Raw genomic sequence first — 144179 nt, forward strand, 5'->3', positions numbered from 1 at the left:
CGTCGTCCGGGTTAGGGGAGGGTTTGGACGGCCGGGACGTCCTTGTCCCATCGCACTCTAGTGAATCCTGTGGCGGGCCTGGGCACATGCACACTGACACGGTTGCCAGTTGTATGGTGTTTCCTCCGACACATTGGTGCGGCTGGCTTCCGGGTTAAGCGAACAGTGTGTCAAGAAGCAGTGCGGCTTGGCAGGGTCTTGTTTTGGGGGACGCATGGCTCTCGACCTTCTCCTCTCCCGAGTCTGTAACTCTACACCCTCAAGGGCTTAGTGAGGAATTTGACCTTGTATGTTTCTTATGTTATGTAGACTGTTGTCTCTTTCCAATTATATGTGGCATTTTAATTGTTGATCCCTGTGGAACACTTTCAACACCTTGTAGAGTCCTTGCCCTGACGAATTGAAGCTGTTCTGTGGGCAACATGGGGGGGGGGGGGGGGGGTGGGTGCAACTCCATATTAGGAAGGTGTTCTTAATGTTTTGAACAGTTCCCCCTACATACTTTGAAAAAATATGGTAGCATCTGTCTCTCTGTCTGTCATAAAATAATCCAGAATCCGGTGAATCCAGAAAAAAAACATCTGGTAATTTCTTCTGGGAAGCTAACAGTTAAGTATTTTCCAATTGCAATAAAAGCCAACTGATTACTGGTCTAAGACATGCTCTGTTAAGCTCCTTGGTTGAACACACCCAGTCATTAAACTGACAGGAGCAGGCATCAACAGTCAACACTCAACTAAAACTGTCAATGGACTACACAATAGTTGTCGTAGTCTTCTTCTTCTGTAATTAAAAAAAAAGTGACATTAATGTAGGAGAGTAACACATTTAGATCTGGTAAAAGATAATACAAACAAAAAAACATGCGTTTTCTATTTTGTTTGTTTGTCCCAAGAGAAAGGCCATAATATAATATTGCAGTTTAGGCACAATTTCGATTTTGGCCACTAGATGGCAGCACTGTGTGTGCAAAGTTCCAGATTGATCCAGTGAAGCATTGCAATACTGGACAATATTCTTTTTATATTAAGTCAGCCCAAATGTGCCGAATTGGTCAATTGATACATTTTCAAGCACATAACTATAAAGAACATACATGTTTTATTACCATATAATTTTTGTAAGTTTACACATTCCCAGGAATGTCATACATGATGGATCATAAGCTTATACGCTAACTTTTACACATCTAGATGGCCGGGCAGGGTGAGTGTGGAGCCAAAGACAGCAGGGGTTCAAACTGTAGAACCCAGCTCCTACATTTGAATATAAAAATGTATTTTATCAAACGAAACTATGCTACATTTCATCTCTGGGACACTCAGGATGACAAATCAGAACAAGATTACTGAATGTAAGTACATTATTTATCTTTAGAGGTGAATGCATCAAACCAGTTGCTGTGATAAAAATTTGTGTTGTTGTGCACCATCCTCAAACAATAGCATGGCAATAGCATTTTTTTCACTGTAATAGCTACTGTAAATTGGTCAGTGCGTGTTTGCGTCTCTCACATGGGTAGGCAGACCATTCCATAAAAATTTAGCTCTATAGGAGAAAGCCCTGCCTCCAGCTGTTTGCTTAGAAATTCTAGGGACAGTTAGGAGGCCTGCATCTTGTGACCGCAGCGTACGTGTAGGTATGTACAGCAGGACCAAATCAGAGAGATAGGTAGGAGCAAGCCCATGTAATGCTTTGTAGGTTAGGAGTAAAACCTTGAAATCAGCCCTTGCCTTGACAGGAAGCCAGTGTAGGGAGGCTAGCACTGGAGTAATATGATACGTTTTTTTGGTTCTAGTCAGGATTCTAGCAGCCGTGTTTAGCACTAACGGAAGTTTTTTTAGTGCTTTATCCAGGTAGCCGAAAAGTAGAGCATTGCAGTAGTCTAACCTAGAAGTAACAAAAGCATGGATGAATTTTTCTGCATAATTTTTGGACAGAAAGTTTCTGATTTTTGCAATGTTACGTAGATGGAAAAAAGCTGTCCTTGAAACAGTCTTGATATGTTCGTCAAAAGAGAGATCAGGGTCCAGAGTAACGTCGAGGTCCTTCACAGTTTTATTTGAAACGACTGTACAACCATTAAGATTAATTGTCAGATTCAACAGAAGATCTCTTTGTTTCTTGGGACCTAGAACAAGCATCTCTGTTTTGTCAGAGTTTAAATGTAGAACGTTTGCAGCCAGATGGGTAGGAGCATGTAGACTGGGGATTACGGGGCAGGTGGGCAGCGATATGGAATACACAGAGAAAATTGGAGATCTTAGCTATGGTGGTAATACTACAATGGGATGCCCAAAGCCTGTTTCCCAATGAGCAGAAGATCAAGCAGTTCATTGTGGATATGCCAGCTAAGCCTGATGTGATTTGTGTGCAGGAAACATGGCTCAAACCGACTTTTTATATATATTTTTTATTTTTTATTTCACCTTTAGTTAACCAGGTAAGCTAGTTGATAACAAGTTCTCATTTCCAACTGCGACCTGCGAACTACTATAATCCTTGTCAGATATTAGACCTGGAAGTGCTGGAGAGGTTGGAGGGCCAGGATAGAAGTAAGGTAATGTGGTGTGGGGATTTTAATGCCCAAAACACGCTTTGGGGTGGGAAACGGCTGGATGGAAAATCTGATAGAAATTAAATATCTGGTGTGTCTGAATGACATCCGAGGGACCAGGATTGATGTAGCCACAGGGAAAGAGTCTGCCTTGGACCTCACTCTGGTATCTAATGCGATGGCATAAATCTGTGAGTAGGAAATATGGGAGGAGTCGACAGTGGGGAGTGCTAATTAACCCATAGTATGCACAGTAGGCCAGAGGGAGGAGGAGGTGTCAGTGGATGGAGTAGGCAGGTGGGTGTTTGGAATGGCAAAGTGGGATCAGTTTCAGGAGCTGAGTGAGCAGGTGATGGCTTGAGTGGAAATGAGAGGGGATGTGGATAGTATGAATAACTGGGTGAGAACAGCATTAGTGGGGGCAGCTACTGAGGCTATACCTAAGAGATCAGGGAGGAGGAGGAGGAAAGCAGTCCTATGGTGGACGGAGGAGTGCGGGGCAATGGTGAGGACTAGTAACAGTGCATTTAGAGTACTGAAAATAACATATAATTTACAACATCTGATTCAGTATAAGCAGGCCCAGGACCTTGTGGGGGGAACAATCCATCAGGCAAAAAAGTCATGTTGGCTTCGGTTCTCTGACACCATTGGAAGGGCGACACCTGTAGAGGATGATTAAGAGGATGGGTGGAGTCAGAAGGGAGTGGGATTATCCAGTGTTGACGAGTGGGGAGGACATGGCAGTAACAGATGAGAAGGCAGAGATGATGATGGCCAAAGCGTTTGTCTAAGTGCATAGCTCGGAAAATTTGTCATGGAGGAGGAGAGAAAGAACGAGAGAGGATCACCCTGGAGTGCTGGATAGGAGGCAGGATGTAAATAATGCGTTGAATACACCATTTACCATGGAAGAGATGAAAAAGGTTAGAAGGAAGAATGTACAACTGGATAAAGGATTTCCTGTTTGGAAGGTCTATCCAGGTGAGGGTGGGGAAGTCTCAGGAAGCTACCTGGTGGATAACAGTACACCGCAGGGGAGTCTGATTAGTCCTCTGTTATTGGGAGGTTGTTATTTGCAGATGATGGGGCCTTATGGAAGTGGGGAAGAAATGTGCCATATATAGTCAGGAAGGTACAGGAAGTGATTGATGAGGTAGAGCAATGGGCATTCATGTGGGGATTCAGGTTCTCTGTAGAGAAAACTCAGACAGTGTTCTTTACCAGGAGGAAGGTGGGAGATGAAGTACGCTTGAGGTTATATGGGAAAAACTTGGAGAGGTTGGGGGCCTTCAGGTTCCTTGGGGTGTACTTTGACACTAGGATGACAAAGGCAGAACACATTGAGAGAGCGGTGGGAAAGTGTAAGGTGCTAAATGTGATTCGCTGTCTGACGTGGAAGAAGTGGGGGGATGGACGTTCCTCATTGAGGACCATGGATGTTGCATTGATCTGATCTATAATAGACTATGGCAGTATAGCGTATGGTTGGGCAGCCAAAACTTCATTGGAAAGCCTAGATGTCATACAGGGGCAAGGACTCAGAATATGTAGTGGGGCGTTTCGGAGCTTCCCAGTCCCTGAACTACAGGCGCAGATAGGGGACATGCTATTGCAGATTAGGAGGCCGCAGCTTGCAATGAATTATTGGATAAACCTACAGGGACATGGGGTGTCTCATCCTGCGAAAAAGATTTTACAGGCATGCTGGGAACATGAGTGTGGACAGAACACGAGCTTTGGGTGGGTGGGTAATACCCAGGCAAAGGAAATGGGACTGTATGGAAGGGAGTTTAGTCCAATGGTAGCTATTCCTGTAAACCCACCATGGATACTCCCGCCTCCAGTAGTTGATCTAGAAGTGTTGGACAGACTTTGGAAAGATAGGGAGGGTGTTGATCCATCTATAGATGTCTGGATACTGTTTATCAGGATTTTGTGGCCATTTACACAGATGGTTCAAAAGATCCAAGGACAGGATGTACTCTGTCAGCATTTGTAGTGCAGAAATGTGGAGTGGAAACATATTACAGATCATCTGGCTGTATATATGGCGGAGCTGATGGCCAAACTGTTGGCCTTGCTGTGGGTGGTGGAAGTCAAGCCAGACAGTAGTTCTTTGTTCTGAGTCATGTACAGTGTTGATGAGACTGCAGTCCTTTAGCTCACGTAGCAGAGAAGACCTGCTTTATGATGTACTACAAGCCCATGGCATGATTAGACAGATGGGTATACAGATCAGATTTACTTGGGAGGAGCTATAGGAAGACAGGCTCATTATAATGTCTGGAATGGAATCAAAGGAAAGGTATCGAACACATAAAGAATATGGAAACCACGTTTGATTCCGTTCTATCAATTCCATTCCAGACATTAATGAGGCCGTCCTCCTATAGCTCCTCCTGTGGATGTTGATGTTGTAGTTTCAATGAGCAAGGCAGAGACAAAAAGCCTGATATGGACAGTGGTCGTGCAAAGATGGCAGGAGCAGTGGAATAGAGATACTAAGGGCAGGCATTTCAAATCAAATCAAACTTTATTTGCCACATACCGAATACAACAAGTGCAGACTTTACCGTGAAATGCTTACTTACAAGCCCTTAACCAACAGTGCAGTTCAAGAAGAAGAACATATTTACCAAGCATAAAAAGTAACAAATAAGAATAGGATAGTTGAGGTAATCTGTACATGTAGGTGGGGGTGAAGTGACTATGCATAGGTAACAAATAAACAGCGAGTAGCAGCAGTGTACAAGGGGGTGGTGTCAATGTAAATTGTCCGGTGGTGATTTTTATGAATTGTTCAGCAGTCTAATGGCTTGGGGGTAGAAGCTGTTGAGGAGCCTTTTGGTCCTAGACTTGGCGCTTCGGCACCACTTGCCGTGCGGTAGCAGAGAAAACAGTCTATAACTTGGGTGACTGGAGTCTCTGACAATTGTATGGGCTTTCCTCTGACACCGTCTATTATATAGATGGATGGTCTGGATGGTCCTCCAAGTACAGAGGAAAGTCAGCGAGGATGGCAGGAAGAGACAGAAGTGAGGAGGCTATTTTTACAAGATTAAGGGTAGGACACAGCCGGTTTAATTTAAATGTGATAGGAAAGCATCCAATAGGAAAGTTTGATTATTGTCAGGAAACAGAGAGAGTGGAGCATGTATTGATAGTCTGGGCAGTAAGAGGGAGAGAGAGGCTGAAATATAGTATGATGGAGAAGGGGATACACGAAATTAGTTTAAATAGTATATTGAGTTGAATGTCATTAGATACAGTCTCAAACATTGTAACTTTTTTTTAAAGAGAAACGGGGCTGGCCTGTAGGATTTAGTTGGTCTCCGGCCCACACTCCAGTACAGTAGGTGGTGGTAATGGACCATAACGTTGAATGCCAACCGCCAATAAACCCCAACAAAGAAGAGTTCATACTGAGAATTGATCAATCCAGAGAACTGAATGGAGTGCGTGAGGGAAATTATGCAATGCCACTAAAATGTTGCATACAAACAACGGATTCCCTCATCTGCAGTACAAAAATTACTTTTACATAGCCTGCTGTTTTTAACAGTTACAGCTCTTATCAAAGCACTAAAATCTATATTTTCAACAATGTTCAGTGGTTAGAGGATCGAGACTCTTTGGCTCTGTGTATAAGGCTATGGTTTCCGTTCGTGATTGCACAACTCCTGCACGAGAGGCCATTGCAGCTTTAAGCCAATGCAATGGAAAAGTTCTGGAGGCCACCCTTGTTTTTACCAACTGTTGTGCACTTTTTTATTTCAGCCATTCTGAAGTTTAACACAGCCTTTAGGATGATGCTGTTAGCTGTCATTGTCCACCAGGATGGTGAACATGTGTTCAAGTACCAATGACCGCTGCTACACCTCAAAGGCTATTGGTTCCATATTGTAAAACTGGCCTAACTGAGAAAGGCTTGAAGACAACCCAATCAATTGCATGTTTGTTCAGCGCTTGGTCAGTGCTCCCTGTCCGTTTGCTCGGTCATTTTGTCTTTCAGAGGATGCATTGCACCAGCTCTCTCCACCATGTTGATTCTACAGGGGTATATGAGACCAATGTTCTTTACCATCAGGACTCTCACTGGATAATGTGCAGAGGCACTTGCCATCATTTGAGACCTGAGTCATTGCTTCAAGGAAGTGCTCATCTCAGCGGTTGCTTCTAAGGAATCACTCCTGTTTCTGTGTCCGAGGTGGCTCTATGCATCTTACCCTGGCCCCTTTGTCTTGGAATTAACATTATTTTAATATGACTTGACCTCCATTAAAGCAACTTAAGCCATGTTTCTTTTCTAAATAAATGTTTAAACCTTTTACTTCAGTGTATTTGAAAGGAACCATGCATCCCAGGACTATAGCTTCACTTCAAGAGTTAAGTTTCATTAAAAAACACTTAAAATTGTTGAATCATTGTCTAACCGCATATTTGAAACCTTGGCAAGTTCCAGCTTGTTTTTAAATAGTATCTGCCATCATAATGGCTAAACATCTTATGGATGTGATGGAAGTTCTTTTCCACTCTGTATAGCTACTGTTTACAGGCCTCCTGGGTCATATACAGAGTTCCCTGAATTCCTATCGGACCTTGTAGTCATGGCAGATAATATTCTCATTTTTGGTGACTTTAATTATTCCCATGGAAAAGTCCACAGACCCACTCCAATAGGCTTTCGGAGTCATCATCGACTCAGTGGGTTTTGTCCAACATGATTCCGGACCTACTCACTGCCACGGTCATACTCTGGACCTAGTTTTGTCCCATGGAATAAATGTTGTGGATCTTAATGTTTTTCCACATAATCCTGGACTATTGGGCCACCATTGTATTACGTTTGCAATCGCAACAAATAATCTGCACAGACCCCAACAAAGGATCATCAAAAGTCGTGCTATAAATTCTTGGATAACCCAAAGATTCTTAGAGGCCCTTCCAGACTCCCTCCACCTACCCAAATACGTCAGAGTGCAAAAATCAGTTAACCACCTAACTGAGGAACTCAATTTAACCTTGCGCAATAACCTAGATGCAGTTGCACCCCTAAAAACTAAAAACATTTGTCATAAGAAACTAGCTCCCTGGTATACAGAAAATACCCGAGCTCTGAAGCAAGCTTCCAGAAAATTGGAACGGAAATGGCGCCACACCAAACTGGAAGTCTTCCGACTAGCTTGGAAAGACAGTACTGTGCAGCATCGAAGACTGCTGCTCGATCATCCTATTTTTCCAACTTAATTGAGGAAAATAAGAACTATCCAAAATGTATTTTTGATACTGTCGCAAAGCTAACTAAAAAGCAGCATTTCCCTAGAGAGGATGGCTTTCACTTCAGCAGTGATAAATTCATGAACTTCTTTGAGGAAAAGATCATGATCATTAGAAAGCAAATTACGGACTCCTGTTTAACTCTTTGTGTTCCTTCAAAGCTCAGTTGTCCTGAGTCTGCACAACTCTGCCAGGACCTAGGATCAAGAGAGACACTCAAGTGTTTTAGTACGGTCTCTTGACACAATGATGAAAATAATCATGGCCTCTAAACCATACTGGATCCTATTCCAACTAAACTACTGAATGACCTGCTTCCTGTGCTTGGCCCTCCTATGTTGAACATAATAAACGTCTCTCTATCCACCGGATGTGTACCAAACTCACTAAAAGTGGCAGTAATAAAGCCTCTCTTGAAAAAGCCTAACCTTAACCCAGAAAATATAAAAAACTATGGGCCTATATCGAATCTCCCATTCCTCTCAATTTTTTTGGAAAAAGCTGTTGCGTAGCAAGTCACTGCTTTCCTGAAGACAAACAATGCATACGAAACGCTTCAGTCTGGTTTTAGACCCCATCATAGCACTGAGACTGCACTTGTGAAGGTGGTAAATTAACTTAATGGCATCAGACCGAGGCTCTGCATCTGTCCTCATGCTCCTAGACCTTAGTGCTGCTTTTGATACCATCGATCACCACATTCTTTTGGAGAGATTGGAAACCCAAATTGGTCTACATGGACAAGTTCTGGCCTGGTTTAGATCTTATCTGTCGGAAAGATATCAGTTTGTCTCTGTGGATGGTTTGTCCTCTGACAACTCAACTGTAAATTTCAGTGTTCCTCAAGGTTCCGTTTTAGGACACACCTCTTGGTGATGTCATTCGGAAACATAATATTAACTTTCAATGCTATGCGGATGACACACAGCTGTACATTTCAATGAAACATGGTGAAGCCCCAAAATTACCCTCGCTGGAAGCCTGTGTTTCAGACATAAGGAAGTGGATGGCTGCAAATGTTCTACTTTTAAACTCGGACAAAACAGAGATGCTTGTTCTAGGTCCCAAGAAACAAAAGAGATATTCTGTTGAATCTGACAATTAATCTTGATGGTTGTACAGTCATCTCAAATAAAACTGTGAAGGACGTCGGCGTTACTCTGGACCCTGATCTCTCTTTTGACGATCATATCAAGGCTGTTTCTAAGACAGTTTTTTTCCATCTACGTAACATTGCAAAAATCAGAAACTTTCTGTCCAAAAATTATGCAGAAAAATTAATCCATGCTTTTGTCACCTCTAGGTTAGACTACTGCAATGCTCTACTTTCTGGCTACCCGGATAAAGCACTAAATAAACTTCAGTTAGTGCTAAACACGGCTGCTAGAATCTTGACTAGAACCCAAAAATTTGATCATATTACTCGTGCTAGCCTCTCTACACTGGCTTCCTGTTAAGGCAAGGGCCGGTTTCAAGGTTGTACTCCTAACCTACAAAGCATTAAATGGGCTTGCTCCTACCCATCTTTCCGATTTGGTCCTGCCGTACATACCTACACGTACGCTACGGTCACAAAACGCAGGCCTCCTAACTGTCCCTAGAATTTTTAAGCAAACAGCTGGAGGCAGGGCTTTCTCCTATAGAGCTCCATTTTTATGGAATGGTCTGCCTACCCATGTGAGAGATGCAGACTCGGTCTCAACCTTTTAGTCTTTATTGAAGACTCATCTCTTCAGTAGGTCCTATGATTGAGTGTAGTCTGGCCCAGGAGTGTGAAGGTGAACGGAAAGGCTCTGGAGCAACGAACCGCCCTTGCTGTCTCTGCCTGGCCGGTTCCCCTCTTTCCATTGGGATTCTCTGCCTCTAACCCTATTACAGGGGCTGAGTCACTGGCCTACTGGTGCTCGTTCATGCCGTCCCTAGGAGGGGTGCGTCACTTGAGTGGGTTGAGTCACTGATGTGATCTTCCTGTCTGGGTTGGCGCTCCCCCTTGGGTTGTGCCGTGGCAGAGATATTTTGTGGGCTATACTTGGCCTTGTCTCAGGATGGTAAGTTGGTGGTTGAAGATATCCCTCTAGTGGTGTGGGGGCTGTGCTTTGGCAAAGTGGGTGGGGTTATATCCTGCCTGTTTGGCCCTGTCCGGGGGTATCGTCAGATGGGGCCACAGTATCTCCCGACCCCTCCGGTCTCAGCCTCCAGTATTTATGCTGCAGTAGTCTGTGTCAGGGGGCTAGGGTCAGTCTGTTATATCTGGAGTATTTCTCCTGTCTTATCCGGTGTCCTGTGTGAATTTAAGTATGCGCTCTCTAATTCTCTGTCTTTCTTTCTCTCGAAGAAGAACCAGCCCTAGGACCATGCCTCAGGACTACCTGCTCCAATGACTCCTTGCTGTCCCCAGTCCACCTGGCCGTGCTGCTGCTCCAGTTTCAACTGTTCTGCCTGCGGCTATGGAACCCTGACTTGTTCACCGGACGTGCTACCTGTCCCAGACCTGCTGTTTTCAACTCTCTAGAGACAGCAGGAGCGGTAGAGATACTCTGAATGATTGGCTATGAAAAGCCAACTGACATTTACTCCTGAGGTGCTGACCAGTTCCACCCTCGACAACCACTGATTATTATTTGACCCTGCTGGTCATCTATGAACATTTGAACATCTTGGCCATGTTCTGTTATCATCTCCACCCAGCACAGCCAGAAGAGGACTGTCCACCCCTCATAGCCTGGTTCCTCTCTCGGTTTCTTCCTAGGTTCTGGCCTTTCTAGAGAGTTTTCCCTTGTCACCGTGCTTCTACACATGCATTGCTTGCTGTTTGGGGTTTTAGGCTGGGTTTCTGTACAGCACTTTGAGATATCAGCTGACGTAAAAAGGGCTTTAGAAATAAATTGGATTTGAAGTTGTTACTCCAGGGGCATACTTCTGGGAGTACCTAATCCCACTGTCAATATTAAAGACTCTAAAAACAGACACTGAAAGAGAAATACTTTAATATAACATCAGTTCTAGCAAATCAGATCATAAAGCACCCCACTCCCACAATAACACAATAGTTTCCAACATATGTTGCAGGACCTGAATGTTAATGGGTCTTTCTATAAACTAAGGCAGGGTTCCAAAACTAGGTCCTGAGGCCCCACCGGGTGCACGTTTTTGTTTTTTGTCCTAGCACTACACAGCGGATTTAAATAACCAACTCATCATCAAGCTTTGACTATTTGAATCAGCTGTATAGTGCTAGGGCAAAAAAACAAAACGTGTACTCAGGGGGTGCCCAGGACCGAGTTTGGGAAACGCTTAAGTAGGATACCACTGAGGATTTCCTACAGTGGACAACTTGTTACAGCTGTTAATAAGTCAGTGATAATTATCTGAAAATTGTTTCATGTTATTACATTAAGACATCAGGGGATTGAACTACAAAATCACCATGCATGCATCCAGTCTATTTAGTCAGGCAATGTCCTCATTATTCTCACATTTTAGAATTGTAATATTAATAATTTGAATATCAATGTATTGCCACACTTAAAAAAAAATAAGCCTTTTTTTGGTGTGTGTGTGTGTGTGTGGGGGGGGATTCTATATGTACAATTACAGTGCTTTCAGAAATTATTCACACTTGACTTTTTCCACATTTTGTTGTGTTACAGCCTGAACTTTAAATGGATTCAATGCATTTTTTTTGTTGGTTACTGGCCTACACACAATACAATAATGTCAAAGTGGAATTGTTTTTAGAAATGTTTACAAATCTAAAGCTGAAATGGCTTGAGTCAATAAGTACTCAACTCCTTCGTTATGGCAAGCTTAAAATCAGTTTAGGAGTAAACATTTGCTTAACAAGTCATAAGTTGCATGGACTATAAGTGTTTAACAATTTTTTTATGACTACCTAATCTCTGTACCACACACACATACAATTATGGTCCCCCAGTCGAGCAGTGAATTTCAAACACTGATTCAACCACAAAGACCTGGGAGGTTTTCCAATGCCTCACAAAGAAGGGCACCTGTTGGTAGATGGGTAAACAAATAAAATAAAAGCAGATACTGAATATCCCTTTGAGTTATTAATAACACTTTGGATGGTGTATCAATAGACCCAGTCACTACAAAGATAAAGGAGTGTTTCCTACCTCAGTTGCCAGAGAGGAAGGACACCGCTCAGTCTTTTCAGCGTGAGGCATTGCAATGATAAAACACTTGACTTTATATCAGTTATGACTGATGGTAGAAAAAGGAGGATGGATCAACAACATTGTAGTTATTCCACAAAACTAGCCCAATTGATAGACTGAAAAGAAGAACGCCTACACATAAAACATGCATCCTGTTTGCAACAAGGCACTAGAGTAATACTGCAACATATTTAGCAAAGCAATTCACTTTTTGTCCTGAATACAGAGTACCACTCATTATTTTCAAGCATAGTGGTGGCTGCATCAGGTTATGGGTATTTGTTAAGGACTGGGGAGTTTTTCAGGATAAAAAAAGAAGTGGAATGGAGCTAAGTACTACCGGTCAAATCCTAGAGGAAAACCTGGTTGTCTGCTTTTCACCAGACACTGGGAGATTAATTCACCTTTCAGCAGGAAAATAACCTAAAAACACAAGGCCAAATCTACACTGGAGTTGCTTACCAAGAAGAGAGTGAATGTTCCCGAGTGGCCAAGTTACAGTTTGACTTAAATCTACTTGAAAATCTGACAAGAGCTGAAAATGGTTGTCTAGCAATGATCAAAAACATTTCACAGCGCTTAAAGAATTGGAAAATGTACAATCTGGGTATGGAAAACTCACAGCTGTAATCGCTGCCAAAGGTGCTTCTACAACATAATGACGTGGTGTGAATACTTATGGAAATGAGATTTCTGTATTTCATTTTTAATTTGTCATTATGGAGTAGTGTGTGTGTGTGTGTGTATGTATAGTTGGGTGAGAAATACATCTATGTAATCCATTTCGTAATTCAGGCTGAAACACAAAATGTGGAAAAAGTCAAGGGGTTTGAATACTTTCTGACGGCACTATATAAATTATACATTTGTATAACATAAAGGTCTTTGAAAATTACAATTAAGTGCTTGAAAAAGTCCCTGAAAAGTCCTGAATTCGACATGCCAATATCTGTATGAACCTTGCTTAATAGATGTATAGTCCTAGTTCCATGTTGTATAGGAGTGGAGTCAATGTGCATATATTCACTTTTATTCCTTTAAGTACACATGTGGAACTGCATGAAAAGCCTTCTTATTTCAAACCATTTAGAAATGTTGATCCCAATGTCACACGTTGGCCCTGTTACTTATAGAAAGACCCTAAAGCGGTTCCCTTGTCCATACTTCAAGTCTAAAAACCTGTCAAACACCTGCAATTTTACATGGGTTACTAAATCACTTCTAATAGTACCATGTCCAGTTTAAAACTGGGTCTTTGCTAGGGTCCTTAGTCAAAGTGGGCGCATACAGTACACTGGCTCAGTAAATGCAATACAATTAAGAAGAAACAGATGCAAAGGCTGAATAGAGACCTCTTTTCAGGTGATTTGCCTAAAAACTCAAATTTTAAGGCTTGATTGCAACAGCAAGACAAAGATCTTAAACTGAAAAGTGAAGAAAAAAAAAAACCTAGAATGGCCCATTATTTAGAAGGTATTTTTTCTTCTCTGTGATTTTACATGATTTGCTTCAACCTTGGTTTATAAAAAGACTCATTTATTAGACATTTGGGAGAGCACACAGCTGACATGTTGAGTTGCATCTACAATAGCAGCTACATATTTTAACAAGCTTGCTGTATTGCCCTGTAGGCCTCTTCTGGACAGACCACTTACAGTACACACAAACCCCTACAAACATAATCTCTAAAACCATACCTTTGGTTACTCAAAGCAAATTTAACATAGAAAATGTTTTTTGGTTTTTGACTGCATAAGCGATTGTAAAATAGTGAGCTTTTTTGGGTCACATTCAGATCAAAAAGAAGCTTTCTACCAAGTAAACAAAATGAGAAACGTACAAATTAATAGAAAGGAAAAAATAATAAAAAAATGGTCCCAATATTGCAATTAAAATTGGTATGGTGGCAGGGCATGGGGTAGGCAAAATGTTGGTGCAAATAGCACTCTGAGCAGCAACTTCATTTCACTGGGTACTTTTTCTTCTATTTAGAGTTATATTGTAGACCAGAGACCCAAATTGAGCCGCCTCAGCAACAAGGCAGAAAATAGGTCAACAAGACCAGTGAAATGGAAGACTTTTATATTGCTACACTTCCACCAAGTCACAATGACAGTAACATAGGCTTAGAGAGATAAGTGATAATGAAATTATTTCACTAGTCTTCATTGTAGATGTCTAACATTGTACGGTGCCATCTTTCAAATGATTGGGTAAATGATTCAAATCATGTCACTCAGACACAGTAGCTGTTAGAATTTTAAAAGCATGATTATTATGCCAGGACAGTCAATCATTCAGATGCTCAACATGGTTTAGGCGAGAGTTTGTTAACTCTCCTATAGGAGGTCTGCCAAACCACAAGGAGTGCATCACTGCAAGTTGCTTTTGTAACCTAGCCAATGACTAAAAAAGTTACACAATAGTATACACAAGCAAGCATGTTACAAGTTTCTTATTGTACTATAAAACATTCAAAAACTTTTACAAGTTACAAGTCAAAAATCATTTGTCATTATGGCATTCCGAGGAAAACAACGGGGGAGTTCTCATACTCTGGCACAGGTCAGTAGGCTAAAGCATGACTTAACAGACTTTCTTCCTGGAAGCACTTCAGATTTAGAGTCGGGACTACAATATGACTCGGAATGATTTAAGACTTCACTCAACATACACAAAAGTAACAGAAACATTTCAAATGACGGTTATAGATGTTCTAGCTGCCAAAGAAAACTGATCTCAATAGACAAAACCATTGTACCAATGAAACACCAAAAGAACCAGAAACTTCAGTAAGACTTTCCTATAGACTCTTGACTTCAGCCAACAAACAGCTGAATTAACTGAAAAAACAGCTGCAAGTAGTCAACATTGAAAAGATGTGCACATTTCAGTTATGAGCACTGTTGGGCATCATCCAAAATAGATATTTTTTCCATCTTTCCTTTAGTTGGATCATTAACTGCATGCACTCCAGTAACCGATGTGAGCTCCTAAATGCCAACATTACTGCCAACCCTTACCTTACCACACTTGACAAAAAAACAATACAATTCATAAGAATGCCTTCAAATGTGTTTTGAGAGAAGTGACAGAGATACAGAATGCTTAGAGTACAAGAGTAACAATTGGATAAAAATATGACAAGACATATAAAACAGGAAAGTGTGCTCTCTCTGCTCCTCTTGGTATCCATGTGACAGCTGTTCCTGCGTAGTGTGTGTGTGTGTGTGTGTGTGTGTGTGTGTGTGTGTGTGTGTGTATGTGAGGTGAAATGGGTTTATGGGGCTTCAAATGGCATGTTTCACTCTACCGTCACAGATTTGGCCAGGTTCCTTGGGAAATCCACCTGTATTGGGAGAAGAGTTAGACATTTCTAAATTTGCCAAGTTATAACCCTAAGAAATAAACCACCCGTTATGAAGGTCTACAGCAAGAACCCAAGTCAGTGACCGTGCAGTACTCACGTCAAAGCCCCTGAGCACAGCCAGGTGGAAGGAGAGCAGCTGCAGGGGGATGACACTCAGGACGCCCTGCAGACAGTCCACACAGTGCGGCACTTTGATGGTGCGGCTCGAGCTCTTGGCAGTCTCATAGTCATCTTTGTCACAGATCACGATGGGTCGGCCCTGTAAACCAAACAAATGGCATGTTTCCAGGACAACGCCGTGTGTCATTTCCTTTTACCTGGAGTTCAGTTTGGAAATGTGAACGTGATAGTTTGGTCCTTCACCTGAAGAATACCTGCTTTCACTTTCTTTTCATGTCGCAAACCCAAAGCTCAGTTCCACATCTGTGGTAGATTAGTGAGAGTGGTGATGTCATGGTGAAATAACTCCTCCCACTATTGTGGTGAATGGAATAGTGAGGTCCTTTTGATATTACTGTTATAACATATCTAATGTGTAAAGTATGTGTGCATAAAGCACTTAATATCTATGTCGTCTTTGAGTCATCTTTATTTTACACTGGAAGGTAAGTGGTCACTACAACAGGTGGTAAAATCTACCATTTTAACAACCAGATAACATAATTGGCAATGGTTTACTGTGGTTCCAACCTTCAAACAGTTGGGGGGTGGAAAACTAAATCGTGTGTTTCGAGATATTGCACGTGTTGGCAATTCTTACCGAGCGGGCCACCACCTGCTGCAGTGCATTCTGACACTTGGTGTAGGTGTGGTCTCGCATGATGATCATGATGACGGGCATGAGTTTGTCGACCAGGGCCAGAGGGCCGTGCTTCAGCTCCCCAGCCAGGATGCCCTCGGAGTGCATGTACGTGATCTCCTTGATTTTCTGGAGAGGAGAGAGGCACAAACACCTCAGTCAGATAGGAAGCCACCCACTGCAACTCCTATACACACCAAAGACACTCAACCCAAGTATCTTAAATTCTAAAGGGATCAGTAGACTGGCCTGGGAACACTAGGACAGACTGAGGAGTACAGCACACTGAGCAAACAATTTCCCTTCACATTGGTGTGCCTCTTTTTGAGATACTGGAGGATTGCCAATACATAGTACTTTAAGAATCCATAAATAATGCGGAGTGTTGTTGCAATTATGCAAGAGAGACGTTTCTAGAGCAGTCTAATTAGTTGCTGTGATCCAAAACACTTTAGCAGACATTCCTGCAGGCTAGGCTCCACTAGGGCTTACGTGAGGCTGGGGCAGAATATTTTCTACACAGCTGTGCAGAGGCTTATTGTGGGCTATTAGAAAGTGATGATAATCTCATTTAGGAGTTGAGAATGGAGTTTCCAGTAGAATTCATGTCTGAAGACACATTATGATAGCTTTATGAATGGGAGATAGAGGTAGGTGTGCTGACCAGTGCTCCCTCCAAGCAGGTGGCGTAGTGGTAGCCTCGGCCCATGATGAGAACACTCTTCTGCTGGTACAGCTCTGCGGCCAGTCTCTGGATCTCATCATCCAGACTCAGCACTTCCTTGATCAGGTCTGACACACAGAGAGCGGACAGGAGCAGGCATATACACACACACACACACACACACACAGTGAGAGAAGGGACAAGAGAAGGCATACACACAGATAGACAAATACAAACAGACAAAAAGGAGGTACATCATATTAGCTGATAATATTCCAATACATCTGGGAGAAACAAAAAAGTAATGATCTGTTGAATGTCTTCAAACACGTCAGAAAATATATTATCACACCAACCCCCTGGATGAGACAGGATGGGTGTTAGGACTGTAAACTAAGGCACAGTCCAGCAAGCCACTGTTAACAGGTCCTGGAGGCTGTGGTCAATGAGGGCTTGGGTCAGGGGAGAGGGAAAGAGCAGTGTGGCATTCCGAACCAAATTAGCTTACCATAAGGGAAACACGATCCCATCATAGGCTTTGGGTCCAGAGGAGTGTGCCAGGGCAAACAGCCAGGACTGACCCAGCTGCTAAAACCTTCCCCCTCTCCCCTGTACTCTCCCTCTCCCTGAGGAAGCCTCTACAGCCCAGCCCTTGCATTAGCTCTCTGATATCAAAGAATATTGCTCATACAAAAACAGTAAAGTTGGAGCGACGTGGCTGCCAGATAACGAAGACAGACCCAGGAGGCCTACGAACATGAATGTCCTTTCCCCATTTCTCTCTGGCTGCCTGACTCCGACCATTACAGTGGTTCTCAACTAAAAGCTTTGCGATTATGCTGCGGGACTTAGAGGTAATTTGTGGTTTATTACAGTATCCTGCATCACTACTTCATTGCTCCAGACCAGAGCAGGGGGGAGTTAGAGCACTGATTATACTTTTGGGTCCCAAAGCACTAGTGTATCTCTAACTGACAATGAATGGGCGACATAAGCCACACCGAAACTGATAATCGTGCACGACTTCAAAATTTTATTTCAAATGAACTGAATGAATGAAGGTGCTGATTGAATTTAGAACAATAGTGTAATAATTGCTATTCCTCTGTCCTGCAGCACACACCTGGAAAAAAATATATATATTTTGTTACTACTCATCTGTATTACTTAATAAAACTGTTGTTAGACTAAGGTTTTTATTCTAAGAGAAACTTAGACTACAATTAGGGTGTGGAAATGTTAGGATCATTTTGCTCTTATAGTACTGTAGCCTACTCCCAACCGGTCACGTTGTACAGCGGCTGAGTGGAGCAGCGGTCTAAGACAATGCATCAGAGTGCAAACTGCGTTGCTATAGATGCTGGTTCAATACTCATGCCGGCTGCGCCTGGGAGACCCATGACGTGATGGTAGGATTTTGATTTCTCTCCTTCGAAAAACAGAAACAAACTGGTTTTATTTACAAATTTAAAAAAAATGTCTCACCATGTTCAAGAATGGCCTGTCTCCTCGCTCACTTTACATTTGAAAACAAAATCTCCAAAATCTCATTATTTAAAAAAAAAAAAAATCTATTATTATTAAAGAATTTAGAATGATATAAAAAGTCCCTTAGATATTCTTACATACATTATCAACCCTGTTTTTCACAAGCGCAGCAGGCTGAGAATTCTGCAAACAATATTTCTTGCAGGACAATAAATAAATATTGGTCATTGCTCCAGTGGCGCACAATGTGATTGCCTTGCAGTTCTCCAGCTTTACCCTGAGATAGCGGTAGGCGGACGAGGTTCAAGGCACGAGGGCAGGAGGCACGGGCCGCAGAGCAGAGCACAGAAGACAGACCTAGCCCATGGTGAACGAAGGGTGGACCCCCGAACCACTGGGTAGCACAGAGCAACACTTTAAGGGGCATTGCATTAATAACAGCACTGACTAGGGAAACGTTTTAGCTGTTCTTAGTGCCTGTCTGCACATTCAAACTAAAACAATGTAACTAATAAATTGCATGAAAAAAAGCCCCTTAGAAGTGAATTCAGAGGGCAGATATTATTAAATATTACAATAAAGAATGTAAACAAGATGCTGTGTTTTTATTTACAGTAGTGAAGGACAGTGTACTTTGTAGGTGTAGCCCTATCAGCAGGACAATAGACTCTTCATAGCCCGGCTACTGTAGGTGTGAACATCCCCCAGACTAAATTAACATTGTTTTCATCAAGCCAGCTTCTTTCTATGGTGCCAACTGTTCCAGGGTTAGGATTTTCAAGATGAGCCAGAGCTGAGAGGATCACCAAAACTAAAGGTATTTTGATTTCAGTGCATTTTCTTTCTTTCTTTCTCAGATGAGCAGAATGGTACTGCCCTGAGCCCCCATCGTTTACAGTGGCCTATGATAGAAACGGTAGATTAATTAAATGTCATTCAAAACACACAAATGCTGTGTACACAAGAATCTAGCAAAACTAACCGCTTTCTTGGCAACCATGCGTGTGTGTGTGTGTGTGTGTGTATGTGTGTGTGTGTATATATATATATATATATATATATAATATATATATATATATATATATATATATATATATATATATATATATATATATATATATATATACATACATACACACAGCGTAATAAAATCAATAAATAAAGGTTAAATAAAAAATAATTGTGAGCTAAAACTGTGAATGTGTTTTTGCAGAGCTTACAACCATGTCGACAACCATCCGTGGAGATCAGTGGACAAAGGGCTGGACAACAGGCCGCACCAAAAAAACGCATGGTTGCCAAGAAAGCGGTTAGTTTTGCTAGATTCTTGTGTACACAGCATTTGTGTGTTTTGAATAACATTTAATTAATCTACCGTTTCTATCATAGGCCACTGTAAACGATGGGGGCTCAGGGCAGTACCATTCTGCTCATCTGATGAAGGTGCACATGGATCAGAGCACAGCAAGGGCCGTCCGGACCGTTACGCTGTTCTGATATTCCAAGGATGTGTAGACACAGAATACCAACTGGGATGGATCCTGAGGCAAATGTGGCTTACCAGTGAATCTCCAGGTGTTCATCATTAATACAGTGTCTCAGAAGTTTCTGTCTATGACTATTGCAATGCGAAAAAGCATTAAAGACAGAGTTAATGAGTACTTGAGGTCACCGAGAAAGTCTGGACATGGTCTGCTCTCCCTTATGTAAAGAATTAGGCACTTTACCATGTTTACTTGTCAGACTGCACAGTAGCCTAATAAACAAATGCAGATGGCTTCCATCTTCAAAATAATTAAAATGTTTTATTATCCAAATGTTTAAAGTGCGTGTGGGCGACCTTATGCAACCGCAAAATGTCAGATGAATAAGTACTGTACAGTATATGCTTTATCAGCATCTTTATGCTTTCGTTAATAAAATGGTAATAATACTCTTTCAAAACAGAGATGTCTATTTCCTTACGGATCCATAACAAATTACTATGGGAATAAATATCACCGAATGACAGAAATATTGGAACAAAGTAGGCTAATGAAGGTAAACAAATAGTTGCTTACTGGAAAATACTCTTTCAAACACACAGTCATGTTGTACAGCGCCATTTTGGCTATTAGCAGGACAATAGACTTGCCTAGTATGAGGGTGGGGGGAGAATTCTATCGTCAAATGAATTTCTTAGTTAGCTGTATCACAACCGGCCGTGATTGGTTGCAATTTCAGTTTAATCCACCAGAAAAGACAGAACAAATAATACGTAAAATATTGTGGTTAAACTCAAATATCCTAATTGATAAAAAAACAAACATTTATCACATCCGACCGGGATTGGGAGTCCCATAGGGCAGCGCACAATTGGCCCAGTGTTTCTCTCCCTCTAAAAACAGAAATAAATGTTTTGGCCTTCACAAATCTTATTTTTCCCTTTATTCAGATTACAAATCGCTCACTTTTTAAAATAGATTTTTTAAATATATATAATCTAAAAAATATATACAAAATATAAAAGTTATTCATAATTAAGTTGATGGCACAATCATATAGCCTTGGCACCTACATAAAGCTCAGTGACTCACTCATTCATGGCTTTGGATCAAAATAAATAAGTACCAACATTTATTCTGATAGTATTTAATAAAGAAATGTTTTGGTTATCCTGACCTGAACACCATATACAGTATTATATTACTCCATTATGCGCTATTAGCAGGACAATCAATAACCTTTACCAACACCTCTCTGTATTTTGATACTTTGTGCAAGGCAATTGATCAGCATTAAAAACTTTGTGGATGGGGCCTCCCGGGTGGCGCAGCAGTCTAAGACACTGCATCGAAGTGCAAACCGCGTTGCTACAGATGCTGGTCCGATATTCGTGCCAGCCGCCACCTGGAGATACATGAGGCGGCTTTTGGTTTCTCTAGGAATAATTCTAAATAACACATTTTCTTTATTTACAAATTTGTGCGAATATCTCACCCCATGTTCAAGAACGGCTTTTATCCCCCCCTCACTCACTCTAGGTTAAATGAAAACAAAATAATCTCCAAAATATTGTACATTTTTAAATAAAGCAATTATTATATTATTAATTAATTTAGAATTATACAAAAGCCACTTAGATATTCTCACAGATCCTAATGAAAAATGCCCCTTAGATATTAATTTAGAATCCTCCAATCCTCTAAATGTAAATATTGGCGGAGTCACGTCATTGAAACATCTTTTTATTTTATTTAGATGTACTGTAAGCCTACTGTAGGCAAAATGAGTCTCACTAGTGTTGAGTAATGTGCTGAAGTGGTGAAGGTTTAATTTATTTAAAAAGCATATTGAAGTTAGAAGCAATAGGATTTGAAGCAATAACCATTTCAGCATCGTTTCTCGCTGCTCTGATACAAGCATGGGGACTGGTCTTGATAAATCAATGAGATTTTTATTTTCACTGAATTGCCATTTGGGTGTTGGTTACACTACAATTAGGGTGTGGAAATGTTATGACCCTTAGATATTAATTTTGAATATGCCAATCCTCTTATGTTCTTAGAACTGTAGCCTACTCCCGACCATCACGTTGTATGGCGCCATATTTTCCGTTACATCCTAACTAAACCCTAAGGGTTTAGTTTTTCTTGGAATAGAAACACCATAATGTTAATCAAATTAATTAAGCAACATTTCTTAAAATCAATCCCATATAGTATGTTCTTACAAAAAAAAGGTTTTAAATTCTCTAGTAATGCCAATATTGAAGACTATCAAATGTTTCTCAAAGATAGTGCTGGTTTGACCACCAGAGGGTAACGTTTATTAATGGTAAAAATGACTGACAATTAAATAGAATGTTGCAGCAGCCCGCAAGGTGTGCTGCAGTATGACAACTTTTAAAAGGAGGAACCACTGTACCCGACTCCGACCATTAACCCCGACCATTACCTACTGCTGTCTATATTACAGTAGGTCAGTACAACAAGTGTGTCAAAGAATCTGCACATCCCTGTGAGCGTCACACCGACATTAGCGTTTATGGTCATGAACAGTACAATGCAATGTCTTGGAAGATGTGCATGTGGTCTGGCCTACCTGGCAGAACTCTCAGTCCCTGGATAATCTCACGTCGCCGTGGCTGCATGGAGATCCTGTCATCACACATCAACAGCGCAAACATGATCAGAGCCACAAACTGACTGGTGTAGGCCTGCAAAACAACAGAATACACACAGACATAATGCATTTAATGCTCCGGAAGAAATCAGACAGTACAGAAAGCTTGAGGTCCCAGGTGTCGCCCAGCTGCTGTTCCCTCTCAGAAATGTGATTCTCACCTATCTAGGGCTGCTGGATTTAAACAGAAGGCATCCTTACAGTCGTCGCTCTCTATCCTGGGCCAGATTTGACAGAACCCTGAGCTCAGCAACACGCCTGGGTTGCCAAATCCCCCCCGTTGTTTGCTTTGCAGTACAGTTATTGGAGCTGTAGCGTCTTATCCGCTTGCTCTGGTTGCCAGGGCTGGTCTCCAGCTCCACAATAATGTGGACCTGATGAAATGTGGATGGAGAGCTGGGCTGGACACCGATATGCCCTTTACTGCAGTACAGGACAGTGGAGAGCTAGCTAGCATTATGAGCACACAATCTGGCAACGCTACCGATGAACACATCCCCTGACAATAAGACACCAGAAAAACAAACAGCACGTAAACAGCTGGCCTTAACTAGAACTGAAGAGAGTAAAACCATGATGCGCTTCATGTTTATGCTTCTGAAAAATGGCACTACCACTCACAAACCCCCACATCTCAGCCCAAGCCTGCAGTCATCATCCTTCCCACTCTTGGAGGGAGGGAGCGAGGATGATATTAGAAGACTCGCTGAACCCGTTTGGGAGATTTAAATCAATGTTCTTCAAGAGGAGCCAAGTCATTTGACGGGACCACTGGACACAGGAGTGCCAGCATCTAAAGCCAAGGCCCAAGGGCATGGTTGTAAAACATTCACACAGCTATTTTCATTGACAGCAGTGCAACCACAGGGCCTCACAACTCTGACAATCCTCACCATCCACTCAGATTTGTGGCAGTGCATTTAATCCACATATTAAAGCCACAGCCACGGTCCTCTTCCATGTTAAAGCCCCCATCACTCTGTCCAGAATGTGGACAGAGAAAAGCAGCTCACGCCACATGCTAGCCTGTCACACACTGACGCAACCATGTCCCAGAGGCCTCAATCTGCTGCAGCATTCCTTCTCATGTCAGGCAATACAGCATGACAAGCAGTTACATAAAATATATTTTTTAAAGTGTACAAGCATGCTCCAAAGTGTACAAAAATGCTCCAGAAAGACCACAGTAGGCTCATTTTCTTACATTCACTCCCACAATCACCATTGTTTGGCTAAGGCGGTGAAGTGAGTGGTGAAATATATACAAGAGGTGTGGAGCGGAGCAAAACCACCCCCTTCATCCACCCGGACGTTGTTCAGCAGGCCTAGTTCTGAGGAAAGCCTCGATTCTGGGACGAATCATAAAAACAAGACGTCACCAGAAGCATCCAGTTGAATGTCCCCCAGAAAGTTCATCTGAATAATATTATTATTATTAAAAGTTACCACAGACAGAGACAGCGGGAGCGTGTATTGAGCAGTGGGTGAAATACTTCATTTCCTCTGACGTGATGAGCTATACTGTTCTGGGTTGGGTGTGTGGGCCTGGGCCAGCCAAGCAGTAAAGGATGGAGTCTTTGAGACGTGCTCTGAAGGCTCTGTACTGGAGACTTGGAACTACTGGAGGGTCCCTGAGCCAAGCCTGAGAAGGGAGGGACCCGCCTCTCTTTTTCTCTGCAGCTGGGACTGGGACTCCACTGCTGAATGGAACTCACTCCAGTCATCTACATCCCCACTCCGGCAAACTGTAGGATCACTGCTCAGAGTAGAGGAGGGGAACCATGGATTCCTACATTTTACAGTGTAAAGATGAGAATATCAGGCACTATGCATTTTGTGTAGGGCAGTGGCATATAGCGGTTTCAAATAACCTCTTCCGAAAGGATCCAGAAAGTTCTCAGGGGAAGTTCTCATTTCAAGAGAAAGAGGGGTTAACTACAGTTGAAGTCGAAAGATTACATACACCGTAGCCAAATACATTTAAACTCAAGTTTCACAATTCCTGACATTTAATCCTAGTAAAAATTCCCTGAATTAGGTCAGTTAGGATCACCACTTTATTTTAAGAATGTGAAATGTCAGAATAATAGTAGAGATAATTATGTATTTCAGCTTTTATTTCTTTCATCACATTCCCAGTGGGTCAGAAGTTGACATGCTACCAAATACTAATTGAGTGTATTGCCTTTAAATTGTTTATCTTGAGTCAAATGTTTTGGGTAGCCGTCCACAAGCTTCCCACAATAAGTTGGGTGAATTTTGGCCCATTCCTCCTGACAGAGCTGGTGTAACTGAGTCAGGTTTGTAGGCCTCCTTGCTCACACACGCCTTTTCAGTTCTGCCCACACATTATCAAGCCTCCCCCTTTTCCTCCAAACATAACGATGGTCATTATGGCCAAACAGTTCTATTTTTGTTTCATCAGACCAGAGGACATTTCTCCAAAAAGTACGATCTTTGTCCTCATGTGCAGTTGCTAACTGTAGTCTGGCATTTTTATGGCGGTTTTGGAGCAGTGGCTTCTTCTTTGCTGAGCGGCCTATCAGGTTATGTCGATATAGGACTCATTTTACTGTGGATATAGATACTTTTGTACAGGATTCCTCCAGCATCTTCACAAGGTCCTTTGCTGTTGTTCTGGGATTGATTTGCACTTTTCACATCAAAGTACGTTCATCTCCAGGAGAAAGAACGCGTCTCCTTCCTGAGCGGTATGACGGCCATGGTGTTTATACTTGCGTACTGTTGTTTGTACAGATGAACGTGGTACCTTCAGGCATTTGGAAACTGCTCCCAAGGATGAACCAGACCTTGTGGAGGTCTACAAATGTTTTTCTGAGGTCTTGGCTGATTTCTTTTGATTTTCCCATGATGTCAAGCAAAGATTCACGGAGTCTGAAGGTAGGCCTTTAAATACATCCACAGGTACACCTCCAATTGATTCAAATTATGTCGATTAGCCTATCAGAAGCTTCTAAAGCCATGACATAATTTTCTGGAATTTTCCAAGCTGTTTAAAGGCACAGTCAACTTAGTGTATGTGAACTTCTGACCCACTGGAATTGTGATACAGTGAATTATAAGTTAAATAATCTGTCTGTAAACAATTGTTGGAAAAATGACTTGTGTCATGCACAAAGTAGATGTCCTAACCGACATGCCAAAACTATAGTTTGTTAACAAGAAATGTGTGGAGTGGTTGAAAAACGAGTTTTAATGACTCCAATCTAAGTGTATGTAAACTTCCGACTTCAACTGTACATGCACTATGTATTGACATTAGTCCCCAAGTGCTTCAGGGTTTGCATTAACTACACAGAAAACCAACAGTGCAGTATATTGGCATAAACGTCCTGTTATTGCAAAAATAAGTACACTACATGACCAAATGTATGTGGACACCTGCTTGTCGAACATTACATTCCAAAATCATGGGCATTAATATGTAGTTGGTCCCTCCTTTGCTGCGATAACAGCCTCCACTCTTCTAGGAATGCTTCCACTAGATGTTGGAACATTGGTAGGGGGACTTGCTTTCATTCAGCCACAAGAGCATTAGTGAGGTCGGGCACTGATGTTGGGCAATTAGGGCTGGCGCACAGTTGGTGTTCCAATTAACTCCAAAAGTATTCGATGGGGTTGCGGTCAGGGCTCTGTGCAGGCCAGTCAAGTTCTTCCACTCCGACCTTAACAAATAATTTCTATATGCAGCTTTACACAAGGGGCCATTGTCATGCTGAAACAGGAAAGGGCCTTACCCAAACTGTTGCCACAAAGTTGGAAGCACAGAATTGTCTAGAATGTCATTGTATGCTGTAGCATTAAGATTTCCCTTCACTGGAACTAAGGGGCCTAGCCCGAACCATGAAAAACAGCACAAGACCATTATTCCTCCCCAACCAAACTTTACAGTTGGCACTATGCATTGGGGGAGGTAGCATTCTCCTGGCATCCGCCAAACTTGATTCGTCCGTCAGACTGCCATATGGTGAAATGTAATTTGTCATTCCAGAGAATGCGTTTCCACTGCTTCAGAGTCCAATGGTGGCGAGCTTTACTCCACTCCAGCTGACGCTTGGCATTGCACATGCTGATCTTAGGCTTGTGTGTGGCTGCTCGGCCATGGAAACCCATTTCATGAAGCTCCCGACGAACAGTTACTGTGCTGACGTTGCTTCCAGAGGCCGTTTGGAACTCAGTAGTGAGCTCCACTCATCTCCAAAAAACTTTGTGCAGTCTGACCACCTGAAACACAATGGAGCTGGATAGAGGATTTTCCCCACCCTGAGAGAATACTAACAGTCTACCCTGAATGGAGAGTTTCCCCAGACACTTCGACCTGGGGCAGCAGGTAGCCTAGTGGTTAGAGTGTTGGACTAGTAACCGAAAGGTTGCACAGGGATTCGATAAGGTAAAAATCTGTTGTGCTAGGCCGTCATTAAAATTAAGAATTTGTTCTTAACTGACTTGCCTAGTTAAATAAAGGTAAAATTGTAAAAAAACCTGCCTGCATTTCCCACCACAGAAGTGACATTTATTTGACCAGAGCTGAGGATGGTGAAGGGAAGGTTTCCTGTTTCAACAGCCAGAGTGTCTACAGAACAGTATGTGAACAGCGGGAAAGGCATCAGTCTGGAGAAATGCTATGCTATGAGCAGCAGTGACTGTGTCCCCTCACCTTGGTGCTGGCCACTCCTATCTCTGGCCCAGCATTGATGTGCACCCCACAGTCGGTCTCTCTGGAGATGGAGCTGCCCACTGTGTTGGTGACGCCCACCGTCAGGGCTCCTCTCTCCTTACAGTAGTGCAGGGCCATCAGGCTGTCTGCTGTCTCACCTGCACACAATGATAGCAATGCAATCAGCACTCTAAAGGCTAAATACTATAAGGAGGTTACCACTACCTGCACTATGTGTATATCTTGCTTACAATATCAAGTTCTATAGACAAGAATACTGGATATCGTCAAGCCTATACGTTCAGTATCAACACATGAAGTTACAAGCAGTAAAGAGATGAAGGAATTGCTTTGGGTGCATTGGCATAGGGCTGAGCACTTACTTGAATGAGACATCGCTTGTACGAGACAAGCCGTATTGTGTACAGACAAAGACAGACACCGTGACAATGTTCAGGTCCCTGGAGAAAGAGACACTTCCAGATTACACCGATCCTCCCACCTGATTGGCTGATGAAGAAGCAGACATCGTCACGGAACACTGGTGTGTTTCTATCCAGGAAGTCGCTGGCCAGCTCCACCATAACAGGCAGCTCAGTCAGCTCCTCCAGTACCTGGCGAGTCTAGAGGGAAAGATTAGCACTGTTCATCAGTACTGGACCACACAAGACATCCACACTGAAAAACAGGTTTCCATGTACAACTCAGAGCAATAACGTACTTTTACGTCTCTGTTTGTATAGTTGTTTTTCCTATCTTGAAGCCTTAGGCTAATATTGCTGCCTTATAAGAGGGAATCTGGTACTCACCGCCACCCCAGCATGGTAACTGGTGCCACAGGCGATTAGGATGAGCCGTCGACACCTTTGGATCTCTTTAATATGATCCTTCAGTCCACCCAGGATTACTAGACACAAACAGAAACAGCCAATCAAAATACAGTAATCAAATATCCCTTTCCTTGGTATGTATTCAGATAGAAGTTGATCATGAGGATACAACCTTGATGGGTATAATGACAGACATTGTGTATTACACTGGAACTGTCATCTCACCCGTGTTGTCATCAAAGTTGACCCTTCCTCTCATGGTGTTAACCACAGACTCTGGCTGTTCAAAGATCTCCTTCTGCATAAAGGAGCTGTAGTTACCTGAAAAGCGTTCCAAAAAAACATTGGTTCAGTCTTCAACAACATCACAAAAAAATATTTTGTAAAGGTTACTGTTGCCACATAATGACTACTAAAGTAAGCCAGTCTGGAAACCATGTTGTTTTGCTGATCTAATTCTGCCTTTTATAGCTGTTGGGAGTTAAATAACACAGGAGATAAATAACAATGATCTTGTGTCTTTAAATGCAGACTTACATCATCAGTCATGTCTTCACTAAATAAAATAAACAAGAGGCAACAGGGAAATGGCAGTTTCCTTGCACCCCCCTTTGTGACAATGAAATACGAGAATGTTTTGCAGTCTGCTTTTGCGCTGACCGTAATTTAGGTCATGCAAATTAGGTTATTTCAGCAGAGCTCCTGGAATGGAGGCTTAGGAGGAGAGAGAGGCAGGGGCTTAAATGACAGGATCTCAAAGGAATGTCTCCTGAAACTGACAGGTAGTGTATCAGCATCCTCTGCTGGAGACATGGAGAAGTGGGAGAAATCTGATTTTCAGGAGGAAAATCATCTCTTTACAGCAGAACTCTGAGAATTCAGATCATGAAAGCTTTAGTCACAGTCTACTCCACAGGAAACTGATGTTTCCAAGCAGTGAGCTCAATATAGAAGTGCTTGGTGTGATCTCTGCGATGGAGCCAGGGTGTCTGAGCCCTTACCTTTGATGCAGGCCTCTTCCCTGGGGACCAGAGTCAGCCAGGAAGCCCCATAAACACCCAGCTGTGTGTGTGTGTGTGTGTGTGTGCGCCTCAAAAGTACAACAGATCTGAAACCTGCTGCTATTTACAGCTGCACAGTAAAAACAGGCTCCTGGACTAAAATTACAGGGAAGGATACTGAAACATTAGAATATGGTGGTGTACCTGTACACATATGGCCTTAGATACTTGAAAGAGGCAGGGGAAATTGTGTGAGTGTTATGTGTTGCAATAACAAGCATTGTTTCTACATTATTACTGTAGAGTGCAGTAGAGGCCAAAGTAAATTTCACCCTTGTATACTGTACTATTTGTGACTATATTGACAATGATAATAATCAATTACAAGCATTCTAGGGCTCTTATCAATTCCTCAGTAACGCCATTGTCTTTACAGAGGGTGACCCATGACAGTGCTGTGCCCCCAGCCTCTACCCTCCACCTTCCCCTCACCCTTCATGATCTGCTGCAGCTCCATCTGCAGGGTCTGGATGGCGCGGGCAGGGTGGTCTCCGGCTGTACGCTTGATGCGGTGGATGGTGAGTCGTCCATTCGTCACCGCTGCCACGTCATCATCCTCCAGGAAGATCACCCGGTTGGTGTGCTCAATCACCGCGCTGCCATGACAACAGAGCAACAGTCAACACCAATTAGTTGTTATGCAAATGTTATGAAGTTGTTCATTCCCACTTTCCTAGGAGGAGACCTTGACCAAACAATTGTCTAGACTGATTCTGAGGGTATTCTAAAATAAACCTAACAATGTATGAGTGGGATATCACTACTATAGAGTAAAAGAGTGAGGAGTCTGACCTGGCATCAGAGGCAAAGTAGTACTCCACAGACTTCTTGTCCTCAGCGAAGAGTGTGTGGCAGGTGTCCTGCTCCATCCTGGGCAGGGTGGGGCAGCCCTTCTTGTCTTTACCGGCTGGGGACATACAATACAGTACGTTAGACAGCTGCTTACCTTCTTCCATTCTGACATTGAGAACAGTTACTTTAATAACGTACATGATCGATACAGGATAGGAATGTGATCTGTGGACAGCTTGTGGTCACTTTTCACCCCAATAAGCAGAGGACCTCCCCTCCTATTTACATAGAAACACAAACAATTACAATCATTACAGAAAATGAAAAATGCATCATGACTGGATAGTATTCCTCTACAATTCAAGGAGTAACTAGAAGTGTAGTAGCAGTGTACCGAGTGCCTACTGCCTCCCCAGGGTAATGGACACTCTTGAAGACTAGGACAAAAGCTCCCTCCTAAGAGATAAGATAGAACAGTGTTAATCACGAGACGGGTCACGAGACCTGATCTCTGGACAGTTTAAGGAGAATCTCTGTAGAGAAACAGGCTCTTACCAGCTGCTGGGTCACTCTCTCCACCAGAGTAGCAAAGCTGAGGTCTTCACTCTCACGGTTGTCATACATGTACTTCACCAGCTTGGCAATGGTCTCTGTGTCTGTCTCGGACTCAAACTCATAACCCTTGCTCTCCTGTGGAATGGTAGAATGTCAGTCATGGAAGTCTGATAACTCTTGCTGGTAGTCTTGATTAATGAAAGAAACAGACTGCTTTAGGCAAAACATTGAATATGTTGAAATGTTGCTCTGCTTACCAGGAATTTCCGCAGGTCTTTGTAGTTTGTGATAATTCCATTATGAATGACAATGAACTCTAAAGAAAAAGACGATACACACATACACTTTTTTATTAAAAACATCCCTATTTGGGCCTCCTGAGTGGCGCAGCGGTCTAAGGCACTGCATCGGAGTGCTATAGGAGTCACTACAGACCTGGGTTCGGTCCCAGGCTGTATCACAACCGGCCGTGATCGCGAGTCCTATAGGGCCGTGCGCAATTGGCCCAGCAACGTCAGGGATGGGCCCGGGGGGCCTTACTTGGCTCATCGCGCTCTAAAGACTTCTTACGGCGGGCCGGGTGCCCGCAGGCGGACCTCGTCGTCAGTTGAGCAGAGTTTCCTCCGACACATTGGTGCGGCTGGCTTCCAGGTTAAGCAGGTGGTTAAGAAGCGCGGTTTGGTGGGTCATGTTTCAGAGGACGCATGACTCGACCGTCGCCTCCCGAGCCCATTGGGGAGTTGCAGCGATGAGACAAGACCGAAATTGGGGAGAAAAGGGGGGTAAAATACAATTTCAAAATAAATAAAAAAGAAATCCCTATTTACTCTATATAGTCAGTCAATATCTAGCAGAATGTGTAGTCTACACCGAAGAGAGGCCTCCATTTTACTACAAGTTTAGGGGATGTCTGTAGTACTGACCGTTGCTCTTGTCAGACCTTTGTGGGTGGCTGTTGACAGGGCTGGGGGCACCATGGGTAGCCCAGCGAGTGTGGGCGATGCCAAGGTGGACATCAAACTCCACATCCATGTCCATGTCCTGCTGCTCTGTAGGACCAACACAAACACGGTTGAAAGGCAAGCTTCATAAATCAATTCAAATGCACCCTACATGAAGTAGGTTTGAGCCATTTTCATTGTACTGTATGCCTTCTATTCATTTCAGTCAAACCCACTTATCTGATCAGTAAACATTCTTACAAATGCTGAACACAGACATAAGCCGTCAAAGACACATAAAATGTAGTCTTACTGGTGATCTCATCGTCAAGAGCCTTCACTTTTCCGCTCTGCTTGATCAGCTGAATAGACCGGGCATTGGCCTCCCATTCCTTGCCGTTCCCGCCATCAATTCCAACACCTGGCAAGGAGAGAGAATTGTATTTCTACAGAGCACTCAAATATGCCTCTGTTGTGAGATTTTGGAAGTTATTTTACACATGCTACAGTCTGACAGCAGACAGAGCAGAAATGTAACTGTGATTAGATAGTCCTGCTCAAGACTAGGGCATACAGTGAAGCCAACGGACAATCTTTTTTTATCATTAGGAGAGAAAGAACAAAAACATGGACTCCTGTAGATAAGCAGCAGAATAACTGATGCCTGCCGACGGGCCTACAGTGACAGGGAAAGGCAGCAGATAAACATGGAGACAGACGCAGCCAGTGTGTTGACACAAGCCGCCTCTATCAGCTCACCGGCAGAGTCGTAGCCACGGTACTCCAGACGGAGCAGGCCTTTGAGGAGGATCTCCAGGATCTCCCGGCGAGTCCGTGGCACATGGTAGTTAAGATAGGCAAAAATTCCTGACGAGAAGGAAGGAACAGAGAAACAGATTTCAACTAGGGAAGACGAAAAAAACATACAGCAAAGGAATTTCACAACTGTTTTAAGGGATTAAGTGAACAAAGCCTAATACTGGTTTGCTTTTGGTTTTTCTGTGATTAAGTCAATAAAACTAAAAACAATATGCATGCTTTCTTTTCAAATAGGAGTATTGTGTAGGAGACGCTGACAGTTCCATTGACTAGCTAGCCTAGCTGATTGTAATATGCAGGCTGTTCAATGACTGTCTCATTAAAATTCACAGCAACCTTAACAACTACACCAAGAATTTCCACAGGTGAAAACTTTCAAATAGTAACGCAAGTAAAGCAGCTATGGAGTCAGGCTTCTTGTAGGGATTGCAGTTTAACAGTGACCTGAAACTATGTATACATTGACAGTAAGTCAACAAACAAGAACAGAAACCAGTCCTACTTGTTTAACCTCTTGTGGATTGGGATGGTGTTTCAGGACTGGTAGTTGGGCCTAATTGGAAACAGTTGTGTGGAACTACACAGTAGTTCACACACCCATCAGTTGCTGAGGGCACAGCCTGCCCTGGATGTTAGGCTACCAGACAGGTTTTACATGGGGAGTCACCTTGAGATGTAGGAGATTGAGTGGGAAGTGGAACAAGGCATTCTAGTATTGGGGCAATATGTTGACAGAAGGACCAGGTGCAGGGTACTACACTACTATTACACAAGAGCTGCTCTAGGTTATGCTTCTGTGAAGTTTAGAACTCATCTGAAAGGAATATGATACCAATTGAAAACAATGACATTTATTCCAAAAATGACAGGATGAAGAGAGGTTTGCCTACATATGGCCATTTGTGCCCTTTTACCTGTGCCCAGCCCCATTGCCATCAATAACCCACATACATTAACTCACAACAAGAACAATGGCAGAGGGTTTAAACTAGAGGTCGACCGATAAATTGGAATGGCCGATTAATTAGGGCCGATTTCAAGTTATCATAACAATCGGAAATCGGTATTTTTGGGCGCCGATTTTTTATATTTTTTATATACCTTTATTTAACTAGGCAAGTCAGTTAAGAGCACATTCTTATTTTCAATGACGGCCTAGGAACGGTGGGTTAACTGCCTTGTTCAGGGGCAGAATGACAGATTTTCACCTTGTCAGCTCGGGGGACCCAATCTTGCAACCTTACAGTTAACTAGTCCAGCGCAATAACGATCTGCCTCTCTCTCGTTGCACTCCACAAGGAGACTGCCTGTTACGCAAATGCAGTACGCCAAGGTAAGTTGCTAGCTAGCATTAAACGTATCTTATAAAAAACAATCATAATCACTAGTTAACTACACATGGTTGATGATATTATTAGATATTATCTAGCGTGTCCTGCGTTGCATATAATCTGACTGAGCATACAAGCATACAATTATCTGACTGAGCGGTGGTAGGCAGAAGCAGGCGCGTAAACATTCATTCAAACAGCACTTTCGTGTGTTTTGCCAGCAGCTCTTCGTTGTGCGTCAAGCATTGCGCTGTTTATGACTTCAAGCCTATCAACTCCCGAGATGAGTCTGGTGTAACCGAAGTGAAATGGCTAGCTAGTTAGCGCGCGCTAATAGCGTTTCAAACGTCACTCGCTCTGAGCCTTCTAGTAGTTGTTCCCCTTGCTGTGCATGGGTAACGCTGCTTCGATGGTGGCTGTTGTTGTTGTGTTGCTGGTTCAAGCCCAGGGAGGAGAGAGGAGAGGGACGGAAGCTATACTGTTACACTGGCAATATTAAAGTGCCTATAAGAACATCCAATAGTCAAATATTAATGAAATACAAACTGTATAGAGGGACATAGTCCTAAAATTCCTATAACTACAACCTAAAACTTCTTACCTGGGAATATTGAAGACTCATCTTAAAAGGAACCACCAGCTTTCATATGTTCTCATGTTCTGAGCAAGGAACTGAAACGTTAGCTTTCTTACATAGCACATATTGCACTTTTACTTTCTTCTCCAACACTTTGTTTTTGCATTATTTAAACCAAATTGAACACGTTTCATTATTTACTTGAGGCTAAATTGATTTTATTGATGTATTATATTAAGTTAAAATAAGTGTTCATTCAGTATTGTTGTAATTGTCACTATTACAAAAAAATCAAAAATACAAATTGTCCGATTAATCGGTATCGGCTTTTTTTGGTCCTCCAATAATCGGCATCGGTGCTGAAAAATCATAATTGGTTGACCCTTAATTTAAACAAACCAGTCAAATAAAACTAGCCTAAATTATGAACGCAAAGAGACAGTAGCTATTCTTTAGGCTAATACAACACGATGACATAAATTCCCAATAAGATGAGGATATAGAGGGGCTGTGATAAAATAAAGAGTGACTATGTACCGAGAAGTGCCATGGAAGCAGTGCAACAGAGCATCCATTGAAAGCAGCTGGGCACAGGGTGACAGAGGAAGGTAGCAGGGGGGTGAATGGGCAAGGCAAGGTGGGAGCACACAAACAAGGCTCAGCTTTGTTTAGAACGAGGATTACCTAGCATAGAGTAGAATAAATAAGGAGCCCTCATAACATCTCAGTGCATGTCAGTCATCATTATTCCTTCCTTAGGAATTAGTCTGCAGCAGTATCTATTTTGGCCATTTTTGTCCTTACTCAGATACAAGTGACACAGAGAAGACGGTGTTCCTTCTTTACTAACGGATTTAATAGTGCCAAGTGTCCCCCCCCCCCCCCCAAAAGTGAATGAATCAAATTATTTATACTGGTTGGCTATACAAAACACAACTGTGTGCTTCAGGAACCAGGTGTAGAGTCAGCATATGAGAGGTGAAGAGTGGAGAACTAATCCATCACCATTCAGACACAGACAGGTTCAAAAATAAACATAGTTTAGTTACCTATAATTTTGTATCACCCTAATGACCTCGTAACTCATTCGAATCAATGTGGGATCATCAATATAGAACTGGCATTTAGACTATCACCAGCGTTGCGCAATGCGCGCGTTCTGTCTCATCAGACAAAACCAAACAGGTTTGTAAACTGGTGAAAAGGTAGCTAATAAATCCTAGTATAGAGTCTATTAAAACGTGACGACATCATACCAAGCTGTAACATCAATGACAGGAATTATGGAGCGGTAACACAGCGTCAATCAAGTAGCTAGCAATGGATTATATGGGTGTATAGCAGCACACTGCTAATAAACATCAAAACGCTTAGCCGCCCTCAATTTGTCTGATAACATTGTGAGCTGTAAAACATTATCTATGGATCCGATAGCCAATTTACAAGCCCATTTAAAATATATTAAATCAATCATTTTATCGGTTAACTTGTTTCGTCTGGCAGGGTTTCCACTAGATAACACAGCCAAAGTCAAATTTGGATATATGGTAAAAAATGTAAGGTTAGCCATTAGCCATAAGGTGATCAGTGTGGTTAAGGTTAACGTTAGTAGCCTTCTCTTGATTTGAGATGGAAGCTGATGTGTCCACATTAGCGAGCTACAAATACTGAGACATACTTCTACAAAACCAGTTGTGTTAATCTCACAACTACTTACAATTTCCATAATCTTTGTAAATTGTTGCAAAGGTACAATCATTAAATGTATTCTTATTAAATACTCACCACACATGTCTACGCCTCGATTGCCAACTACAGCTAACTGTGACTCAGTTCCTCATCTAACGATGAAAGTCATCGCCCACCTAAAATTCTATTGAATGGGAACCAAGTTTCCCCTCAGTACGCTTCTCCTATTGGTGCAACGGCTGTCACTCTTTCTTCTTACCTGCCAACACAGACAGCCCTGACGTGGCAGCAGGATGCAGATATCCGTATGCACAAGAGGGGATGGAAAGCAAATCTGTAAACCAACCAATATTTATTCAGAGTTTATGATAACATTTATGTAGGTCTTTGTCAGTATATTCGTTTATTACTTTATATCTGCCTAATTTTAAAGATGTATTATACAGGACTCGCTCCGCTATTTCCTGGTTGCAAACATTGTAATAGTTGGCTTAATTTCAGTTTATGTGACAAAACAAGCAAGTATAGTGTAGAAAATCACTGTACCATCTAAACCGCCGTGAACTGTCTTTTCAATTACCATTTTTTTCCTGTTTGAAACTGGTGTACAAAACCGAAAGTAAAATAGGGCACAAAAACAATTACCATGTTATTTTTGCGAGGACTATTTGATTCTGAGTTTGGACATACAGTCGTATGAAAAAGTTTGGGCACCCCTCTGAGGCTGCATAATAATTTCCTCTGTCGTCACAGAAAATGATCACAGTGGCATGCCATTCATTTTCTAATAAAAGCTGAGTACTGGGGTATTGTCCAGACAAAGATTTTTAGTGTAGCAATATTAAGTTGTATGAAATTAAATCAGATGTGAAAAATAGGCTATGCACCCTTGGCATTCTGTTGATTTGAATACCTGTAACTACTTAGCACTGATTAATTGGAACACACAATTGGTTTGGTGAGCTCATTAAGCCTTGAACTTCATAGACAAGTGCATCCAATCATGAGAAAAGGTATTTAAGGTAGCCAATTGCAAGTTGTTGTTCTCTTTGACTCTCCTCTGAAGAGTGGCAACATGGGGGCCTCAAAACAACTCTCAAATGACCTGAAAACTTAGCCACCATGCTTCTACACCTGCATTGCTTGCTGTTTGGGATTTTAGGCTGGGTTTCTGTACAGCACTTTGAGATATCAGCTGATGTACGAAGGGCTATATAAATAAATTTGATTTGATGGTGGCAAAAGAACGCAGCGTTCCAAGAAAAACACTTGCTACCCACAGTAACATTTGGTGGGGGTTCCATCATGCTGTGTGGCCAGTGCCGGTACTTGGAATCTTGTTAAAGTTGAGGGTCGCATGGATTCCACTCAATATCAGCAGATTCTTGAGAACAATGTTGAAGAATCAGTCACAAAGTTGAAGTTACGCCGGGGCTGAATATTTCAACAAGACAACGACCCAAAACACTGCTCAAAATCTACCCGGGCATTTATGCAGAGGAACAAGTACAATGTTCTGGAATGGCCATCCCAGTCCCCAGACCTGAATGTCATTGAGAATCTGTGGGATGATTTGAAGCGGGCTGTCCATGCTAGGCAACCATCAAACCTAACTGAACTGGAGATGTTTTGTAAGGAGGAAGGGTCCAAAATACCTCCATCCAGAATCCAGACACTCAGAGGCTATGGGAAGTGTCTAGAGGCTGTTATTTTAGCAAAAGAAGGCTCTACTAAATATTGATGTGATTTTTGTATTGGGGTGCCCAAATTGATGCACCTGTCTAATTTTGTTTTGATGCATATTGCACATTTTCTGTTAATCCAATAAACCTAATTTCACTACTGAAATATTACTGTGTCCACCAGTTATTTGATAGATCAAACTGAAATTGCTGATCCAAACACCCAATTATTTATAAATGGAAATTGTCAGGGGTGCCCAAACCTTTTCATACGACTGTATATAGTTTGTGAAGACTATTTCTAAGATTGCATACATGCTTTTCCTTACTCTAATACCAGTGCAAGCGCAGATCCAATACACCGCTGGAACGCGGATTAGACTGTTTACATGTCCTAACAATTCCCAATTTCGCAAGAGTGGTGCGTGGGTAAAATCACCGGGGAAGCCAAGCCAGGAAAAAATAATCAATATTAGAACCTGTGTTGTGATATTTGCATTGTTTGATCTATAACCTGTTCGTTCATATGCCTTGCCACCGTGATATATAGGCATAAAAGTGAATTTATGCTTGATCCGAAAATGTGATAGAAGGCTCCATATGGAGGCCAAATCGAGCTCCTTACCGCCTCCCAAATTTTGTAACAACGAAAGGAGCTACATGATCAGTCTGACATCTGCATTTGGCCTCTGCAGAAGCCAGGGCATTCATACTTCTTGGTTTCGCAGAGCTGTTGTGAATGTAGTTGTCAAGGAAGTGAGCTTGTTTATACAGGGCCTCCCGCCCCCACCTACTTCAACCAATCATGTCAATGCTGAGCTATACAGCATAATTTAGTTTATTTATCATTCATCATTAACGTTTCATTCATGTGACAGACCAATACCTCACAAGGCTGCTTATCTCTAAGCTGAGACCTTGAAACTGAGATATCTTTCGTTCTCAAAACAAGGTTCTGGCGTACTGCCAAATTGCAGATAGAAAAGCACAAACATAACATTTTCCATCACACTATTTTCATCTATAATGTGTATGGGCATAACTCACATGCTCCAAATAAGACCCTTTTTGCCCAGTTTACCAGAAAATTACAGGATTTATGCAACAAATACTCAGAGGCTGATCGTTTTTATCCTAGAATGAGTCAAAGCTCCCAAAAAAGAAATATAACATCGTTATGCAAGGAACTTTCTGTTGACGATGCCTGCCGTTATTTCAATCCGGATGTAAAGGGCTATACCTGGACCAACAAAACTAAGTTACAAAAATGTAGATTTGATTTATTCCTAATTTCCCCCTTTTTGTTACAATTCGTTATAGATGTAGATCATCAGTTGGCTCCCTTTTCTGATCATTTGATTTAATTGAATTTGCTGCTAAAAGAAACACCAGTTATTTCTTTGCGCTTGAAAAGAGAATATACAAAAGAAAATATATAATGGCACTCACACTTAATGATGTATTATGCAAAGATCCCATTACAATATCAACATTTGTCATTTCCTTTACAACTCACAATTTCAGGAAGATTGTTGTGAAAGCTACATTTGCCACGTTCAGAATTATTTCCCTGTGATTGGGGAGGATTTCCCATCAGTTTGTGAATCACCTGTGTCAATCAAGGAAATGAGAGAGAATTCAATAAAAAAATGGAAATCACCTGGCCCTGATGGTCTGTCAGTTGAATTCTATAGACAGTTTTGGGAGTTACTAGAATACCCTATTTTTTGTTTCAAGATTGCATTGAAAATGGTGAAATGGTCTCCACCATGAAACAGGGCCTTATTTCACTGATTCTGAAGCCTGATAGAGTCCCTTCTCTTATCGACAATTGGAGATCAATGACTTTATTCAATACTGATTACAAATTGTTTGCTCTGGTTTATGCCAAAATATTAAAGAAGAATAGATACCATTTTAAAAGAGACTCAGGTTTTATGAAGGGCCATCACATAAGTTTCAACATTCGTTTAGCCTTGGACCTTTTCGATTATTCAGATGCAATTGACTCAGATGCTGTCATATTTATTTTTAGACTTCTGTAAAGCCTTCGACTCAATTGAACATTCATTTCTCTTTTGGTCTCAAATTGTTTGGTTTCGGTGAACATTTTATCAAAGTCATTCGCATGATATAAATAGTTCTGTGATACTTAACCTTAATACATCCAAAAGATTCAGTATTAACACAAGTGTCCGACAGGGATGCCCAATTTTGTCATTTTGGTAGTGGAACTTCTATCTAGATATTCTGAATAATGCAAATCTGCATGGTTTTTACATTTTTTAAACAGAAATATGAAAATATCCCAACTGGCTCACGATACTACTCTTTTTTTAAAAGACAAAGACCAGGTCGCGCATGCCCTTAATGCTATCACTGCATTCACTATTGCGTCTGGATTAAAACTGAATATTTCTAAATGTGAAATCTTATTCCTGTAAAGGACTGTTCAATATTTAGGAATACATAAAAAAAACACTTAGACAACATATGGATTTCTCTCCTAAAATTAAGAAAACTAAGATCTGAAGGTCTGGAAGTGTTGGACTTTGTTGACAAATAACACTTTCAAGATCAATTGGTTGAAAATATGTTTGGTCAATACAGAATCAATTTGCTATTTCATTCCAAACAATGTGTTTAATACATTTGGAGGTCTAACATTTTTTATGAAATGTATGTAATTATATTCCTGAAAGATTACCTGCTAAATTGGCTAGGTTTCACCAACAAGCTTTAATGTCCTGGAAAATATGTTTCCTGCACAACCTTTCCCCAGATAAAGCTCTTTTGTGGAATAATTCAGACATAACTGTAAGGAATAAGTCATTGTTCTAGCCTAACTGGTATGAGAGGAATTTTAACTTTGTTCATGATGTTTTCAACAATAGGGGTAATATTCTTTCATATATGAACAATTTATAACATTGAATAAGTATCCAATACCTTTCAGAGTGTTTATTTATGTGATCAAAGCCATTCCCAGTGGTCGAACTACACTAATGAAAACTCATCTTAGCTTTGGTGATGATCACAGAGCTTATCCAGAACTCAGCTTGGGAGGTATGGGCTTACTTGTGATTCTCTGTTCTGATGAAACCAAGGTTGAAATCGTTGGCCTGAATGCCAAGCGTCACATCTGGAGGAAACCTGGCACCATCCCTACAGTGAAGCACGGTCGTGGCAGCATCATGCTGTGGATGTTTTTCAGTGGCAGGGAATGGGAAACTAGTCAGGATCGAGGGAAAAATGGAGCAAAGTACAGTAGGATCGGAATCGCCATTATAATCATTGGCCAGTATGGAAAATTAAGAAAAAAGTCTAAATCCCTATCTCCATCCATGGCTAATTTATGAAAGGGACTATTTTAGCTAGCTACCCACAGGAGGATGACAACAAGATGCAACAATTCAAGATTTTTATTTTTTGATGAGACAGGACCATTCACAGCGGAGCGCACTCAGTTTAGCTCAACACTAATTACCTATTTTATATATATTTTTAATTGAGGCAAAATGCTCGCTGGCTTCCCTTGCATTCAATGCTACGGCGGCAACAATGTCATTCTCTTTTTGACCAGACAGCATCAGATAGATGAGCTACACATACCGAGAAAGAGGAGCGCTGTTTCACTCGCTCGGATGCTTTCTCTGGTGAGATACAGCTAACCTTTTGTGAATTGAATGAAATTCATGCGAAACAGAGACAAAAGACAGAAAATATATATTTTTCTTGGTCAATTCTTTGGGGAAGCTTAGCTTCCCTTGGCATCCATGGATACATACCACTGACAATTCTTTAAAGTACTCCGAAAAACAAGTGTTTTAATAGGCATATGCTTTGTTTCTGACCTTATGCCAATTAAGATAAGCAGAGTAAGGTGTTTACATGACTATTTCCATAATCTGTCTACTGCCATAATCAGTTTAATATGAAATTATTAATGTGCATGTAAACATACTCAGAATGACCGATCTATAATCACATTTTTATGTGAATTTGGTAGGATCGCCCAAAAAGTTACTTAGCAGATAGTTGACTGCACAGAGATGAGGGTTTGTGGACGATTAAAACATTTTAAAAAAAGGACACAGAAATGTATAAATTATGTCTTTAATCACTTATTTAAATGTACGATAATAGTAACAGACTAAGAAAGCAATGCAAACTCAAGCTTTCCTCCAGACCATAATGGCAAAAGGAGTATCCTCCATCATTGCAACATGTGCACTTTTTCCCATCAGATTGACAAAGGATTTGGTAGCCAATATTCAGGGAATTCTATAAAATAATTTCATACACTTAATTCAATGTACTTTATTTTATTTACATTATACAGTCTGCACATTTGTGTTGTATATAGATGGAGCTGTTTTTTTAATAACCAATACTTACTGAGTTATATGGTGTGATAATATGAGATACTGCAATAAATACATTGTCAGACAAAAGTTTGTGGACTCCATCAGCCTGGAATCCTTCCCCAAAAAAACAGCAGGACAAGGACACTACTTCAGACAAGGCGGGGTCCTCTCTTACACACCGAGTCCCATAGCCAGAAAGGTTGACAGCTGACAATCTCTGGGAACTTATGAAGTCCAATGACAAATCTCTCAAAATAACAGTGAAGTTTTTCCTTCGTCACTGCTGTGCTTTAGACAAGCCTCTACGATGCGGATTAATCAGCTATACTGGAGTCAGGAGTGACTGCAGGAGGGGAGAGGGTAAGAGGAATGTCTATAGGGTCTGAGTAGTTTCCATTGGACTCAGCCTTGGGCAACCTCGTCTTGCTCATCCTTCACCTGGGAAAGTACATGACACGTTAGGTTCGTCTTGTGAAATCGAGAACTAGACCTACAGGCAACCACCTAAAATTCTGCTCGTTCTTTTGTACAAGGTACAAACCTGCTCCACCCCTTCCACTTCAGGGACATAGAACTGCAACATATTCTGGATGCCACTCTTCAGAGTGACCATGGAGCTGGGGCAACTGGTGCAGGAGCCCTGCAGCTTCAGCTTTACAATGCCATCCTCAAAGCCACAATACAGGACATCTCCACCATCCTCCTGCACTGTTGGCCTGGGGGAAGCCACATGAGTTAAGAATTTAATACATACAGATACTGCATTGAGCAGAGAGACACTTCTGATAACAGGGAGGGAGATATCAGCTAAAGGCTATGTATAACTACAGTAATGATACCTGATTCGGGTGTCCAGAAGCTCTTTGATCATAGCAATCACCTCATCATCATCATCTGATGGTGCTGTAAAGACAAAAGGAACAGTTCATGCAAAAATATGCTTACATTACTTAACATTTAACACAGGAAATAAATGCAACTATCTTTAATATAATAGGTAGCCCTTTCCATTCACAGCCCGTAATTTGTATACGGGTTGAAAATGGTAGATTGATATGCCACTCATTTCAACGTCAAACCCACCAAAGAGCTTTATTTTCATGTCATCCAACAAATGTAAATGCCTGGAGTTTGCGAAACTGCACTTGGATTGGAACTAGTGCTTTGGTCAGATGACAGAGCTCTTTGGCCACGCACACCAGTGGTGGGTTAGGCATCAAAATAATAATGCAGGAGCAGCTACTGTAAAATATGGTGGTGGATCTTATGTTATGGGGCTATTTTGCGTCCACTGGTCCTGGATCCCTTGTTAAGGTCAACGGCATCGTGAACTTTACCCAGCGGCCACCTTTGCCAGGAGGTGGAAACTTGGATCTTCCAGCAAGACCAAGCAAACATCAAAACCCACAAAGAAATTGTTAATTGGCCCCTCCCCCCCAAAAAAATCAACATCTTACAATGGCAATCTCCGGACTTTAAAACATGTGGTTTGCATCGAAGAGGGCAGTTCTTGGGCCTCCCGGGTGGCGCAGTGGTTAAGGACGCTGTACTGCAGCGCCAGCTGTGCCATCAGAGTCCTGGGTTCGCGCCCAGGCTCTGTCGTAACCGGCCGCGACCGGGAGGTCCGTGGGGCGACGCACAATTGGCCTAGCGTCGCCCGGGTTAGGGAGGGCTTGGTCGGTCTCATCGCGCACCAGCGACTCCTGTGGCGGGCTGGGCGCAGTGTACGCTAGCCAAGGTGGCCAGGTGCACAGTGTTTCCTCCGGCGCTGTGTTAAAGAAGCAGCGGCTTGGTTGGTTGTGTATCGGAGGACGCATGACTTTCAACCTTCGTCTCTCCCGAGCCCGTACGGGAGTTGTAGCGATGAGACAAGATAGTCTACTACTACAACAATTGGATACTACGAAATTGGGGAGAAAAAGGGGTAAAATTCAAAAAAAATAAATAAATAGAAGAGGGCAGTTCTTATGCACAGGATATCAAGAATCTGGAAGGATTCAGTGTGGAGGAATGGTCTAAAATCACTCCCTAGGAGTTCTCCAATTCCTACATCTAAAAAAAAGAAAAGGTTCAGTGCGGTTATTCTCGTTGGTGAGATATGTTATAACTTTATGAAGAATGCCTAATCCTAATAATACATTTTCAGGAACACGGAGTGTGACTGCAAGCAAGTGCGGGAGAAACCGCTCAGAGTTCAGCGCCACTCTGAACTGCGCCGAGCCCTCCACCAAAGCTTTTAATGGGCAATTTCAATACACTTGTGCTGGGCTACAGGTGCCATGTCTAACTTGTGTTTGGCCTGGCAGGAGCAGACCTGCAAGGGCAAAATAATGGCATTTTCATATTGATTATTGGTCCATTTCCCCTAAAGTTAAGATTTGAAAAACAATAGGGCATAAAACCTGATTTATTTTAAACTGCAAGTAATACTTCGGGACTCCTGATTATACACCACAAGTTGATGCCAAAACCCATGAGGGAAGGATTTCTCAAAGAAAATGACAAGAAAAATTGATACTGAGGATTAGATTAGAAACGTGGAATTGATCAGGAGAAACAATGAGGAACTTGCACGATTGAAACAGAGACAGGAACAACAAGGACGGCAACAAAGCTGTTGAACAGAATTGATCAGGTACTGGGAGAGGAAAACCCTGATGTAAGTATCTTGGAGGAATGTATGGAACAATTCATTGCAAAGGAACAAACATTGAATGAGATTGACTGGACCGCTGAAAATGAAACTCCCATGGATAGCTTGAAAAAGTTGTGAATACTGCAATGGGTTTTGCAGTATTCACTACTTTTTGACTGGCACTGTCATGTATAAAACCAGGCACATTTAACAGTTACGCTATTGATTATACACCTAATTAAGTTGGGGTATCCGCTCTCCTCACTTTTCTTAGACAATTAAAGCAAGGGCTGTTTTCTCGTCTCCTAACGCCGCTGCTCAACACCAATATGCTGGTTAACGCATAGCAACATGGTCTAAGAAAAGGTGCCAGTTCAACAGCGCACTGATGCGTTTCAGAACCACAGACAGTGACCACTATCCAACACAGGAGAACGCACATTTGTTAAACATTTTTTTATTAGTGTTGCACCATTGTTCTTATGTAATAACCATATACAATTTCAGTAGCATGTCTTAGAGAGATGGTCTGTGCCATCCCCACGGCCTCCACTATGGATTAGTCCACTCAGACAGGCGCGAATCAGACGGGTGTTTTTGCTACTGCTCGACTAAATAAACCTGTCGACCAATAGCCTATCGACTAAATGGGGGTTACCTTACCAAGACGATATTGAATGTTCCTGAGTTGCGTGATTATAGTTTACTTAAAATCATCTTGAAATTCTATGGCAAGACTTAAACATTTCTGGCAATCAATGACTAACAACCAACCTGACAGCACTTGAAGAATTAAAAAAAAATAATGTGCAAATATTGTACAATCCAGGTGTGCAAAGCTCTTAACTCACCCCAAAAGAATCACAGCTGTAAATCGTTGCCAAAGGTGATTGTAACATGTATTGAATCAGGTGTGTGAATAGTTATGTAAATTGGATTTCTGTATTTCATTAAATTTCTATAAAACATGTTTTCACTGTCATTATGGGATAGTGTGTGTAGATTGGTGAGATTTTTTTATTTATTGAATCTATTTTGAATTCAGGCTGCAACACAGCGAAATGTGTAAAAAGTCGAGGGGCGACTGAAGGCCCCTTGAAAATTTTCTGAAAGCACTGTATCAATCTTAGCCAAGGTATTGTTGAGCAGGTGCTTAGTGATCATTCAGATAAACCTGTATACTACTTACCGGATCACAGTGATCAAGGAGAGGACAACTATCAAGCTCAGAGTAGTGGTTGATGCATCCTCGCATGAGAGATAGTGGGGCAGCAGGTAGCCTAGTGGTTAGAGCATTGGACTAGTAACCGAAAGGTTGCAAGATTGAATCCCCGAGCTGACAAGGTAAAAATCTGTCGTTCTTCCCCTGAACAAGGCAGTTAACCCACTGTTCCAAGGCCGTCATTGAAAATAAGAATTTGTTCTTAACTGACTTGCCTAGTTAAATAAAGGTAAAAAATATGTATATATTAGTAGTTTGTTAAATGACTGCTTACTAACAGGACCAAATCTGTTGAGTATTCTGATTAAGTTCAGGCAGCACAGAATAGAGCTAATGGCAGACATCACGAAAGCATTTTTGCAAATCTCTCTAAACGAAATGGACAGAAGTATTTTGAGGTTCTTATGGAAAAGTGACATCCCAATGACAAATGAAGAAATCATGATGTACACTGAGAAAGACGAGAGTTCCGTTTGGAGCATACGCATGCCCATTCCTTTTAGCAGCCACAATCAAACACCATCTGAACAAGTATGGAGTGGTAACTGCACTGAGGGAATACTTGTATGTTGACAACCTTATTTGCGGCACAGAGGACAAAGGAACAGCCTCTGATCTAACCGCGAAGGCTAAAGAGATCATGGACAGCGCAAGCATGAACCTATGTAAATATAAACATTTAAATGAGATGCAAAATGAATGGACAAAAGAGAATGTAACAGAACATGTTGAAGTGAAAAGTCAAACTCCATAAAAAGTTGCTTACTAGGATTAACATAGAGATCAGACACTGATGACTGTTTGAAAGGACAGATTTGATTGAATTCCTGAAAGACAAGATCACAAAACGAGGACTACTTCAATCAGCTGCATGAATATTCAATCAGATTGTATCCACAGTCAGCATTAGGATCAAGTGTCCATTCCAAGAAATGTGGAAACAGGGCCTATCATGGGATGAAGAGCTTCCACAAGATTTATCCACTAGGTACATGCACACAGCAAATGCAGAAGGAGAATGCACTACAGGTCTAATCACAGCCAAGACAATAGTTCTCCATTGAAAACTATACCCAGACTAGAACTTCCAGAAGCAGCAATAGGAGCAAGACTAGGAAACCATCAAATTGGAGCAAGATTAGGAAACCATATAAAGAGCAACTTGAAGATGAGTGATGTACAAGTTCACTACTGGACAGACTCAATGATAACACTCCATTAGATCAAGACCACAGGCAAACAATGGAAACCATTCATTGCTAACAGAGTGGATGAAATCCTAAAAGTCTGACACTTCCAGAAAAATGGAGACACTGCAGTGGGAAAGACAATCCTGCAGACAGAGGCACATGAGGAACAAGTGTGGAGAAGTTAACCAACGAGGTCACATTCAAGGTTGGAGTTGTTGCACAAATACAAAATCCCATGTCATATGTGGAAGACGGGACATGTAAAAGAGATGTTCAGAGGAAGAGATAAGATACGCTCAGTGAGCATAAGAATGTCATTGAACACTCTCCGAAAGAAACCCATTCAATTGTTGTATTTATATGAACTAAACTAAATGGATGAATACTGAGAAGGCCAAGTTCATCGGGCCAGAGTTTTATGTAACATGTCACGTTAACCCGTGAGCCCGAGAATGTGCCTATTCTGAAGAAACTATTTTCAGGATCACAGAGAGCAACCGCAACAAACGCAGGAGAAACAGCTGTCAAAGTTCAGCCCCACGGCAGTGGAGAGCGCCACTCTCTGCAACTGGGCCGCACCCAGGCCCCCACCAGAGCTTTAAATGAGCAGATTTAACACACTTGTGTGGGGCTAAGGAACTTGTTTTTGGCATGGCAGTAGCAGACCTGCAAGGGAGAAAGAATGTTGTTCTAGCTTTTTGTTCCACTTCTCCTAAAGTTTATATTTGTAAAACAAAATGGAATAACACCAGATTTATTTTGTTCAACTGCAAGTTCTGCTTCTGGACTCCAGATTATACACCACAAGGTATTGAAAACAGAGGTGTCAATAATTGACCCCTAACTTGTCAAGAATACATTTTTTTAACAAACAAAAGTATAATTTCACCCCTTTTTTTGTTGCATACAATATAACTTAGTACAGTCATTTTTGTGTGTGTGCATCTATCGCCTATCCTATGTAAGGTGGCGGTAGTGTACTGCCTTATAAAGTGTTTGTCTGTTCCATACCTGTATCTGCACGAGGGGTGTCCTCCTCATTGACAACAGGGAGTCCAGATGTGAAGAAGTCCATAATGGCAGCAAACACATCAGGTTTGATTAACTTCCATTCCAGATCTACATCTGTCTGAATAAGAAGCCAGAAACAGAGCAATTCTTATCATTTCTACCCATGATTCAGACATGACATTTTAAAATATACATGTAAATGACTGGTAATATTACCTTGGTTATGGTTATGAAGTCAGGACCCAAAAAGACACCCTTGACACCATCGATTCTAAATAGCTGCCTGAAGAAATAATACGTATTACAATGTTGCCCAAGATAAGTTAGGGCTGTAACAAGATGTCTCAGACTGCTTGTTCTTTTAATTGTTTAAATGTTATTTTCATTATTGGTAGGCATGGTTTCAGTAGCCTAAGTCATTAACCTTGCGAGGGGGGAGCAATAGGCTTCACGGGGTGCAGTAAAATCCATCGTTCCTTGTTCAAGGACAATGCGACCAGGCAGAAATTTCAAGCTGTTTGGGTTGGGAGTGTCCTGGGTCTGAATAAACATGGTCCTTGCTGGAAAGAGGGGCATAGTGTCAAAGTCATTTGAGCAATTGTGGTGCTAAAACACATTTTAGATAGCTCCCGAAGACATTTCTATACACTGTACAGGGTTTTCATGCCTACCAGATACAACTGAAAATGGTGGCAGTGACCATCTCCTGGTAACACCAATGTGTGGAGTCCAATGCAGTCCAGCAAACTGATATGCACGCACAGCAAGCCTAAAGAAAAAAACATTTTGATCAATTTAGAACAAGAATAGGGTAAATTGATCACCGCGATCAACCAGACCAAATAAAAACAGAACCAGTCACATCACGCTAGATTTGACAATATGATGTCACATGATGCAACACTATTGGAACACAGCATGCTGACAATTAACAATTTAAATTAGTTGGAGACCTGGGCAGCAATTTTTTTTTTTTTTAATCCAGTATGAAAATATTCCTGTGATCAAACGCACCCGTATTAATTATGCAAGTAGGGATATTATTGTGCTTGCTGAGCTCTGTGGGGTTATGTATTTTTCACTAATGAGGCAAGCTGAGCAACTAGCTAGTTTGCTAGCTACAAATGAAATGTTTTATTAAACCAGTTCAATCATATTGCAACTATAATAACTTTTTACTGGAAATTGAGCTACAATAATCACGTTACCTCGCTACTCCTAAACTGCGTCAGACCTTATCTTATGAAACAGAGCTAGCTAAAGGTTAGCCGCTAACTAATTAGTTGACGAACACGTAGTGAGAGGAAAAGGTGAAAACATGCATTACTACAGCTTTAAAGACATCCTCAGTCAGTGTTCAACAGCGCACAACTTACGGACTTGAAATTCTTGCAGAAATACCCAACAACCTCCCGACCTGCCTGTAAGTCGCCATGTTTGTGATGCTTATACGCAATTTCCTGTAAACGCCAAGGAAGAAACCGTCCTTGTATTATTTCCCTGGAACCACATTTTGTGTAGGAACCAAAACATAGTTCCTCTATACACTGAACAAAACTAGAAATGCAACATCAAATCAAATCAAATTTTATTTGTCACATACACATGGTTAGCAGATGTTAATGGAAGTGTAGCGAAATGCTTGTGCTTCTAGTTACGACAATGCAGTAATAACCAACGAGTAATCTAACTAACAATTCCAAAACTACTACCTTATACACACAAGTGTAAAGGGATAAATAATATGTACATAAAGATATATGAATGAGTGATGGTACAGAACAGCATAGGCAAGATGCAGTAGATGGTATCGAGTACAGTATATACATATGAGATGAGTATGTAAACAAAGTGGCATAGTTTAAAGTGGCTAGTGATACATGTATTACATAAAGATGGAGTAGATGATATAGAGTACAGTATATACGTAGACATATATGAATAATGTAGGGTATGTAAACATTATATTAAGCAGCATTGTTTAAAGTGGCTAGTGATATATTTTACATCAATTCCCATTATTAAAGTGGCTGGAGTTGAGTCAGTGTGTTGGCAGCAGCCACTCAATGTTAGTGGTGGCTGTTTAACAGTCTGATGGCCTTGAGATAGAAGCTGTTTTTCAGTCTCTCGGTCCCAGCTTTTATGCACCTGTACTGACCTCGCCTTCTGGATGATAGCGGGGTGAACAGGCAGTGGCTCGGGTGGTTGTTGTCCTTGATGATCTTTATGGCCTTCCTGTGACATCGGGTGGTGTAGGTGTCCTGGAGGGCAGGTAGTTTGCCCCTGGTGATGCGTTGTGCGGACCTCACTACCCTCTGGAGAGCCTTACGGTTGTGGGCGGAGCAGTTGCCGTACCAGGCGGTGATACAGCCCGACAGGATGCTCTCGATTGTGCATCTGTAGAAGTTTGTGAGTGCTTTTGGTGACACAAAACAGATTTATGCAACAACTTGCAACATGCAACAACTTCTAAGATTGTAATGATAGTTCACAAGGGAATCAGTCAATTGAAATAAATAAATTAAGCCTTAATCTATGGATTTCACATGACTGAGAATACAGACATAAATCTGTTAGTTACAGATACATAAAAAAAAAAAGTTAGGGGCTTGGATCAGAAAACCAGTCAGTATCTGGTGTGACCACCATTTGCCTCATGCAGCGCGACAGCTCCTTCGCGTAGTTGATCAGGCTGTTGAACATAGCATGTGGAATGTTGTCCCACTCCTCTTCAATGGCTGTGCGAAGTTGCTGGATATTGTCCGGAACTGGAACATGCTGTCGTACACATTGATCCAGAGTATCCAAAACATGCTCAATGGGTGACATTTCTGAGTATGCAGGGCATGGAAGAACTGGGACACTTTCAGCTTCCAGGAATTGTGTACAAATCCTTGAGACAGGGGGCCGTGCATTATCATGCTGAAACATGAGGTGATGGCAGATGAATGGCACGAAAATGGGCCTCAGGATCTCGTCACGGTATCTCTGTGCATTCAAATTGCCATCAGTAAAATACAATTGTGATCGTTGTCCGAATTTTATGCCTGCAAAAGCATTACCCCACCACCACGGGACACTCTATTCACAACGTTGACGTCAGCAAACTGCTCGCGGCCGCGACGTCATCTGCCTGGTACAGTTGAAACCGGGATTCCTCCGTGAAGAGCACACTTCTCCAGAGTGCCAGTGGCCATCGAAGGTGAGCATTTTCTCACTGAAGTTGGTTACGACGCCAAACTGCAGTCAGGTCGAGACCCTGGTGCGGATGACGAGCTTCCCTGAGACAATTTCAGCACAAATTCTTCTGTTGTGCAAACCCAGTTTCATAAACTGTCCGGGTGGCTGATCTGAGGTGATCCTGCAGGTGTAGAATCTAGATGTGGAGATCTTGGGCTGGTGTCGTTACATATGGTCTGCGATTGTGAGGTTGGTTGGATGTACGGCCAAATTTTCTAAAACAACGTTGTGGGCGGCTTATGGTAGATACATTAACATTAAATTCTCTAGCAACAGCTCTGGTGGACATTCCAGCAGTTAGCATACTTGAAACATCTGTGGCATTGTGTTGTGACAAAACTGCACATTTTAATGGCCTTTTATTGTCCCCAGCTCAAGGTGCAACTGTGTAATGATCATGCTGTTTAATCAGCTTCTTGATACGCCACACCTGTCAGGTGGATGGATTATCTTGGCAAAGGATTATTTTTTCCCCCACAATTTGAGCAAATTAAGTGTGTGTATGGAAGATTTCTGGGATCTTTAATGTCAGCTCATCAAACATGGGACCAACACTTTACATGTTGCATTTATTTTAGTTCAGTGTAATACATACCTATAACCACAAGGTAGAGAACGTTCATCTTATAACATACATTGCATATGGGTGCGTCTCATGATACACAAATGCAACAAATTACAACTGAGATTGACTTGTTTTGCATACATTTATTCATCTTCATCTTTACGCAAGGACGCAAGATATGGTGTTGAATGGCAAGCTTTGCATGACTCAAGTATTTTGATATGGGTGCCTTTAGGGTTCAGCAGGTGAGGCTTGCTGTTGAATCAGCCACCACACTTTACTACACAACATATTACAGTCAGACAAATCAAACAAAAATGCTGCTTTTAAGTTTTCCAGGAAAGGACCTACACAAAAAAAACAATTTCAACAACTTCAGAAAGCTGTGTCACCTCAACACATGTAATTGTAGAGTACATTATCATTGCTGCTGATGGTGTTCAGTCTTCATTTGCACGGCAGATGAATTAACATGTTATACAAAGAGTAATCACGAATGACAAAAAGCAAATCAGAATAATTTCTCCTTTTAAGACAGGGATTCTTACTTTGGATCAAGTAGCTGAGAAAGTCTATTGGTCCACACCATCACTAAGTCATGTAATGGATCGCAAACATTGAAAAGTGCTTCAAGACTCTACAATAGTCAGCAGAATACCATATCAGCATTTCATATGGCTATAAAAAAAGGAATGAAAAATCTGGTGTAGAAGTGCGAAAGCTTATGGGTTTATGAAGAAACCATGTGTTGACCCTTTACTTGGCATTGTGTCTTTTGAGCATGTGTAGGGAAGTGTGTGTCTGACTTGCCACAGGTGAAAGTTGTGTGTTTTGCTTGAGGTGCTTCACAAAGGTTTTAGTTATTCTGATATGTTCTGACAGGGGTTGCTGATTTGTAAAGGTTGAATTGGTTGCTGATTGTAAAGGTTTCCAAATCTTATTGAATCGAGTGCAGGTAGAATGTAGGCTTGCTATTTAAGAAAATGATTGAATGAGCAGGTGTGGAATGTGAGTGCATAGAGTTACATAGCATTAACAATAGATGCTGACGGAGTGTAGTGGAGGTGCTGACTGGGACTTTGCCGACAGTGCTGGTCGTGAGATTTGAGGACTTCTATAAGCCGTCTCTGCTACAACATTAACAACCTCAGTTCAAAATTAAAGTCAACTAACACCAAATTACATACAGCAGAGGCACCCACAAGTGATGACAGGTTTAAGGTGAAACTCTGACCTTTGGCCTCAGTAAGGTATGCTCTGTACTATATGCCCTGCATGTACAGTAGGTGACAGATGCCTTAGGCTGACTTTAGCAGCACTGAGTCAGGTGACCATAAACACAAGTGAAAAGAAGGATTGGATCAAAACAAAGGCTAAAATATCAACTCATAATGCATTATAGTTTGACATGTGCAACATAATCCAGCATCGGATTAATATTATAAATGATAAAAATATGACAGCACCGCCAGATGTACATTAACCTACCTCGTATAAAGTATACACCACTAAATAGGCTAAAATGGTCATCAGATAACTTCCAAAACAAACAGAACAGAACAGGTATATAAGACACGTAGAGGAACCAATACAGGAGGCCTTTCTTGGGCCCCTGTGAGAGGATAACCTCTGGATGAGTAGTGACATCATCACACAGAGATCAGGGCTGTCATGGGAATACTTATTGGACCTTACCGAGCAATGGATAATGAACTGAGTAAAGGAGCAGAAGGTCAAATTTCATTAAGCGGTTAACCCTAGAACAGGGGATGTGTGTGTGTGTGTGTGTGTCCTGTCTGATTCTAAACCTCCAACACTGGCCCCCGTCAAGAAGCTCTCTAAATTGAGCAATGTTTTCGCTCAAATGGAAAAGCTGAGGACAAACTGAGGTAGGCAGAAAAAAACAACTGCCATATCCTCTGTGCATACCAAAGGATATGACAGCTACCAGCACAGGGATAACTGAGACTGACTAGAACCTCTATTCTAATGCAGCAAAAAAGTGCAATGATGACCGTGCGCAATTTCAAGACCTTTCCGGGTTTGTAAGGGATAAGATCTTAAGAGTTCTATGCCACCCTGCAGCCCAGCCCCGGTGCTGGTGACAGCATGCAGTGTGTATGCTTTAGTGTAATGTGCACAGGTGTGGCCTCCAATGCTGGCTCCCCTGCTTTGTAGGGAAGGATGGGAGCTTTCAGGGCTTCTCTTGCGGGGCCTTGAGGTGAAAGGGCGCAGAGACAAAGGGGTCTACTGCACTCACCTCTGAAGTCCAGGAGTGTAAGGGTCCCACGGGTACTGAGCTCACAGCAGTCTGCCTGCTCACGCTGGACAACACCCTCTGAGCTGTCACAGGCTGCTGAGGCAATGGGCCTTGAAAGTGTCGGGAGTACTTGGCCAGGGCCTGTGGGCGGAAAGGCTGCGGGGCCACCTGGCTCAAGAGGGCTGTTTCAGAGGCCACAGGGTAAAGCACAGCTGGGTGAGGGTGGAGGGTCTTGGGCTTCACAAAGGGGGCCTGCAGGAAGACATCTGGATGCTGTTGAGTCACAACAAGGGGACGTGGGAACGGCGCATTTGCGAACACATCGCCTGCCTCTTCCTGTCCAACCTTGAAGGGGGCTTTGGAGAAGACATCAGGGACAACCTCACCCCCCCTGGCTTTCTGGTGCATCTGTTGGGAATTATTCTGGCATGGGACATGTGGGCCTGGGGTAGGTTGGTGGGAGGGAGTGGAGAGTTGTGGGTGTGATAGGCGTGGCTGGGAGGGTGGGAGGTGTAATTCAGACCGGTGCTCCTCTTCATCTGAATCCAGCAGCAAAGGTCTGGAACCACTGCAGTCATGGCCCACCGCATCACTCTCACTGGCCCTCATGCATGGCTCCTCCTTTCTCTTGTCTTCCTCCTCAAATTCCTCATCGCTGGAGTGGACACAGCCCTGGTCTGCTCTGTGGCCTTCTTCAGGCAGCTCAATCTCTGACCTCCCCTTGTCTAGCACAGCGTGGCTTTTACTCTCCCCTTTCAGCTCTGCAGAGGGGAGAAGACAAAGTAAAGGATGAGACTTAAAAAGGACAATTCTGCCACTTTTCAACCTCATCCATTGTCTCCAGCACCTTACCAGTGTCTACATTATGGGGAAACGGCACGTTTCTATGATCTGTGACATCACAGGGCAGGATTAAAAGTAGAAAAACCTGTCATTTTCTCGCCAGGAGAGTATTTTCTGACTTCCCACGTCACCACAAATCAGGTATTTTTTTCTACAAAATATAGAAATGTGCCATCTCCACATATGTAGACAATAGTATAGTGCTGGAGATAATGACAATGATGTTAGTGGTGGAGTTGCCCTTTAAGATGTGTACACTGAGACAAGATGACTGGTGGTTAAGACTCCAACTTAGTTTACATTGAAAACCCTCTCTCAGCTTTGAACTACACAGTCTGTGGTCCTTTGGTCTAACAGAGCATAGGCCACAATAGGCCACTCCCAAAGATGACACGTACAACAGTTCTACTACAAACAAGTAAACACCATGGAAACAGCAACAACAGCACAATGGTCCAACAGCAGCAAGCCAGCACAGCACGACTCCAAAAACACAACATGATCTACTCTGTACAACACAATGAACACAACGCGACAGACGACGACTATTCAGCGCTATCACTACAACAAAAAAATACATTGTTTCCACTTGTTTTTCAGGAGATCTCCAACATACTCTAAGCAGACACACAACCCCTCACCAAAACAATTCCACGCACCACTACAAAGAGTAATACTGGAAGATTTAGGTTCTTTATTGGTAAGTTATATAAAGATATAGGGACTTGATAAGGAGCAAATGGACCCGTGGAAACAAGGTAGAGTGAGAGGACTCACTGGAGTACCAGCAGAGAGTGAGATTGACAGGAGCAGACAGACAGAGAGCGACAGAAACAGGGGCAGTCTTACCTTGGTAGTGCAGGTAGCAGGAGTTAGCCGGCAGCTCCAGGGGGAGAGGGTTAGTGGCAGCCATTTAGGGCACAGTTCAGAGTCAGCCAGAGGGCAAAGAGTTGGGCAGGGTGTGAGTAAGAGAAGAGGTGGAACTGTAGCTCTAAGATACTCAACCTTCCAGTGGATTGAAAGGCAAGAAGTTAGGTGTGTGAGAGTACTCAAACCCCATGTAAGAGTGCAGTGTGTGTTAGGTGCTCAGTCTAGGACCAAGGCATAATAGGATGAGTGAGCATTTCCATACTGTACTGAGATAGGGCGAAAGGAGGAAAAAAGGCTTCCGAAAGCTATTAATGCATTCATAAACTGGCAAACTGACAGCAGATTGTGTTTTCTGTCTTAAGTGTGAGCCTTGGACATTTTTAGGTTAGTGAATTATGTGGGTGTGACTAAGCAAAAGACTGATGTGTTATCCACCTATACTTGCTCTTTCAATTATCTCATAACACCACCATATATTGAACTTAATTTCCTACTGATGAATTGAAAAATACACCAAGGAGACTAGAGTTACATTCAGATGTTTATTTAATGTCCCTTTCTTTTTGAATATTTTTCTCATTTCATAAAAATATAAGGTATACGCTAGATAATAGCTCTGTGCTTTCACATATGGACAACTGCTGTTTGCGCAGTACAACAGTGTTCATATATTTGCCCCAGCAAACACACTAGGGACATCAGTTTCACAGCAACACAAGTCAAATTCTACTGGCAAGGCTAGACCTCTACTGAATACAGCACTGTGGTGTCTAAGGATAATATGAGCACTACTGTAGAATTGCATAGGTTAGCCACACCTAAACCTGCAAAAGACTGTACAAGTAGATCGGAGAAAAACAAAATAAGAGTAGTTTTACTGATTCTCCAGACACTCTTCAAAAGCCACAGCCCAATTTCTACTTACTGAACAATATATGGTTTGGAGAGGGGTAAAACACATTTTTACTTCAAAGTAAAAAAAAACGAAGAAATTAACTTCAACTTAAAGTATGCGATACTAGCAGTAACACCTCAAATTGAAATTTATATTTTTGCTTTGTCTATTTTCCAAGTATGGAAACAATACTTTTTGAAATTGAATAAATGCATTTTGTGGAGTTGAGTTCTTAGATGGGTTGCATTTCAGTTTAGTTTCTGAAACATTGTATCATCTAATTTGAATATTCCTCAGGTAAATCAAGTGTGGGTACAATGTAGTAAATTATATCACCTGATTATGCTGGCTGGGAGGATGATGATGTGTCAAGAGTAAGACACATTTTGGTTCTGTTTCCAACAAATGAGACTGCATTGTAACGTGTAAGTAGGTAGGCGATATAGCTTAGCTTGTTTGATGCATTTAGGGGTTAACAGTAAAGGAGGAGGAAAGGACAGAGATATCAGGAAGACCCTTCCGTCATAAGCCCTGTTTTCAGAGGGAGGGGACTCTGTTGTTAAATAAACTACAGCTCAGAGGAAGAAAATCAAACCAGGAAAAACTATGGGAAAACCAAGGATGAAGGTTTAAGATAATACCCCAATAAGGCAAGTCACAAGCACAGAGCTGTTCTCAGAACACCACCAAATTAAGATCGCTAAAACCATGGGGCTAGTGGCTTCCCTATGCTGAAATAGTCTCCCACAAGACCAAGGATAGACAAAAATACTTTGGACAAATAGGAGGGACACAATATCTTTGCACTCTTAAATACAGCCCCATAAAGAATACACAGAAATAAACTTTTTTCATTTACCTATAATATGTACTTATGAATTGTATATATTTCATATTGATACTCACTTCATACATTCATTCATTCTATAGCACTGTCACATGTATTCATATTATGATAGGTCTTTAAATATGAAGCACTTTAAAATGTATACTGATAAAAAATATAAAACGCAACATGTAAAGTGTTGGTCCCATATTTCGTGAGCTGAAATAAAATATCCCCAAATGTTCAATGTGCACAAAAAGCATATTACTTTAAACTTTTGTACACAAATTTGTTTACATCCCTGTTCGTAAACCTTTTTCCTTTGCCAAGACAATTCATCCACCTGACAGGTGAGGCATATCAAGAAGCTCTATACCTGCAGAGTATTTCTGTCTGGAATAAAGCCCTTTTGTGGGGGAAAACTCATTATGATTGGCTTGGCCTGGCTCCCCAGTGGGTGCACCCCTACCCAGCCATGTGAAGTCCATAGAGTAGGGCCTAATGGATTTATTAAAATTTACCGATTTCCTTATATGAACTGTAAATCGTTGAAATTGTTGCATGTTGCGTTTCTATTCTTGTTCAGTATACTTTAACTACTTCTTTACAATGGGAGAACGAGGAAATAGTGGTTCTATATACATACGAGTTGGTTATGGATATTTGTCCAGATCATTACACTATACACAAGCAACATCAAGGTGTATGTGTGTGTTTGTGTAGTATGGATGAGTAGATTGGAAAGAAGGGAGATTAATGATGAGGATGAAATGTGCAACAGAGACACATGGAACAAAAAGAGAAACTGTGATTGGCTGTAGGACAACACCAGCACAACACAAGCAGACAAAACCCAAGCTCAGCTGCACCTACTTCTCACTCTCCTGGCTCACTGGTAAAGATCAGCTGACCCTACTTCTCACTCTGCTGGCTCACTGGTAAAGATCAGCTGACCCTACTTCTCACTCTGCTGGCTCACTGGTAAAGATCAGCTGACCGTACTTCTCACTCTGCTGGCTCACTGGTAAAGATCAGCTGACCCTACTTCTCACTCTGCTGGCTCACTGGTAAAGATCAGCTGACCCTACTTCTCACTCTGCTGGCTCACTGGTAAAGATCAGCTGACCCTACTTCTCACTCTCCTGGCTCACTGGTAAAGATCAGCTGACCCTACTTCTCACTCTCCTGGCTCACTGGTAAAGATCAGCTGACCCTACTTTTCACTGCTGGCTCACTGGTAAAGATCAGCTGACCCTACTTCTCACTTTGCTGGCTCACTGGTAAAGATCAGCTGACCCTACTTCTCACTCTCCTGGCTCACTGGTAAAGATCAGCTGACCCTCACTAAACAACCAATGAGATACACAACCATTGCACTGTTCAGCTGTATTCATGCTCAATATGGGACTCATGGGACTTCTCTCTCACATTCTGGGAAAAGTAGATCTGTTAGCCTTGCCAATGGGCCGAGGACAGAAACCCAAATCAAACAGAATAGCCACGATAAAACTCTTATTGGAATACACATGATCAATAACTGGTTAGCATGCATTCTGCCCAAGAGAGAAATGTCTTGAGCACCCGTCTTAATGTACAGTATGACCAAGAAGACGAGGGCATTCAAATGAATTACACACATTTAGAATAATACCACGAATGAGTCAACCTTTCCAGATAATTATTATACTTAGAGGTATAGTAAGAGGCTAAATGCACCAGCTCAATATGACCTTAAACTACAGGAAATGCACAACACGGGAACAATAATCCCGTGTTCAGATACATTTTTTATTTTAAATCTCTTACATAAAGCACAGCCAAGATAAACATGGTTGTGCAGTCAAGGAGATGGTTGTTGTAGAAGACCAGACAATCAGAGGCAGTTTTGGGGTAGCTAGACACAGCCTGTAGATGTCCACCATAACAGGGCATGTTGCAGAAGCGCTTTTGACCTCAGAATGACAGACATCTTCGACCATTTGCAACAGACAGCCAAACATTCCCAGGGGGCACCGGTGAACCACAGCAGTTTGAGAAAAGTTAAAAACACAGCAGGAGCCTAAGGACTGACAGCTCATTGGTCTCATCTGTATGGCCCATGCAAGCAGCTCGTGATAGTTCAGTCAGCGTCTGCTTTCCTAAAGGCCTGCTTTGCTCTAATGACTAGACATGGTCATAGCTGCTACAGGAAGAGTGCATACAGATAGCTAGGAGAGATAGAAGTACTATACTGCTGTGTTACATGGTCAGACCTGGGACACATACGTTTGCATAAACCCTGATCAAACATTGTAAAACAGCAAAGCCAATGGGGTTATGGGCAAGCCAGGCAGTATGTGAATAGCGTGGGGTTGAAACCGCAAGGCAGGACAAAGAGGAATGTTGACAGATGGATGACAGCGTGATAAAGACCACAGTGCAGCCAAGACAGAAGCAGACAGTCTGTCAGGACGGGGAGTTAATGCCATGTTGCTACCAACATGGGAATGCCAACGGCCAGGATGAATGGTTTGAAACCAGCGTATCAAGAAAGCAAGAGATGGAGGCGGGGGCACGGAGGCACACCAGAGAAAGTATTCTCTAGTCCACACTAAAACTCCTCCATTTCACCTTGCAAGGTGCTACATAAGTGCCTCTGCTGCCCCCTCTCCCCATCATGTTACGACTGCAAGCTGCCCCTTCGACCTCTCTCTCCCACCCCCTAGAGGTCGATGAGCTGATCCACCAGCAGAAGGGAGCGGGCCAAGTTGGGGATGCTGGACTCTGAAGTGCCACTGTTGCTGCGCGAGTGACCACCTGAAACGTGCCAGAAAGAGAGAGGGACAGAGAGAGAGGAGGACATGGACGGAGCAAGGAAGAGAGAAGTGGGAGAAAGGGGAACCAGCGGGAGAGAGTAATATTTAGAGAGTATTTGAGAGAGAATAGGAGAAAGGACAGCTTAGCAAAGAATTGAGAGTTGGTGAAATAAAATAGGACAGGAGAGAGGGTGGGATGACAGGAGCATAAAGGAGTGAATGAGGAAGACGGGTAGAAAGAGAAGAAAAGAGAGAAAGTAAGCCAAGATTATCTATATGCAGCCGCAGCATTTCAGGGAAAGAGTGCTGGGAGGAGGACATCTTGTATGTCGTCCTAACCTCTAGAAGACACTACTCTTAAAAGATGGCTTAATGCTCTGCCTTTGGTGCTTCTGTTCTGACAGACTGTATAAAACAACTGCATAATGGTGCCTGCCGTTGATCGGAACTGCCAATTCTTATTGGCAAAGTTCAACCAGTGAAAAGTCAAATGAGAAACACACTGATGTGAAATCATGCTAGGATGGGGAGGGCTAGTTAATGTTACAGCACATCCAGCCATGGTTGCTCTCAGCAGGTGTAAGTGATGAACTAAGGTGTTAGCTAGGGTTTTTCAGTAATGGCTGTGCTCATTCGTGGTCCCCTGGCAGTTATGTGGGTTGAGGAAGGCAGCTCAAACAGAACAGTACTTTGATCCTCTGTGCGGATCAATGAGACACATAGATCCAACCCTAACTACACACTGCTGGCCTGCCTTACATACCTTGGTTGTTGGAGTGTTTGGAGATGAGCACAGGGATGGGGTCAAACTCGTCCTCAGTGCCCTTCTCCCCAGCCTCGGGCGGCTGGAAGCCCAACATGAGGTAAGCAGATTCTGCAGGTGGAGGAGAGGAGGTGAAGGGGTGATGGAGGGGGAGGTTAGCGCAGCCCAGAAGAGAGCGAGGGAGGAGGGGAGAGTGCAGGGAGTACAGAGACAGACGCAGCCAGAGCAGTCACAGCATTAGTACTAAGCCATGCATCTGATGTGGCTTTTGTAAATGAGTCAAGGGTCTGCAGAAGGTCCCACAATGTTGTGGCAGCTGTATAGCGCTACAAAGAAAGGGCCCTTTGATACAGGCTGCCAACATGTCTGTCTCAATATCTCATTCCCCAGTTGAAATGATATAGTTCATGTTGATATGAGTAATATGAGAGTTAACTGGGTAGTTTAACATCATCCATTCAAAGGTTGCTTGGCTTTGAACATGTATATATTAGTAGTCTGACTGGGTGTTACAGCTGAGCGATATTGCAGGTCTGTGGTACTGTGATCAGAGGTCAGACTTGCTGTGAGGAGTTTCACCACAGGTATACGATATATGACAGCTGGAGAGAGGTCTTACCAGCAGATGTCTGGGCAGTGCCAAATGAGACTGGAGCTAGCTTGTCCAGACAAGAAGCAGAGCCAGTAGGGGCAGAGGAGCAGGAGGAGGGTGGTGCACAGATAGTTTGATCCCCAGGGGTGGAGGTGTGAGATAGCAGAGAGCAGCCCAGCAGAGAGTCCTCTCCAGCCAGAGAGTCTGAGGGAGCGGAGGCCAGGGGTTAAGATGGGAGGAAGAAGGAACGAAAATGAAAGCCCATTAGCCTAAGCACAGAAAATAGTTTAGACCAAAATGAGCTTCACACTCTCAGAAATACAGTACCAGTCAAAAGTTTGGACACGCCTACTCATTCAAGGGTTTTCTTTATTTGCACTATTGTCTACATTGTAGAATAATAGTGAAGACATCAAAACTACAAAATTGCCTTGACAGCTTTGCACACTCTTAACCAGCTTCACCTCGAATGCTTTTCCAACCATCTTGAAGGAGTTCCCACATATGCTGAGCACTTGTTGGCTGCTTTTCCTTCACTCTGCGGTCCAACTCATCCCAATCTCAATTGGGTTGAGGTTGGGTGATTGTGTAGGCCAGGTCATCTGATGCAGCACTCCATCACTCTCCTTCTTGGTCAAATAGCCCTTACACAGCCTGGAGGTGTGTTGGGTCATTGTCCTGTTGAAAAACAAATGATAGTGGGACTATGCGCAAACCAGATGGGATGGCGTATCGCTGCAGAATTCTGTGGTAGCCATGCTGGTTAAGTGTGCCTTGAATTCTAAATAAAATCACTGACAGTGCCACCAGAAAAGCACCCCCACACAATCATACCTCCTCCATGCTTCACGGTGGGAACCGCTCATGCAGAGATCATCCATTCATCTACTCTGCGTTTCACAAAGACACGGCGGTCGGAACCAAAAATCTCAAATTTGGACTCACCAAACCAAAGGACAGATTTCCACCAATCTAATGTCCATTGCTCGTGTCTCTTGGTCCAAGCAAGTATCTTCTTATTACTGGTGTCCTTTAGTAGTGGTTTCTTTTCAGGAATTTGACCATGAAGGCCTGATTCACGCAGTCTCCTCTGAACAGTTGATGTTGAGATGTGTCTGTTACTTAAACTCTGAAGCATTTATTTGGGTTCTATCGGAGGTTCTGTTAAAACTCTAATGAACTTATCCTCTGCAGTAGAGGTAACTCTGTGTCTTCCATTCCTGTGGCGGTCCTCATGAGCGCCAGTTTATTCATGGTGCTTGATGGTTTTTGCGACTGCACTTGAATTAACTTTAAGTTCTTGACATTTTCCAGATTGTCTGACCATGTCTTAAAATAATGGACTGTCATTTCTCTTTGCTTATTTGAGCTGTTCTTGCCATAATATGGATTTGATATTTTACCAAATACAGCTATCTTCTGTATATTATCCCTACCTTGTCACAACACAACTGATTGGCTCAAACACATTAAGAAGGAATGATAGTCCACATATTAACTTTTTACAAGGCACACCTGTTAATTGAAATGCATTCCAGGTGACTACCTCATGAAGTTGGTTGAGAGAATGCCAAGAGTGTGCAAAGCTGTTATCATGGTAAAGGGTGGCTACTTTGAAGAATCTCAAATATAAAATATATTTTGATATGTTTAACACTTTTTTGGTTACTACATGATTCCATGTGTTATTTCATAGATTTGATGTCTTCACTATTATTCTACAATGTAGAAAATAGTACAAAAATAAAATCAAGACAGACCCTGGAATGAGTAGGTGCTTCCAAACTTTTGACTGGTACTGTATGTCCATCCTCAAAGTAGATATCCCCTGATCAAACCCCAGACTAGTAGTGGTACTTTGCTGTATGTAGGAGTTGGACCAATGACAGGACCATTGGTGCCCTCTAGAGGAGCAGATTGACACTACTACCAAAAGGTGGGAGAGGAGGGAAAAACTGCCTACTGCGTGATGTTGAGAGGTCAAACTCAGGGGCAGCAGACACGCTCTATCGCTCAGCAGTAGCGGCCTTGCCCCCAGATCCAGCCTACATTCACTGGGGAATGTCAGTCATGACACAAATATTCACACTGTGCTCAAGTTTATCTGGAGCGGAATCAGCAAGTGCACTGCAAATGTTTTCCTGTTCGCCCTCAAGAGTACATCATGGCAACGGATCATTGCAATAAACCTAGACACTCACTGTCGCAACCGCTCCAGACAGTATTGAAGAAATGGCGACAGGGAATATTAATTTGGTGCAGGGAAACCTGTCAGCTATCCTTGGCAGGGTATGTTTGCGCAGGTTACTGATAAATTACCTGGTCCTTTCAACACCAAGCAATAGTTAACACAAAGGAAACAGCAACAGAGCTCCTGAACTAAGAATCATATCCCTGTATAATGTTGGTACCAGAAAAAAAAACATGCAATCTTAGTGTTATCCCAATAACTCATTACCTTGTGGCACCACACAGAGCACACGTCATATTAATTAATGCAAGCCAAGTGGTTATGTAATAACATTGCCTATATTATTTAAGGCTGACACAAATGTGTGGTAAGAACAGTAAGGTACAGTACAGGGCACTAACCTTGCAGGCTGGCTGAGACTGTATCCAGGCCCGGGATGAGAGAGTCCACACACATCTCAGCCTTCACTGCTGATGAAAGAGGAGGAGACACGGTCAGATAAGGAAATGAATGAGAAGAGAGGAAACCAAAGAGCTCCCAGCTCCAGAGAATAAAGGTAGATGAGACGGACTTCAGTTCATAAACAACCTGAAACATCTCTCATGTGTGGAGAGGATACAGGAAGGGGAGAGGAAGGCATGCAGACAGGCAGAAGAGCCTGTTACCATTGCTGTTGCCCTCTGCAGAGCTGCTGAAGGGGTCAGCCAGGGGTAAAAGGTCAGGGAGCAGCAGAGATGTCTCAGGGGACTTCAGTCCCTCAATCAGCTTCTCTGTGAGAGGGACAGGGGGGACGAGAGGAAGGCATTGAAAGAGAGAAGAGAATGTGCATTAGAAAAAGATGAGCAGGGAGAGAAAAAGGGAGACGATGATGTAGGACTGAGGACAAGGGACGATGCAGTGCATTCGGAAAGTATTCAGACCCCTTGACTTATTCCACATTGTTACGTTAGCCTTATTCTAAAATTGATTGATGAGGGGGAAAAAATATTCAATCTACACACAATATCCCATAATGAAAAAGCAAAAACTGTTAGGCATTTTTGAACATTTATTTTAAAAAAATAAACTGAAATATAACATTTACATAAGTGTTCAGACCCTTTACTCAGTACTTTGTTGAAGCACTTTTGGCTTTGATTACAGCCTCGAGTCTTCTTGGGTATGACGCTACAAGCTTGGCACACCTGTATTTGTGGAGCTTCTCCCATTCTTCTCTGCAGATCCTCCCAAGCTCTGTCAGGTTGGATGGGGAGCATCGCTGCACAGCTATTTTCAGGTCTCTAAAGAGATGTTCGATCGGGTTCAAGACCGGGCCACTCAAGGACATTGAGACTTTTCCCAAAGCCACTCCTGCGTTGTCTTGGCTGTGTGGATAAGATCATTGTCCTGTTGGAAGGTGAACCTTCGCCACAGTCTGAGGTCCTGAGCAATCTGGAGCATGTTTTCATCAAGGATCTCTGTACTTTGGTCCATTCATCTTTCCCTCAATTATGACTAGTCTCCCAGTCCCTGCCACCTGAAAACATCCCCACAGTATGATGCTGCCACCACCATGGTTCAAAGTAGGCAAACTCCAAGTGGGCTCCCATGTGGCGCAGTGGTCTAAGGCACTGCATCTCAGTGCTAGAGGCGCCACTACATTCCAGGCTGTATCAAAACTCGCCATGATTGGGAGTCCCATAGGGAGGTGGACAATTGGCCCAGCATCGTCTGGGTTTGGCTGGGGAATGCAGTAACAATAAGAATTGTTTTTTAACTGACTTGCCTAGTTAAAGGTTAAATACATAGGCTTAAAGTAGGCTGTCATGTCCCTTTTACTGAGGAGTGGCTTCCATCTGGCCAATTTACCATAAAGGCCTGGTTGGTGCAGAAATGGTTATTCTTCTGGAAGGTTCTCCCATCTCCACAGAGGAACTCTGGAGCTCTGTCAGAGTAACCATCGGGTTCTTGGTCACCTCCCTGATCAAGGCCCTTCTCCTCTGATGGCTCAGTTTGCCCAGAGGGACAGATCTAGGAAGAGAGTCTTGGTGGCTCCAAATTTATTCCATTTAAGAATGATGGAGGCCACTGTGTTCTTGGGGTCCTTCAATGCTGAAGAAATGTTTTGGTGCCCTTCCCCAGATCTGTGCCTCTACATAATCCTGTCTCAGAGCTCTATGGATAATTCCTTCAACCTCATGGCTTGGTTTTTGCTCTGACATGTCCTGTCAACTGTGCTTATACACAGGTGTGTGCCTTTCCAAATCATGTCCAATCAATTGAATTTACCACAGGTACCACAGCCTACAATCAAGTTGTAGAAACATATCAAGGATGATCAATGGAAACAGGATGCACCTGAGCTCAATTTTGAGTCTCATAGCAAAGGGTCTGAATACCTCTTTTTTTATTTTATAAATTAACACAATTTTCTAAAAACCTGTTCTCACTGTGTCATTATGGGGTATTGTGTGAAGATTGATGAGGAAAATGTTTTATTTAATCCATTTTAGAATAAGGCTGTAACATAACAAAATGTGGAAAAAGGGAAGGGGTCTGAAAACTTTCCGAATGCACTGTACGTACACTAGGCTCATCTACAAATGAGAACATGATCGTTATACTATCAAGGTGAGAATTAGTTGGTAACGTTTGCAAAGTCATTCTATTGGCTGGGTATTTTGCCATGAGTTATGATATGAAGACACCGGTCTTTTCCTTTACTCCTTCAGCAGGCACATTCGAAGGTTAGGAAAAACTAAATCAGTTTGTGTGCACAGACCATGCTTGAGTAGAGGACATGTTAATTTCAGGCGGGAAATACCATTCATGTCAACCAAGTATTGGAGAAAAACAGCATGCCTTCAAAAGGACTGCTAGCCTTAAATCACCAACACATCATTCCATCCCACCAACCAACGACGTGGAGACGAATACAAACACACAGCAGCTAGTCAGTATTTCATCTTTATTGGCTCATTAGTTGACTGACTAAAGAGCAAAATTTCAGCCTCACTCAACAAAAAAGGTTCGCTACCATAGCACCATTCCACAGACTAGGCCTACATCACTGACCGTCTTTACATGTCTCTTCTCCACTTTCATCACTGAACAAGTGTTGGATCAGTCAGCACTGTTAGACACCTGACTGACAGCATCCTTGTTAATAAGTAACTTTGCTGGGTGTCCCAGCTCCGTGCCACAGACAAATCAGGAGGACTGCCTTCAGGATGTGCCTCTCCAGCAGGTTAGTGCATCCAAACAGTGCAAACCAGGTGCATGCATGTGAGTAAGTATCTTCTGGGTCAAAACCTAAACTCCATACATACTTACAGGTCACTGGCTGCTATGGAGAGACAGGGGGGCAGAGGACCTGGGGCAGGGGGCTCAGAATATGACACAGCACAGCTGCCCATTTGCCCCCTTTACTAAGGGATAGAGGTCATAGGTCACAGGTCAATGATAAACTGCTATGACACAAAGTCTGAACTCCAGAGCTTTATTTATGCTGAACAAAAATATAAATGCAACATGTAAAGTGTTGGTCCCATGTTTCATGAGCTGAAATTAAAGATCACAAATGTTTCATATGCACAAAAAGCTAATTTCGCTCCAATGTTGTGCACAAATTTGTTTACATCCCTGTTAGTGAGTATTTTTCCATTGCCAAGATAATCCATCCACCTGACAGGTGTGGCATATCAATAAGCTGATTAAACATCATGATCATTACACAGGTGCACCTTCTGCTGGGGACAATAAAAGGTCACACAGCACAATGCCACAACTGACTGCAGGAATGTCCACCAGAGCTGTTGCATGTTCATTTCTCTACCATACCCCCAATGTTGTTTTAGGGAAATTAGCAATACCTCCAACCGTCCTCAAAACCACAGACCACGTATAATTACGCCAGCCCAGGATCTCCACATCCAGCATCTTCCCCTGCGGGACCGACTGAAACCAGCCACAGGCTGACCATCTGTTATGCGAGTGCAGCATCAAAAGGACCTTGTGGCTGCAAGGAGCCAAGATAAGTTGCTAGCTACCATTAAACTTATCTTATAAAAAAAACAATCAATCTTCACATAATCACTAGTTAACTACAACTGTGGGTTTGCACAACTGAAGAATTTCTGCACAAACTGTCAGAAACGGGTCTCAGGGAAGCTAATCAGCATGCTTATCTTCCTCACCAGGGTTTTGACCTGTGTCATAACCAACTTCAGTGGGCAAATGCTCACCTTCAAATTGCCACTGTCACACTGGAGAAGTGTGCTCTTCACGGATTAATCCCGGTTTCAACTGTACCGGGCAGATGGTGGCGGGGTTATGGCATGGGCAGGCATAAGCTACGTACAACGAACACAATTGCATTTTATCGATGGCAATTTGAATACACAGAGATATCATTCCATTTATCCACCACCATCACCTCATGTTTAAGCATGATAACGCATGGCCCCATGTCGCATGGATCTGTACACAATTCCTGGAAGCTGAAAAAGTCCCAGTTCTTCCATGGTCTGCATACTCACTAGACATGTCAACCATTGAGCATGTTTGGGATGCTCTGGATAGACGTGTACAGCAGCATGTTCCAGACCAGCTTGGTGCAGGTCTACAATTTTGTTTCTGGTGTCCTTTGACAGCTCTTTGGTCTTGGCCATAGTGGAGTTTGGAGTGTGACTGTTTGAGGTTGTGGACAGGTGTCTTTTATACTGATAACAAGTTCAAACAGGTGCCAGTAATACAGGTAACGAGTGGAGGACAGAGGAGCCTCTTAAAGAAGAAGTTACAGGTCTGTGAGAGCCAGAAATCTTGCTTGCTTGTAGGTGACCAAATACTTATTTTCCACCATAATTTGCAAATAGATTCATTAAAAATCCTACAATGTGATTTTCTGGAATTTTATTTTATTTTGTCTGTCATAGTTGAAGTGTACCTATGATGAAAATTACAGGCCTCTCATCTTTTTAAGTGGGAGAACATGCACAATTGGTGGCTGACAATACTTTTTTGCCCCACTGTATTTCAAGGCCTACCTTCAAACTTAGTGATTATCAAATAAAATACATTTTTGTAACATACACATGGTTAGCAGATGTTAATGCGAGTGTAGCGAAATGCCTGTGCTTCTAGTTCCGACTATGCAGTAATATCTAACAAGTAATCTAACCTAACAATTTCACAACAACTACCACCTTATACACAAGTGTAAAGGAATGAATAAGAAAATGTACATAAAAATATATGAATGAGCGATGGCCGAACGGCATAGGCAAGATGCAGTAGATGGTATAGAGTACAGTATATACATATGAGATGAGTAATGTAGGTTATATAAAGTGGCATTGTTTAAAGTGGCTAGTGATACATTTATTACATCAATGTCATTATTAAAGTGGCTAGAGATGAGTCGATATGTTGGCAGCAGCCACTCAACGTTAGTGATGGTTGTTTAACAGTCTGATAGCCTTGAGATAGAAGCTGTTTTTCAGTCTCTCGGTCCCCGCTTTGATGCACCTGTACTGACCTCGCCTTCTGAATGATAGCGGGGTGAACAGGCAGTGGCTCGCTCGGGTGGATGTTGTCCTTGATGATCTTTTTGGCCTTCCTGTGACATCGGGTGGTGTAGGTGTCCTGGAGGGCAGGTAGTTTGCCCCCGATGATGCATTGTGCAGACCTCACTACCCTCTGGAGAGCCTTACGGTTGTGGGCGGAGCAGTTGCCGTACCAGGCGGTGATACAGCCCGACAGGATGCTCTCGATTGTGCATCTGTAAAAGTTTGTGTTTTTGGTGACAAGCCGAATTTCTTCAGCCTCCTGAGGTTGAAGAAGAGGCGCTGATGCGCCTTCTTCACCACGCTGTCTGTGTGGGTGGACCATTTCAGTTTGTCCGTGATGAGTACGCCAAGGAACTTAAACTTACCACCTTCTCCACTACTGTCCCGTTAATGTGGATATGGGGCTGGTCCCTTTGCTGTTTCCTGAAGTCCACGATCATCTCCTTTGTTTTGTTGACATTGAGTGTGAGGTTATTTTCCTGACACCACACTCCGAGGGCCCTCACCACCACCCTGTAGGCCGTCTCGTTATTGTTAATAATCAAGAATACCACTGTAGTGTCGTCTGCAAACTTGATGATTGTGTTGGAGGCGTGCATGGCCACGCAGTCATGGGTGAACAGGGAGTATAGGATAGGGCTGAGAACGCACCCTTGTGGGGCCCCAGTGTTGAGGATCAGCGGGGTGGAGATGTTGTTACCTACCCTCACCACCTGGGGGTGACCCGTCAGGAAGTCCAGGACCCAGTTGCACAGGGCGGGGTCGAGACCCAGGGCTTAATGACGAATTTGGAGGGTACTATGGTATTAAATGCTGAGCTGTAGTCGATGAACATAGGTACATAGGTATTCCTCTTGTCCAGATGGGTTAGGGCAGTGTGCAGTGTGATTGCGTCGTCTGTGAAACTATTGGGGCGGTAAGCAAATTGGAGTGGGTCTAGGGTGTCAGGTAGGGTGGTGGTTATATGGTCCTTGACTAGTCTCTCAAAGCACTTCATGATGACGGAAGTGAATGCTACGGGGCGATAGTCATTCAGCTCAGTTTTCTTGGGAACAGGAACAATAGTGGCCCTCTTGAAGCATGTGGGAACAACAGACTGGGATAAGAATTGATTGAAAATGTCCATAAACAAACCAGCCAGCTGATCTGCGCATGCTCTGAGGACGCGGCTGGGGATGCCGTCTGGGCTGGCAGCCTTGCGAGGGTTAACACGTTTAAATGGTTTTACACACTATGGCTGCAGTGAAGGAGAGCCCACAGGTTTTGGTAGCGGGCCGTGTCAGTGATACTGTGATGTCCTCAAAGTGAGCAAAGAAGTCGTTTAGTTTATCTGGGAGCAAGATATCGTGGTCCGCGACGGGGCAGGTTTTCCTTTTGTAGTCCGTGATTGACTGTAGACCCTGCCACATACCTCTCGTGTCTGAGCCGTTGAATTGCCACTCTACTTTGTCTCTATACTGATGCTTAGCTTGTTTGATTGCCTTGCGGAAGTAATAGCTACACTGTTTGTATTCGGTCATGTTTCCGGTCACCTTTCCGGTCACCTTTCCGGTCACCTTTCCGGTCACCTTTCCGGTCACCTTGCCCTGATTAAAAGCAGTGGTTCGAGCTTTCAGTTTTGCGCGAATGTTGCCATCAATCCACGGTTTCTGGTTGGGGAATGTTTTAATAGACGCTGTGGGTACATCACCAATGCACTTGCTAATAAACTCGCTCACCAAATCAGCGTATTCATCAAAGTTATTATCTGACGCTATGCAGAACATATCCCAGTCCACGTGATCGAAGCAATCTTGAAGCGTGGAATCCGAGTGTTCGGACCAGCGTTGAACAGACCTGAGCGCTTCCTGTTTTAGTTTCTGTCAATAGGCTGGGAGCAACAAAATGGAGTAGTGGTTAGATTTTCCGAAAGAAGGGCGGGGGAGGGCTTTATATGCGTCGGGGAAGTTAGAATAACAATGATCCACAGTTTTGCCAGGGTCGTGCATTCGATATGCTGATAACATTTAGGGAGCCTTGTTTTCAGATTAGCCTTGTTAAAATCCCCAGCTATAATAAATGCAGCCTCAGGATGTGTGGTTTCCAGTTTACATAGAGTCAAATTAAGTTATTTCAGGGCCGTCGATGTCTGATTGGGGCGAGATATACACGACTGTGATTATGATCGAAGAGAATTCTCTTGGTAGATAATGCGGTCGGCATTTGATTGTAAGAAATTCTAGGTCGGGTAAACAAAAGGACTGGAGTTCCTGTATGTTGTTATAATCACACCACGTCTCGTTAATCATAAGGCATACACTCCCGCCCTTCTTCTTACCAGAGAGATGTTTGTTTCTGTCGGCGCGATGTGTGAGGAAGCCGAGTGGCTGTACCGACTCTGATGACGTATCCCGAGTGAGCCATGTTTCCGTGAAACAAAGAACGTTACAATCTCTGCGGTCTCTGGAAGGCAACCCTTGCTTGGATTTCGTCTACCTTGTTGTCAAGAGACTGGACACTGGCGAGTAGTATGCTCGGGAGCGGTGCGCGATATGCCCGTCTACGGAGCCTGACCAGAAGACCGCTCTGTCTGCCCCCTTCTGCTGCGCCGTTGTTTTGGGTCGCCGGCTGGGATCCGATCCATTGTCCTAGATGGTGGACCAAACAGAGGATCCGCTGAGAAATCATTGTTGACCTCCAAAAGGTCTGGTTCATCCTTGGGAGCAATTTACAAATGCCTGAAGGTACCACGTTCATCTGTACAAACAACAGTACGCAAGTATAAACACCATGGGACCACGCAGGCGTCATACCGCTCAGGAAGGAGACACATTCTGTCTCCTAGAGATTAACTACTGTGGTGCAAAAAAATCCCAGAACAACAGCAAAGGACCTTGTGAAGATGCTGGAGGAAACAGGTACAAAAGTATCTATATCCACAGTAAAACGAGTCCTATATCGACGTAACCTGAAAGACCGCTCAGCAAGTAAGAAGCCACTGCTCCAAAACCGCCATAAAAAAGCCAGACTACGGTTTGCAACTGCGGGACAAAGACCGTCCTTTTTGGAGAAATGTCCTCTGGTCTGATGAAAGAAAAATAAAACTGTTTGGCCATAATGACCATCGTTATGTTTGGAGGAAAAAGGGGGAGGCTTGCAAGCCCGAAGAACACCATCCCAACCTTGAAGCACATGGGTGGCAGCATCATGTTGTGGGGGTACTCTGCTGCAGGAGGGACTGGTGCACTTCAAAATAGATGGCATCATGAGGCAGGAAAATTGTGTGGATATATTGAAGCAACATCTCAAGACATCAGTCAGGAAGTTAAAGCTTGGTAGCAAATGGGTCTTCCAAATGGACAATGACCCCAAGCATACTTCCAAAGTTGTGGCAAAATGGCTTAAGGACAACAAAGTCAAGGTATTGGAGTGGCCATCGCAAAGCCCTGACCTCAAACCTACAGAAAATTTGTGGGCAGAACTGAAAAAACATGTGTGAGCAAGGAGACCTACAAACCTGACTCAGTTACACCAGCTCTGTCAGGTGGAATGGGCCAAAATTCACCCAACTTATTGTGGGAAGCTTGTGGAAGGCTACACAAAAGGTTTGACCCAAGTTAAACAATTTAAAAGGCAATGCTACGAAATACTAATTGTATTTGTAATTGAGTGTATGTAAACGTCTGATCCACTGGGAATGTGATGAAAGAAATAAAAGCTGAAATAAATCTATTATTATTCTGACATTTCACATTCTTAAAATAAAGTGGTGATCCTAACTGACCTAAAACATATAATTTTTACTAAGATTAAATGTCAGGAATTGTGAAAAACAGAGTTTAAATGTAGTTGGCTAAGATGTATGTAAACTTCCAACTTCAACTGTACGTCATCTGTGCACTTAAATATCGAATGGAGGATGCTTTTCATCATGGTTTATTTTAATTACAGCCAGGTAGGCATTACCCCTGTTGTAAATATAAGCAATGTGCCTAATATTAGGAAAGTTGAGAAAAAAATACAGTAGGCCTAGCCTATAGAAAGCTGATGGGATCCATGTTTTATTATTAGAGGCCATCACTCTGTTTTCTCCCGCAATTTCATAGCCTATAGAAATGTTGCGCAAAATTAGCTCATGGGCTCTCATGAAATGTTTGATTAGATTTTCAAATACATTTTCATTGATGTCAGAGTGATTAGAGGGACACTAGAGTGCTGAGTACCAGGCAGTTAGCATGTTTAGTAGGCTACTAATGACCATCAGCAACATCAGAGCTTGTAGAAGCCTAATTTCCGTGACTAAACGGTCATGTGGAATTTGACTGCCGTCATGACTCGTGACCGCCGGTGTGGCGGTAATACGCTCACCGCAACAGCCCTATCTGTGACCAACATATGCATATCTGTATTCCCAGTCATGTGAAATCCATATTAATTATTTATATGAATTGTAACTCAGTAAAATTTTTGAAATTGTGTCATGTTGTGTTTATATATTTTTGTTTGGTGTAGCTGTATGGCTCTGGTGTACTGCTCTTGCGGCACCATATAACAGCAGCATGCACTGACCTGTGAGGAAACGGGTTCTCTTTCCAATTGCTTTCTCACATTTCATATGAGAATTGAATAACTAGACTTGACAGTATGGCCATCCCTTCTGAAAGGGCTTTACATCTGGCCTGTGGCTATATGAACTCCTTTAGACACTGTGCAGTGCTTTCCCAACAGCAGGGGTGCAGTTCCTGTTGTGGGCTCTACCAGTGCTGTGTGCCAGTAAATCCTCAGTGCTCTCACTCTGTTTGTGCCCTGTGTAGAAGACTGTGTGTGTGGGGAGAGGACAGAAAAGATTAACCACACCCAGATTATGTAACAGCCGCAGGCAGCCTTTTAACCCCTCAGCTCAGTCCCCACTAACTGACAACACTGGAATCCAGTGACTGTCATTGGAGCGATTATGTGGGCCATACAGGGAATACAGCCTAGCCCGGGCTAAGACAAACTGAGGACAGAGTATTGCCTCAGAGCCATTTTGAAAAGCAATCAACTACCAACTGAAATAAGAGCTCAGATGTGATGCTGAACTTTCCCAATGCTCTCAGTGAGAGGCATTCTAAAGCAGGCACCTCCAGAGGAACAGCAATCCGATTAACAAAGGAGAATGTGTCCTTCAGGTAACCAGGCAACAGTAGTCAGAGGCACGGGTCCACAAGTGTGAGGCGATCCAGCTAAGGTCTCTATTCATAGGAACAGAAAGGGAATCAATGACACTAACAGGACAGGGACAATAGGACTAATGAGCAAAGCCATGTCACCCCAGACTCATGTTATAAACAATGGCTTTAAACATTAGATATAGGACACATACAATCCACCAACATGAGTGTCTCCGGAACATCTATGTGCAGGAATTGAAACACACTGGATGGAGGATTAATGGTAAAGTATGGATCCTGGCAGGACTGAGAAGTGGAACCTTCTAACACATTCCACAACAATGTTGCATGCTGGGAAAGGGCGTTACCTGTGGTGTCAGAGAGGGAGAGGGCGTTAAAGGGGTCCGGGACACTCAACATCGCTGAGTCTGCATCCAAACCCAGGATGTCAGCAGTTCTCTCAGCTTAACATTACACAGGGAGAACGAGAAAAAGGAGGAGAGAAAGCAGGAGAATAGGGAGAGGAAGGATGTTGGAGAAGACGGGATGGTCAGGTTATGACAGTTACTGATCTAATAGAAAGTCAACAAGATGTAAGAGGACAACAGCGCTGAGGAGAACAAATTACACAACAGTAATTGGGTTTGGGTTGGGCTCAGAAAATCTTCTCATAGTAAGGTTGGAGAGGTTCACTTAACAGCTCAGACCGATACATCTCTATGAAATTATTCTACAGAGCTGGAGAAACATCTGCCTTCAAAATAAAGATTTACAGAGAAGAAGCCGGCAGATAAAATCACAAGGACCCCACATGGGAAATATGTAGAGATGAGGGAGAGGGATAATGACGTCTGTATGACACAGGGAGAGAGAGGAAGGTGAACACGTGGGGTCTTACCTGGGAAAGCCTTGCATGTGGCCCCAGCAGCAGAGACAGGCTGCAGCCCTGAGATGAGGTTCTCTGTGGAGAGGCTGGCCCTCTCCCCTGTTGTAGCTGTCATAAAGACAAACACAATTAGAAAACAACATCACCTCTGATAATTTACCTATCTACCATCTATCCATTGCGCTTGTAGATGTCTATACACAGACTGGACTTTGTGGTCTCACTCTCAGCCAGCTTGGCAAAGTCCTTGTTGAGCAGCTCCTCTGCAGAGAGCTTGGAGAAGTTGTCATCACCAAAAGGGTTCCAGCTGCCAGTGGGTACAGAGGGGGCTGCCTGGGCACCGCCCTCCCCTGGCTGGTACACACTCTGCTGGGAGGAGCAGGGGGAGCCAGAGGGGGTGGTGCTTGCTGACCTACAACACACACAGGAAAACACAAAAGGTTGCAGTGGAAACCATCCATCTCATTTATCACAAGTACAAACAAGTATGTGCCAAATATAAAACATGCATACAAATATGGGTGATTAAAAAGACTATTGAGTTATTTGTAGATTGAAAGGACTGTTTATTCCTGTGTTGAACTATAAAAGGGAGTGTTTAAAGGGTTCTCTGAATGAATGCCTGTGTGTTTGTTTGTTCTCTCTCTCTAATGAATGGACAGTTGATTCCTCAGCTCATTGAGATGGGTTAATTCAGCTCACTTGGACTTGTTGAGGCTGGCCTCGGCTGCAGCCGCCTGCAGTAGCTGGGTTGACTTGCTGATTGGGACCCCAAACACAGCACTGTGGGTGACGTCACTCAGGATGCGTCTGTGGCTGCCTCGGGGGGGCATCTTTGGGGAGGAGGGGGGTGTCAGGGTGCCAACCTTGTGGAGCCCACGTCCAGGAGCCAGATGCTGGGAGGAGAGAGCGAGAGAAAGGGCTTAATATGGAGATAAGAAAAATATCACACCAAATATCAATATCAGTGAGAAAAGGAAGAAAATTACAGGCTGATTCAAGTTGATTAGCTATTCTATTGGTTAGTGAAAAGACATGGTTAATTAGTGGCAAAATACCAAAGGATGGTTTTCAGGATGTTATTGATTCATATTGGATTTAGAACAATACATTCTAAAGGAGACAGAACTGAGTGTTGACAGGTTCCAGTGACAGACGTTTCATGACAACTTTAAACATAACTACAGTGAAAGGAAAAGCAGCTAGACAGCTTCTGAATCCTATTTGATCACTAGCAAAGCATGAAATGGCTGTCTTCAGTGTTAGGTGATTAACTAGATTCTAAGGCCCCAGACAGAGAGTCAGGGCCTGTTAGCCCTCCCTGTCCTACAGACCAGCAGGCTGCCAGAGGAGAGGGGCCTGTTAGTTCCCCTGTCCCACAAGGCAGCAGGCTACCAGAGGAGAGGGGCCTGTTAGCCCTCCCTGTCCTACAGACCAGCAGGCTGCCAGAGGGGAGGGGCCTGTTAGCCCTCCCTGTCCCACAAGGCAGCAGGCTGCCAGAGGGGAGGGGGGTTACTGTGGGCTCAGAGTCAGTCAAGTGCAGGTCCTGTGGCTGCAAGCTGAGGGGGTGCTGCTGATTGGGGGAGGGGGAGGTCTGCCGCAGGGCCAGCTGGCTGCTTTTGCAGGGCAGCAACTGCAGCCACAGGATCAGCTTTGGGCTGCACAGCCACAGAGCCCTGGAGGATCGGCATGGGAGGCATAGTATTCTGTTCTGTGTTTTTCATGAAAGTTGTCATTTTTGCAGTTGGATTTTTGTTAAACATGACATGTCAGTGTATTTTAATGAACAGATCAGAAAGTCAATAAAGTTATTCAGTTGGATTCAATTTCATTCAAAACCACAAGGTCATTCAGAGGTCCTGCTAAAAGTGCACTCCATAGAAATATCATAAGTTAGAAGGCAATAAACGGATACATAAAAAACAAATGACTTAGTATTATTGGCAAATGGTAAAAAGATACTCTGATATGTTAAGAAGCCCAAATACAAGGTAATATGCCCACCTGGTTGGTCCGCTGCTGTGGGCTGAAGAAGGCTGCAGCCTGCTGCTTCATGAAGAGACCCTGCTGATGCTGGGGCGTGGCCATGGGCTGCGAAGGGGCGGTCTGAGCCAGTGGGGGTGTGGCCTGCTGGACTAATTGGACAGCAACTGCAGGCTGGGCGGTGCCTAAAACACCTGTAGTACAGGGCAAAAGATGCTTGTCTTGTAAGGGTGACATAACAATTGACTAAAGCAGACAAGCTTGCAGCTACTATCTGTCTCTATACAAGCAGATGGACAGAAGGGCTCAGAGAGACTACAGGGGCTCATTAATAGACTATTAAAGCCTTGTCCGGACGGACAAATTGAACCACTGGGATTACAAGGCCATGATATGTCAGCCAAACACTTGGAACAGTTCAATACATCAAGCTCAATACAGGATGTCTATCATGGTGAGTGTTTTGTTACAGGATAAGAGACTTCCTCTGCTAGCAGGCCTCACCTCTCTGCTCACCACATCATCAGGTCGTTGTGGTTCAAGCTGTGACTGAGAAACAAAGCAGGTACAGAGGGTAGTTAATGCGTACCTATGGGCTGGGGCCCTCCTGCAGCCATGTTGGGTCTCTTGCGTGGGGTGAGGGCCGGCTGGATGGGCAGGATGCCTATGGACTGGGCCCCTCCAGCTTTGGGGCGTGAACGGGGCGTGATGGACGTCTCCATTGTGGGGACAGGGTCTGAGAGCCTGGGAGGGGAGAGGAAGGGCAGGCCAGATTATCCTTTGCAGGAGCTTTACATCTGTAACTATAAAAAAGCCCAGTTTCTCATGCCCCTCACTTACCTGGCTTTGGATTGACTCTTTTTGGCCACAGCGTCGCTGGCTCTGATTGGTTCAGGGAGTTTTGTAGGAATAGGAGAGTTCTGTGAAAGTGAGAAGAGTTTCAGTAGTATACTTATATATGCTACTCAATTTTAATCAATCAGCTTCACTCCGATTTCTAGTGTAATGGTTTTCCTTTATCATTATAACTTCTGCATGACATGGCTGCAGCAATGTCATGATCAGTTAAAGATTCCATGAATCGGCCTTGAATGTCCACTGGGAATGACGTCTGAAATGTGCTGTGTCAGATGATTTGAGTGCTGACATTGCTCCTGCAATGCAAAGCAAAGGGGCCTGGGGGATGGAGGGCAGCCAACTGGCAACAACCACAAAGCTCCTTGTTCCCCCATCCTCTGGCATTTTTCACTAGACTTATGTTGCTTTCCAAAAAGATTAGACACGAATAAAACTTTAGTAAAATGTGGAAGCTTATTACATTTGAAATTAAATATCATTACATCTGGCATTTTGGAGGGCAAGGTAACAATTCAAATAAAGTTAAAAGTTCCTCTACATTTTCACTCTTTGAATTATTTGGTTGTAACCTTCGTCTCCGGGGAGATGTTCTAGTCCTGTTGTCTTTACTGAGGGTGAGGTGACTTACATGTACGTTCCGGATGGGGCATTCTATCCCGGCCAGCCTGAAGGAGAAGTGGGACACTTGGTAGATATCTGGTCTCAGCTCTGGGTCAGGCTCCAGCATGTATCCTGATGAATGGAAGAAAACGTGGTTGTAATTATGATACTGACAAAGTGCATTCGAAAAATATTCAGACCCTTTGACTTTTTCCACATTTGATTACGTTACAGCCTTGATTAATTGATTAAATAACCCCCCAAATCTACTCACAATAACCAATAATGACAAAGCAAAAACAGATTTTTAGAGAAATGTGCACATTTATTAAATATAAAAACAGAAATAGTTTATTTACATTAGTTTTCAGACCCTTTGCCAAGTGACGCGAAATTGAGCTTAGGTGCATCATGTTTCCATTGATCATCCTTAAGATGTTTCTACAACGTGATTGGAGTCCACATGTAGTAACTTCAATTGATTCGACATGATTTGGAAAGGCACACACCTGTCAAAATAAAGGTCCCACAGTTGTCAGTGCATGTCAAAGCAAAAACCAAGCCATGAGTTCCGAGACAGGATTGTTTTGAGGCACAGATCTGGGGAAGGGTACCAAAACATTTCTGCAGCATTGAAGCTCCCCAAGAACACAGTGGCCTCCATCATTCTTAAATTGAAGATGTTTGGAACCACCAAGACTCTTCCTAGTGCTGGCCGCCCGGCCAATCTCAGCAATCGGAGGAGAAGGGCCTTGGTCAGGAAGGTGACCAAGAACCCAATGGTCACTCTGACAGAGCTCCAGAGTTCCTCTGTGGAGATGGGAGAACCTTCCAGAAGGACAACCATCGCTGCAGCACTCCACCAATCAAGCCTTTATGGTAGAGTGGCCAGACAGAAGCCGCCACTCAGTACAAGGCACATTACAGCCCGCTTAAAGTTTGCCAAAAGGCACCTAAAGGACTCTGACCATGAGAAACAAGATTCTGTGGTCTGATGAAACAAAGAATGAACACTTTGGCCTGAATGCGAAGCGTCACATCTGGAAGAAACCTGGCACCATCCCTACGGTGAAGTATGGTGGTGGCAACATACTGACTGGGAGACTAGTCAGAATCGAGGGAAAGATGAAAGGAGCAAAGTACAGAGGACCTCAGGACCTCAGACTGGGGGCGAAGATTCACCTCCAACAGGACAACGACCCTAAGCACACAGTCAAGACAACGCAGGAGTGGCTTTGGGACAAGTCTCTGAATGTCCTTGAGTGGCCCAGCCAGAGCCCGGACTTGAACCCAATCTAACATCTCTGGAGAGACCTGAAAATAGCTGTGCAGCGACGCTCCCCATCCAACCTGACAAAGCTTGAGAGGATCTGCTGAGAATAATGAGAGAAACTCCCAAATACAGGTGTGCCGGGCTTGTAGCGTCATACCCAAGAAGTCTTGAGGCTGTAATCGTTGCCAAAGGTGATTCAACAAAGTACTGAGTAAAGGTCTGAATACTTATGTAAATGTGACATTTCAGGTTATTTCATTTTGAATAAATTAGCAAAAATGTCTAAAAATGTGTTTTTGTTTCGTCATTATGGGCTATTGTGTGTAGATTGACGAGGGGAGAAAAACTATAATGACAAAACATGAAAAAAGTCAGGGGGTCTGAATACTTTCTGAATGCACTGCATATTTCTCTCTGTGGACTAAAGGACTTGCACTGTGTAATCGAGAAGGGGCACAGAGAGAAAGACAGAGCCAGAAAGACAACTCTCTTACATACAAATGCATGGACCAGTCAGTAGGAGTTGACAGTGAGGATGGCTACTCACTGATGAGGCAGTGCATGTCCGGGGAATAGCGGGAGTTGTCTGGTATAGTGAAGCTGCCGTCACAGATGGCCACCTGGCTCTCCCCAAATGGCAGGGTGAAGTAGCACAGTTTATACAGTAGGCAGCCCATAGCCTGTAGAGACAGCACAGTGGACATCAGCACACCTTGTATTACCTCAAAAATCTTGCAACCCAGCAAGTCAGTTACACTGTACTTGGCATCACGCAAACATAACTCTAGTGGAGAGAAACCAGTCATAATCTCCAATATCGATTCAGCAGTATGCCAACTCACCCAGATGTCTGCCTTTGTAGTGATGACCATGCCATTGTAAAGGTTGATCATCTCTGGGGCTCTGTATGACAGAGTAGTGTACCTTAAGATGGGAAGGGAGCACACTCATTTACGAAGGACTTCAAAGGGCACAGTAAATCCACAACATCCCAACCTGTTGTACTTGTTGGTTCACTAGATTAAAACTATCAAACCACACCCATGAGTTCAGTGTTCCAGCTGAGGTGAAGCTCTTCAGAATCACTCACTTCTTGATTTCCTCCTCCACCAGTGGAACGCCCTCTGTTTGAGGGTCCTGGAAGCGGTTGGTGGCGCTACCAAAGTCACACAGCACGTAGTGTCCCCGGTCATGGAGCAGGATATTCTCCACCTGCAGAGGAGATCGACACACAGATGACTCCTGAGACAGGTGACTCCTGAGACAGGTGACTCCTGAGTTGCTCTTTGAATGGTGTGTAACATATTTATACACTTCATGGTTCACTTCTCATGCTGCAACACACATATGCAGCTAGGACATGTATTAAAGACAAACAGAGGACAAGTGTGAGTAGGGTGTCGACTCTGAGGGTGTGTGTGTGTGTGTGAAGACAAGTGCTCGTGCCTTGAGATCTCGATGGATGATTGGCGTCTTGCACTGGTGGAGGCGGGCCACAGCCTCGCAGGTGTCACAGAAGATCTGCAGCACTTCTGCCTCAGTGAAGCCTGTTTGCAGACGCTGGTTCATCAGGTTCACCACCTGACCGCCTGTAACAAACCAGGGAGGGCTTACAATGGGTTTGGAAACTAAGTAGATACGCTCCTGTAATGGTATGATGTTTGTACACGAATGAAACTACGAAAGTGATTGATAAGGAAAGAGGGGCAGAATTACCACGACAGAAGTCCATGAGGATGAGGACCTCCCAGACATCTCCTGATCCCACTGCAGTTATACTGGAGTCCAGGAAACCCACAATGTTCCTGTGGCCCACAAGGTCCCTCTGCACATGCACACACACAATTGGTTAATATTACAAAGAATAGAAAGAACCTCATAGGTCTCTGGTTTGCTTTCAAGTTCCAAACAGGCTGCCATAACAATGGTGATCTTTGTTTGTTTTTTGGATTGCCCAAGTGTATTCTGCTTCTGCTTGCTGACTATGAGGATCTGCCAAAAGGCTGGAAGTAATAGGGTTGTTCCACAAAATGGGTGCCTTTTGGACATGCAAATGTTTAAGAAATTCACTTTAAAATATATCTTCTTTCAACATTTCAATTGCATGGAGGATATGTTGAGTTTACGGAAAAACAGATTGTCCAGTCTCGGGTATTAAAATCCTATAAACTAAGAGCATTTTATCTGCAGTTGTACCACACTGTCAAAACGGTTACGGACACTTATGTAACCACAACTATTATTTAAAAGCATGTTTGAGATGAATCCCAAATGTTCTCATTGATCATGTATCCCTTGTACAAATAAACTCCCATATAATACCAAATGGATAAAGTTACCGTTGGGCCTCTAACAGGGTTGACAATAACACAGTTTAGGTTTAAGATCGGCCATTACTCCTCATGTGGTGAAGAGAATGGGACCACATGGTGTTCATAAAATTAGGAATTATACACAAGACTTACTTCCTTTTCCACCATGCTGTTCATGGTGGAAAAGGCCCCAAACAATGTCACCTGCTGTGAGTCAAATAATGGTCCATTATTTTAAAGGAATAAATTGTTTGCATAACAGGGTTGGCCTTAAAATGAGGGACATACGTAAATGCATCACCAATCACATGAATAGCAATAATAACCTTCAGAAATGACTGTCAAAGCAGCAAAAGTAAATAGGCCTTTACAATGGTGAAACATGGAGACATTTTGGGATTAAGTGAGTTGAAATCTTCCTAGAAGTGACAGTGTTGATGGAGGGACATGTCAAAATGCTGAATTTTGGCACTTTAGCAAGCCATTATTCATACAAAAAAAAATATGATGTATTGAATTCTTCATGTGGTCTATATTATAGTGCACTTCATTTAATATGACAGGCTTTTTAAAAATTAAATATTGGTGCATAATGTGTACTTAAAAGATCAAAGGGAGGCAAAAGGCACCCAATTTCGTGGAACGACCCAATAATGACAGCCATCCTGTACCAATTACGCCCCCCCAGGGTGTAGCTGCAGGGGCTGGTTATCTTACAGCATGGCCTCCAGTTAGGGAACTGAGGCCCAAGGGGTTGGGGGAGTTTATCTGCATGACGTCCAAATCAACATATTCAGCAGCAGGCTCTAATGGAGTGAAGAATGTATGACTCAGTTACTACCCACCCTCCGCCCCCCCCCCCCATATATATATATATATATATATATATATATATATATATATATATATATATATATATATATATATATATATATATATATATATATATATATATATATATATATATATATATATATATATATATATATATATATATATATATATATATATATATATATATATATGTTTGTTTAAGTTAGTCTTGTCAACCCTTCCCTTCCATAGTCAGCAACTCATTCCCATATCACCTTTTCCAGAATAGAAACACAATCCTATTCTTTAAATTTGTGTCATTTTATCTATGTGGTTCTACATCAGCTTCACTACAGCAGTGGCACAGTGATTTGCCCCCTTTGTGAAGTCCATTTGTCTGAGAAAGCCTGTGCATTATAAGGTAGACTGGGTGACAGACTGAGCAGAACTCCAGCCCAGAACCGGTTCTCACCATGATCTGGATCTCTAGCTTGCAGATATGCAGGTCGTGCTCGTTGTTGACGTACATTCTCTTCAGGGCACAGCGGACCCCCTGGTGGGTCCGCACCAGGAACACAATGGCAAAGCCTCCTAGAGAGAGAAAGATTTCAGCATTGACCTGTGACTGAGTGGCTCAGGTACCCACTGAGGCCCGCGGCCTTGTCAGCTAACCTGACAGCATGAGAATACAATAAACACAACAAGAGACCAGCTTAATATGGAGCGACAAAAATGTGTTTCGTGACACTGGTTTCCCCTCAAGCCAAACGGCTAAATTACGTGCTTTGCTTCGACAAATATCAGTAACAGTGACTGAATTAGCCCTGAGTCATGGTCAGTCAGCCTGGATGAGTCAAAGCTGCGGATACTGTAGAGTGGCTGACTGTGTGCAGAACAGAGCAGGCCTCCTTCAGTCTGTCCATTACCTCATCCTGATAGCAGCACACCACACAACCCTGGCAACGTTTGTCCTCTCTGTCATATAAACACACCCTGTATGACCCCAGATCAACAGTGGCAGAGCTAGCTGGGAAGAAATGCTGTGAAATCTGTGTTAAGTCAGAGGGGTGGATGAAGCTGTGGTAAAAGAAGGCTCAACATAGCATTGGTGAGTCAGCAGTAGAGATGAGAATCAGAGGAAAACTGCAGGTAGTGTAGCAGCCGCACTGTGACTGGAGAAGGTGGAGAGTGTGAGTCCATCATCCGACTATTAGAGGCACATTGTGCTGACACATTGGGTAGCCGGCACGGCTCCAAAACAGCCCTTTTGTCTGGGCCTCTCCATTTCTCTCCCTCTTGCCTGCTAATTCAGACATATGGAGACACAAAAAACCATGAGTGATTGTGTGGCTGGCTGTGCACACTATTTGTTTCTGGTGACCCAGGAGGCAGTGCTGGCTTGCTGTGATCCATGAGTGATACAACACTGGTTTCTTTCATGTACACACCATTCACACAGTGAGAGGGCTGGCTCTGCCTACATAAAGAATAACACCAAAGGGCAGGGTTCAGCAGAAGCACTGTCTGGAACCAAACACACTGAGCATGTATTTTAGCTAGAATTATCTCACATTGTTCAAAGAGAAAAAAACAGTTGTGTATTATGTTGGTGATGCAGATAGTGTTTTGAAGGACTGGTGGCTCTACAGTGTTATTGCAGCACAGCGCTGTAAGATGTGGGTAGTATTTGTGTCTGATTACAGGCCAGTAGAAGGGGTTGGTTGAATGCTCTGCTGGGCTGCTGCACTAGGCTGGCACACAGCCTCCACTGGCTGAGCTGGAGGGTTCTGATCAAAGCAGAAGCAGATATGGGCCAGGATCAAGTTTCACTAATCTGAATAAGAAATTCACATCCTATTAGTAGTTCTCAAATCAAATTTATGCCAAATATACCGTGACTCTTATTTTTCTTAAAACTGCATTGCTGGTTAAGAAACAATATGTACAAAATAAAAGAGTAACAAAATAATGAGGCTATATACAAGGGGTACCACCGGGTCAATGTGCAGGGGTACAGGTTAGTTGAGGTAATATGTACATTAATTTTAAATAAATTTCACCTTTATTTAACCAGGTAGGCCAGTTAAGAACAAGTTCTCATTTTCAACTGCGACCTGGCCAAGATAAAGCAAAGCAGTCCGACACATACAACACAGAGTTACACATGGAATAAACAAACATACAATAATACAATAGAAGAATCTATATACAGCATGTGCAAATGAGGTAGGATAAGAGAGGTAAGGCAATAAATAGGCCATGGTGGCGAAGTAATTACAATAAAGCAATTAAACACTGGAATGGTAGGATGTGCAGAAGATGAATGTGCAAGTACAGATACTGGGGTGCAAAGGAACAAGATAAATAAATACAGTATGGGGATGAGGTAGATTGGATGGGCTATTTACAGATGAGCTATGTACAGGTGCAGTGATCTGTGAGCTGCTCTGACAGCTGGTGCTTAAAGCTAGTAAGGGAGGTAAATGTCTCCAGCTTCAGAGAATTTTGCAGTTCGTTCCAGTCATTGGCAGCAGAGAACTGGAAGGAAATGTGGCCAAATGAAGTGTTGGCTTTGGGGATGACCAGTGAAATATACTTGCTGGAGCGCGTGCTACGGGTGGGTGCTGCTATGGTGACCAGAGATAAGGCGGGGCTTTACCTAGCAAAGACTTATAGATGACCTGGAGCAGGTGGGTTTGGCAACGAATATGTAGTGAGGGCCAGCCAACGAGAGCATACAGGTCGCAGAGGTGGATAGTATATGGGGCTTTGGTGACAAATGGATGGCACTCTGGTAGACTACATCCAATTTTGCTGAGTAGAGTGTTGGAGGCTATTTTGTAAATGACATCGCCGGGTCAAGGATCGGTAGGATAGTCAGTTTTACGAGGGTATGTTTAGCAGCATGAGTGAAGGCAGCTTTGTTGAAGAAATAGGAAGCCGATTCTAGATTTAATTTTGGATTGGAGATGGTTAATGGGAGTCTGGAAAGAGAGTTGTCTAACCAGACACCTAGGTATTTGTAGATGTCCACATATTCTAAGTCAGAACCGTCCAGAGTAGTGATGCTAGTCGGGCGGGAGGATGCGGGCAGCAATCAGTTGAAGAGCATGCACTTAGTTTTACTAGCATTTTGAAGTAGCTGGAGGCCACAGAAGGAATGTCGTATGGCATTGAAGCTTGTTTGGAGGTTTGTTAGCACAGTGTCCAAAGAAGGGCCAGATGTATACATTATGGTGTCGTCTGCGTAGAGGTGGATCAGAGAATCACCAGCAGCAAGAGCGACATCATTGATATATACAGAGAAAAGAGTCGTCCCGAGAATTGAACCCTGTGGCACCCACATAGAGACTGCCAGAGGTCCGGACAACAGGCCCTCCGATTTGACACACTGAACTCTGTCTGAGAAGTAGCTGGTGAACAGTCATTTGAGAAGCCAAGTCGAAAGCGTTGGCCAAGTCGATGAGGACGGTTGCACAATACTATCTTTTATCAATGGCGGTTAAGATATCGTATAGGACCTTGAGTGTGACTGAGGTACACCCATGACAAGCTTAGAAACAAGATTGCATAGTGGAGAAGGTACGGTGGGATTCGAAATGGTCGGTGATCTGCATGTAGGTCCGGGTAAAGTAAATAATAAACAGCGAGTAGCAGCAGTCGGGGGGGAGGGGTCAATGCGAATAGTCTGGGTAGCCATTTGATTAGCTGTTCAGCGGCTTTATGGCTTGGGAGCCTTTTGGACCAAGACTTGGCACTCTGGTACCGCGCGCTGTGCGGTAGCAGAGAAAACAGCCTAACACTAGGGTGGCTGGAGGCTTTGGCAATGTTTTGTGCCTTCCTCTGACACAGCCAGGTATAGAGGTCCTGGGTGGCAGGAAGCTTGGCCCCAGTGATGTACTGGGCCGTACACACTACCCTCTGTAGCAGTTACCATGCTCTCGATGGTGCAGCTGTATAACTTTGAGGGTCTGGAGGACCCATGCCAAATCTTCTCAGTCTCCTGAGTGGGAATAGTCATTGGCGTGCCCTATTCACGACTGTCTTGGTGTGTATGGACCATGGACCATTGTTGGTGATGTGGACACCAAGGAACTTGAAGCTCCACTACAACCCCGTTGATGAGAATGTGGGCGTGCTCGGCCCTCCTTTTCCTGTAGTCCACAATCACCTCCTTTGTCTTGATCACGTTGAGGGAGAAGTTGTTGTCCTGGCACCACACTTCCACACTTTGACCTCCTCCCGATAGGCTGTCTCATTGTTGTCGGTGATCAGGCATACCACAGTTGTAGTGTCGGCACACTTAATGGTATTGGAGTCGTGCTTGGCCAAGCAGTCATGGAACAGGGAGTACAGGAGGGGACTAAGCAGACACACACACACAAGGAGCACCCGTGTTATGGATGAGCGTGGCAGATGTGTTTTATCCTACCCTTACCACCTGGGGGTGGCCCGTCAGGAAGTCCAGGATCCAATTGCAGAGGGAGGTGTTTAGTCCCAGGGTCCCTAGCTTAGTGATGAGCTTTGTGGGCACGATGGTGTAGAACGCTGAGCTAAAGTCAATGAACAGCATTCTCACATAGGTGTTCCTTTTGTCCAGGTAGGAAAGGGCAGTGTGGAGTGAGATTGTGTCATCTGTGGATCTGTTGTGGCAGTATGCAAATTGGAGTGTAAATGTATTTGGCTAAGGTGTATGTAAACTTCGACTTCAACTGTGCGTACGGTCACTGTGTGGACAACGTCATTAATGCAGTTATTGATGAAGCCAGTGACTGATGTGGTATACTCCTCAATGCCATCGGATGAGTCCTGGAACATATTCCAGTCTGTGGTAGCAAAACAGTCCTGTAGCTTAACATCTGCACCATCTTATCACTTCCGTATGAGCGAGTCACTGGTACTTCCTGCTTTAGTGTTTGCTTGTAAGCAGGAATCAAAAGGAAAGCATTATGGTCAGATTTGCCAAATGGAGGGCGAGGGAGAGCTTTGTATGCATCTCTGTGTGTGGAGTAAAGGTAGTGTAGAGTTTTTTTTCCATCTTGTTGTTAGAAATGAGGTAAAACGGATTCAAGTGTCCCTGCATTAAAGTCCCCAGCCACTCGGAACACCACCTCTGGATGAGCATTTTCTTGTTTGCTTATGGCTTTATACAGCTCGTTGAGCGTGGTCTTAGGGCCAGCATTGGTTTGTGGTGGTAAATAGACAGCTACGAATAATATAGATGAGAGCTCTCTTGGTAGATAATGTGGTCCACAGCTTATCATTAAATACTTTACTTCAGGTGAGCAAAACCTTGAGACTTCCTTAATATTGATTTTGCACACCAGCTGTTATTGGCAAATAGACAGACTGCAACCCCTTGTCTTACCGGAGGCAGCTGTTCTGTCTTGCCAATGCACGGAAAAACCAGCCAACTGTATATTATCCATGTCGTCGTTCAGCTACGATTCGTGATACATAAGACGTTACAGTTAAATGTCCCATTGGTAGGATAGTCTTGAACGGAGCTAACCCAGTTTATTCTCCAATGATTGCACATTGGCCAATAGGACGGATGGTAGAGGCGGGTTACCCACTTGCCGACAAATTCTCACAAGGCACCCGGTCCTGCATCTGAGTCTTCTCTTCAGCCGAATGATGGGGATTTGGGCCTGGTCGGATGTCGGGATTAATTCATTCGCGTCCGACTCGTTAAAAGAAAAACATCTTTGTGCAGTTCGAGGTGAGTAATCGCTGTTCTGATATACAGAAGCTAATTTCAGTCATAAGAGACAGTGGCAGAAACATGTACAAAATAAGTTACAAATAATGCAGAAAAAAAACCACACAAAATAGCACAATTGGTTAGGAGCCCGCAAAACGGCAGACATCTCCTCCGTTGAGTCCCATCTTCTGCATCCACACACAAGCACCATAAACACTTCACAGTGGCTCCTCACCCTGCACCATACAACAGGCTTGTCTGTACTCATGTAGATTAGATTGTAGATTGTAGATTATTCTTTAAAAAAGGGGCCTTCATGCTCTGGGCAGAATACAAACTGGGAGATGGCTATGTATGTGAATGCAGAGCACCTGCAGTCTGTAAAACAAGCAAGGTCCAAATCAAGCCTTTGAGAGCATTTTATTGGACAACTGCTTCCTTGTTTATTTCTACTGCTAGCACAGCAAAAGCATTTCAACCCTGCAGAAAGTCTCTGGCCATGTACACAATCTGGCTTGCCTGCTACTAAATTAAACAGCAGTGTGTAGTACACATACTATTTAGCAGTTATGGCTTCATATGAAGTGGAAAGGATCGTTTAGCCCCACCCAGTGACATTTCATGTTGTTTTGGGCTAACATTAGCCAAGTACCTAGCATTTGGAATGAAGTATTTTGAGTAATCTTGAGTGTACCATAGGCCACGCATGTATGAACTGAAGAGTCACCTGAAGCTTGAGAGGAATGGGAGATGCAGTGGAGGAATGCAGTGCTGAAGCAGGGGGCTCATAAATGAGGATGACTGGCTACTACTCTGAACTGTGTGTGGTGAGCTTACTGGCGCCCAGAGCTAATGAGGCACCACCCAAGTGGGTGCCATACATTGTGAAGTCCAGTAGCCATCTACAAGATCATTACCAGACTCAATCTTCATCAACCATCTCCCTAATAACCTTCCTCTGATCAAGCCAGGAACTGTCCCTCTCCATCGTTGGAGCATGCATGCACTCAGACTTGGCCTCTATCGGTTGAACTAGTCAACTATAGCTCTGCTACTCATGATGTATTGCTTGTTTGCTTTTGAAATTATGAAAAGTGCTATTGACATGTAATCAATTATTATATCAAAAGATGGCTTATTTAGTTTAGTAGAGCAAAAAGCTCTGACGAAGGCCAAGAGGCCAACACGTAAGCTTCAATACAAAAGTGATACTAGCAAGAGCAGTGTGCGGGTTTCTTTTTTGTTTCCACTTATAAACTGTGTGGTTCGATCTCTGAATGCTGATTGGCTGACAACCGTGGTATATCAGACCGTATACCACGGGTATGACAAAACATGTATTTTTACTGCTCCAATTAAGTTGGTAACCAGTTTATAATAGCAATAAGGCACTTCGGGGGTTTGTGGTATATGGCACTCCGCATTGCGTTGTCCCTTAGCCGTGGTATATTGGTCATATACCACACCCCCCTCTGGCTTTATTGCTTAACCATGCACCTGCAACAAGATACCTCAGACGTGCGAGCAAATTTTTTTTATGTTGAAATGTTGAAAGTAAAACACCAACAGTAGATGTACTGGTATCAATTTGTATTTATTTATTACAAATAAACACTTTTTGATGAGAAAACTGAAATCCACTTTGGGTTTTACAAAAGGACTTCACCAAAAACAGTAGAAAATGAATTCATGTAAAGGATACTTCTGGATGTTGGCAATGAGGCCCTTTATCTACTTCCCCAGAGTCAGATGAACTTGTGGATACCATTTTTGTGTCTCTGTGTCTAGTATGAAGGACGTTAAACTAACATTAGCACAATGACTAATTATATGGGTATCTACTAGCATGCTAGCAGATCACACAATGACTGGGAGTCTATGGCTGATGCTCGTTAACGCAACTTTGAGTCCTGCTAAAGCATGTAGCTAGCTTTACTAAAGGCATGGCAGGCAGAAGATCTGTTTTCAAATAAGTAACGTTACAATTAAAATAGTTGTGATCATTTTAACCTCTCTGGGATAGGCGGGATGCTTGCGTCCCACCTGGCCAAAAGCCAGGGAAAATGCAGAGCGCCAAATTCAAATAAATTACTATAAAAATCTAACTTTCATTAAATCACACATGTAAGATACCAAATTAAAGCTACACGTGTTGTGAATCCAGCCAACATGTCAGATTTCAAAAAGGCTTTTCGGTGAAAGCAAACGATGCTATTATCTGAGGATAGCACAACAGTAAACAATGAGAGTAGCATATTTCAACCATGCAGGCGTGACAAAACGCAGAAATAAACTATAATTCATGCATTACCTTTGACAAGCTTATTTTGTTGGCACTCCAATATGTTCCATAAACATCACAAGTGGTCCTTTTGTTCGATTAATTCCGTCGATATATATCCCAAATCTCCATTTATTTGGCACGTTTGATCCAGAAAAACACTGGTTCCAACTTGACCAACGTCACTACAAAATATCTCAAAAGTTACCTGTAAACTTTGCCAAAACATTTCAAACTACTTTTGTCATACAACTTTAGGTATTTTTAAACGTAAATAATCAATAAAATTGAAGACGGGATGATCTGTGTTCAATACAAAAAGAAAACAAACTGACGCTACTTTTCTAGTCACGCGCCTCTCTCATTCAGTCCACTTCAAGTGACTCTCATTCAAGATGGCCGTAATCTTCATTACACAAAGGAAAAACCTCAACCAATTTCTAAAGACTGGTGACATCCAGTGGAAGCGGAAGGAACTGCAAGCAAGTCCCTTAGAAATCTGGTTTCCCAATGAATATTAGTTGAAAAGACAGTGACAGTTGAATGGTTTGTCCTCAGGGTTTTGCCTGCTACATACGTTCTGTTATACTCACAGACATGATTAAAACAGTTTTAGAAACTTCAGAGTGTTTTCTATCCAAACCTACTAATAATATGCATTTCTTATATTCTGGGGATGTGTAGCAGGCAGTTCAATTTGGGCATGCTATTCATCCAAAAGTGAAAATGCTGCCTCTATGGCTGATGCTCGTTAACGCAACTTTGAGTCCTGCTAAAGCATGTAGCTAGCTTTACTAAAGGCATGGCAGGCAGCAGATCTGTTTCTAAAGTAGTATCGTTACAATGAAAATAGTTGTGATCATTTTAATGAGAAAAAAAGTGACTTCCATTTGAAGACCACCGCAGAAGCTTCACTATTTACTATCTTGCAAGTTGTTTACTCAGAGATCTAGCTATCAAAACATGCATACCCCTCTTCAAATACATTTTAAATTCCTGAAAAGTGTGCAGCGAATTCTACTAGATGAAAAGCCGAAATGAGAACATCCTGGCATTTAAACCATAATAGATTTTTTAAAAACACATACAATAACACTTCCTATTTTCACATACTCAAACAGCGTACTATTTAGGACGCAAGTATGGGCATTCAGACACAGGCCTCCATCTTTATTACTCACTCGGACAGACACACAGTCAGTCCTACTAGAGGAGGCTGCTGCAGCTGCTCAGAGAGGCCTGTGGGTAGCCAGCCCCATGCTCTCCCAGGCCAGAATGCCAAGTGTTGTTGCTTGCGCTGAGCCATGCCCTGGGCTGAGTCATCCAGCTCGCATCGCATCACTAAGCCAAGGACAGCTCCCTCCACGTGATCAGTCTGTTTGATCATCTGAGGCGTTCCACCACAGCCTTCAGTTCGGTAGGTGCTGCTGCTGTCCAATGAGGCTTCGAGTGAATATTACGTACACTCAGTAGAATGGTATTCTACATACATACACATGATATTGGTAAATGTATGACCCATGGGTCAGGCTAAAATCAACTCCCTTACATATTTTCTATTCATCATACCCGCACCATAATACTTAGTCCTATGGTGATTAATTAAGTATTAAAGAATGAGGAAAATGGGCTGAAAGAAACCCCATGCTGCTTATTTATGATTGACTGCATTGAGAAGTTTTTTTAAATAGGCTGTCTCATATGAACAAGTTCAAACACATTTATGCAAATGTATGCAAAATAGTGTATCCAGGAAAGCTTGTTTTTTGCCTGAATCAAATTTAACATCAGAATATACTGCGAGGGCAAGCACACAAACATGTACACACTACAGAGAGAGAGAGAGTGTGTGTGTGTGTGTGTGTTCCTGCCACAGCTGATGTTGGGTTTGCCGTGCCAAGCACCTGCTAGTTCGCGCCGTCTAATCTCGGGCGCCTGCGTGAATAGAGGGATTAGCAACCTTCTAAAATTACATGCACCAGCACACTGATTTACTGGACAGGTCAACAACAAGAGCTACAAAATACCCCCCAACACTGATGAGTCAGTATAATACGTTGTTGTCCACTCAACCAAACATACACAAATGAACAATTTTTGAATACAGTTCAGTAAACAAAGGGTCGTCATCACTGAAATGGAGCTTGTGTAACAGCATGTAGCCTACTATAAAATAAAATAAACTACTACATTGTTTACAAACACGCTCACTGAGGAGTATGCGTTACCCTGCATCCTGCATTGAGCAGACAATTCTACTGGCAAAGTCTTGTCTCCAGTAGGCATTAATATTAAACCAGCTTGCACCAGCTGATACTCATCGGTAAATAGAAAAATGAAAGGCAGTCAGATTAAAATTCAAGCGTTGCATTTTCCTAGCATGCCCCAGTGGCTGCATTGTGTGTGTGATGGTGCAGTAGCAGGCAGGCTTCCTCCATGACAATGCCAGTCATATATGGTTGTGTCTACACTTGACACTTACATTACTGGTCAAAAGCTTTAGAACACCTAGTCATTCAAGGGTTTTTCTTAATTTGTACTATTTTCTACATTGTAGAATAATAGTGAAGACATCAAATCTATGAAACAATCCATATGGAATCATGTAGTAACCAAAAGAAATGTTAAAATATAGTTGATATTCGTCAAATAGCCACCCTTTGCCTTGATGAAAGCTTTGTGCACTCTTGGCATTCACTCAACCAGCTTCACCTGAAATGCTATTCCAACAGTCTTGAAAGGAGTTCCCACATATGCTGAGCACTTGTTGGCTGCTTTTCCTTCACTCTGCAGTTCAACTCATCCCAAACCAACTCAATTGGGTTGAGGTTGGGTGATTGTGGAGGCCAGGTCATCTGATGCAGCACTCCATCACTCTCTCCTCATGGAGGAAGCCTGCCTGCTGCTGCACCATCAATGACGAAACTCAAATATATAGAAGAAAATGTTTATTTGTTTAACACTTTTTTGGTTACTACATGAATCCATGTGTTACTTCAGTTTTGATGTATTCACTATTATTCTACAATGTAGAAAATAGTAAAAATACAGAAAAACCCTTGAATGAGTAGGTGTTCGAAAACTTTTGACCGGTAGTGTACATGCGACTTCTGCGATCAGAATACGAAGATTGCATTGAAAAGACATGTCTAGACAAACAAAAGTTTGTGGTCAGATTGTGTACAGATCTGGCTTACCACTTCAGGAGGTGGTCAGGGATGCAATGTGTGCGGATTTATCCTCAGCCTGGACACTAATCAGGCTACCGAAAGTGCATACAGTGTGCGATGTCATCAGCACTCCCACAAATCCTTACAAAATTGTTTTTTTGTTTGGCTAAAGTTATGCTAAGCCGCTTGCAATCCCTTTAGCGTTGCTTGCTAGCTACAGAGATTTTCTGGCTAGTTAGCTACTGCCATCAGTTGTGTTATTATACTTTTCCTATTCCACCGTTTGTAGAACACATACTGACATTTGAATATAGTGCAGGAAAAAGGAAGCTTAGGCCCAAAGAAACACATTTGGGCTTTTTTGGACAGATTTTGAAGAGAGTGAAACCTCTCGCTTTGCCTCTTCCTCTCTGATACTACGCACCCATACAAGGACCGGACATTTTTTAGTGAGAACTTAATGGAAATGTGCACCAATCGCAAGCCTATCATCTTAAAGTTCAAAAGGCTATAGCTTATTATTGAACATGCAAATCCTGTAAAGAAGCTGCTAATAAAACATTTTAAACATTTGCCAAAATGCAATTAATGGAAAACACCATTCTAAACAGCGCACCTAATGTGAGCAGTTGTGACAAATATTAAAATCTGTTAGAAATTTAGAAAAAGAGGGGGAATTTAATAGCAACAACTATGATGGGTTGCTAATATGACTAGGATTGTGCCTTTGGCTTTTGGACAACAAAAGAAAGTTGATATGAAAACCAATAGAACAGGAGCTAAATGCTGATTAATGGCATAAAGAAGTGCTTATAAAATAATTGTCTCTACGGACAGATTTTCACAAGGCTACTTTGAAGCAAGGCATGCTTCATTATTTTAAGTAAAGTAAAGCATTCAGGTTTCAAACAATTATACTGCTTGAAGCTCACATTGCAAAGTGGTGGGTGACTCGCAGATAGAGTCAACGGTAGGCAGGCTATAGCCTATACACCCGAATGGGAGGCACACTTTAATTAAGAGTTGAGATTGAGGTATAAAAATAGCTTCTTTTAAATCGTGGCAGGCGATTGCATTTAGAATTGGTGTTTGTTCCACAATGATTGGGATTACAAAAGCAGATTTCACTCCAGTAGCCTACAGGCTTTTGAGGAGCTACTCTTGAGCTGTCTGACAGGTGGTAGGTTATTCTGCTCCTCAAACTACACTCTATATGCTGTGCATGTGTGATGAATAGAATGTATGAAAACTAACAGAAACACACACATCCCAATTTAAATTCCACAAATTACCCTATAGACCGATAAGCATGACCAGTCTAATTAACAGTTAACATGCCTAGTTGCAGCTAAATGCTTTCTGGTTTGTTGAGTGAACAGGCGTAAAGCTGCTTTTAAAATTCTTGCAAATGTGACCAAGCAATACCTCAAAACCATCTGAACAAACAACCTGGTTGAGCAAATCTACAGCCAGAAAATATGATCCCTCAAAAAACATTCCAACTGTAATTTCTCAAAATGCACCATCTCTAATGGAGAGCAGGAGCGGTTTGAGGAAGTCAGCTCAGCTAGTTCCACCACTGGACCCAGACCGGTAAACCACATCAGCATACAGAAAGCAGCCTGTTCATGCATGGTTTGAGAATATACAGAAAGTTATCAATTTAATGATATACTGAGCTGTTTCACTGTGAATTGACTGTACCATCCAACAACCCCCATGTGTCACTGTCCCCTCTGAACAGCACACTCACTTTCATAGATGAGTAGTCCTAAACCTGCGGAGGACTGAATGTGAGGATATCCAGGCCAGAGAGATTATTTAATAGTATGTTTTTATTTATCATACTTTAAGTACTCTAATTCCTAATTCTATGATCCAGGCATTTAACCAGGCGTGGTGCGGACCGACAGATGGTGCCCATCTATACCAGTGATGAATAAATCATACTCTGTCCATCCATTATTCAGCAGCAGGCCATCTCAGCTGACAAAATGGCACATTCACTTTGACCATGGTTTATGGATCAGCATAGCATTGTCCCTAAAGCAGAGCACCAGCGTGCGGGACAAACATCTGGCTCAGCAGACTAGACAACACAGTGAGGGTGTAGATAGCCCATTGATGGGACAATACTGTCTAGAGCCCTAAAACTCAACTCTGGACCTCGAAGCCAGTTCCAGTGCATTTAAATTGTTCCCCTCTAAAAATCAGGGACCGATTTAGACCTGAGACACAGCGAGTGCAATTAATTAACAGGTAGAACAGATAACCAGCAGGCTCCAGGTCTAAGAGTTGGATAACTCTGGTCTAGAGCATAGCTCTGGGGCTATGGTGTGGAGAGCAAAGTAGCCTAATGATGTAAGTCTAGAAGAGTAAACAATGTAGTAGTGCTGAGCTCTTAGTGCTTTTTGAGGTCGGTTCGGTTAGATTATTGTGCTGTAACAGGATAAAACAATTCATAACAGTCTCATGATGGTAGGCCTAGTGACGGCCCATTACTGCTTATCACCTGTTAACCATCATTTATTCACATTACTTTAATACAATATTTCAGTTATGTACATTAGTTTCATTTGATTACTTTATTATTTAATTCCAAGTCAACTCATCTCTATAGAGCTGCCAATGCTGTCGGACAGAATCACTATTAGTTCTTCAAAGAAAAGAAAGCATACTTTTATGACTGCTGAATATCAACTTTCAATCATGTAGATCATTATTTTCAGGTAGAGATACCCCCCATGAAGCAACTGCTCTCTATCCCTCTCGATGCCATATCCCTTTGTCTCTTTTACATAGCAGGAGTAAAAGCATTGTAGTGTGCGCATTGAGCTTTGTTAAGAATGGCACCGGAGAGAATGGCTGCTGTTTTACAGTCTCCTAACCAATTGTGCTATTGTGTGTGTTTGATTTGAGCTCACAGAAAGAAAGAAAAATTGGAATTCAAATAACTGAACCGACCTCGGTCAATTAGTTGTTTAAAAAAACAACTAGAAAATACCAACATTTCAGGTAATTACTCAACCCTGCAACGTAGACAGCAGCACACCGAGCCAATAGCATCAATCAATAAGATACAGGCTAGTGGTGAATGTAATGTCATGTATACAGCACATTCAGAAAGTAGTCAGATCATTTCACTTTTTCACATTACAGCCTTATTCTAAAAATGTATTAAAATGTTTTTTTCCCCCTCATCAATCTACACACAATACCCCATAAGGTCAAAGCGAAAATAGGTTTTTTGAAATGTTAGCAAATATATTAAAAATAACAAACAGAAATATGTTATTTACATAAGTATTGAGAGCCTTTGCTATGAGACTCAAAATTCCATTTCCATTGATCATCCTTGAAATATTTCTACAACGTGATTGGAGTCCACCTGTGGTAAATTCAATTGATTGGACATGATTTGGAAAGGCACACACCTGTCTATATAAAGGTCCCACAGTTAACAGTGCATTTCAAAGCAAAAACCAAGCCATGAGGTCGAAGGAACTGTCCGTAGAGCTCCGAGACAAGATTGTGTCGAGGCACAGATCTGGGGAAGGGCACCAAAAAAATTTCTGCAGCATTGAAGGTCCCCAAGAACACAGTGGACTCCATTCCTAAATGGAAGAAGTTTGGAACCACCAAGACTCTTCCTAGTGCTGGCCGCCCGGCCAAACTGAGCAATCAGGGGAGAAGGACCTTGGTCAGGGAGGTGATTAAGAACCCGATGGTCACTGACAGAGCTCTAGAGTTCCTCTGTGGAAATGGGAGAATCTTCCAGAAGGACAACCATCTCGGCAGCACTCCACCAATCAGTCCTTAATGGTAGAGTGGCCAGGCGGAAGCCACTCCTCAGTAAAAGGCACATGACAGCCAGCTTCATCACTAAGCTAAGGATCCTGGGACTAAACACCTCCCTCTGCAACTGGATCCTGGACTTCCTGGCGGGCCGCCCCCTAGGTGATAAGGGTAGGTAGCAACACATCTGCCACGCTGATCCTCAACACTGGAGCCCCACAGGGGTGCGTGCTCAGTCCCCTCCTGTACTCAATGTTCACCCATGACTGCATGGCCAGGCACAACTCCAACACCATCATTACATTTGCAGACGACACAACAGTGGTAGGACTGAGGCTTCTCGTGACAAATAAACTTTGATTTGAGCTTGGAGTTTTCCAAATGGCACCTAAAAGGACTCAGACCATGAGAAACAAGATTCTCTGGTCTGATGAAACCCCTATTTGGCCTGAATGCAAAGCGCCACATCTGGAGGAAACCAGGCACAACTCATCACCTGGCCAATACCATCCCGATGGGGAAGCATGGTGGTGGCAGCATCATCATCATGCTGCTGTGATGTTTTTCAGAAGCAGGGACTGGGAGACTAGTCAGGATTGAGGGAAAGACGAATGGAGCAAAGTACAGAGAGATCCTTGATGAAAACCTGCTCCTGAGCACTCAGGACCTCAGACTGGGGCGAAGGTTCACCTTCCAACAAGACAACCACTCTAAGCACACAGCCAAGACAATGCAGGCGTGGATTCTGGACAAGTCTCTGAATGTCCTTGAGGGGCCCAGCTAGAGTCCGGACTTGAGCCCGATCGAACATCTCTGGAGAGACCTGAAAATAGCTGTGCAGCAACACTACCCGTCCAACCTGACAGAGCTTGAGAGGATTTGCAGAGAAGAATGGGAGAAACTCCCCAAATACAGGTGTGCCAAGCTTGTAGCGTCATACCCAAAGAAGGCTTGAGGCTGTAATCTTGACAAACAATAGGGACATTCCATCAAATTAGGCAAGACTTTGAGTCTTTTTACAAAAGAGCTAATGCTAGCATGCATCTTGACAGTGCAACAGAGCCAATTCATATTCTGATCTAGGCTAGTCCTATATTTGGAATATTACAGTAAGTACAATCATCAATTTCACAAAGGTACCAAATGTATTAAAAAAGACCAAGTAAAAACAATGAGAACAGGGATGTCAGAGATACTTATACAGTCACTAGTAGCTGGCTTTTGAGGAGGCAGGATCTGTGTGTTTTGTGTTGAACTGTAGGAATGACAAAGACAATGCAAGATGCTCATCAACATCCTGTGATTAAAGAGAACATACAAAGCTCAAAAAGGTAAGGTGAACCGCGGTGCACTGGGATATGGCCCGTGACTTGAATGAGCAAAGGCGGTGAGGGAGGAGTGGCCTTCGCAAATTGAACAGTAATCTGCGTCTCTGGGTCATGTGTCAATTAAGCAGCATGATGCATCGTTCAGAAACAGACACCTTTTTTTCATAAAATACACTCCCCTACATATTTTTTTGGACAGTGAAGCTAAAACTTAGAATTTGTCTCTATACTCCAGCATTTTATATTTAAGATACATTTTGTATATGGAGGTGACAGTACAGAATGTCACCTTTTATTTTAGGGTATTTTCCCACGTTTGTTTGACCGTTTAGAAATGAATGCACTTTATGCATCTAGTCCCCCAATTTGAAGGTGTAATAAGTATTTGGACTTATTCCCTTAATGTTCGTCAAAAGTTTAGTATTTGGTGTATTGGTCCCATATTCCTTGCACGCAATGACTACATCAATCTTGTGACTACAAACTTGTTGGATGCATTTACAGATTTGTTTGGTTTTGTTTTGGATTATGTTGTGCCCAATATAAATAATAATAATTAATAAATGTAATTTGTATGGTGGTTTTCCTTACAAAGCTCTACCGAGGAAAAACAAATTAGATATAATACAAACAACATACATTTAGGGGAAAGGGGATACCTAGTCAGCTGTCCAACTGAAAGTATTCAACTGAAATGTGTCTTCCGCATTTAACCCCTCTGAATCAGAGGTGCGAGGGGCTGCTTTAGTCGACATCCATGTCGACGGTGCCCGGGGCAATGTGGGCTGGGTACCTGCCTTGCTCAGGGGCAGAACAGATTTTCACCTTGTCAGCTCAGGGATTAGATCCAGCAACCTTCCGGTTACTGGCCCAACACTCTAGGCTACCTGCTGCCCCGTCAGGTATAATAGCAATAGTGGGCTAGGTGCTAAATACATTTTAGACTAGGACTATGAAATAGAGCATGTAGAAGTGTGTTTTAAGGACCGTTTTAAAAGTTATGAGTGATGGAACGGCTCTCCATAGGCGAGGGGGCAAGGGAGCAGAAGGCTTGGTCACCCATCGTTCGGAGACACGTCTTGTGAATTTGAAGCAAAGAGGAAGTAGTACTCTCTAAGCAAGCAGCGTGATGTCCTTTACAGTGGTGCCTAGTGACTCAGATCTACAGTTGTGCTGAGCTCAATGCTGGGGTCGCTGTTGACCATGTTTTAGGGGTCGAAGGTAGTCCTCAGCCTGAAACTTACTCCTCAGCCTGAAGTGTCCCCATATCCGCACGCAAATGGCTAGCTTTTTTTGACAATACATTATTTATCATTAATTTCTATTAGGGACAACATAATCCAGAATAACCTGAACAAACTGCAAATGCATCCAACAAGTTTGTAGAGTCACAAGCTTGATGTAGTCATCACGTGCTAGGAATATGGGACCAAATACTTAACTTTGAAATAAATGTGATACACTAAGTGAATTTGTCCAAATACTTATGACACCTTCAAATATAGGGGAGTACACTGTATATGTTTGATTGGGAAGGCAAACAAGGCATTTTTATCAAAAGCAATCACATTTGCATGTGAAAACACAGAATCCTAGTCATTACTCCACACGCTTAACCTGTGCCATTTTTGTTTCGAGAGGACTTCGCTGTCAGCCAAAACGGGGCACCTGGCTCACTCCCGGGAGGCAGCCCGATTCCAAAACGAATGCAATCAACGCTGACCTGGTTCACCCGGGGCACTAATCGAATCCCCTCAATGTCCCAACCAACACTGACAAATGCACACACCCATATCAGTCAGTGACCAGAAACAAGAGGCTAACCACCAGAACACTCCCAATCTAATCTGAAAGATAATGTATGGTGTGGAGCAGGTGCTAACATTAAGTGATAGGCCTCACCACTCCCTGTTGACTTCCCCCATGTAGCAAATTACATTTATACCCTCATCAGAAACTCATATGTTTGGTTCCCTCTCCATTTGTCATCGAGAGCTGAGACTTTGAATGTAATATGTCTGATCAGCCTTAAAATGAAAACGTTGTTCCTCCTAGCCTTGAGCAATGGGGGTTAGAAAAGTTAGCCTATAATGTTCGTAATTCATGATGAGGTGAGATTCCAATTCCATGTTCCTCACACCCGCGCCCACACCCTAGATCCCATCTCTTTCAGGATGCAGGCTGACCAGTTTTTAGATTTCCATCATTCTTATCAGTCTGGTAGATACATTCCAAATGAATCCTGACACCAGCAGTGACAGTACAGCTGTCTGAGGAGCTCACAGCTGATACAGTTGTAGACCATGCCCCAATGCATTGGGTTGGAAACAAGCTTACCCTGAAATGGCCTCAATTCTATGGTATCTTGCTAGCCTAGCTGTTTTTGTTTGCAAATTGTGAAATAAATTGACGTAGATACATTCTTGGGGTTATCAAGAATTCAGTTATCAGAATTTAACAGTATGCCTGACCATAGGATGGAGGTCATGTCAGGGTAAGCTTGTTTCCAACCCAAAGCAAGAGCATTATTGTCACTAGCGATAGATAGGGCAATTTAGTGATAAATTAGCTTGCCTGGGATGTAATTAATGAAAAAGCAGATCAATTACTCTAACGTTACCTCACCTTCAGCAACAGTTTCATCAACGGTCACTTGATACCGTCCAATGGTGAATACCCGTCCAATGAAACTGCCACCGCTGCTGCCGGACCCAGTGCCTCCTCCACCCGCTCCAGAACCAGGCCCGGAACTCACAAGTTCCCGGCGTGAATCGAAGAACTTCTTCATTTCCCGGTGATGTTTGCCAAGTGTCGAGTGGTTTGCAATCAATACCTATTCACAATAACGCGTAGATGTTGTTTACTATCAGCTTTGGATAATTGAATGACCGTAGCCACCTTAGGCTAACTAAAGCTATCCTCTTGAAGAGCCTGCTCGTTCGATTTCCAAGCGCAACTAGTTACCAATGTTTCGACTGTCATAATAGCAAGCTAGTTAAATAGTTAACTAGCTATCAACACACGAGATGACACGGTTAATCGATTTATAAATTTCTAGTTAATGTTTGCCAACCAATTAGCTAATGATATCAACAACAAACAAAAAAAACCTATCTGGCTTTGAAAATTGCGTTGACAGCCTGCTAAGTTACTAGCTTCTATTTACACACATCTCCACCCATTTTTCAGCGTAAAGGCATTTATTTCACTAGTTTATCGAAAGCTCTTTCTTGGTGTTGACTCCTGAATCTCCTCCCTGGTTTATATTCGATAATTAGCTGCCTATCTAGCTACTTTGGTGTTCTAGCTACTAGCTAGTAATTCATTGCCCGATTTGCTCCCGTAGTACAACAACTTGGTGCATTCAGCGTTTCGTCAGCGACACTAAAAAAGTACTTCCGGGTCACGGAATTTCGGTAAGTTTTCTAAATAAAAGTCCCCCACGTAATAGTAGAAAAGTGTCATTAGCCTGTATTTATTCATGTTATATGAACAATAATTGTCTAAACATGAACAATGATTCATATTTGTTCGTATTTAAGTGACATAATGATATTTTCATTACATTTGGTTTTTAAACTTGTCCCAAGGTCAAATAAATGCCCCTAATGCAAATCCCTGTATATGAAATAGATAGCTGCCAAATAAAAGTATTGTAGAGAATAGCCAGTAGGGTCTGTAGAATGTACAGTGAGCTCCAAAAGTATTGGGACAGTGACACATTTTTGTTGTTTTGGCTCTGTACTCCAGCACTTTGGATTTGAAGTGATACAATGACCATAATTAAAGTTAAAGTACAGACTGCAGCTTTATTTTGAGGGTATTTTCCTCATATTGTGTGAACCGTTTTAGAAATTACAGCATTCTAGGGGACCAAATTCTAGGGGACCAAAAGTATTGGGAGAAATGAACTTATATGTGTATTAAAGTAGTCAAACATTTATTATGTGGTCCCATATTCCTAGAACGCAATGACTACGTCAAGCTTGCAACTCTACAAACTTGTTGGATGCACTTGCTATTTGTTTTGGTTGTGTTTCACATATTTGTTTGCTGGACCTTTGGGAAAACCTGCTGCAAACAACCTAGATAATCATAGTGGTGATGAGCCGTCTGGGCTCCTTTACACATTTAAAATCAGGCAATTGCCAGCCAAGTGCCATAAAATGCATTAGGTCAATCGCTTGGCCACACAAATACACTTTTTTAGGCAGTATCCTAAAATCATGTTGCCATAGGTTTATATCACCCCAATTATGCATACCCTTCCAAAGATTTTCTTAAACCTACCTTGGTAACCAACACAATAGCAATCAATCAAAAGTTTTGCCTCATTGGTCTGAAAGAAGTCATTCACTTATGCACTGTCAAATGCAAGGAATGTGATTCCTCTCAACATAAAGACATTCATTCCTAAGCCAACTCAGAGGAAAATGTCTTAACAAGCTGAGGATTTTGATGCAATAAGCAATGGAAATTGGTTCAGTGATAAGATAATTGATGTGTACATTGATCTTGTAAAGTCTCATTTGGACGATCACTTTGTGTTGATGTGCCCCACTTCTTTTGTTAACCTTCACACTCCTGGGCCAGACTACACTCAATCATATGACCTACTGAAGAGATGAGTCTTCAGTAAAAACGTAAAGGATGAGACCGAGTCTGCGTCTCTCACATGGGCAAACAACCTCCAGCTGTTTGCTTAGAAATTCTAGGGACAGTTAGGAGGCCTGCGTCTTGTGACCGTAGCGTACGTGTAGGTATGTACGGCAGGACCAAGTTGGATGAGTTCCACTGGTGTACAGCAACCTTTAAGTCAAACCACAGATTCTCAATCGGATTGAGGTCTGGGCTTTGACTTGGCCATTCTAAGACATATAAATGTTTCCCCTTAAACCACTCTAGTGTTGCTTTAGCAGTAAGCTTAGGGTCATTGTCCTTTTGGAAGGTGAACCTCCATCCCAGTCTCAAATCTCTGGAAGACTGAAACAGGTTTCCCTCAAGAATTTCCCTGTATTTAGCTCCATCCATCATTCCTTCAATTCTGACCAGTTTCTCAGTCCCTGTCGATGAAAAACATCCCCACAGCATGATGCTTCCCCCACCATGCTTCACTGTGGGGATGGTGTTCTCGGGGTGATGAGAGGTGTTGGGTTTGTGCCAGACATAGCGTTTTCCTTGATGGCCAAAAAGCTCAATTTTAGTCTCATCTGATCAGAGGACCTTCTTCCAAATGTTTGGGGAGTCTCTCACATGCGTGTTTGCTTATTTTTTTCTTTAAGCAATGGCTTTTTTTCTGGCCTCTCTTCCGTAAAGCCCAGCTCTGTGGAGTGTACGGCTTAAAGTGGTCATATGGACAGATACTCCAATCTCCGCTGTGCAGCTTTGCAGCTCCTTCAGGGTTATCTTTGGTCTCTTTGTTGCCTCTCTGATTAATGCCCTCCTTGCCTGATCCGTGAGTTTTGGTGGGCAGCCCTCTCTTGGCAAGTTTGTTGTGGTGCCATATTCTTTCCATTTTTTAATAATGGATTTAATGGTGCTCCGTGGGATGTTCAAAGTTTCAATATTTTTTTATAACCCAACCCTGATCTGTACTTCTCCACAACTTTGTCCCTGACCTATTTGGAGAGCTCCTTGGTCTTCATCGTGCCGCTTGCTTGGTGGTGCCGCAGACTCTGGGGCCTTTCAGAACAGGTGTATACTGAGATCATGTGACACTTAGATTGGACACAGGTGGACTTTATTTAACTAATGATGTGACTTCTGAAAGTAATTGGTTGCACCAGATCTTATTTAGGGGCTTCATAGCAAATGGGGTGAATATATATGCACTCACCACTTTTCAGTTTTTTATTTTTTAGAATTTTTTAAAACAAGTCATTTTAAAAATTTGACTTCACCAATTTGGACTATTTTGTGTATGTCCATTACATGAAATCCAAATAAAAATCAATTTAAATTATAGGTTATAATGCAACAAAATAGGTAAAACAAATACTTTTGCAAGGCACTGTATGTGCTCGCAATAGGATAACATTGAGTGTTAAAATAATGGACTCCTTAAAGCAGTATGAGAAGGAACTGGAGGGCATTCTTCACTCACTACATAACTATCTGGCACTACAGTATTTGGCATTACATGGAAAGGTTGCGGACATAGTTCTGAAATATTAATTTTCTCATCTTTGTGGTCCCTATGTGTGTTTCTTTACTAAAGCCGTCCTATTTGGAGATAACATCAATTCATTCATTCACAACAACATGAGATGTTGTATTTTGTATGAATCATCAGAAAAAGGATTATTGCAAGCACGTGTATATCAGATTGATTGAGTATAATGGTGAATACCTTGAAAGATTCCTTTAATGGTGATCGCCATGAAAGAATGCTTCCAAGTACATTGTCAAAAGAAGAAAAATCTGCACTGATCTGATTAAGTGGTGTAACTTGCACATGTACAATGGTTCTCAGATTGTTTGGTGTATTTCAGGAGTTGATATCCTGAACCCTAACCTTGCACATAAGGACATCCAGGACATACATACAATACCAGGCGGTGTCTGTCCCGGACCAACAGGCTCCGAGACAGCTTCTATCCCCAAGCACTAAGACTTTTGAACAGCCAAAGACTCCAGGCACTGCGACTTTTGAACAGCTAGGCAATGGCAGCCCACCATCACCCACGGTCTATCTGCACTGACTATATGCCAATCATGGGTCTCTACCCATACACTCACACACGCATGCACGCACACACATACAAACTCACACACGCACTGACACCAACACACATACACACACAGACTCACCACTTATGCTGCTGCTAGCTATATTGATTAACAATAATAATAATAATAATAATATTTATCCTGCTACCAGACAGTTTCTCCTTATCCCTGCCCACATGTACATATCTACATTAACCACTCAAGGATCCCTGCACATTGTACATTTGGTACTGGCACGGACCCTGTATATACAGTGCATTCGGAAAGTATTCAGACCCCTTGTTCATTTTTAAGCCACTGGAGGGTAATTCTAGGATAAGACATTATGTTTTCAGCAACTAGAGGGTGCTACCAGGATAAGACATATGTTTTAAGCCGCTAGAGGATGTTAGAGGATGCCACTAGTGTGTGCCACTAGTGTGTGCTACTAGGATAACACACACTATGTTTTAAGTTACTAAAGGGTGCTACTAGGAAAATACACATTGTTTTATTTTTTTATTAAATATATATACATATTTTTAACATATTTTTTACATTTTACCCCCTTTTCTCCCCAATTTCGTGGTATCCAATTGTTAGTAGTTACTATCTTGCCTCATCGCTACAACTCCCGTATGGGCTCGGGAGAGACGAAGGTCGAAAGCCATGTGTTACGGATACAGGTATCCTGTGTGTGTGTATGTCCTGTGTTCTTTTCTCTCCTTCTCCCCTCACAGTTGAAAATCATCACTCCCCAATCAGTCACCAATCCAATCATCAATCAGAAGACACACCTCCTCCTGTTTCCTACCCTATCACAGTTCCTTTCCCTTGGTTTAAGAACCCTGTCAGCAGTTTGCTCTGGAGCTCAATCTCTCTGTAAATGCCATGTCTGTAGATCTCTCTGTTTCACTCTCTTTGTGTATTAACCTCTCTTTTGTTTGAGCACCTCCATAGCACTTTGTCATCACCTGTGAGTATTGTTTTTGGTTATGGTGTTTGTGTTTGATTGCTTGTGGGAAAAGGGGGAACCAAGACAAGTCGCCCATGGGCATACACTACCCGTAGGTAGACTTTGTTAAATACACTAGTTAGAACTGGGCGGACCACCCACTGTATTTTTGGTTAGTTAGTTAGCTGTTGTTAAAGTAGGCTAGTCTAGCTTAGGGGTGTTTTTGAATACTTATTGTTTCTTTCCTTGGGTCCAGCTCAGCCCCTTTTCCTGCTCCCCCCATTACCGTGTGTTTTACAATACACCCTGAGTTTGACGGTAGATTTCAGTTGTCGTGGTTATTTCGTTCACACTTTTACTTTGTCACTATTATCAATTGCATGAGTTATGTTACGGGTCTCATTACCATCCCCCCCTAGACTGTCGGGCCAAAAGGGATTCGTAACGCCATGCGTCCTCCGAAACACAAACCAACCAAGCCGCACTGCTTCTTAACTCAGAGCGAATCCAACCCAGAAGCCAGCTGCACCAATGTGTCGGAGGAAACACTGTGCGCCTGACGACCTGGTTAGCGTGCACTGAGCCCGGCCCGCCACAGGAGTCGCTCGCTAGTGCGCGATGAGACAAGGATATCCCTACCGGCCAAACCCTCCCTAACCCGGACGACGCTAGGCCAATTGTGCGTCGCCCCACACGGTCCTCCCAGTCGCGGGCGGGTGCGACAGAGCCTGGGCGCGAACCCAGAGTCTCTGGTGGCACAGCTTGCACTGCGATGCAGTGTACACATTGTTTTAAGCCACTAAAGGGTGCTACTAGGATAAGACATATTATGTTTTAACCCACTAGAGGATGCTACTAGGATAACACACATAAGCCACTAGGCCATATAATCATCCAGGAATACATCTCAAGCAAATGGAAAATTAATTAAAACCGTGATAGGATCTGTAAGATTCAAGAAACACTTTTAAAGACAGCACCAGTCATATACATAACATACAATGACATATGAAAAACATAGCCATTTCTCAATGTGCTCCACCTTATAGTATTATTTATCTTATAGTAAGTAGTAATTCCCTTGAGTTTGGATTTTTCCCTCATGTAGTTATGATTTTGTAACAATTTTAACATTATGCACCATGACTATACAAAGTATAGTATAAATATTGATTTTGCATCATACACATGGCGTTTTACTGCAGACTTTTATTTTGAAGGCAACATCGGAAAACCGGAAGTCTTGTTACTGCAGGGACGCTAATGTTGCTGCTTCCCCATAACAGGTAGATCGTGAGTCGTGCAACATCCATGGAAAAAGAGAACCGGAACGAATATTGGCAGCATTCTGAGAGAACCTCTCTAGCGTGGTTCTCCACTGCAGTAGTACATTGTACTATGTGTGCTACATTTGGAAAATAATAATAAATAGCGTAGCTACAGTAATCTGGGCAGACTGGTCTCATACACTAGACGTAACACAACATTGGTATGTTATGTTTGGTGTGGTTACCTAAGGCAATACCAGGGTATTGGGTGGCGATACCAGTAACGTTTAGCTGCAAGGAAATGGAATTCTTAACATATCATACCAATTAGCCAGCTACCACCCGGTTACTCAATCCTGCACCTTAGAGCAGGCTGCAGCCCTATATACATAGAATCACTGGTCACTTTAATAATGTTTACATACTGCTTTACTCATTTCATATGTATTTACTATATTCTATTCTACTGTATTTTAGTCCATGCCATCTTAATTCCATTATTTTACTTTTAGATGTGTGTATTGTTGTGAATTGTTAGCTATTACTGCACAGTTGGACAATCTAGACAATCTGGACCCTTTCTTTCTAAAATTATCTGCCGAAATTGTTGCCACCCCTATTACTTGCCTATTCAATCTCTTGTTCGTGTCGTCTGAGATTCCCAAAGATTGGAAAGCAGTTGCGGTCATCCTCCTCTTCAAAGGGGGGGACACTGTTGACCCAAACGGCTACAGACCTATATCTAACCTACCCTGCCTTTCTAAGGTCTTTGAAAGCCAAGTCAACAAACAGATTACCGACCATTTTGAATCTCACCATACCCTTTCTGCTATGCAATCTGGTTTCAGAGCTGGTCATGGGTGCAATTCAGCCACGCTCAAGGTCCTAAACGATATCTTAACCGCCATCGATAAGAAACATTACTGTGCAGCCATATTCATTGATCTGGCCAAGGCTTTCGACTCTGTCAATCACCACATCCTCATTGGCAGACTCGACAGCCTTGGTTTCTCAAATGATTGCCTCGCCTGGTTCACCAACTACTTCTCTGATAGAGTTCAGTGTGTCAAATCGGAGGGTCTGTTGTCCGGACCTCTGGCAGTCTCTATGGGGGTGCCACAGGGTTCAATTCTTGGACCGACTCTCTTCTCTGTACACATCAATGATGTCGCTCTTGCTGCTGGTCTCTGACCCACCTCTACGCAGACGACACATTCTGTATACTTCTGGCCCTTCTTTGGACACTGTGTTAACAACCTTCCAGGCAAGCTTCAATGCCATACAACTCTCCTTCCGTGGCCTCCAATTGCTCTTAAATACAAGTAAAACTAAATGCATGCTCTTCAACCGATAGCTGCCTGCACCTGCCCGCCTGTACAAAATCCCTACTCTGGACGGCTCAGACTTAGAATACGTGGACAACTACAAATCCCTAGGTGTCTGGTTAGACTGTAAACTCTCCTTCCAGACCCACATCTCCAATCCAAAGTTAAATCTAGAATTGGCTTCCTATTTCGGAACAAAGCATCCTTCACTCATGCTGCCAAACATACCCTTGTCAAACTGACCATCCTACCAATCCTCGACTTCGGCGATGTCATTTACAAAATAGCCTCCAATACCCTACTCAACCAATTGGATGCAGTCTATCACAGTGTCATCCGTTTTGTCACCAAAGCCCCATATACTACCCACCATTGCGACCTGTACTCTCTCGTTGGCTGGACCTCGCTTCATACTCGTCGCCAAACCCAAAAGCTCCATGTCATCTACAAGACCCTGCTAGGTAAAGTCCCCCCTTATCTCAGCTCGCTGGTCACCATAGCATCACACACCTGTAGCACGCGCTCAAGCAGGTGTGACTCTCTGGTCACCCACAAAACCAATTCTTTCTTTGGCCGCCTCTCCTTCCAGTTCTCTGCTGCCAATGACTGGAACGAACTACAAAAATCTCAAACTGGAAACACTTATATCCCTCACTAGCTTTAAGCACCAGTTGTCAGAGCAGCTCACAGATTACTGCACCTGTACATAGCCCATCTATAATTTAGCCCAAACAACTACCTCTTTCCCTACTGTATTTATTTTATTTATTTATTTCGCTCCTTTGCACCCCATTATTTTTATTTCTACTTTGCACATTCTTCCACTGCAAATTTACCATTCCAGTGTTTTACTTGCTATATTGTATTTACTTTGCCACCATGGCCTTTTTTTGCCTTTACCTCCCTTATCTCACCTCATTTGCTCACATCGTATATAGACTTGTTTCTACTGTATTATTGACTGTATGTTTGTTTTACTCCATGTGTAACTCTGTGTTGTTGAATGTGTCGAACTGCTTTGCTTTATCGTGGCCAGGTCGCAATTGTAAATGAGAACTTGTTCTCAACTTGCCTACCTGGTTAAATAAAGGTGAAATAAAAATTAAATAAATAAAACGGTTGGAGCTAGGAACACACACATTTCGCTACACCTGCAATAACATCTGCTAAATATGTGTATGTGACCTATAACATTTGATTTGTATTGTAATTTGTAACATATCATACGAAATGGATGATGGACATCCACAAATTAATACATACCATACAAAGCATGACATATCATACTAATTGCGCATCTCAGATTTACATTTACTATGTTACATCTATCCCTGAGTCCAGGTTGATATGAGTGAGTCAAATTGACCTAAATGAGACCTGGAAAATGTAGTTCTGACAAGGTATAACCCGACCCTAAACAACAGCAGTGAACCTTTAAGGAAGTTCTATTATGCAAGCTAAACGTGGGAGGCACTGAAAAAGATCGCTGTAGCTCATTGCCTATGATTAATTCAATGTGCTCAAATAATTTAAAACCTACGAAATGAATATGAGATAGGACATTTTGGGGGTGTTTATCGCTATCAGTCCTATAATGATTACAATAGTCCACATGGGGTCACTGTTACATTAGAAAACAAATGATGAATGCCATTTTTCTCTAGCTAACATATCATGAAGGGATTCCCTAAAAACACTCAACTTGGATACAGCTACAACCGGAAGTAACTTTTTCATAGCACTTTAGGACAACTTACGCAGCAGGTTAGGATAATTAACGTAGCAGGTTAGGAGAATTAACATAGCAGGTTAGGAGAATTCGGTTATGGTAAAGAAAAGGGTTAGGGTTAGTAAAATTGCTCTCCTTACCTGATTCAAAAAGTAACTTCCGGTCATAGCTGTATCGAAGTGCCGTGTTTTTATGGAGTCCCTTATCATAAACACAGTACACTACTATTTGCATGATTTGTTCAATAACTATAATTCTTTTTTTTTTTAGGAAGTTCTGGTTTAGATGCAATCCCAGTGGTGCATGGCATGCTCTGCTTTTTAATGGCGGACTCCTGATACTTCATCAGAACTACTTCTAGTGTTGGGGAGTGGTGAACTACATGTAGTTCAACTGGTAATTTATGTAGATTTTGCAGTAGCTGGTGGTAGTTAAACTAAATTCAAATTTTGTTACTGTTTTCAATAGTTAAACTACTGGAACTACATACTACTTTTTGCTTGACATCATGGGAAAATCAAAAGAAATCAGCCAAGACCTTGGAAAAAAAATTGTACACCTCCAAAAGTGTGGTTCATCCTTGGGAGCAATTTCCAAACGCCTGAAGGTACCACGTTCATCTGTACAAACAATAGTACGCAAGTATAAACACCATGGGACCACGCAGCTGTCATACTTCTCAGGATGGAGACGCGTGCTGTCTCCTAGAGATGAACATACTTTGGTGCAAAAAGTGCAAATCAATCCCAGAACAACAGCATAGGACCTTGTGAAGATGCTGGAGGAAACAGGAACAAAAGTATCTATATCCACAGTAAAACGAGTCCTATATCGACATAACCTGAAAGGTCAATCAGCAAGGAAGAAGCCACTGCTCCAAAACCGCCATAAAAAAGCCAGACTACAGTTTGCAACTGCACATGGGGACAAAGACCGTACTTTTTGGAGAAATGTCCTCTGGTCTGATGAAACAAAAATAAAACTGTTTGGCCATAATGACCATCGTTATGTTTGGAGGAAAAAGGGGGAGGCTTGCAAAAGGGGGACGCTTGCAAGCCGAAGAACACCATCCCAACCGTGAAGCACGGGGGTGGCAGCATCATGTTGTGGGGGTGCTTTGCTGCAGGAGGGACTGGTGCACTTCACAAAATAGATGGCATCATGAGGCAGGAAAATGATGTGGATGTATTGAAGCAACATCTCTAGACATCAGTCAGGAAGTTAAAGCTTGGTTGCAAATGGGTCTTCCAAATGGACAGTGACCCCAAGCATACTTCCAAAGTTGTGGCAAAATGGCTTACGGACAACAAAGTCAAGGTACTGGAGTGGCCATCAGAAAGCCCTGACCTCAATCCTATAGACATTTGTGGGCAGAACTGAAAAAGCGTGTGCGAGCAAAGAGGACTACAAACCTGACTCAGTTACACCAGCTCTGTCAGGAGGAATGGGTCACAATTCACCCAAATTATTGTGGGAAGCTTGTTGAAGGCTACCCAAAACGTTTGACCCAAGCTAAACAATTTAAAAGCAACGCTACCAAATACTATTTGAGTGTACGTAAACTTCTGACCCACTGGGAATGTGAACAAAATAAAAGCTGAAATAAATCTTCCTCTGTAAGAGGTGCGTGACTGGCTGCAGAGAAGTCAGGCGCAGGAGAGCAGAACTGGGTCATAACCGGAGCAGTTTAATAAGCAAAACCAACGGCACCCAGAACAACAAAATATGGGTACAAAATAACCCGTCGCGAACCAGTCAGAGTGCACAAACACTTTACAACAAACAATTTCACACACAGACATGGGGGGGAACAGAGGGTTAAATACACGACAAGTAATGAGTGAATGTAAACCAGGTGTCTGGGAAAACAAGACAAAATGAAAGGTGGATCGGCGATGGCTAGAAGACCAGTGACGTCGACCGCCGAACGCTGCCCGAACAAGGAGAGGAACCGACTTCGGTGGAAGTCGTGAAATCCTCTCTACTATTATTCTGACATTTCACATTCTTAAAATAAAGTGGTGATCCTAACTGACCTAAGACAGGGAATCTTTACTAGGATTAAATGTCAGGAATGGTGAAAAACTGAGTTTAAATGTATTTGAGTAAGATGTATGTGAACTTCCAACTTCAACTGTACATTCTAGGAATGCAAACATGACCAGAACACATATCTTGATTCAGAGGAAATGGTTTAAATAATTACTTATACCACAGAAATGACCTTACAGGTAACAGACATTCTTTGGTAAAAATAATGTTCTCATTATTTTCTCCTCACCTAGATGTATATATAGTCGGTGTGTATATATAGTACATTTACTCTGCCATAACTAATGCTTAAGAATGTGTGGATAAACAAAATGTAATTAATGCTGCATTAAGCAGTTGATTTAAGCAGATGATGAGGGTTGGTGGTGTTTTGGTGAAATATGAAAAAGTGATAGAGTTCTGTTCTCTGTGTTTGTGTATAGTGTACTGTATGTGATTGTGTGTTGAATTAACATCAAGCCCTTTGATATATGATGATGTTGAAAGTAAATGGTCCACATACTTTATTCATATAGCCTATCATGTAATGGTAACAAAATGATCATTCAATGTGAAGACAAACAAAGTCATAGGAAGGAAAACAAAGTCATTTTCTTTACTTACCCTCTGCTCACTGCTCTCACAGCATGAATGAGCTGTTAATCCCAACATGAGCACACGGGAGAGCTATAGTCCCTCTGCTCACTGCTCTCACAGCATGAATGAGCTGTTAATCCCAACATGAGCACACGGGAGAGCTATAGTCCCTCTGCTCACTGCTCTCACAGCATGAATGAGCTGTTAATCCCAACATGAGCACACGGGAGAGCTATAGTCCCTCTGCTCACTGCTCTCACAGCATGAATGAGCTGTTAATCCCAACATGAGCACACGGGAGAGCTATAGTCCCTCTGCTCACTGCTCTCACAGCATGAATGAGCTGTTAATCCCAACATGAGCACACGGGAGAGCTATAGTCCCTCTGTGAGACTGTAGAGGGTCTTGACACTGCACTGACATTTCATTTCCTCCTCGTGAAACAGCAGACTGAGGCCCAATGGATTTGTGGTACAGTAAAACCCATGGCACTCCACTACTAGCCTGGGAAACAGGAAGGTAGGGAAAGGCTTATATTGTGTGCCAGAAAATATAGTGAACTGGTATTGCCATTTCAGTGTAAACACTGTCAATTAACATGTTAATGACAATGAAAATATGTATTTTCTTCTAGATATTCTTATCTTGTAACTCCCAAAGAACTAAACTGAAACCAAATTCATTATTTGAAGCTTTATTAATAAGTGATTCACCTCAAGTTCACTTCAATATCCTAATTCCCCGAAAAAGCCTCATGATTCAATTAATTAAAAGTTATCCGACAATGTCCAAGTTCCTGAGAGCCAAAGGCTTCCTTATAAAACAATATCCATAAACCACCAAGGATTTAGTAGCTTGATGCTGTTAAAGCTGGTTCCTGCTCTGGATGTTACAGTTTATCAAGAAGATCTTTTTCACTCTGGATGGAACTACTGTGTGCATTATTATCAATGTATGATAAAGGGATTCTTATTAATCAGGTAGGCTATAACTTGGAGAAAGGTTATTAAACACTGAACAAAAATATAAACGTAACATGCAACAATTTCAAAGATTTTACGGAGTTAGAGTTCTTATAAGGAAATCAGTCAAAAATAAATTCATTAGGCCCTAATCAATGGATTTCACATGACTGGGAATACAGATATGCATCTGTTGGTCACAGATACCTGAAAAAAAGGTAGGGGCGTGGATCAGAAAATCAGTCAGTATCTGGTGTGACCACCATTTGCCTTATGCGGAACACATCTCCTTCACATAGAGTTTGATTGGCTGTTGATTGTAGCCTGTGTAATGTTGTTCCACTCCTCTTCAATGGCTGTTCAAAGTTTCTGGATATTGACGGGAACTGGAACACGATGTCGTACACGTCGATCCAGAGCATCCCAAACATGCTCAATGGGTAATATATCTGGTGAGTATGCAGACCATGGAAGAACTGGGACAGGAATTGTGTATAGATCATTGCAACATGGGGCCATGCATTATCATTCTGAAACATGAGGTGACGGCGGCAGAAGAATAGCACGACAATAGGCCTCAGGATCTTGCCACGGTATCTCTGTGTATTCAAATTGCCATTGATAAAATACAATTGTGTTCGTTGTCCGTAGCTTATGCCTGCCCATACCATAACTACACCACCACCATGGGGATCTCTGTTCACAACATTGACATCTGCACTGTTGCGGGCAAATGCTCGCCCATTACTGCCCGTCTGCCATCTGCCCGGTACAGTTGAAACCGGAATTCATCCATAAAGAGCACACTTCTCCAGTGTGCCAGTAGCCATCGAAGGTGAGCATTTGCCCGCAGGTAAAGAAGGCGGATGTGGAGGTCCTAGACTGGCGTGGTTACACGTGGTCTGCTATTGTGAGGCCGGTTGGACGTACTGCAAATTTCTCGACAACAACGTTAGAGGCAGCTTATGGTAGAGAAATTAACATTAAATGATCTGGAAACAGCTCTGGTGGACATACCTGCAGTCAGCATGCCAATTGCAAGCTTCCTCAAAACGTGAGACATCTGTGGCATTGTGTTATGTGACCAAGATGGAACATTTTAGAGTTGCCTTTTATTGTCCCCAGCACAAGGTACACATGTGTAATGGTCATGCTGTTTAATCAGCTTATTGATATGCCACATCTGTCAGGTTGATGGATTATCTAGGCAAAGGACAAATGCTCACTAACAGTGATGTAAACAAATTTGTGCCCAAAATTTGAGAGAAATAAGCTTTTTGTGCACATTGAACAGTTCTGGGATCTTTTATTTCAGCTCATGAACATGGGATCAACACTTTAAATGTTACATTTATATTTTTGTTCAGTATAATTTAGGGACCTATTCCCTGTCAGGAAATCATAATGCTTTCTACTACAGCTGTAGTTATATAAGTATACAACAAAATAAATGCTTCAGTGCAATAGTGTTTACACGTTGAGAAAGGCAGGATGCAAGGTAATTTAAAGTATAATTCCTCAGAGATTCACTGGGCTCCACAGCCCTGTCCGTGCCACAAAAAATGAAGATGCTGCTGACATATACTGTACACTGAGTGTACAAAACATTAGGAACACCTCCCTTACATTGAGTTGCACCCCCCTTTGCCCTCAGAACAGCCTCAATTCGTCAGGGAATGGACTCTACAAGGTGTCGAAAGCATTCCACAGGGATGCTGGCCCATGTTGACTCCTGTGCTTCCCACAGTTGTGTCAAGTTGGCTGGATGTCCTTTGGGTGGTGGACCATTTTGATACACACAGGGAACTGTTGAGCGTGAAAAACCAAGCAGCGTTGCAGTTATTGTCACACTCAAACCGGTGCGCCTGGCACCCACTACCATACCCTGTTCAAAGGCACTTAAATATTTTGTCTTGTCCATTCACCCTCAGAATGGCACACATACACAATCCATGTCTCAATTGTCTCAAGGCTTAAAAATCATTCTTTAACCTGTCTCCTCTGCTTCATCTACACTGATTGAAGTGGATTTAACAAGTGACATCAATAAAGGGATTTTAGCTTTCACCTGGAATCACCTGGTCAGTGTATGTCATGGACAGAGTATGTGTACCTAAGGTTTTTCTGTTTGTTGTCATTCACAGAGCACTGATATCAATTTGCCCCTGTAGAACAGGTTTTTGTACTCAATACTTGAACAATCAACGACTTAAACACGGCAACAAGTTCCAAGATGGGATATTACATGTAGCTTGTCAATTATAGACAATCGTGGTGCACAGACAATGTAAGTGAGCTTTTAATAGAAATCAAACAGCCTGCAGCAGCCCTTCCTATCCCTGATAAAAAGGGGTTTCGTTTTTGAAAAGCAAATCTCACACCATCGTCAAGCAGCCCCAGACTTCCAGCTCTCATCTTGAGGTTTGCTTTAGCTTCCCCAGGCATTATTTTAGTGCAGCTGGTTTGAGGAAAACCCTATCCCCTCTCAGCTAGATCTTGTTTAAGGCAAATCTGCTGTAGTGGGAGAGAACCTCATCCTCCTCCTCAGAGTGTGCCAAGTATCCGGTTACAGGTCACAACTCTGACCTCTCATGGGACCTTTGACAAGCCAATAATCACCCCTAACCCTGCCAAACCTTGGCAAATTACAAGGTTAGGCCATGCCCAGTACATAAGAGGTGATCTCACCCAGGCTGACGTCAGAAGTCATTCTCACTTTCCAGAGAAGGGATTACCAACAAAGAACTGGACCTTCTTTCCAATAACTGGATTATAAACTCTGAACCATCACTGGTGTGTATGAATGCGTTGAAGATGAAATCCTATTAATTTATCCACCATAAATTGTTAAACTCGAGTCTCTGTGCGATTCATCTTTGTGCCTCTAACCGCAGCGATCGTACCTTAACTGACACCTTACTTTCAGAGTCCATCACTAGTTGGTGCCGCTCTATTTTACATGATGGTTTGACTTTTGGGAGAAGGAGTAGACATGGTGTACCAAATCAAGAGGATGGAGTGTCCTTCCCTCAAATAGCAGTCACTCTGCCACATCTGGATCTCATCCCACTCTAAGACAGGGTCAATCAGCACGTACTTGAGCAGCCCCACTTGACTTGTTGGGCTTCTCCTACAAGAGGTTCAAGCTACAATTACTGAAGCCATTTGTCAGAAGCTAATGACTTCCACAGACACAGCCAAAAATCTGACATTCCTCTAGAATCTCGAAATTCTGAAATCTAGGGAAGAGGGTAAACGGCAGCTGGTTCCTGACATTGTGACAGATACTTTGTAATAAAGGTGCCTTTTAAATGGTATGGTGAATGGTTACATTGTGTTTGAGGTTAAAGAAGAACATTTGACAAGCTTTAATGGTGCGATTACATTCCCCCAGTTGATAAGATCATACAATATCCCTCTTACAAGTGCCCTTCGAAAAACCTCATGCTATTACAGCTGTCTTCAACAAATTTCAGTCTCTTCTCTTCCAAAACTGTGAACACACACTTCAAAAAAGGCAAACAGAGAAATCAACAGAGCAGAAAATCTAATGCAGATTTCTCTGCTGCATAGGCTACTATCCAAGAAAGACCATGATGTTGAAGTGTTCTGTTCTGCCTACTATAAAGAATCCTCACTAGCCAACACAAGGTCATTCCTCTGTCTAACCATCTGAGTGCTAATCCCACAGAAATGACAAGTGAGCACATTAGGGAATTGACACATTATTCCAGCTGTTTTCCTTTGCAGCAGAGTAGGCCTATGTCTTCCGTTTTCTGGCCTAATACAAAAAAACAGCAAGCTGCATAAGGGGATACTTGGCATCCAAAAATAAACGCACAGCTCTGCGCTTGCACAAACATTTATAAGCTTTGAGTTGTGTACAGCCTTAATTCATCGGGGCATGGACAAAATGTGGAAAGCGTTCCGCAGGGATGCTGGCTCATGTTGACACCAATGCTTTGCACAGTTGTGTCAAGTTGGCTAAATATCCTTTGGGTGGTGTCTCAATTGGTGTCTCAATTGTCTCACGGCTTTTAACCTGTTTCCTTCCCTTCATCTACACTGATTGAAGTGGATTTAACAAGTGAATAAAGGATCATAGCTTTCACCCGTATTCACCTGGTCAGTCTATGTCATGGAAAGAGCATGTTTTGTACATGTTTTGTACACTAATACTGTTTTGTACACTAAGAATTTTGTATGTGAATTAAATATGTCAGTGCATGTTTATTGATCTAGCTAGGGGACGTGCTCTCTGTCACAGAGGTCCAATAAAAGCTGGAGGCAAGCTGTTAGCCCCACACAATGCAGCCTCACCTGGTGGACTGCTGCTGCTGATAGCAGTGGCAGCTGCATTAACTAGGAAGGTGAAGGTGTTGATGGACTCCGTGACAAAGCCAGCACAGGTAACAGGAACAACGATTATATCTATTGTAAGCACTTATAGCAGCCTGGCAGGTGCTGCTATCACATCAATTTTGATTTAGTTGCTCCTTTCTGATAGAATTGATTGGATATCGCTGATAAAACTGTATTCAATTTCATTATCACCACTGATGCAATAACCTCTCATTTGCTTTATAATACAGACACTGATTATCTTGGCGCATTGAGTCATTGTGGCTTTCTTCAGAACAATATAAAGTTGGTCCACACCATTACTGTATGTATGCAGGCCAGGGGTCTCCCCAACTCATTCTCTTATCAGCCCACCCAGTTCACAACAATTAGCACAAATCAGAGAGTGGACAGGAAGAGAGAGGGAAGAGGGGAAGAGTAAACTTCCTGTGGAATGTGCCTCTTTCCTATAGCACAGGGTGGGGCACTCCTAACAGACTGCCCAGAGAAGGAGAGGCAAGTGTGTGTCAAATAAGGCCCTCTTCTCCGCAGGACTATTTAGCTCATACTATATCCTCATGTCTCCACCTGAGCATTCAGACACTTTGGATATAGACACCAGCATACAGACTTCAGACACTTTGGATATAGACACCAGCATACAGCCTTTAGACACTTTGGATATAGACACCAGCATACAGCCTTCAGACACTTTGGATATATACACCAGCATACAGCATTCAGACACTTTGGATATATACACCAGCATACAGCATTCAGACACTTTGGATATATACACCAGCATACAGCATTCAGACACTTTGGATATAGACACCAGCATACAGCATTCAGACACTTTGGATATAGACACCAGCATACAGCCTTCAGACACTTTGGATATATACACCAGCATACAGCATTCAGACACTTTGGATATAGACACCAGCATACAGACTTCAGACAGTTTGGATATAGACACCAGCATACAGCCTTCAGACACTTTGGATATATACACCAGCATACAGCATTCAGACACTTTGGATATAGACACCAGCATACAGACTTCAGACAGTTTGGATATAGACACCAGCATACATCCTTCAGACAGTTTGTATATAGACACCAGCATACAGCCTTCAGACACTTTGGATATAGACACCAGCATACAGCCTTCAGACAGTTTGGAAATAGACACCAGCATACAGACTTCAGCCACTTTGGATATAGACACCAGCATACAGACTTCAGCCACTTTGGATATAGACACCAGCATACAGACTTGACACTTTGGATATAGACACCAGCATACAGACTTCAGCCACTTTGGATATAGACACCAGCATACAGCCTTCAATCAGGTTGAAAATAGACACCAACATACATCCTTCTTCAAGACAGTGAGTGAGGAGCTTTTAAATCAGCTAATGCCAAGACCATCTGTCTTTGATTATCATTGGCCATGCACAGAAAGAGCAGGTGCCCTAGTTCTCCATCTGCAGCCACAGGTCCTGTTAGTGATTATAACTAAGGCTACCCCTGGCCGTATACTGAGCACTCTTTGCTTTGCTCTGTCAAGCCCTGATCTGTTTCACTTGTCCTTGTGCTTGTCTCCACCCCCTCCAGGTGTTGCCCATCTTCCCCACTTATCCTTTCGGTATTTACACCTGTGTTTTCTGTCTGTCTGTCTGTGCCAGTTTGTCTTGTTTGTTCAAGTCAACCAGCATTTGTCTCTGCTCATGTTTCTTTTGTCTCTTTTTCTCATCCTCCTGGTTTTTGACCTTTGCCTGTCCTGACCCTGTACCTGACCACTCTGCCTGTCCCTGAGCCTGCCTGCCGTAATGTACCTTTGCTCCACCTCTGGATTACCGACCTCTGCCTGACCTGACCCTGAGCCTGCCTGCCGTCCTGTACCTTGGCCTCTACTCTGGAATATCGACCCCTGCATGCCTTGACCTGTAGTTTGCCTGCCCCTGTTACAATAAACATCGTTACTTCACACAGTCTGCACTTGGGTCTTACCTTGTTTCCTGATTTGCTCAGGTCAGTCCAGCTCCACTCCACAATCACAGCTGCCTACCTAGCTGCAGATCAATATCAGCCCTGGCTCACAAAACAAAGCCCTTTTAGTCCTTGTTAGGTTGCAATCACAGATAATGGAGGCTTTTTATTCTGAGCCAGCATCGTGAGGGTCAGATCTTCGAGAGCAGTCTCTTTAGAAAATGTCTATGTTTGGTGAAAACCCTACATAATTGAAGGCAAGGATTTGAGAGGTGGTTTAAGATAGAATTTAACTTCACAAGCACCTGACTGCAAGTTCCTATAAAGGGCTTGATAGCACAGAAAAGGGGGTAGACAGGTAGAGCCATGCAGGTTTCTGAGTTGCTGAGGTTCTTGTAGTGAAAACAATACAGAGAGATCAATGGACTCTGTGGGAATGTTTATCACAATCTTGAATTCCTCCATTATAGCTAACCACACAAGCTTTAATTGACAAAGTAGTGAAATAATGTAAAAACTGATAAAACGTATTAAAGATATAAAATTCTCAGAACTAAACTATATCATTGATGTTTTGAGGAGTAAAATGTGAGCGGACCAAGTAATTGGGCGTCTCTCTAAAGTGGAAAGGTGGAATAAATGAGTCAGGAGTAGGTTTTCTTGATTGAACACAGTTCTCTATTGAGGGCATTTGGTCAACACAAACGTAATCAATGAGAATCTTCCAAGGAAAAAAACATACATCTTCTTCTCCAGATCAAACAGGAACACCATACGATTGTCTTTAAACTACAACAAAAGTCACGGGATTGTCACCGTCTTAGTGGTTCTTCATGGATAGCTCCTCTGTCTCGGTGGCCATCTTCCAGAGATAGTTTTTCCCCCTTCTCTGTTGGTTCCATACTCTCTCTTGTAGGGGAAGGAGAATATGTCATTAGTACCGTCAGCTGTGCTTAATTGCCTCTGGTTACCTTGTCTCCCATGCCTTGTTGGGCTACTATCCGTGAGCCCAGCCTGCCCTCTGGTGGTCCTTTCACATACCTTCCCCCTCAGGGCCGAACCGGGGGCGCCAGACACACCGTCTTGGTCGCGTCGGGACAGCGCGTCTGCATTCCCGTTCCTCGATCCGGCCCTGTGGATGACATGGAAAGAGAACGGTTGTAAAGACAAAAACCATCTGGCTATTCTGTTGTTATTGTTTCTCTTACCAGCCATCCACATGAGGGGCGCATGGTCAGTAACTAATGAAAACCTCCGCCACAGTAGGTAGTACCGGAGATAATCGAGGGCCCACTTAATGGCTAAGGCCTCTTTCTCTACGGTAGCATATCTCTGTTCCCGATCGCTGAGCTTCCTACTTATGAAGAGCATCGGCTTCTCTGCTTTACCTTTACCCTGAGCTAGTACGGCCCCGAGCCCTGTATCTGAGGCGTCGACCTGCACAATGAACTCTTGTGAGAAGTCCGGAGCCTGTAGAATGGGATCAGAACACAGGCCATCTTTTAGCAATTGAAAGGCCTCTTCTGTCTCGTCTTTCCACTCTACTTGGTTTGGCAAGTTTTTCTTGATGAGGTTTGTGAGGGGGTTGGCAATGGTTGCATATCCCGGGATAAAACGGCGAAAATATCCCGTTATCCCTAAGAAGGCCCGAACGTCCCGCTTGGTCCGGGGTCGAGGCCAGTCCCGAATTGCCCTGGTCTTCTCTGCCTGTGGGCGCATTTTCCCATTCCCAAAGATGTATCCCAGGTATTCCGCTTCGGACAGGCCCAGGCAGCATTTATTTGGATTGGCTGTCAACCCTGTGGCTTCCAAACTCACGAGCACCGCCCGTAATCACAGGAGGTGACTATCCAAGTCCTCGCTGTGGATGACCACATCGTCTATGTACGCTGCTGCATACTCTTGATGGGGCCGTAGAATGGCAGTTGCAGCGGCACCATGCAGTCCGAAAGGCATCCTCACATACTGGAAAAGCCACTCTGGTGTGGCGAAGGCAGTCTTTAGGTGATCCTCCGGAGCCACCGGCACTTGCCAATATCCCTTCATCAAATCCAAGGTGGTGATGAACTTGACCTTTCCTAAGCGCTCCAAGAGTTCATCCACGCGGGGCATGGGATACGCATTGAATGTAGAGATGGCATTCACACCCCTAAAGTCGTTGCAGAGTCTCATACTACCATAGGATTTGGGGACCAGGACTATGGGACTGGACCACTCACTCGTCGATGGCTCGATCACACCCATCCTCAACATCTCCCTTACCTCGTTCTTAGCGATGACTCGGCGAGCTTCAGGAATACTGTAAGGACGGAACCTTACAAGATTCAGTGTGGATATGGTGGAACAGGACATCTGTTTGTCCTGGGAATGGAGAGAATATTCGACCGAAGATCATAATCAGCTTGTCTAGCTATCTTGACTGCTCCGGCAGGAGAGTTTGGCCACGGCACACCTGTGGTAGAGCCTCCTCTTTTCCTTTGCCCTCCAGGGCCATCAAAGCCACCTCCTCCTCTCTTCCATGGTACTTCTTCAACAGGTTTATGTGATAGAGTTGGACCTTCTTCCTCCTGTCAGGTTGCTTGATGAGGTAATTGACCGGTGAGACCCTTTTCATTACCTCGTAGGGACCCCTCCACTGCGCCAGCAAGCGGTGTTCGGCCGTGGGCACGAGCACCATCACTTTCTCTCCCACGGGGAACTCACAGGGGATCACGGACTTATCATAGGCCCGGCCTTGGGTCCTTTGTGCCTTCTCCATATGCTCCTTGACTATGGGCCACACTGCTGACAGGCGGTCTCTCATCAGGGTAATATGTTCTATTGTAGATCGAAAGGGGCATGGTTGGGTCTCCCAGGTCTCCTTGGCTAAGTCGAGGATCCCTCGACAGGGTCTGCCATAGAGCAATTCAAACGGAGAGAATCCAGTGGATGCCTGGGGTACTTATCTCAGGGCAAAGATTAAGTGTGGGAGAAGCATGTCCCAGTTTTTCCCGTCTCGGGACACCACTCTTCTCAACATGCTTTTAATCATTTTGTTCAAGCGTTCACACAGCCCGTCTGTTTGAAGTTGGAATATACTTGTACGTATCTGTGGAACCTGATATAACCGACACAAGTCCTTCATCAACCAGGACATGAACGGGGTTCCCTGATCGGTTAAGATCGCCTAGGGGAGGCCCACCCGAGAGAACACCATGAATAACTCCTTGGCAATTCCCTTTGACGACATGTTATGCAGGGGTATGGCCTCTGGGAACTTGGTAGCATAATCTATGACCACTAGGATGTACTCGTGTCCTCTGGCGGATTTTGGGAGGGGTCCTACGAGGTCCATAGCTATGCGTTCAAAGGGAGTCTCTATGATGGGGAGAGGAATCAAAGGGTTACGTAGGTGTGGTCGTGGAGCTGTACGTTGACATTGATCACACGTCCTACAATACCTGGCCACATCCCGGGTGACCCGGGGCCAATAGAATCTCTGCATGATTCTGTCAATAGTCTTGTCTCGTGCCAGGTGTCCTCCTAGGACGTGGGAATGGGCTAACTGTAGAACTGTATCCCTGTATGGTCTAGGCACCATTAGTAATTCCTGGTTTTCCCTCCTTTGTCGTACGACCCAGTATAAGAGACCCCGCCTGATTGCATAGGAGGAAGAGGGGGCTCACCTGATCCGTCAACGTTCCTCCCGTCGAAAACCTTCACCTTCCTCATGGCCCTTAGGTCTGGGTCTCTATGCTGCGAGGTGCTGAACTGTCCCTTTAATTCCTGGGGCAGGTCGACCTCGGTATAGGGATGTGGAGGTTTTTCCCCATCCCCATCAGGGGTGACCGAGGAGAATCCCTTCCAGGTTCCCTCCTCGGATAGAGCTCCAAATATATCCCTTAGCGCCTGGTTGCTCCTTCCTTCCTGCGTTGTGTATAACCCTTCGCAGGTGTTTTCCACGGTGGTTTCCTGGAAAAACCATACTTCCCGAGTCGAGAATGGCTACCATATCTTGTCCTTCGACTCGAACCAGAATCTCTGGGGCTGGGGTTATTTCTGCTAACCAACAGTGCTGATCCTGCCCCTTCAAACCGGGATGTGTGGGGGTGGGCAGTGATGACTCCGTGACCATGGGCTCGTCCTTGCTAGGACATTGTGGGGCATAATGGTCGGGAGACTGACATTTATAACACCGACCCTGCTGTGTGGGGGCTGACTTCTCCCACCTCTGGAGGGGGTTTGGACGTTTCGGTGGCGGACACGCCGGGGTGAGTCGTGGTACGGGATTGGAAGAATCCTTCAGTTCCTCCTTGTCACTTTTTAACAACTCCCCTGTAGACCGATATGTTTCCACCGCCTGGGCTATGTCGTCGGCTGACAACGGGTTGGCTTGCCCCACGACCCTTTTTAAGTCACTGGGTAATTCCCTCAATATCTTGTCCACTACGAGGGTTTCTATCACATGTCCTACTCCCTTTCCAGGTTCTAGCCACTGTTTCATCAGTCGTATTAATGCGAAGATCTGTGCACGGACGGGTTGGTCAGCTGTATAGGTCCATTGATGGAACTTCATGGCCCTATCTCTGGCAGTCAGCTGGTACCGGGACAGGATCTCGGTTTTTAGTCGCCCATAGTCCGCAGCTTCGCGGGAACCCTGGTCAAAATAGGCTTCCTGAGCCACCCCGGTCAAAAGAGGGGCTAATGCGCTCGTCCATTCTGTGGGCGGCCACTCTTCCAAGGTGGCCAACCTTTCGAAGGTCATGAGGAAGGCCTCAATATCATCCTCCTTGGAGAGACAAGGTAAGATGGCGTGAGCAGCCGCTCTTGGCTTAACTCTAGGTTCTTCTCGCCGGCTCAGCTGTTGTTGCAGGAGTTCTATGGTTGTCTGCTGTGCCGTGATCAATTGTTGTAGCAGGGCGTTATCCATCGTTCTTGAATGGTTCCTCCGGGTCCACTAGAATAATCTTGATTTACTCACTTATCCTTGTGTCACTCGTCCACCTAATGCCCGCATCCTCCACCAATGTGAGCGGATCAAGTAATTGGGCGTCTCTCTAAAGCGGAAAGGTGGAATAAACGAGTCAGGAGTAGGTTTTCTTGATTGAACACAGTTCTCTATTGAGGGCATTTGGTCAACACAAACACTCCAACATAATCAATGAAAATCTCCCAATGAAAAAAACATACATCTTCTTCTCCAGATCAAACAGGAACACCATACGATTATCTTTAAACTACAACAAAAGTCATGGGAATGTCACCATCTTAGTGGTTCTTCATGGATAGCTCCTCTGTCTCGGTGGCCATCTTCCAGAGATAGTTTTTCCCCCTTCTCTTCTGGTTCCATACTCTCTCTTATAGGGGAACGAGAATATGTCATTAGTACCGTCAGCTGTGCTTAATTGCCTCTGGTTACCTTGTCTCACATGCCTTGTAGGCTACTATCCGTGAGCCCAGCCTGCCCTCTGGTGGTCCATCCACAATAATTAAACTGTAATGTGATTAACTTAAGGTTGTGCCCCCTGCTTTAGGAAAAGTGTGGGGGTGACATCTAGAATGTGCTCCTCATTGGACATTTTGTCATATGTTTATGTTCTAAAGGACAGAGTAACATCTATTTGAATTAAATCAAGTGAAAACAGATGGTATGCTGTGATGCAAGACAACTAACAAGAGTCCTCCATGTCACTACTCAGTGGTCATTAATGGTGGATTAGCTTTGCTCATGGGAGTCAATTGTTTCCTCTGACAGTGCATCCATATACAGTGCCTTGCGAAAGTATTCGGCCCCCTTGAAATTTGCGACCTTTTGCCAAATTTCAGAATTCAAACATAAAGATATAAAACTGTATTTTTTTGTGAAGAATCAACAACAAGTGGGACACAATCATGAAGTGGAACGACATTTATTGGATATTTCAAACTTTTTTAACAAATCAAAAACTGAAAAATTGGGCGTGCAAAATTATTCAGCCCCTTTACTTTCAGTGCAGCAAACTCTCTCCAGAAGTTCAGTGAGGATCTCTGAATGATCCAATGTTGACCTAAATGACTAATGATGATAAATACAATCCACCTGTGTGGAATCAAGTCTCCGTATAAATGCACATGCACTGTGATAGTCTCAAAGGTCCGTTAAAAGCGCAGAGAGCATCATGAGGAACAAGGAACACACCAGGCAGGTCCGAGATACTGTTGTGAAGAAGTTTAAAGCCGGATTTGGATACAAAAATATTTCCCAAGCATTAAACATCCCAAGGAGCACTGTGCAAGCGATAATATTGAAATGGAAGGAGTATCAGACCACTGCAAATCTACCAAGACCTGGCCGTCCCTCTAAACTTTCAGCTCATACAAGGAGAAGACTGATCAGAGATGCAGCCAAGAGGCCCATGATCACTCTGGATGAACTGCAGAGATCTACAGCTGAGGTGGGAGACTCTGTCCATAGGACAAAAATCAGTCGTATATTGCACAAATCTGGCCTTTATGGAAGAGTGGCAAGAAGAAAGCCATTTCTTAAAGATATCCATAAAAAGTGTCGTTTAAAGTTTGCCACAAGCCACCTGGGAGACACACCAAACATGTGGAAGAAGGTGCTCTGGTCAGATGAAATCAAAATGTAACTTTTTGGCAACAATGCAAAACGTTATGTTTGGCGTAAAAGCAACACAGCTGAACACACCATCCCCACTGTCAAACATGGTGGTGGCAGCATCATGGTTTGGGCCTGCTTTTCTTCAGCAGGGACAGGGAAGATGGTTAAAATTGATGGGAAGATGGATGGAGCCAAATACAGGACCATTCTGGAAGAAAACCTGATGGAGTCTGCAAAAGACCTGAGACTGGGACAGAGATTTGTCTTCCAACAAGACAATGATCCAAAACATAAAGCAAAATCTACAATGGAATGGTTCAAAAATAAACATATCCAGGTGTTAGAATGGCCAAGTCAAAGTCCAGACCTGAATCCAATCGAGAATCTGTGGAAAGAACTGAAAACTGCTGTTCACAAATGCTCTCCATCCAACCTCACTGAGCTCGAGCTGTTTTGCAAGGAGGAATGGTAAAAAATTTCAGTCTCTCGATGTGCAAAACTGATAGAGACATACCCCAAGCGACTTACAGCTGTAATCGCAGCAAAAGGTGGCACTACAAAGTATTAACTTAAGGGGGCTGAATAATTTTGCACGTCCAATTTTTCAGTTTTTGATTTGTTAAAAAAGTTTGAAATATCCAATAAATGTCGTTCCACTTCATGATTGTGTTCCACTTGTTGTTGATTCTTCACAAAAAATACAGTTTTATATCTTTATGTTTGAAGCCTGAAATGTGGCAAAAGGTCGCAAAGTTCAAGGGGGCCGAATACTTTCGCAAGGCACTGTATATTCATAATGACACTTTGTTTTCCATTTTATGATTCCCCAAATTAATAATTATAAATTAGGGCTGTGGCGGTCACAACATTTCGTCAGCCTTTGTATGTCAAGCAAATAACTGTCAGTCTCATGATTAATTGACCATTAATTTACATAAACACATGTAGCATCTCCTGGCTTCCACACATGTTAACAAATACATTTATCTTCCTAAATGATTAATTTAGAGTAATTAATGTAACTTTAGTTGTTTTACAAACGTTGGGCTATATGTTTTGATTTTTAATAATTGTAAGGCTGCATGATGCGACTCAAATTATACTTTGAAAAAAGTTGCTTGAAAGGTATGAGCTCTGCTTTGTTTCTTGGGCAGGCTGTACACACCACACCAGCAAATGATAATGCCTTGAATTTCACAGCGGCATCCCCTTAGTGTGGCCATAACGCACCCTAAAAGAATCCATGCCTTTTGCAGCCAGTGGCGGTTGTGTGCTTCCCCCTGAGTGCTGCATGCTCCATCACGTGATCGAGCCTTTCTCACAGGCTACAAGAAGACAGACATCCGGGACGCAACTGTGCGCGTCCTTATCCAATTCCGAAGTGTAGATTGAAGATATTGGAAGGAAAAAGGGGGGCGCTCACAAGTCGAAGAACACCATCCCAACCGTGAAGCACTGGGGTGGCAGGATCATGTTGTGGGGGTGCTTTGCTGCAGGAAGGCTGGTGAACTTCACAAAATAGATGGCATCATGATGATGGAAAATTATGTGGATATATTGAAGCAAAATCTCAAGACATCAGACAGGAAGTTAAAGCTTGGTTGCAAATAGGTCTTCCAAATGGACAATGACCCCAAGCATACTTCCAAAGTTGTGGCAAAATGGCTTAAGGACAACAAAGTCAAGGTATTGAAGTGGCCATCACAAAGCCCTGACCTCAATCATATAGAAAATTTGTGGGCAGAACTGAAAATGTGTGTGCGAGCAAGGATCCTACAAACCTGACTCAGTTACACCAGCTCGGTCAGGAGGAGTGGGCCAAAATTCACCCAACTTATTGTGAGAAGCTTGTGGAAAGCTTCCCGAAACGTTTGACCCAAGTGAAACAATTTAAAGGCAATGCTACCAAATACTAATTCAGTGTATGTAAACTTCTGACCCACTGGGAACGTGATTAAAGAAATCAAAGCTGAAATAAATAATTCTCTCTACTATTATTCTGACATTTCACATTCTTAAAATAAAGTGGTGATCCTAACTGACCTAAGACAGGACATTTTTACTAGGATTAAATGTAATGAATTGTGAAAAACTGAGTTTAAATGTATTTGGCTAAGATGTATGTAAATTTCCAACTTCAACTGTATATCATTCACAAGTGAAAGGCTAATATTGTCACCCATCAGACTATTCTTGATTTAATCTTGTCTTTACATATACTAAATAATATATTTGTGAAATTTGATTTGCTTTATAATGGACCATTATCATGCACCTGTACTGAAACAGGGTCGGCGGAAAAAATATGTTATCTATGCACTTAAATAGCGAATGGAGGAAAATTTTCATTGTGGTTTATGTTAATTCCAACCAGGTATGCTATACTCCTCTTGTAAATATAAGCAATGTGCTTAATATTAGGAAAGTTGAGAAATAAATATAGTAGGCCTAGTCTATAGAAAGCTGATCCTATTGTTAGTAGAGGCCATCACTCTGTTTTCTTGCGCAATTGCATAGGCTATTGAAATGTTGCACAACATGAGCTCATGGGCTCTCATGAAGTGTTTGCTTCAATTTTGAACACATTTGCATTGATGTAAGAGTGATTAGAGGTCATACAGTCACCACAACAGCCCTACTCATAATTCAGTATCCTTTTTAGTGTACTACTTGAAACTTGTGTAGACGTCTGAGAACAGGAAATCTGAATACAATGAAAATGACACCATAAGGTCATGTCAAGGTCACAAGGCACAGAAGTAGTCAGGAGGTAGGCCTAGTAGAACCATGGGATCTTAGTGATCAAATGGAATTCATTTTAAGCGGAAAGTTCCCACTCTACTTAGAAATCTCATAGACCAGAATAAAGCTGCCTGTTCCCATGTGTGACTGATACAGATATCCCTGCTACTTTCATCCCATCCTTTGGCATGTCACACTGCATTTACCAAATATACACTGACCTCAGTGGACCCTAATACCACAGTATTGAGTGGGGAGGGGAAGACCCCGGATGGATCTGAGTAGTGGCTCCCTCAGGGCTGGATAGCAGCTTGTCCCAAGCAATCAACCATAATAAAACACAGTGGAAACCAGCATTGTTGATACTCATCTGTGTAGTTTTATCAACAGTTATGATGTGATTGTATCCTAATCCTATGGGTGTCTAAGCAATGCTCGGAGGGGCAACATATTCTGTTAACGAGCCTCTTGTGGGTAACATAAACATCCTTCCAGAGAATGAAATAATTAAACACACCTGTAATCCCCAGCTATAATACAATGTAGATGCACAGAAAGTAACTTAATGCTCTAACAGGCTGTTAACAGTGTGGGCAGCAGGTCTTTCATGAGAGACCCCACCTCTAGAGGTCACAGACAGAAATTCTTTCATTACAAGAGACGAGGCCAAGAGCGTCATGGGAGACGTTCAACTGCACGAGGCACTTTGGAGGTGTACATGCAGACAGGGAAGGGGATCACAGGGGAGGTTTGCTGCAAGCAGAAACACACTGTGTGCCTATCTGAGGACCATATGTTGACAAACACGAGACAAATGGCCAACTACTGTAAAATGAGCCGAGGATTGTGAACTCATGACGCAGATGCTACTACAATCCTGGCACGTTAGAATATTAATCATTGTGCTCACAAAAATAACACAAAAGATACTGGCAGACAAAACAGAGCTCCAACTTGAAATAACAAGCTGTTGGAGGATATGCTTTCTCACTCCGATTCCACTTCAGAGACTTTCCCTTCTTTCCCTAGATCATTAGTCATTACATAGAATTGCTATAACTTTCCACTTCACATTGTGCACCACACATTTCAAGTTTGAGGCTTTTCTTTTTTCTTTCACCTTTATTTAACCAGGTAGGCCAGTCAAGTTCTCATTTACAACAGCGACCTGGCCAAGATAAAGCAAAGCACTGCGACGCAAACAACAACACAGAGTTACACATGGAAAAAAAACATGTATAGTCAAGAAAAAAAATGACAGTATCTATTTTCATGACAGTACCTATCAATCTCAACCAGTGTGACCCCAAAAAGGACAAAGTGCTAAAATCTTCCTCTATTTACTTACCTGTTTTCCTGTAAAGCTAAAAATAAATTTAATTGACAACATGTTTTCCTGTTCTTCCCATCTGTCTCATAATGTCAGTCCCACGCACCTTATAAACAATGAAACTCATTGAAGGCTATAATAGTATAATAGAATGCTTCTTCACGTTCACGTTATGTGCATTAATAGCCTACTAATTAAAAACCTTTTTACCACCATTCTTTACACTTAATATTGTGCATAAAACTCATTCAGATTTGAATATTCTGGTTTTATTTGTCCCGCATTAACAGTGATGTGGTGTGATGGCCATTTCTTCTCTCTCTCATACATATTGCTTGTTCTGATTGAAATACAATTTGACAAGGAAATATGTCTTCTGTTGCTTATTTTTGATGCATTTCTTCTGTCTTTTTCATAATTTTTCTTTGTTTTCCTTAAACTGAGGACGAGTGCAATACCAACGTCAGGCTGTGAGTGTTTATGACATTCTGAATACTTCCCTCTTCAGCATGTGTGCACTCTGTGTCAGTATTTGCAGTGTACTTCAAGAGCAAGGCAAGACGTTGACCATCAATCCCAGTACCAATCCTGTTAGGCATACCTGGACCAGGGGAGCTGATTTCTGATATATTACATTATAATTATTGTCTTGCAATCATAGTATTTTAGGAACAGTCAGTCACCTACCAGTTGTGTCCTTCAGATAGGAGTCTGGTCTACTGACCCTGGATCTGACCTCTAGACCAGAGGATTCCTCTGAGCTGCCCAGAGATGAGTAATGAGCCTTAGATTCACTCACTGGCAGCGAGTCCCACTCTGCAGAGCCAGCCTCTGAAAGCCTACTGGTGGACCTCATTCATAGGCTAAACCTGGTGTGCACGCGCCCCAGTCAGGAAAGGGTAATCTCCATTGGAGATGGATTATTTCACTCAGACTGTCTTGTTTGTTTCCTTCCACATAAAAAGCTGATCAAATTGTAAGGAAGTGGGAGGCATGTCTTGAAAAGTCTGTGATAGAGCTCTGTGCCCTGACTAGTACAAATTCAATTTAATCTCAGGCCATGTGCTTTTTAGGAGAATAGTTCATAGCTGCTTCTGTAGACTCACAGCTGGGGAGATCATAGTGCCTTGTCATGGTGTCAAAGTCTGACTCGGCAGAGTCGGCGTAGATAGTTACATTAATCAGAGGTTTCACAGACGTTTCAGAAAGGAAGTTACTTTTCTGCAGGGTTCAGGGGACTACTGACGGATTGGTTACTAAAGAGAAAGGAAACAAATGATTGTGTCCTCATAATGACAATTACTTATGTCATTGTGGTTAGCGCTGGAGAAGCTATTATCTATTTCCACGCTACTGGCTCCTATGTGACACTTATTCATAGGGGTGATATATGGTTTTGTCAGCTATAGCTAACCTGAGGCTCCAAGTTTAGGTGAAGATGTTTGCCAATGATCCCTTCTCCCTTTTCAGGGGAGATGGGGATTATTCAGAAGATATATGGAATATAAGCATTGCGTCTGATAATCTGATTAATGTGCTTTCTGAAATTCCTACAGGTGGGAAAGTAATTGTAACACTGAATCTAACTATGAACACATTGTGGGTGGATGAGGTTGTGAGTTGCGCCTTAATATGTCAATAAGAATCTCCAAACTTAACCGCACAGAATCAATTTCCCAGTGTTTTTCCTTGGTTCTTGGGTCGTATTAATCACAATCCCGCTCGGATGAGTGGGTGAAGTGGTGACTATTTCAAATGACCCTCCCAATACATCTTGGGTCCAGGCAGCGTCAGGCTGGGAAAGGATTAATGAGGTTTGAGATTGGGCAGTGGGCCCAAGACTATAGCCTCCGGCTCCCTTTAACAGCCCTGCAGTGGTCAAGACACCAAGGAGACTCCAGTGGAACATCTCTCTCTGCCTCACTCCATCCTCCAGTCTCTAATCTCATTGGGAGACAGAGAGTCATAATGTAGTCAAACATAAGCCTCTGTGCCTTAAACTGGCCATAGTTCATTAAAAGATTATCTGATCAAATAAAACCACATTTTATTTGTCACATGCGCCAAATACAACATGCGTAGAATTTACAGTGAAATGCTTAGTTAAACAATAACAATTACAAGGCTATATACACTTATTAGGTACACCACCACGTTCACGAAAATGGTCACATGGCTGTGGTTTTATATATAAAGCAGGCAGACAGGCATCGAGGCATTCACTTACTGTTCGATTGAACGTTAGAATGGTTCAAATGAGTTAACTAAGCGACTTTGAGCGTGGGATGATCATTGGTCCCTGGCATGCCAGATCCACCATCTCAGAAACAGGCCCTTCCTGGGCTTTTCACGCATGACAGTCTCTAGGTGTCGGTCAGTGGCAGTTCTGTGGGTGAAAACAGCTCGTTGACGCGAGAGGTCGAAAGAGGATGGCAAGAATCGTTCATGCTAACAGGAGGGCCACAAACATACAAATAACGACGCAGTACAACAGTGGTGTGCAGAACGGCATCTCAAAACACACAACTCATCGGTCCTTGTCATTGATGGGCTACTGCAGCAGACGACCACACCGGATTCCACTCCTATCAGCTAAAAATAAAAAATAAAAATAAGAAGAAGCGGCTTCCATCTGAGGAGTGGAAAAAAATTACCTGGTCCGACCAATCATAAATCCTGTTGTATCATGCTGATGGCAGTCAGGATTTGGCAGAAGAAACATGAGTCTTGACTGTTGTCAACGGTACAGACTAGTGGCGGTAGCATACCGGCATCCAATCTGCAGCAACTGCGCGATGCCATCTCGTCAGCATGGACCAACATCCCTGTGGATAGTTTCCGACTTGTAGAATCCATGGCCGGAAAATTATGGCTGTTCTGGAGGCAAAGGGAGGTCCGAGTCTGACCCCGTACTCATAGCCGCGGGAAAAGGGGTGTTGAGGGTGCTGCAGCACTCCCTGATAAATCAGAATTTTCTTTCACAAAAGTAGTGCACTGTGTCACGTCCTGACCTTAGTTCCTTTTTTATGTCTCTGTTTTAATTTGGTCAGGACGTTAGTTGGGGTGGGCATTCAATGTTTTTGTTCTATGTTTTGTATTTCTGCTTTTGGCCTGGTATGGTTCCCAATCAGAAGCAGCTGTCAATCGTTGTCTCTGATTGAGAACCATACTTAGGTAGCCTGTGTTCCCACTATGATTTGAGGGTAGTTGCTTTCTGTTTTTGTGTCTGCACCAGAGAGAACTGTTTTGGTTGTTATTTTTGTTGTTTTGTCATTCAGTGTTCTGTTCTATTAAATAATGATGAACACGTACCACGCTGCACCTTGGTCCTCACCTTCTTCCACCAACAGCCGTTACACACTGGGCCTTTATTAGTCCTGTGTGAGCGACTTTGACTCAGTACCAAGTATGTGCAGGAGTACGAGGTTGTTGAGGAACACTACCGTTCAAAAGTTTGGGGTCACTTAGAAATGTCCTTGTTTTTGAAAGAAAAGCACATTTTTTGTCCATTAAAATAACATCAAATTGATCAGAAATACAGTGTAGACATTGTTAATGTTGTAAATGATTATTTTAGCTGGAAATGGAAGATTTTTAAAGATCTCGTACAACGCTTGCAAAGAAAAAGCTATATCTCAGACTGGCCAATAAAAATAAAAGACTAAGATGGGCAAAGAGCACAGACACTGGACAGAGGAACTCTGCCTAGAAGGCCAGCATCACGGAGTCGACTCTTCAATTGTGACTATTTAATGAAGCTGCCAGTTGAGGACTTGTGAGGGTTCTGTTTCTCAAACTAGACACTCTAATGTACTTGTCCTCTTGCTCAGTTGTGCACAGGGGCCTCCCACTCCTCTTTCTATTCTGGTTAGAGCCAGTTTACACTGTTTTGTGAAGGGAGTAGTACACAATGTCGTTGTACGAGATCTTCAGTTTCTTGCCAATTTCTCACATGGAATAGCCTTCATTTCTCAGAACAAGAATAGACTGATAAGTTTCAGAAGAAAGTTATTTGTTTCTGGCCATTTTGAGCCTGTAATCGAACCCACAAATGCTGATGCCCCAGATACTCAACTAGTCTAAAGAAGGACAGTTTTATTTCTTATTTAATCAGAACAACAGTTTTCAGCTGTGCTAACATACTTGCAAAAGGGTTTTCTAATGATCAATTAGCCTTTTAAAGTGATAAACTTGGATTAGGTAACACAACATTCCATTGGAACACAGAAGTTATGGTTGCTGATAATGGGCCTCAGTACGCCTATGTAGATATTTCACAAAAACATCTGCCGTTTCCAGCTACAATAGTCATTTACAACATTAACAATGTTTACTCTGTATTTCTGATCGATTTGATGGACAAAAAAATGTACTTTTCTTTCAAAAATAAGGACATTTCTAAGTGACCCCAAACATTTGAACGGTAGTGTAATTGAGGAAATAAGTACATGTAGGTAGAGTTATTAAAGTGACTATGCATAGATGATAACAACAGAGAGTAGAAGCGGTGTAAAACGGGGGCTGGGCAAGGCAAATAGTCTGGGTAGCCATTTGATTAGATGTTCAGGAGTCTTATGGGTTGGGGCTAGAAGCTGTTTAGAAGCCTCTTGGACCTAGACTTGGCGCTCCGGTACCGCTTGCCGTTCGGTAGCAGAGAGAACAGTCTATGACTAGGGTGGCTGGAGTCTTTGACATGCTTGGTCCTCTTTTTCCTGTTGTCCACAATAATATCCTTTGTCTTGATCACATTGAGGGAGAGGTTGTTGTCCTGGCACCACACGGCCAGGTCTCTGACCTCCTCCCTATAGGCTGTCTCGTTGTTGTCAGTGATTAGGCCTACCACTGTTGTGTCATCTGCAAACTTAATGATGGTTTTGGAGTCGTGCCAGGCCGTGCCAGGCTGTGCAGTCATGAGTGAACAGGGAGCACGGGAGGGGACTGAGCACGCACCCCTGAGGGGCTCCTGTGTTGTGGATCAGTGTGGCGGATATGTTGTTACCTACCCTTACCACCTGGGGGTGACCCGTCAGGAAGTCCAGGATCCAGTTGCAGAGGGAGGTGTTTAGTCCCAGGGTCCTTAGCTTATTGATGAGCTTCGAGGGCACGATGGTGTTGAACACTGAGCTGTATTCAATGAATAGCATTCTCACATAGGTGTTCCTTTTGTCCAGGTGGGAAAGAGTAGTGTGGAGTGCAATAGAGATTGCATCATCTGTGGATCTGTTGGGGCGGTATGCAAATTGGAGTGGGTCTAGGGATTATGGAATGATGGTGTTGATGTGAGCCATGACCAGCCTTTCGAAGCACTTCATGGCTACAGACGTGGGTGCTACGGGTCGGTAGTCGTTTAGGCAGGTTACCTTAGTGTTCTTGGGCACTAGGACTATGGTGGTCTGCTTATAACATGTTGATATTACAGACTCAGACAGGGAGAGGTTGAAAATTTCAGTGAAGACACTTGATCAGTTAGTCAGCACATGCTCACAGTACACGTCCTGGTAATCCGTCTGGCCCTGCAGCCTTGTGAATGTTGACCTGTTTAAAGGTCTTCCTCACATCGGCCGCGGAGAACGTGATTACACAGTCTTCCAGAACAGCCAGTGCTCTAATGCATGTTTCAGTGTTATTTTGCCTCGAAGTGAGCATAGAAGTAGTTTAACTCATCTGGTAGGCTTGCGTCACTGGGCAGCTCTCGGCTGTGCTTCCCTTTGTAGTCTGTAAGGGTTTGCAAGCCCTGCCACATCCGCCGAGCGTCAGAGCCAGTGTAGTACGATTTGATCTTAGTCCTGTATTGACGATTGCCTGTTTGATGGTTCGTCGGAGGGCATATCGGGATTTCTTATAAGCTTCCGGGTTAGAGTCTCGCTCCTTGAAAGCAGCAGCTCTAGCCTTTAGCTCAGTGCAGATGTTGCCTGTAATCCATGGCTTCTTGTTGGGGTATGTACGTACTGTCACTGTGTGGACGACATCATCAATGCACTTATTGATGAAGCCAATGACTGATGTGGTGTACTCGTCAATGCCATCGGAGGAATCCCGGGACATATTCCAGTCTTTGCTAGCAAAACAGTCCTGTAGCTTAGCATCTGCTTCATCTGACCACTTTTTTATTGATCTAATCACTGGTGCTTCCTGCTTTAATTTTTCTTGTAAGCAGGAATCAGGAGGATAGAATTATGGTCAGATTTGCCAAATATAGGGTGAAGGAGAGCTTTGTAAGCGTCTCTGTGTGTGGAGTAAAGCCTCCCGGTTACACATTTAACATGCTGATAGAAATTTCCCTGCATTAAAGTCCCCGGCTACATGGAGCGCCGCCTCTGGCTAAACATTTTCTTATTTGCTTATGGCGGAATAGAGCTCATTCAATGTTGTCTTTGTGCCAGCCTCTTGACAATGGTGGTATGTAAACATCTATGAAAAATACAAATGAAAACTCTCAGTAGGTAGTGTGGTCTACAGTTTATCATGAGATACTCTACTTCAGGCGAGTAATAGCTTGAGCCTTCCTTAGATATCGTGCACCAGCTGTTATTTACAAAAATACATAGTACGCCGCCCCTTGTCTTACCAGAGTCCTCTGTTCTATCTTGCAGGTGAAGCGTATAACCAGCCAGCTGTATGTTGATAGTGTCGTCATTCAGCCACGTCTCCGTGAATCATAAGATATTACAGTTTTGAATGTCCCGTTGGTAGTTTAATCTTCCGCGTTAGTCATCTATTTTATTGTCCAAAGATTGCACCTTTGCTAGCAGATTGGAAGGAAGTGGGGGTTTATTCGATAGCCTACGAATTCCTCTTCACACAAATCACGGGGATCTGGGCCTATTCCCGAGAAAGCGGTATATCGTTTGCGTCGGCCTCATCAGACTCGTTAAAGGAAACAAAGGATTTTGCCAGTCCGTGGTAAGTAATCGCAGTCCTGATATCCAGAAGGTATTTTCGGTCATAAGAGACGGTAGCGGCAACATTATGTACAAAACAAGTAAAAAAATAAGTTACAAACAATGCAAATAAATGAAAAGAAAAACACAATCGGTTGGGGGCACGTAAAATGTCTGCCTTTGTCTCCGACACCATCTTACCATCTTGTGTGAGTGTGTGTGTGTGGTGTCAATATGCATGTGTGTGTTTTGTGTGTGTGTGTGTGTGTGTGTGTGTGTGTGTGTGTGTGTGTGTGTGTGTGTGTGTGTGTGTGTAAATAACAGTGTGTGTGTGTGTGTTGGAGTGTCAGTGTAGTTTGTTTGAGTGTGTGGGTAGAGTCCAGTGAGTTTATAGGCAGTGCAAGAGAGTCACTGCAACAAACAATGATAAAAAACAATAATAATAAATAATAGGGGGTGAATGCAAATAGTCTGGGTGGCCATTTGATAAACTGTTCAGCAGTCTTATGACGTGGGAGTAAAAGCTATTCAGGAGTATTTTGGTCCCAGACTTGGCACTCCAGTATCTCTTGCCATGTGGTAGCAGAAAGAACAATCTATGACTTGGATGGCTGGAGTCTTTAACCATTTTTAGAGCCTTCCCCTGACACCGCCTGGTATAGAGGTCCTGGATGGCAGGGAGCTCGGCCCCAATGATGTACTGGGTCGTATGCCTTGTGGTCGGATGCCAAGCAGTTGCCATACCAATCAGTGATGCAGCCAGTCAAGATGCTCTCTATGGTGCAGCTGTAGAACGTTTTGAGGATCTGAGGGCCCATAACAAATATTTTCAGCCTCCTGAGGGGGAAGAGGCATTGTTGTGGCCTTTTCATTATTGTGTTGGTGTGTTTGGACCATGATACGTCCTTAGTGATGTGGACACCGAGGAACTTTAAGCTCTCGACCCACTCCACTACAGCCCCGTCGATGTTAATGGCGTGCTCGGCCCTCCGTTTCCTAAAGTCCACCATCAGCTCCCTTGTATTGCTGACAAAAGGTCAGCAACAGGATCAGCAACAGTCACTGTTGCTGCGCGCTGCGCGGTGTGTTAAGAAGCAGTGCGGCTTGGTTGGGTTGTGTATCGGAGGACGCATGACTTTCAACCTTAGTCTCTCCCGAGCCCGTACGGGAGCTGTAGCGATGAGACAAGATAGTAGCTACTAAACAATTGGATACCACGAAATAGGGTAAAACATGTTTTTTTTTGTGTGTGTGAAATTATCATTAATGCCCTTCTAATTGTTTGAAGGCCTTGTTTGAAAAAAAACCCCTCCAATTTCAGCCTGTTTTGTTGGGATGTAGTTTTGGCCTGCCTGGTGACACCACCATCAAATGAGTTAATAGACCAATAAGATAGAAAGTTCCAAACCTCTCTGCCAATAACAGCTAGTGTTCAGTTTTCCCCTCCCCACTTAGACCACTACCAGAAAGACCTAACTAAATTCTAGCTTGAGAAATTGCTCTTTGCTTAGAAGCTATTTTTGATTATTTTAATTGAAAACAATAAGGTACTTAATTGTTATCCAGAAATGATTTGATATTGAGATAAAAACAGCGGAACTAGACCTTTAACCAATACAAAAAGTTGACGTAATTGTTCACTACATTTAGGAACCCTAATGGCACGGCATGAGAGTGATATCACAGAGCATTTTTAAAATGCCTCAAATAAGCGACTGCCATTTCCCAACCAAGTACAGAACGTCTAAATGTCTAGTAATTACCTAAATTACTATGGGGGAAGTGCTAGCCCATGGGAGCAGAGAGCAGAGAGGTACTATGGCCAAGATACACTTAGTGTACAAAACATTAAGAACACCTTCCTAATATTACATTTGAGTCATTTAGCAGAGGAGTAATTAGGGTTAAGTGCCTTGATCAAGGGCACATTGACAGATTTTTTTTCACCTAGTTGTCTTGGGGATTAAAACCAGCGACCTTTCAGTTACTGGCCCAATGCTCTTAACCGCTAGGTTATCTGTCACCCCAGTTGAACCTCCCCCTCTACAAGGTGTCGTGGCTGGATGTCCTTTGGGTGGTAGAACATTATTGATACAAACGGGAAACTGTTGGGCGTGAAAAACACAGCAGCATTGCAGTTCTGGACACAAACCGGTGCACCTGGCACTTACTACCATATCCCATTCAAAGGCACTTAAATATTTTTTGCCCATACACCCTCTGAACGGCATGCATACACAATCCATGTCTCAATTGTCTCAAGGCTTAAAAATCCTTCTTTAACCTGTCTCCTCCCCTTCATCTACACTAATGGAAGTGGATTTAAGAAGGTACATCAATAAGGGATCATAGCTTTCACCTGGATTCACCTGGTCAGTCTATGTCAAGGAAAAAGCAGGTGTTTATATTGTTCTTGCTGATAATGGTACAGAGCATTATGTAATCTCAGCGAGTGTTCTGCTTGGCCCATAAGATTGCACTATAAAATGAACACAAGAAAATATTGTAATGAGTATTGCGACAGTATGTTGCAAAATTATACTTGCACTGATCAGTATAATTTGTCACAGACAAGATTTTTCTCAAATATCTGCACTTATCTGATCAGAGAGAACCACTTTGGTGGTTTTGGTGTGGAGTGTTTGACATTTGCCTGTTATTGCAAGATTAAGTTGACAGCAGCTGGTCATGTGCTGTGTTACCTTTCATTTGACCTGCATGGAGTATTTGTAGTCTGTGGTAAAGAAACCGTCATTACAGTACATTAAAGATAATTTTTCTATAAATAGATAAAACAACCCATATAGACTTAGCAATCACATGGAATCCTATGTTTGTGTACTGTAACCAAGCGACAGAAAAAAAAAGAACTGGGAAGAGAGAGATAATAAGTGCAATGGAGTTGAGTGAGAGAGAGACAGAATGAGAGAAAGAGAGAGAGTGAGCTTGGCACTATGTCCATAGTAAGCCAGGCAGAGACTTCAAAGCAGTGTGCCTGAACGCAAACACAGAAGTCTAATCTGTTGTTTTGCTTTAACAATCAAGACTAATTTGTTAAAGAGGAGAGAAGATTATTTAAGACAACACAATAAATCCCACAGCTCCAGAGCTCTCGCTCTCTCTCTGACCTGTAAAAAACTGGAAAGCTCTATTTTGAGGCTTTTAGGTATGCTGGTATTTTTGCTGCACTAAACACTCCATGAATCAGAAGCCAGAAAGGCCAAGCAGCCAATTGGTCCAAGGTGGATCCAAACTTTTCTAATGCTCTGTATAAAGCAAAAAAAGAAACGTCCTCTCACTGTAAACTGCGTTTATTTTCAGCAAATTTAACATGTGTAAATATGTGTATGAACATAACAAGATTCAACAACTGACGTAAACTGAACAAGTTCCACAGACATGTGACTAACAGAAATGGAGTAAGGTGTCCGTCCCTGAACAAAGGGGGGGGGGGGGGGGGGGGGGGGGATCAAAATCAAAAGTAACAGTCAGTATCTGGTGTGGCCACCAGCTGCATTAAGTACTGCAGTACATCTCCTCCTCATAGGCTGCATCAGATTTGCCAGTTCTCGTCCACCAAGGCACCTGCAAGTTCCTGGACATTTCTGGGGGGAATGGCCCTAGCCCTCACCCTCCGATCCAACAGGTCCCAGACGTGCTCAATGGGATTGAGATCTGGGCTCTTCTCTGGCAATGGCAGAACACTGACATTCCTGTCTTGCAGGAAATAACAGACAGAACAAGCAGTATGGCTGGTGGCATTGTCATTCTGGAGGGTCATGTCAGGATGAGCCTGCAGGAAGGGTACCACATGAGGGAGGAGGATGTCTTCCCTGTAACGCACAGCGTTGAGATTGCCTGCAATGACAGAAAACTCAGTCCGATGATACTGTGACACACCGCCCCAGACCATAACAGACCCTCCACCTCCAAATCGATCCCACTCCAGAGTACTGGCTTCTGTGTAACGCTCATTTTTTTGACGATAAACGAGAATCTGACCATCACCCCTGGTGAGACAAAACCGCAGCTCGTCAGTGAAGAGCACGTTTTGCCAGTCCTGTCTGGTCCAGCGAGGGTGGGTTTGTCCCCTTAGGCGACGTGGTTGCCGGTGATGTCTGGTGAGGACCTGCCTTACAACAGGCATACAAGCCCTCAGTCTAGCCTCTCTCAGCCTATTGTGGACAGTCTGCGCACTGATGGAGGGATTGTGCATTCCTGTTATAACTCAAGGTGTTGTTGTTGCCATCCTGTACCTGTCCCGCAGGTGTGATGTTTGGATGTACCAATCCTGTGCAGGTGTTGTTACATGTGGTCTGCCGCCAGCGAGGATGGTCAGCTGTCCGTCCTGTCTCCCTGTAGCGCTGTCTTAGGCGTCTCAGAGTACGGACATTGCAATTTATTGCCCTGGCCACATTTACAGTCTTCATGCCTCCTTGCAGCATGCCTAAGGCACGTTCAAGCAGATGAGCAGGGACCCTGAGCATTTTTCTTTTGGTGTTTTTCAGAGTCAGTAGAAAGGCCTCTTTAGTGTCCTAAGCTTTCATAACTGTGACCTTAATTGCCTACTGTCTGTAAGCTGTTAGTGTCTTGACGACCGTTCCACAGGTGTATGTTTATCAATTGTTTATGGCTCATTGAACAAGTATGTGAAACAGTGTTTAAACCCTTTTACAATGAAGATCTGTGAAGTTATTTTGATTTTTACGAATTATCTTTGAAAGACAGGGTCCTGAAAAAGGGTCCTGAAAAAGGGACATTTATTATGCACCGCAGGTCAGGATCACATATTTTCCAAAAGTAGCTGCTTTGATTGAACATATAAATTACATAATTTTACACCATAAAACACAACTTCAAACTAAACGGTTAGTTTTCCACAATGTTAACTTGATGTGTAACATCACACAGAGAGTAACACCTGCCTGTCCAATTATACCTGTAACAAGAGTTACCACCTGCTCATTCTCACAGCATGTCCTCTGACCTGGGGAGATAGTTGTATCTATCATCTCTGATCTACACCGTGCCTCTGCTTGCACCTTTTCCTAATTTGTGTGACAAGGGATCTCTCAACATCTCCAACAACTGGTTCCAATTCCTTTAAGTTGGTTCAACTCACAGTGTATTTGAACTGGATTCAACTGTGGCTTGTTCTGTGGCAGGAACATACCCATGGGGACACAGTGGGGGGGACTCGATCCAGGGCCTGAGAAAAAGACTGGAATGTCCCACCCAATACCATTTTACAAGTGATGTATACAGTACAGCTGAGCCCAAAATATATCAGCACAGGCATTATAAATAAATGTATAGATTTAAGGCAAATAT

The 144179-nt window shown here is 43.0% G+C and overlaps 3 protein-coding genes and 1 pseudogene across 14 annotated transcripts; all 4 read right to left on the minus strand.

The window, feature by feature from the left end:
• The window catches only part of LOC139389497 (uncharacterized), a 2284-nt pseudogene extending 2196 nt beyond the window's left edge, over positions 1-88 (minus strand).
• Positions 89-13070: 12982 nt separating this feature from the next.
• LOC139390121 (glutamine--fructose-6-phosphate aminotransferase [isomerizing] 1) lies at positions 13071-35940 on the minus strand. Of its 2 annotated transcripts, XR_011629468.1 has the most exons (20): positions 35870-35916; positions 32117-32224; positions 31671-31778; positions 31340-31465; positions 30674-30732; positions 30417-30551; positions 30256-30317; positions 30060-30139; positions 29862-29976; positions 29502-29665; positions 28234-28329; positions 27988-28085; positions 27681-27801; positions 27179-27336; positions 22420-22534; positions 16849-16976; positions 16146-16313; positions 15483-15644; positions 15264-15364; positions 15195-15231 (listed from the first exon to the last, which is right to left on the minus strand). XR_011629468.1 is itself a non-coding variant. In XM_071137286.1 (19 exons), exons 1-19 carry the CDS (start codon positions 35874-35876, stop codon positions 15320-15322), a joined length of 2055 nt encoding a protein of 684 aa, XP_070993387.1. In that variant the 5' UTR covers positions 35877-35940; the 3' UTR covers positions 13071-15319. The 2 variants fall into 2 exon arrangements, 1 of the variants encoding a protein (XP_070993387.1); XM_071137286.1 differs by having other exon boundaries at positions 13071-15364; positions 35870-35940.
• Positions 35941-41555: 5615 nt separating this feature from the next.
• LOC139389295 (NFU1 iron-sulfur cluster scaffold homolog (S. cerevisiae)) lies at positions 41556-49340 on the minus strand. The gene is made up of 8 exons (XM_071135894.1): positions 49257-49340; positions 48552-48649; positions 48305-48440; positions 48097-48163; positions 47881-47998; positions 42662-42725; positions 42364-42538; positions 41556-42260 (listed from the first exon to the last, which is right to left on the minus strand). The coding sequence occupies exons 1-8, from the start codon at positions 49313-49315 to the stop codon at positions 42225-42227; spliced, it is 753 nt and encodes a 250-aa protein (XP_070991995.1). The 5' UTR covers positions 49316-49340; the 3' UTR covers positions 41556-42224.
• A 2353-nt stretch (positions 49341-51693) lies between these two features.
• LOC139390007 (AP2-associated protein kinase 1-like) lies at positions 51694-102787 on the minus strand. Of its 11 annotated transcripts, none has more exons than XM_071137095.1 (20): positions 102027-102765; positions 83596-83714; positions 81715-81823; positions 81445-81587; positions 81089-81210; positions 80841-80922; positions 80546-80678; positions 78754-78857; positions 78108-78187; positions 77857-78011; positions 77289-77461; positions 75987-76180; positions 75509-75696; positions 75297-75392; positions 74767-74862; positions 64386-64490; positions 64122-64187; positions 61557-61733; positions 60938-61048; positions 51694-54706 (listed from the first exon to the last, which is right to left on the minus strand). In XM_071137095.1, the coding sequence occupies exons 1-20, from the start codon at positions 102187-102189 to the stop codon at positions 53880-53882; spliced, it is 3243 nt and encodes a 1080-aa protein (XP_070993196.1). In that variant the 5' UTR covers positions 102190-102765; the 3' UTR covers positions 51694-53879. The 11 variants fall into 11 exon arrangements, with proteins under 11 accessions (XP_070993196.1, XP_070993195.1, XP_070993197.1 ...); XM_071137094.1 differs by having other exon boundaries at positions 64122-64190; XM_071137096.1 differs by lacking the exon at positions 60938-61048 and having other exon boundaries at positions 64122-64190; positions 102027-102785.
• Between the last annotated feature and the right edge of the window lie 41392 nt (positions 102788-144179).

This window comes from Oncorhynchus clarkii, chromosome 30 (assembly GCF_045791955.1).
Source record: "Oncorhynchus clarkii lewisi isolate Uvic-CL-2024 chromosome 30, UVic_Ocla_1.0, whole genome shotgun sequence".
NCBI lineage: Eukaryota > Metazoa > Chordata > Actinopteri > Salmoniformes > Salmonidae > Oncorhynchus > Oncorhynchus clarkii.

What these genes read in the sequence shown, in the direction of transcription:
- LOC139390121 (XM_071137286.1), bottom strand. An exon ending in GGGACTGAGAGTTCTGCCAG is followed by an intron (nt 16,977 to 22,419) that starts GTAGGCCAGACC and finishes TCTGTGTGTCAG; the next exon opens with ACCTGATCAAGGAAGTGCTG. An exon ending in AGCAGGTGGTGGCCCGCTCG is followed by an intron (nt 15,645 to 16,145) that starts GTAAGAATTGCC and finishes TTTGGTTTACAG; the next exon opens with GGCCGACCCATCGTGATCTG.
- LOC139389295 (XM_071135894.1), bottom strand. Translation starts at nt 49,315, where the DNA reads ATGGCGACTTACAGGCAGGTCGGGAGGTTGTTGGGTATTTCTGCAAGA. An exon ending in TCTGCAAGAATTTCAAGTCC is followed by an intron (nt 48,650 to 49,256) that starts GTAAGTTGTGCG and finishes TTTTTTCTTTAG; the next exon opens with GCTTGCTGTGCGTGCATATC. An exon ending in ACTTCATAACCATAACCAAG is followed by an intron (nt 47,999 to 48,096) that starts GTAATATTACCA and finishes CTTCTTATTCAG; the next exon opens with ACAGATGTAGATCTGGAATG.
- LOC139390007 (XM_071137094.1), bottom strand. Translation starts at nt 102,189, where the DNA reads ATGAAGAAGTTCTTCGATTCACGCCGGGAACTTGTGAGTTCCGGGCCT. An exon ending in TCATCCATCGAGATCTCAAG is followed by an intron (nt 81,211 to 81,444) that starts GCACGAGCACTT and finishes TCTCCTCTGCAG; the next exon opens with GTGGAGAATATCCTGCTCCA. An exon ending in CACTGCCCAGACATCTGCTG is followed by an intron (nt 61,049 to 61,556) that starts GTAAGACCTCTC and finishes CTCCACCTGCAG; the next exon opens with AATCTGCTTACCTCATGTTG.